Consider the following 144,179-nt stretch of genomic DNA (forward strand, 5'->3'; position numbering starts at 1 on the left):
GCTCGCGCCCAGCCCCGCCCTTCCCGCGAGCACTACCTAGAGGGCGGGGTCACCCGCCGGCGGATGGATACAGCTGCTCTCGCGGTGACTCTCGTGCTCCCGGACGCCCCTCCGTGCCCCGCAAAGCCACGTCAGGGCAGAGAGGGGCGCCTCATCCGCCGCCCTTTGTCACCCCTCCGAGAAAGGGCGACGTGTCGGGGCGGTATCAGGACCCGAAGGACTATTTTTCACTCCCTCCGCAGGGCCGCCGTGGGCGTGTGTGCGCGCGAGGGTGGGTGGGCGGAGGGGAGGGAGGCGGATGCGTCTGCGGGCGTAAGTAGTTCCGGTTGAGGAAGTCGGGCTCGCGGCCGCCGGTTCCCGTGGCTGCGCCAGGGCCGGAGCGCCGCGTCCCGAGCGGTGCCGACCCGCCCCGGCCCCGCTCCAGCCCCAGCCCCGCCGCCGCCGCTCGCCCGCGTGGAGCCGCTCGCCGCCATGGCCACACGCTCCTGCCGGGAGAAGGCGCAGAAGCAGAACGAGCAGCACCAGGCCATCCTGGCCAAGCTGCTGCGGGAGGAGGACAACAAGTACTGCGCGGACTGCGAGGCCAAGGGTACGGCGGGGCGGGCGGCCGCTGGGCGGGGGGGGCGGCCGGGCCGGGCGGCCGGGCCGGGCCAGGTGCGGCGCTGCCGGCGGGCCCGGTGCGTGTCCGCCCGCGCCTGCCTCGGCGGGGGCCCGGGGCTGGGGCCCGGCGGCTCGGCCCGGGGAGGGGCGCCGCCACCCCCGCCCCGCTCCACGTCCGCAGGGGTGGCGGGGCGCTGCCGGGGACGCCCTGCCGGTGGCGGTGACCGGCCCCCGCCCGACACGGGACCCGGAGCGGCGGCAGCAGGAGCCGGCGCGGCTCGGGGCGAGCGGCGGTGGCAGGCAGGCAGCCTCTGGTTGCCTTGTGGGCCGATGTCCGCTTCTCCGCCGCCTGAGCTGTAGCCTCGCTGTTCCGAGTGAGGAGCCCCTCCGCCGAGGCGGCGCGCACTGACCGGCCTAGCCCTTTCCTGAAGTTTCACTGCCGCGTCCTCTTCCTGCGCTGCCAGGTATCGATCGGGAGCGGGCTGTGGCAGTGGGCCTTCGGGACGCGACCGGCTGAGGCGGGGGGTAGGTGCCGGATGGGCAGAGCTTGGAGTGCCCAGAACAGTGCCCTCCGATGTTGACTCGGTCATGTAAGTGCCAGGCTCTTTGAATCTGGATGCCGGTGTCTAGTCAAATGTGTCACAGGGCTAGCTTTGGTGATGAGTGGAATTTTGAAATTATATTGCTGTCAAATTTCCCACTCTTTAGTCCATTAGTTTTATGGCACACAAAAGTAGATACATATTTGCGTTTCTACTTACCTTTGATTCTGTGGCTTTGAAATGGAAAAACGTAGTGCATCCCTCTTTCGTCTAGAGTCGATTCATTATGATGTTACCTTAAATAAGATGACTGCACAGTAAGTTATTCTTTTAAGTATAATACTTGCTGAATAATGACCAGGTGTTTGCGTTGTGTGACTAGCTCCAGAACCGCGTTGTTCAGGCCCTTCTCCACCTCAGCTGGAGGTTAAGTATGGTGAAGGTAGTTTGAGCAACCAGGGATGACGTGATGTTTGTAATTTCCCTTCCCAATCTGCACATGCTACTTTTTGGCCATATAAATCATGCACCGCCTTATGCAATGCTGTTTGATACATCAGCAATAAGATTCTATTTTCCTAGTATATAACCCGAAGTAGTATATAATGTCGATTACACCAAAGATAATAGATCTTTGTATTTTGCAAGTAATTCTTAATCATTTTGTAGCATAGCTATCTTTGTCCCCAGTCTTCTGGTTGTTATGTACAGGACTTCTATCAGTGGTTTTCTGGAAAGATCATGTTTATATGTTTTGTGTATTGTTGGCACTATAGATTTTTCATGCTGAATGCTGCTCAGAGTTGCTTACTGGTGGAATTCCGTATGTGTGTTGTTCCATAGCATAGGCCTTGGAGCTGGGCTGCTCAAGATCAGTCTGGAATCCTCCAACTAATTTTTGACCTGTCTTCAGAGTTCCCTGTTTCTAACCATGGTCAAAGTATTTTGTAACTCTCCATAGTCCTTGGTATATTTCACTAGTTCAGCAATGCTAATGCTTTCAGCTTCTTCCTTGTATTTTTGTTATTGCGTATCTTTATCCACTGTCCTGTTCTTTGATACTTTCATATCTTTCTGCTGTCACAAGAGCTTTCTTTCATAAGTTAGAGCTTTGATGTGTCTTGAGTTTGGATTTTTTTCTGTTCAGGTTCTGGAGGACCTACCAATCTCTTGACCAGACTCTCTTCTGCTAGTACCTGTAATGCAGTTTTCATCTTCCTTGTAAATTATTTTACTTGGTTACCTTACTAAAATCTGACTGCACTTCTGAAGGCTTCTCTGTTTTCTTTTTTTGCTCAACCCCACTTCTCCCTTGCTGCCTCTTTGTATGCTGGAGGCATGACTTGCTTTCACCCTGTCCCCAGGGAAAGCTGACATGAAAATAGTGTGGTGCAATGTGAGCTTACAGTATTGAGGATGTTCTTTTCTTTCTTTCTCCCTTGAAGTTTGATTTGCACTTGCCTTATCCTGTTCTGGCAATTCTTATTTTAAATCTTGTATTGTATTAGCTTCATAGTGCCATCTGCCTTTGCCTGTACTCCTGTAGTTAAGTGTATGGTTTTCTTATTGCTGGAGGGGAGAGTGTGGAATGATAAATGTATCTTAGTTGCAGCTGTTCTAGAGGCACTTGATTGAGAGATGGTTGTATATGGACACACTGTAGATTCCTATCCTTAAGTTTAGGAAGTTTTCTTCTAGGAAGGGGAGCTGTATGAACAATATTGAGATGCCGCCACTATACCCTGAAGTCTAGATTTCTGTATACTTTCAGAAGAGAAATTGTGATCAATTTTTAAGTTGAAAATGGAGCTTGTCATGAACATATGGTGCCACTGTTGAACTCTTCATTATATCAGCTGTTGTTGAAACTTCTTCTTGACCCAAATAAGAGGAAAAGTGAAGGATACTTTTTTTCAGTTGAAGCCAGCTGTTGTTTTCTTAATGTTACACACTTAATCCATGGGGGTTGAGTGCTCGTGGCTTGCAGGTGTCTGGCAAAGTTGTAGTTTTGCTAGTCCTGGTATGCAGCAATATCTGAGACAGCAATTTTTAAACATGGCTCTCTACGAGATAACCAGAGGCTTTCAGCTGTCTGCATGGCTTTCCCCAGACTGTGACAGTCTCCTTCACCTCTTGCATCACGAACAGCATCTCTTTCATCTCTGGTTGTGTTTATCGTTAGCCTGGAGTTCCCTATTGCCAGTTCCACTAGAGATTTTCTTCATCCTGGGTTCTGCAGACACAAATGTGAAACTGTTTGTGACTAAATATTTAGGACTTCTCTGGTGTCAGTCCTAGTTCAGAATGTATGTTCTTCCTTTTGCTGATGTAACTTGATTCTTTTTTTCTTTGAAATGCTGTCTGCTTCAGTTTCTGTTACTTTTGTGTGAGCTTTGCTCCTTTGACATTCTCCTTTGTGTTGCTCAGTGGGAACCCCTGAATTCATTTTTTGTTTTCTTCCTGTTCACTTAGTTGTTGGATAACGTTATCTTCATGATTAACTCTGTTAACTGAGTTGCCGTTGTATCTTGGGATTTATTCTGCCAATACTTAAACCCATTGTTTTCAGTACCATCTTTCAGATAGGTTTGGTTAAGAACCCATGCTGAATTGCCAGCTAGGAGGCTATCGTCACGAATTCCTTCCTGTCACTGTTGCAGTCTCTCTTAAACCCGAGGTATTACATTTACTCTAGGCTTCTGTTCAGTCACATTCAAGGGATGCTGAAGTCTTGCGGACTGTACTTGTATATCTATTTAAATGATGTTGTTTGAGGCTATGGGAATCCTTATGTAGCTAGATATAATTTAGAATCTTATCCTTCTGACCCTAAAAAACTTAATGTGGTCCTATTTGTGTATTTATCACTCACTACTTTGATTGTATCTACTGTAATGCCACTGCTGAACTCTTCCTTCATATCATTAAGGCTTCTCTGCTGGCTTGTACTTCTCTCATCAAAAAGGTGATCATCAGAACTTGCTGCTGTCCTGCTACTGATTCACTCCTAAATTAACGACTTGTCTCTCCTTGCTCTAATTATGACCACTATTTGCATTGTTTGTGAGGAAGTTCAAGCGTGCATCTTTCCTATATTATTGCATGCTTGCTCTGTGTAAGAATTAAAAAAGCTACCTCTTGGCCTTCCTCAAAATAATCTTGCTGTCATTAATAGTGGTCTTGTATCAAGAACAAACCCATCCTTTGGTTTCTGGCCTATTTTTTAAGTATAAGGTATGCAGATACATTAGACAGCTTTGTTCTGCAAGTCTTTCCGAAGGTGGAGAATGCATCTGAGGACACATCTGCCAGAGTAAGCATTAAGCAATAACTAAGATTGCTGACTCTGGCAACAGTTTCTGGAAGTGCTTTTAATTCTGTATTTGCCTTTTAACTGTTAAAACAACTGCTATGAAGGTGACCATCACTGCTAAAATGTGTTGGAAACTACCTGCTGCAGGGCCGTACTGTAGTTGCCGTATGTCACCTTCAAACTCTAAGTCTTGGAGCGAAAGACTAGATACCTCTGTGGGGATGAAGCCTAAAAATCAAAGGTTCTGGAACAGCCTCTGTAATCACTAAGACTTTTGAAAGAGTGAGGAGGTTGGAATGACATTTGACAAGGCATTGCTTGTCTGTGCAATGACTGTTCTTCACATACCTATCTGAACAGGCATCTGCATAGGAAAGACATCTGCTGCCTTGTGTTGTACTACTGGGAAGAAGTTATACTGCTGTTTCCAATATTTGTAAGTGGTAGTAAGGCATTTGGTAGTAACTGAAGTAATACTGAATTTTTGAAAGAGATAAGCAACTGAAACTTCATTGTGTTCCTTTTGTGTGTGTAACTAGGTAAAGCTAGCAGGAATTGGAAGGGTCTTGGAGAAAAAAATAGCTATGGGTCTGTCCGTCTGTGAAGAGTATGCTGAACGCTGTTGTAAAGCACGAGGACCTTTTCCCTTTCACTGTAGAAGGAGACTAAATGAATTTTTATTGTTGTTCCAGTACTGACGTTTGAATCTCTTGAGGAATAACACCTCTTTGAGGTCTGTCAAATGGAGCCAAAATCAAAAACTGTTAGCTTCAGTCATCAGCTTTTGGACTATAGGGGTTATAATTTGCTAATTCTATGTACTTAGTACCCAGTTGTAACATGTTAGAAGTCTCCTAGGCTTGTGTTATTTCTTGGCAGCAAGGCTGGTATTATTTGTGTGCTGATATTAAACAATACTGAATCAAATGCTTGGAAGTTGAAGCACAAAAGGAGATGCTCTTTATTAGAAGGGGACAAAGTATTCAGCAGTGTCAAAGGACTAGCCATTTAAGCAAGTAGACCTCTAAAGTAAACTGAAGGCAATCAATCTTGGTCTAATATGACTGTGTCTGCAAGTGTGGACCATAAGACTCCAATTACTGTTCCTAACAACGTTTGAACAAAAGAGGTATGTTTGAAACCAGTGTGAATAATCTCTAGCATACCTTTGCTGTCTGTGCTTGCGTTTGGATGCTGGCTTTAGTATGGATGGATTGACTACTGAAGTCTGCTTGTAAATTCATCTCTGTCAAGACGGCAATTACCTGAATCGTCAATTGCTTTAATTTTAACTGTAACAATGTTAAAGTAACTTAATTGGAAACTTGCAAACCTTTCTATGTGCAATTGCAGATGTCTTGGGCCTTCAGAAAAGGGGAATATATTTCTGTATTGGGAGAGGTGTCATGGTATTTTTTTTTGTCCCTGTTGTGCCCCCCCCCCCCCCCCCCCCCCCCCCCCCCCCCAATGTTTACTTATTTCATGCCTGGTAGTGCGTGAAGCCTGGTTAAATGATCTCTTACCAGAATCCTAGTACAAAGAGCCACGTTAACACTGTTGCTTGTTCAGCCAGATTAGAATTGGTTTACTTTGAAAAGTATTTGCATTAATATTGTAATAAATAGTTATAGCTGTACTATACAGTCCTTGGATGTCTTTATGTGACTGAAGACTCAGTCTTTTCTGTCCGAAGAGTGGCAGGTACAGGCTCTTAGGAGTGTGGGGAGACACTAAAAAAGAAAGGTTGCAGTACTGAAATTTGTGTAGTCAGAACAGATTAATACAGTGTTGGCTTCAGGTAAAATTAACTTCAACTTCTCTCGCAAGCTGCCAATCTCAAACACAAAGTCTCCTGGCAGTGGGGGAGGAAAAGAATCTAGTTTAAATTGAAATGGGCAAAGTAGCTATTGAAACAAATCCGGAATGTTCCAGGTATGTTTATAGCTGTTCAGACTCAGGTTTTTTGGTGGGCAATTAGGTCTTGCATATGGTCTCTTCTGTGGCCAGAAGACCAACTTAAATGTACGTGAACATCACTTTTTGTGAAGCTGCCTTTGCTGTTTGCTTGTTTTGATGGCCGGTATTCTCACTGTATTAGATTTGCCTGTATAATTTAATAGTGTACTTCTTCCTGAGACATTAACCTAAAGCAAATGGATAACTCTTATAGCCCATGGCTTCAGCCTGTGCAGGGCTTCAGCTTTTGCCTCTGACTGTCATAAGAAAGCTTTGGAACAGCTCATCAGCAGTATTGGCTTGCTCTAGGATAAGGCACTGGCTCTGCTGCATGTCCTCAGGTGAAGATCTTCTCTGTCCCTCTCCTAAGGTGGAGAGGCTGCTGAAGTAGGACACCAGGGGAAATGGAACACAGTTTATGTTGGAGGTCAGTTCCACATGTCAGCTCAAGTGCGACTTCTGGCCCCATGCTGAAGCTCAGACACAGAGTAGTAACCAACCAGGAGCTGATTACTGCGCTGTGGATATCTTGTGCCAGTGAATATAGTTGCAAATATCAGGTGTAACTTCAGGTTACTTGGATTAAGCGACTGTTGGTACTTCTCTGTGGAATTCTGTTCCAAAGTTGGTATTGCTGCTGTGAAAGCAGGTTGGTAAAGATCATAAGAGCATAACAGCATAGAATATGAATCAACAGATACAACTGGAGGTTGTCCAGTGAGGCTTTGTGATATCCTTCCACAAGGAATAACGAAGGCAAGCTGCTTTGATTCACGGTGAGTCTTGCTTAAGCTTGGCAACTGGAATGATCTATCTTGACCTCTAATAACAGCAAGGAACTATGTATCCTAGTGATCATCTGCTACTTAGTGTTATTTTTCTGGCCTCTTTTTGAAGGATAGTGCCTTCAAAGACCTTAAGGGACCAGAAACTCCTTTTGGTCTCTCCTGACACAGTATCACCAGAATTTTTTCCCCTGATTCCCTGCTACTAAATAAAGCTTTCCTGATACTCTCTTTGTTCTATCCAGTTTTACCCATGACTGACACCAGCTGTGTGAGACTGAAACTTCGTTAGGAAATAGCTCTCAGGGCCTCAACAGCAGCTACAATTAATTGTCTCACCCAAGAAAGAGTTCTTAAGACACCGCTTTTGCTGGTGGAAGAAAAGCATGGCAGCTTTAGCCTGAAACTTGTGCGTGGACAGAGTGTTGCAGTATTGGGTGACTCTAGTGGTGTGTTTTCTGCCTGTAAGGAAGGGATTTGTTTCAATCTCCTGACTCTAATAGGGCAGAAAATATTCTGAAGTCACAGGAAATCTCTTTAGCTTGTAATAGAACAGGGTTGTTTGCAAATACAGGTTCCTGCTGTTGAAATTGTGTGTGTAGCCTGAAGGCTTTTTATCAAAGTCCTTAAAATGGTATTTGTGGGTGCAGTTTCCTTTCCTCAGGACTTAACTGAACTTGATTGAATGAGACCCAAAGTGGCATGATTTAGCTTTGAAGTTAGCATTGCTTTGACAGGAGGCTGGGCTAGATGACCCCTGGAGGTCCCTTTCAACTTAAATTTCTCTGTGACTACTAATAAAAATATTTGTGGGACTTGGGTTTTTTATTATATTGTAACTTTTTAGGTTCTTTAAGGTGGACTACAGATGCAGAAATCCATACATGCTTAATTTGCCAAGGTCTATACTTCTAAATGTAGAGCAGTCTAAGCTGTTTGCTTTGTGTTGACCATAAAGGTGGGACAGTTCCAGAAAAGTGATTATTTGTATTGATGAGACCATGTTCTTGCTTTTTGAAGTGCAAGACACCCTGGTTCTTCTAGTCAGGGGCTACTGGTGTGTGTCTCCTAATGATACCCAAGCTGTGGTTCTATCAGTCCTTAGTGACATGGAAAAGATGCCCCTGCAGGATGCTGCTGATACCAGCTGTTGATCTTTGCTTTGTTCCTAAATCTTCTTTTGTGGAACTGACAACTAACAGTGTCTTGTGAATTTGTCCTCTTTGGTCTGAATGCTGTAAAGAAAGAGTAACTGTGCTGCTGCCTTAAGAAGTCCTTGTCAACAGTACAGAGGAAGCAATTAGATATATGTATGTGATAAATAGGCTTCTAGGGAGGTACTTTTTTCCTGGAGGAGTGATTCCCTCTTTAATTCATGCTTCCTATAGGATTTAAAGAGTCAATTATCAGCCATTACTCAGGGAGTAGTCACCAGTTAATTTAGCTCAGGTGTTGCATTGTCAGCTGGCTCACTAAGGTTCACTTGAGCATGATTCAGCTTTGCATTAGGAACTGAGATGCTTTGTATTGTTTTCTTGTGGCCACAACTACATTCCCCAAGAGTTAATGACTTTGCTTGTGAGCAGGTAAAGTTTTTAAGCGATATCTTACTGTCAGGTTGAGCTACTTAAAGGGTAACACTTGAGGAGTTGAACGCATGACTAGCTGAATCCATCTTCACTGTACCGTCAGCAACAAATTGTTTTCAGATATTGTGGGAGAATAAAGATGAGTAAAGACTGAGCTTATGATTTGAGTGGCATAGTTTGCACAACTGGAGGACTGCAGTGGGTAGGTACAGGGATAGCTTTGGGAAGGGCAGGCTGAGATGCTGATAAGGGGAAGCTGCCATTTTCTTGGCAGTGGGCCTGCATGCAGCTTTGCCTAGAGATGGCCCATGAGCTATTTGAGAGCTTATGGATCAGGATCAGAGGGCAGATCATGGTGGGTGATGGTGTGGGTGTCTGCTTTAGACCACCTGATCAGAAAAGAAGTAGTAATGAGTCCTTCCTCTAACAACTCAAGCCTAACATTCACAGGCCTTGATGCTCACGGGGGACTTGAACCACCCTATTTTCTAGAGGGACAGCTCAGCGGGGAACAAGTAATCTAGGAGGCTTCTGGCATGCACTGATGACCAGATCTCAATACAAGTGGATGAGGATGAAGGAAGATGCTCTAGATGGACCTGTTACTTACAAAAAAAAAAAAAAGGGAAGGACAGGTTGAGGATGTAAAGGTTAGGAGTAGTCTTGTCTGCAGTGACCATGAGATCGAAGAATTTGGGATCTGAACAGGAGAGAAGAAAACAAAGAGTAGGATCACAATAATGATCTTCAGGAGAGAAGGCTTAGTTCTGTTTAGGGATCTGCTTGGAAGAATCATTTGGGAGATGGTACTGGAGAATAGAGAGGTCCAGGAGAGCTGGTTGATGATGACTTTAAGCTCTAGTGTGGCACATCTCAGTAAACAGGTAATGTGGAGACACTGTCCAGGCATGCAAGGATATGTCTAGGTAGGAAAGCCAATGTCAACATGGAGTTGAATCTGGCAAGGGATGTGAATGGCAACAAGAAGGACTTACACAGATAATTAGCAGGAAAAAGAAGACTGGAGGAAATGTGGGCTTGCTGCTGAATGGGACGGGGACCTGGTCATAAGGGATGTGGAAAAGGCTGAGACGTTCAATGCTTTCTTCACCTTGACTTGTATTCAGCAGTTCCAGGCAAGGAAGGCTTACTCTCAGTAGCAGAGGGTCAGGTTTGGGAGTGTTTACAGAAACTAGATGTGCACAAGTCTGTGGGCTGTAATGGGGTGCACCCTTGAGTGCAGTAGAGCTGGCCAGTGTCATTTCGAGGCCACTGTAAGGTCACGGTGACTTGGGGAGTGTCTTGAGGACTAGAAGAAAGCAAATGTCATTGCCTTTTCCAAAAAGAGGAAGAAGGAACATCTAGGAAGCCACAGGCCAGTCAACTTTGTCGCAGTCCCTAGGAAGGTGACAGAGCAAATAATCCTGAAAACACATATGAAGGAAAAAAAAATGATGGAGAATAGTCAGTGTGGATTAACAAAGGGCCTATCATGCCTGACCAACCTGATAGTCTTCTTCAATGACCGAGCCAGATGACTGGCTTGGTGGATGAGGAGAGCAAGGGATATTTTTATCTTGACTTGAATGAGGATTTTGAGACTGTCATGTAACTTATTGGTAATCTGATGAAGTGTGGTCTAGATAGAGATGTGAGGTTGAGTGAAAATGGCTGAAATGCCAAGCTCAGAGCTGTGATCAGCAGCTTAAAGTTGAGCTGAAGGCTAGTCACTATTGGTGTACCTCAGGGGCTGATACTGAGGCCAATACTGGTTAACGTTTTCATTAATGACCTGTGTGAGAGGGCAGACTGCACTTGGCAAGCTTGATGTGATGCAAAATTGGGAGGAGTGGTTGATAAACCAGGTGGATGTGCTGCTACTTTGAGCATAAAAGTGGACAGGCAGAAAAAATGGGCCAACAGGTACCATATGAAGTTCAACAAAGAGAAGTGCAAAGCCCTGTCTGTAGGGAGGGGGTGGTGGGGATCCTGTGGGTCACAAATTGGCCATGAGCCAGTAACGCACCCGTGCCGCAAAGGCAGCCAACGACATCTTGGATTGAATTTCAGGAAGAGCATAGTCAGTTGGAGGGAGGTGATGCTTCTCCTTTGCTCAGCATTGGTGAGACTGCATCTGTGGTACTGTGTCCAGTTCTGGGCTCTACATTACAAAGAAACATGGACAGACCGGAGCAAGTCCAGCAAAGGGGCGCCAAGATGAAGAGGTTAGTGTGCCTGACATCCAAGGAGAGGCTGAGAGAGCTGTGATTGTTCAGCCTGGAGGAGAGAAGGCTACTGGGGAGATCTTGTCAACGTGTATGAATACCTTGTGACAGAGAGCAAAGTTGACGGAGGCAGATGTGTATGTGGTGTCCGGTGATAGGACCAAGAAGTAATTGACACATTGAAACATGGGAAATTCCACTGAAACATAAGAATAAACTTTATTTTACTCTAGGAGAGGTTGAATACTGGAGCAGGTTACCTGGAGAGGTTATGGAGTCTCTATCCCTGGAGACAGTCAGAACCTGACTGGCAGCAGCCCTAAGCAACCTGCTGTAGTTTGCTCTGCTCTGAGCAGGGGGTGGTTGTACTAAGTGATCTCCAAGGGGTCCTTTCCAACCTCAGCTACTTCAGATCCAATGCAGCTGTCACATCACTTACAAGCCAGTATGGAATCCCACTGCAGATACCACAAATGTGGTTTTTTTTCTCTTCTTTTCTCCCTAGTGCAAGCATCTGCCTATGTAGATCAAAAGTAGATTTTTATGTTTAAAGTTGACATCCTTTATGAGAAAGGGAAGTGATTAAACAGCAGTGAATAAAGACTGTAGTAGAGTCTTGACTTTTCCTGAAATAACCGATACAGAAATATTGTGGTCTGTGCATAGAGGTAAAAAGGACTAAATCTAGCCGTTTGAAGCAAGTGGGATTTGAGTGGCTATGTAGAAAGGTTACTAATGTCTTGTATTTGACTGAAATGCTGTTTAAGTCTAGCTAGGAGAATACCTTTGCAACTTAAATGACCTCCTAGAGATGGTAGAAGGTTGCTTATAACTAATGGCTTGTGTCAGAAAGCTCCCTGGATCTTAAAAATGCTGGTTGGAACTCTATTATGGCTAAAAATTGTCTCCTCTGGAAGACTGGGGCAAAACTACTACAGATTCCTGTTCTCCTTCCATTCTGGCCTTTTATCTGATTAATGTTTTCTGAGAGCTTGAGCAATATTACTGTTTACATTTCTGTTGAATGGTTTCATAAAAAGTATTCACACAACTGCTTTATTTTCTCTGAAAACTTGGCAAACAGATTTGAATGGATACCTATTTCATATTCATCTTTGTTTACAGTAGACTGTTTATATGGTATAATGCTAAGCCTTATTTATCTTCCATTCTCTTGTCATCATCTCACTTGTTGCTTTTTAGTAGGTGATAAACTTGTATGTTTGAGTATGTGCTGTCAAGGAGCTCCTGCTTGGTGCTATGAAACTTGACCCATTCAAGAGAACCTGAGTTCCTGCGTTGTTTCCAGCTTACGCAAAATACTTACAAGTAGTTCTATGTTCCTTTGACCAGAGGAGCCAGATGCTTTTGGGTTCTGGGGTCACAGTCTGAAGAGGAGGAAGAACCTGGAGGTTCAGAGAACCTTCTAGCGCGGCAACTCTGTGATAGATGTGGTTATAGAGAGCACTAATTCTGTACTTTATGGAGATGGTGACAAGCTTTGTGGGGGAAGTGAAAATTACACAGGCCTATCTCGGTAAACCTAGACTGTCAGTTGCCCACGCTCTTTCTTGAGGGAAGGGATTTACTTCCATAGACCGTAGAGGAAAGAGAGGTAGAGGTTGTAGTTCAGTCACTGTCAGAGCGGAGTTGTGGACAGCTTGTGATACTTGGAGGCAGTGTTGCCAAGCAACTAACTTTGCAGCTGTGATTTGGTAAAAGAGCAGTTCTGTTTCTGAAAGCTATGCCTGGCTCTAATTTTGTGTAAGAAAATGGGATTTTTTGATGAGGAGTAGGGAACTGTCCCTTTTGCATGGGTAAGAAAAGGAATGTGACATTCCAGATTTGGCTAACAATTGCCATGTTCTTGTGTACTATCTCCTTTTTAAGGAAGAGGGAATAACAATCTGTAATGCAGTTATACTGAAGTGCTTGAATGGAAATAAAGCTTTATAGTACAGGACTCTAATTAGTAGTATTAAAGGTAGTAGTCCTATAGGAATTGCTTCAAAAGAAAATGGAAGTGATTCATTGTTTCACCTACAATGATTGAATGCAGCTGAACTTGCAGGTGGATTCAAAACATGGCAGAGTAGTAACTGGGACTGAATGATCTTTTGAAATAAGCTTCATGTAATGTGTGCTCAATTAATTTGGGTTTAAATTAGTCATTCATAACAATTACTAGAAACACAGCGCACCAAAAAGTAGTGATGCTTCTAAGTGTAGGGACTGGCTTTTCCCATTAGGTTATGTACCTACGGGATATTTGTTCAGTTGCCTGTCACCTGTAGATGATGGCAAAAGCATCCCTTCAAATGTGGCAAATGCTGTATGTGATGTTCACCCTTTACCTTGGCAGTGGCAAAGTGCTTTGCATTTGAGCTCCCCTCCTAAGCAGCGGCTAAGTCAAAGAGAAATGCCAATAACACGTTGAGCATAGGCTTTTCAGTCTTTGTTCTCATTGCCAAGTGATATCTAGGTGGGTTCGTTTTACAACTGTAAATGTACTGAAGTGTTGCATTGGGTCTAACTAGGATGGACTTAACTTTAACTCCCCCCATAGCAGCCCTCGCAGTGCTGCGCTTCGTATTTGTAGCTGGAAGGGTGTTGATGACACTGCTGTCTTGGCTGTTGTTGAGCAGTGCTAGTGCAGCATCAAGGCTGTCCCTCCAACCTCCCAAGTGGCTCCAAAGGGCACTTGGCTTGGGGTGGGCAAGAGGCTGAAAGAGGATGTAGCCAGGACAGCTGACCCCAACAGGCTAAAGGGATATTCCATACCATAATGTTGTGCTCAGCAAAAAAAGTTAAGAGAAAGGAGGTGGAGGGAAGCATTCATCGTTAAGATGTTTGTCTTCCAGAGCAGCTTCCCAGAGGCTCCCAGCAGACGCCCTGTTTCCCGGGAAATGGACATTGCCTGCTGATTGGAAGTAGAGAATAAATCCTTGTTTTCTTTTGCTTCTGCACATGGCCTCTGCTTTTCTGTATTAAATTGCCTTTATCTTGACCCATGAGTTTCTTCATTTTATTTTCTCTGCCTTAGTGGATGTGTGGTGGCCAGCCGAGGTTAACCCACCAAAATGGCTGAGGGTCTCTTGTGTGTTCTCAGTAAAGGTAACTATCATTACCAATAAAGACTGTGTAGCTTTGGTTTGCTTTTCTGGGTGTTCTGCAGCCTGTAGCAAACAGCTTATGAAAGAAATGACGCTAAATGTCCCTTCACACTTATCTCGTTCACTGCAATTTCCATGGAGTTAAGGTGTTCATGGAGTTCCTGTTCAAAAATGTTACTCCAAAAATATGTTTGCACAGCAAAAAGCTTCTGTCAAGTGTTTGATCTTAAATGAGACTTTTTTTCAAAATACAACAGATTTTGATAGAGAATCTTGCAAAGTTTTGGGAATATATTTGGAGAACTGATACTTCTCAAGCAACCTTAATTCTACTCTGAACACTTACTCACAAGTTTGCATTCCAGACAAAATGCAACCAAGTGCTTTGGTATTGTATTCAGCTTCTTGTCCTGGCTTTTGAAGAAAATGATATTGCGAGGAAAGCTACTTTACAGCCACAACTTCTTTTCTTACAACTACAGAAGGTAGCAATCACTTTGAAAAAATAAATTACACCAAAAAAACCCACCACCCTTGCTTTCCATTTTTCTTGAAATGCAAAGCCAGTTGAAACAGCTGTTGAGAGTGCAACTTAAATGTTTTTTCTTCCTTTCCCAGTCACATGTAGGTGATTAATGAAACCTGAGTGTTGATGTTTGTCTGGTATGCTGGAATGCTTAGCTGTGTTATTTAATTTAGTATCATCTCAGAGGAGACTGCTATAGTTCTACGAAGCAAGAAAATGCCTTTGAAAAAATGCAAAGCACGCTTCAGCCTTGTGTGGTGTGATGCATTCTTACTGGATATAAAGCTTTTTTTTTTTAAACCATGAAGTGGTCAAATACTGGACCAAGTTTTCCTCAGAGAGGTGGTGGAACATACTTCAGAGGTGTTCAAGACAACTGAATGAAGCCCTTGGCAGCCTGGTCTAATTAAATCTGATTGGATCATTAAGTTAGCCTAAATGACCTCAGGATGTCCAGTCACACCTAAATTATTTTATAGCTTTTATTAAATGAGGAAATACAGTAGCTGTAACTTACAAAGAACAAGTTTTAAGCACTTTGGAGAGCACACATACTTTGTTTTGTGGATCAGCCCAAACCCAGCTACAAGGATGGGTATTGAAGCACTCCAAGGTCAAGTTGTTTGCTGACACTTTGGGATCCCAGAGTACAGTTTTTGGGGTGTAGTTAGCCTAGAATGCAAGTCCTGAGGATTTGTGGGAAGGATTTGTGTGCATTGCATTGGAGTTTAAAGTGGAGGGAAGGCTTGACTCTGTCCTCGTTAGCCTGTTCTTTCCTGTGATCTTTTGGTAATACCCTGCGGTCTGCAGAAGGTGCTGCTCTGAAGATTGATAATGTTCTTACACTAAAACTCAGGGATCATCCAAGAATGGAGTTGCATTTGCACGGTAGGCGGCTGTGCCTGGGAACTGCAATGTATTTGTGCTTGGGGGCAGGCAGACAGGCTCTCTGACAGACCTCTTGCCCCTCTCCCCAGCCTGCTTGCTGCTGGGGCAGCCTGAGATGCAGGAAAGGCCTTGAAGCTGTGCAGGCACAGCTCAGCCACAGCTACGGCACTGGTGTGTTATCGACTCTTTTGCTCACAGATCCAAAACACCGTGCCATATGGGCTGCTATGAAGAAAATAAACTCTGTCCCAGCACAAACCAGTATAGCAGAGAAGACTGGTACGAGAAACTAACTGGCCAGTCTTTGCAGATGTTTTCATTCTATTTCTAGAGTCCAGAGCCTGAAATACGGCACTGCTTCTTGTCTGCAGACTTGGATCTCTGGTTCTCTCTGCCTCTTTTTCAAATGTAGGTCCACGTGGGAGAGGTCGTGGAAGCGCATTTACCTGCTTTGTAATACAGAATGTTTGAGGGAGAGTATCTCTGGAGTCACTGAGAGCTGTGCAGAGGTTGTGTAGTTTAGGGAGTGTTTACTTCAGAGTCTCTTCAGTTATGTTTGAGTAAAAATGATAAAGGGAAGTGATTAGTGCAATTACTGGATATTTTTTCTCAGATAGGAGGTAATCTTTTGTTCCAGTTCATGGCAAACAAGGCTATATCATAAACCCATCTTCCAAAAAATCATATTTCTGAGGCTTTTGTCATCATTCAAGGAAGAACTGCAATTACTGGCTGAAGACTCTTTTCAGCAGATGCTTATATAACCTTTATTCTGTGTCTGGCTATGCAGGGAGGCTCTTGCTACATCCCAACAGAGTAGCATAGATTTATGCTTTTTTTTCTTCTTATCAGTAATGCTTTTACTTGATGCTTGGCTATCAACTTACAAAAATATTTTGTAAGAACTCACTGTTCCCCAGTTTTCCTTTTATTTCTGCATATAAAAGGAATATAAATCGTATACTTAAAACAGGAAGCCTTTTAGCAGTTCCTTGCTGACGAGGGAAAAATTGCAGTCAAGACCAGCTCCAGAAGCTTCCTACCGGTACTGTAATAGACTATGTAACCTTGTCTTTTTTAGAAAGTACCAAATGCTCTAACAGGCAGTGACAGCTTGTGCACCTTATTCTTGCAGGTTGAACTCTTGACACAAGCAGTCTTTCCCTTTACAAGTGAGCAGGCAGGGTAGAATTAGAGCGCTACTCCTTAGCCAAATGTAAACTTGATTTCTGAAGCTGTAGCTTACTGAATGTGTCAGGGCTGTGCCAACTCTGTAATTTCTGATTCTTAGGGCAGTGACTTGACTTTCCAAAGGGTGTGCTGCAGCAGGCTGGCATCCCCCAGGCTGGCAGGAGTACTGTGGCAGTGTCCTGTGTGCTCTGTATATGCCGTCCGTATACGTGTACGTGTGCTCTAGGTAACCAAGTGTGAGCATGGCAGGTGTGGTTGCCAGCCGAGGACCGGGAGCTGCTCTCCTGACAGGTCAGCAGTTGGTTATGATCCTGCTTGCCGGGGCAGTGTTAGGGTGGTGGGGGTAATCTGTGGTGCGAAATACTTCCAAGTCAGGAATACAAACTTTGGAAAATTGTTTTAAAAGACGTTTCAATATGAAACACTGATTTAAATGGTTATTTGTATTAAAAATAAGTGTTTTAATGAGGAAAGTGTTCTATTTAAATCCTCTCATTTCTAAGATTAATAGGAGGCCTTTGTGCCGTTTTGGGGAACAAATCCCCAAAAGCCATTTGTGATCTCCTTTTTCTCTTGCTGTTACTTTACATGAAGAATCATCAACTATGTATGTATGTAACTTCACAGTGATCTAAATCTTATATTTTGTTTAATAACTTAGCATTTGCATTATACCAAACATTAGATGATGATGGTAAAATGATTAATTTGAAAAAAACCCCTTACCTTCTTACAATCTTCTTCAGTCAAAAGTCAGACTTATAGTAATTTGCTGTTCGTTAATAAGGCCAAATAATTTCAATCCTTCTACTTTGTCACCTTACAAGACAGCTTGTGCCAACTGGCTATTAGACAAGAAAAAGGCCATTCATCTCAAAAATAAACTGCCGTTACCTGTGTATTTCCAATTGTTGTAACTAACCAGTCCTCTGATTTACAAACTCCATTTGTTCATATTCCTAACTTAGTTTCCTGTGTGAAGTTTTTGATGTTTGAAATGTTGTATGACTTGAATATAGTCCAGAATTAAAGTAGTTATCAAGCCAGGCACTTAATTTTGTGGCTTAAACATAGAACTGAAAGAACGTTCATGCCACTGTACTTCCTTTCTAGTTAAGGTTTTATACAGCTCTTGATATAGGGGTGCTGTCTTTAATTTCTTTGAAACATTTTAAACAATTGTTGGTCCTGTTGAAGCAGATGGATCAGTGAGCCGAAGGAATAATTGAAACTGGTTGATACATATTTGTGTCTCTCTTCTAGAGGCAGGACAGGTTGTGCAGGGGGAAGAGTTTCATTCAGAGTACTTCTACACAGCCTCTTCAGAGCTATGAATAGGACTGAGCTTAATGGATTTGTTGATGACTCATGAAAAATGGTTATCTAGACAGAAAAGACAAACTTAGAGGAATTCTGTCCCTGAAACACTATACCACTTACCAGACACTGGCTAAAAATAGTCAAGTGATGCTTCTAAGTTTTGTCTTTCCACTGTCCTTGCAATATACCTTGACCCCCACAAATTGCAGTTGTTATGGAGCTGGGCTGTTTCATTGCTTGTATTGTCTGCCTTCAGTGCAATGTTATGCTGTTGAGTTCAATTGTATTTAAATCTATTAAAACAGCCCTGCTTGTTTGAACCCCCCTTCTGTTTTTTTTAATATGACAGATCTGAAGTTCTCAAATTCTGGCCTTGACTATCTATCACAGGCTTACTAAGCCAGCTACAAGAGACTTCTGAAGATGTCTTCTAAGATCTTTTAAAGATGTGTTTAAGCTATGACCTTTTGTCTTTGTTTATATAGAACAGTATTTTGTTGCATACTTAGACTTTGATATCTGAAAAGCATGCAAAGACTGCGCTTGCATGGTTTTCCTAGTCGTAGGGTATAGTGGTAAAGCAAGGAAGCCTTTTCTACTGTAGAGGAAAAGAAATCAAGCTTAATGTGGGGAAGTAGATGTGACACAAGAACGTGCTTCAGGCTGTTTGTTCTGCTTAATCAGAAACTAATTCAGTGGATCAAGTGATGGGTAAACAGTCCCATATCAGTAGTCTCTGAAGGTTCAAAGACCTTGAATAACATTTTATTTGAGAATAAAGATTCTTGTACCTTGGTTCTTGTGGTTACCTTTGCTTGAAGATCTTTATGTAAGATCTTTTATTCTTTCTAAAATTTGTTCTTTAATTCACAATGTCTGATGCAGAGGACATGATTAGCATTGCAATTAAGCTTTTTGTGTTGTGGGGTTTGTGTGTGTGTTCTTGGATTTTTTTCCTCTTTTTTTTTTTTTTTTCTTTGTGTCTGCTGAGAGACTGTGGATCAAAAATGGCTGGAGATGGTGGATGTGATTCTACCTTTTGGGGGGAGAAATAAGCAGCCTCCAGTGAGGTTAGTAAGAGGGGTCTTTGAAGAAGCAGGATTAGACTGAAAATGGATTCTAATAACTGTATTGGTTTTGAGCCTTGACTTAATCGCTGTCTCTAGGATGCTATGTTTCAAGGAGGGAATCTCGGAGGAGTGACTATCGTTTCGCCTTGTTCTTTATTCTTCCCTGAGGAGCTGCTGGAGGAGGGACAGTTTTGTGTTACTTAGCTCTTCTTGTGTTGAATTACACAGAATACAACCACTGCTTTCTGGGTTTCTTTCTTTGCTCTGTATCTGATATGTGAGTGCTTTCTTCTGTTCATGATCTTTATCTGTATCCCATCTTGAAGAAATTACAGATGTTTCTGCAAAATATTTGTTGATAACCTGGTTGAAATATGGAGTAGCAGAACATTTGTGTAATATGAACTGGGGGAGTAACACGGAGAGAGTGAGCACTGCATGGGGCATGCTTGCGCTGATGCAGCCATTGAGACTTACTGGTCTTTGGCTAGAAAGTGATAGTTTTCAGGAAGTGGCTAGCAACGAGTCAGGGCGAGTCAGAAAAGATGTGTAGGCTTTCTTGCAGTTAATGCCCTGTTCCACAAGATGGAGCCAGTTATTTGAGAAAACAAGTCTCTCAACCAGCAGCAGAATTTGGAGACACAGAGGAAAAAGCAAGTGACTTCACTGTGGCCACTTTTATGGTCAAAAGACAGGTGAGCTGCAGCTGAGGGCAAGGACGAATTGTAGTCTGCCATAAGTATTTGAAGATGTTGACCCAAGATAAGTTTGCTGCAGACTGTATTGAAATGCAAAGCAGTAGCACTCTGTTATATGTAATACTTGATTTCCTTCCTTGTAGAATTGCTAATTGGCAACTGCAAGAATGTAGAGTGGAAACTAACTTTGGTTTTATGTGCATCTCATACAAACCTTATTTAAACTTAAGCTTGACAAGCTTTCTTCATTGATAACTTTGTCTCAAATTTTGTAGTCTCCTGGGTAATTGGGTTTATGCATGTAGCATAAAGGGTTCAGAGTAGTTTGCCGAGATGTAAACCAGTCACCCATCCCTTTGACAGCAAATATAAAATTGAAGGGCTGTGTACTTGTTGGTTTTGCCCTAGTTCTGACCTCTGTTTGCTCTCTGTAAATTGAGATGTTTAGTAAGAGTGGGCAGCACTTGTGTTGCAGCAAAAGAAGTATTTCAGTATTAACCTTGCAGTTACATTAAGCTGAACACATGGTAGTGGACTGATGGAGGGAAGGAAACTCTCAATTATTGCAGTAAGGGAGGCAACCATCATCATTCTCCTATTTTGTAGTCATACGTGCAGTAATCTTATACTTGCTCCATTGTGGGCATCTCCCAGTTATGTCATATCCCAGTACTTTTGTTTCCTTTTGCCTCTTTATTTTGTTCTGGTCTCTGCTGCCTTTTTTTTGTTTTTAACTTGTTTGTGTGACAGTTGGTCCTACTCCTGCCCAATCTTGTCTGTTAGCGTATAACCTTTCTCACTGACTTCTTACTGCAGGTAGAAGCAGAGGATGGAGAGTTGATTGAGGTGTTTAAAGCAGTTGCAGGATTTTTATACAAACTAATCACAGCACTGAAGCAGTGTTTCACACTGTATTGACTGTTTGTATTGATATACAGTTAGTATACAAGGCTTCCACGTTTTTTGTAATACAGGTGAAGTGCTTTTCCCTCAGCGTTTTGAATGAGCAGTGTCATGTAAGCCTTGTTCTGGACCCAATACAGTACTATGCATCTGCTGATGCAAAATAAAAACCCAGCAGTTTGGAATAAAACTTAAACCTTGGACTTCTAAAAACTAATGTGCTTTGTCTTGTGTTTTCTTTGGAAATGCACTATACCAGCATTATCATTCCTGTCATCATTCTTGCCCGAAGATCTGTATCAGCTGTACCTACAACCAACTTTTTGTATCAGCTATAATTACATTAGTGGGGTGTGTCAGCAATCTGTGAATGTTTATTGCAGCTTCTTCAGTCAGCTTTCTAATGTAATGGAGTGGAAGAACACATGGTCCTAATTGAATGAGTTAGGGGGGTGGATATATATATATATGGGAAGAAAGGGATATATGGGAGTATATGCACACACATCAAGCATGTGCAAGGTACTAGTCTGGTTTAAATAATATGGAGGAGAAATATCCCATAAAAAATAATATCTTGAAGAAGGGACAGTGTGGGGGGAAAAAGGGGGGAAATTTTTGAAATATGTTGGGACAAAAGCTTTTGCCTCGCTGGAAAATATGTAAAAATGATGCTTTTTTCACAAAATTCACACTTTGAATTTGCGTTTTAGAATAAAAGAATGTCATGTCAAGATGGATAACCTTTGCAGCAATTTAAAAATTGGTTTGAAATAAACTTATGTGAAGATTTGTTTCTAAAATTATGTAAGTTACTTTCAAGCTCTATTGCTTAATTTTTAAACAACTGAAGTAATTCTTTGAGATGTTCTCAGTTTTTTAGTAGCTGTAGATATTTCTGCAAGTAGGGAGGATGTTGGTTCTGTACAGTAACTATACTGGCATGGAAGTCTACTGTAACTGGAAAAAACTCTCCAGATTGGTTCTTAAATTCACAAGTTATCTAGCAATTCTAAAAACTTAAAGACATGTCAGAAGACACAACACTTCCTGCTTAAATATTTTTTTCATTCTTAGTCTAGATGGTCTCAAGTAAAGGACTCCATAAATACTCTAAACACATAGCAAATACTGCTGTTCCTGTGCATCTAATGGAATTCTAGTTTCTATTCAAAACTTGATGTACAATTCCTAACACAAACTAATGTAGTAGCAGGCATGGTGGGTTGATCCTGGCGAGCAGGTGAACACCCACCCTATGTCTTGCGCGGTTCCTTCTCCTGTGGAGTGGGGAGAAAGTAGGAGAGTGGAAAGACTTGTAGCTTGAGATTGTGATAGTTTAATAAGGAGAGCAAAAGCTGTGCACATGAGTGAAGCAAAAAGAGAATTTCATTCGCTACTTCCCATCAGCAGGCAGATGTCCAGCTACATCCTGGAGAGCAGGGTCTCAGCATGCGTAACAGTTGTTTGGGAAGGCAGACACCATAACCACAAATGCCCCCGCTTCTTCCTCCTTCTTTCCCCCAGCTTTTGTTCCTGAGCACGATGTCCCTTTGGTCAGTTGGGGTCCACTGTGCCTGACTTGGTCCCCTCCCAGCCCCTTCTCCACCCCCTGCCTACTGTGTGGGGGTAGAAGGAAAGCCTTGACTCTCTGCAGACACTGTCCAGCCGTAGCTAAACCATTGGTGTTACCAGCACTGTTTTAGTCACAAATTCAAAGCACAACTCCATACGTGCTGCTATGAAGCAAGTTAATGCCATCCCAGCCAGGCCCAGTGCAGCAGGAAATGTCCCCTGGTATTCTCCATTTAACATGGACAAGGCTCCAGATTAATTTGTGTGAAGTCATTTGACGGCTCAGATCCATCTTTCTACTTAGCTCTTACAAGAAGTTTGCACTTGTGCTGGGTTTAAATTCAAATCAAAACGTAGTCATTGCTTTTTATGAAGGTTACCAAATTAAAGTTGCCAGTAAGATTAAATATGCACAATGTACCTCGTGGATTTTTATTCAGGGTTAGTTACTGTGTAAAGGTTACTTCAATTGTTAATGTCAGGCCATCCTAAGGAATGTTGTCACATGTTCACAAGAGTGACCTAATGCATTCAAAAATCTTGTCTTGACAATTCCTCTGGAAAATAGCACGCACACCTTCACAGCTGACCTTACCTAACTACCTATTAAGAACTGAAAAGGAAACTTAACCAGTAGAAAAATATAGAAAAGAAATAAAATATTTAGATTGAAGAAAATAAATTAGATTCTCATCTTGGAAGCAGCAGTCTGGTTTAGGATTGCTGATTCTTTTTCCCCTTGTTTCAGCCAGGTAGCGTTTCAGGGACTTCATAGTATCCCAGTATAACCATTGGTCATTTTCAGAACAGTACCAAGTCCTACAGCTTTTTTCCTTAAATTGACTTCAGAAAAGGATGAAAGAGGCTGAAAATATTTTTAAGCAGTTAAAAATACCTTAAAGTACTGAAGACATTGTTTGAAGTATGTTTTTATGTCAGTGGTGCATTGATAAGTGGTGCAGCAAGCTGGTGAAGTGCAGCTCGGCTCTTCTTGTAAAAACTTTTAGTAAAAGGTTTGTATTAAAATGGCTTTCAAAAGAATAAAATTACAATTGTATTAAAACTTACGTCAAATAGTATTTCATGTTAATGTTGTCTGATTTGAGTTGGTATAGTGCAGTTCTTGATAGGTAAGATAGCATTGCTACTGACATACAAAGGTGTTTTAAATAGCATGAAATAGTAGTCATCAAGATTCTTAATGTCCAGTCTTCATTTCTGAAGCCAAATGTCTCTCTTCTTAATTAGCTAGCAAGATACATACAGTAGATAAAGTAGATTCCTTTTGTAAATTTTGTTGGAGAAACCCAAATCTTTAAGGTATCTTTAAGGATTCAGTGAGAAGAAACCTGTGAGTATTTCCACTAAGTGCAAAATACTTCCTGTGTACAGAAATAAGGATTCTGACTTTATACAGAATTGAGATAACTGTAAATTGTTTATTGAATCAGTCCAAATAACTGTTAAACATTTCTCACACAGGAAGGTTTACGGACTTCAAGCTTTAGTTGACTGGTTAAGTCAAGCACAGCTGGTTTGATGCCCACAGAGAAAACATTATTTTGTAACTTCTTTTGACTACTGCTTAACTGTGGCTATGATTAATCTGTATTAATTAAAAACATTAGTCATTTGAAGTGTTCAATATTGTGTATTGTCATTAGTCTGAAATACATTCAGAGATTACATATGAACATTTTTGTCTAGACTCAGGTTTGTCTGTTGTTCTGTTGCTTAATTTGTTACTTTATTGCTTAAATATATTTGATTTCCCTAAGTTACTTCAGGAATAAGTACAAACTAATGAAGTCTGAGCATCTGGGAAAATAAAAGACTGCTCTTTTCCAGGAGAAAACCAGCTAATTGACAAGCTGTGTTATGGTCTTGTTAATAAAAAATTAAGTTAAAATGTTAAACTATGATATTAATGATCTGATCTGTCTTTTCATTTATTAAGAGAGACTTTAGTCATGTCAAGCCCTCATTCTGGTCTTTTCTCATTAACGTAGAACTTGCTTGTCTGAGATATCATAGCTAAGGAAGAACCTGAAAAATAGGAAACTCACGTGATGTCTAGCTGTACAAAAACTGTTGCAGTAAAAAGTTTATAGTGACTGTAAACACTGTATAGGATAACGTGAATGGCACATAAATGCAACAGATAAGCACCTTCTGTCCCTATAATGCGATCAAAACCGACCTTCCTCTTTGGAAGGCACATCCCTGGGTTATACCTTGGAGGAAAAAACCTGGAGAAGCTGTTGGACACTTCTTGCTTTGCCTTACCTTTTTGTTTATAAACCACTATGGGTACATGAAGCAATTGCATAAGCTGAGGTGCGTTGTCCATCTACAGTGAAGTGGCTAAGAATTCTTCTGGTATACTGCTTTAGCTGAAACTTGCTATGTTCAGGCAAATGGCCTGCAAAGCTCTACCCTGGAGTACTAAAAGTAAAGTCATATAAATTTTAAGTGGGATCTTCCTGTAATAATAATATAGGTCTACACAGACTGTAAGGACAGGGTATTTTGTGTTTGTAGTGTTTTATAAGGGAAAATAGAAAGGCAGATTAACAGGTTGCTAGTTGTTGAACTATTTAAGACACACGTTGTAAAAAGCTTGGCTGGTTTGATCTTACCTGACAAGTAGTAGTTTTAACGTAGAAGTGCCCTGTGGGAAATTATGTATTAGTTTCAATGAGTAACTGTTAGATCTCTTGACGCCTGAAATCCAATTCTATGATGGTAACACTTAATTTTGAAAACTGCCAGTCATCTTAATCATTTTGGTTTTAAAGGTTGACTAACGGATGTAGGTCACTTGACTTTTTGAGATCTTGAATATGAGAAATTAAAAGCAAGGTGGCTACCTTAAATATAGCCAATATTTCCACTAGTAAGGGGAAGGCTTCTTGCAACAAATTTGGGGACCTGTGAATGTATCTTGGGATTTTTGAATACCAGCTCAAAAGAATGGAGTCTTAACTGAAAGGATTTCTCCCAACTTGCGTGTTTTGGCCTTTTGCTGAACAGTGCTGCATGCTATCAGGGATTTTTTTTTAATTTTTATATTTTTTTGTTCTGCCCCCTGCAGATGAGTGGGCTGTGGGTGAGTGGGCAAGAAATTGGGAGGAGACAGCTGGGACTGTTGCTGACTCTAACTGACCATTCCCCACCGTATGATTATGCTCAGCAATAAATGCTCAAGGAAAGGAAGAAGAAAGGACATTCTTGGTTACGGTGGTGTCTTCCAAAGCAAGTCTTGTGTGTGCTGAGGCCCGGCTTTCTAGGAAGTGGCTGGATACCTGCCTGCCAATGGGAAGTAGTGAAGAAATATATTTTTTTTTTTTGCTTGTGTGCAGTTATTGCTTCACTTAGTAAAACTGTTCTTATCTCAGTCTGCACGTCATCTCACTTTCCTTCTGTTTTCTCTCTGTCCTGCAGGAAAGTGAGTGAGCAGCTCTGTGGGTGCTTGACTGTGGTCAACCCAACACAGTTCTAAGCTAAAGATCAGGAGAAGAAGGCATAAAATTATTTTCTAGGCCACAGGAATGTGTACGATTTATTAATATTGTAATGCAAACTGCTACAGTTGCATAAGTGGTCTAGGTCCGCATCTTATCATACAAAAGTGGAAATTAATTGCTTGAAATGTTTTCCAACTCTTCAGTGTGCCTTCTTGCTTGTGATGATCAATGACTTAATCTTTGAGCTCTTTAGAGCTCCGAATCAGATGGGCTTTAAAGCAGTGCCTTAAACATTGGTGGTGTATGGGGCTGAAATAAAATGATATAAATGTTTGAGACTGTTTAGTAACTTCAAGTCAGACATCCCAAGTGTCACTGGGAGTTCAGGCCAGCATATTCTAGGTCTCTCTGAACATGCCAACACAGCTGAGAAACAATGGTAAGGTTCATAAATCGACCTGATTCTGTGAGCAAATTCATTGGGCTGTGAATGGCAACTGATACTGTAGCGTAGGAATCGAGGGTACTGAATGGGTTCAGTTTTCCACTGTTCTTAGTCGTGGACATTTTCATGAGCTAGTTTTGCAAATCTGTGTATTATTCCCTAAGAGCTTGCATGCTACTGTTGTAAAGTCTGTGCTGTATGAGGTACTAAAGCATTTGTTACATAAATATAAGATTGCCCTGCATTTAATTCCAAGTTCAGATACGTGTCTTGGGATGCTTTTAATTGGAGAAAAGGGGGCAACTTCTACTGATTTCTGCTGATGCTTGCATCTTATGTGTAGCCACAAGGATTATTCAAGATGTAAGCAAAACTTTGTTGTTACTAGTAAGCCAAGTTTGTAAAGTTTGTTTGGGGTTCTTTTTTCTCATGTGCAGGGGAGGGCTGTGTACACCACCGTATGACTTCCTACCTTAATCTGGCTAACTCGAATGTTATGTGGCATCACTTAGAAGTAGGAAGATGTAGATAAAATTACTAACAATGGAGATTGTTAGAAGTAATAGATACCCCAGAGTAACAGTTGTGAGCCTTTATCCATACTTGTTTATTCCTGTTGTCAGTATAGAACTATGCTAAAGAAATTCTTCACAGTATATGGAGTTTTGAAAATAATTGATTTCCCTATTCCCTTTAGGTCCAAGATGGGCCTCTTGGAACACCGGTGTTTTTATTTGCATCAGATGTGCTGGAATACATCGAAATCTTGGGGTCCATATATCAAGGGTCAAGTCTGTCAACTTGGACCAATGGACACCAGAACAAATACAGGTAAAATACCTTAAAATATGTTTCTAATTTGAAAGGAATGCCAGGAGTCCTTCTGAAAGGATTTGAGCGTATCATGATGCCCCAACTTAAATGTTTTACAATTAAAGTAGTTTTAATGTGTTATATTTCTACTGTAATGAGTTTAAATTCTGAAAACTCACTTCAGAAATTGGTTTAGCTATCTTTTCTGTATCATATTAGCTATATTGTACCTTATGTGGGGACTCTGAAAGCTGCTGCTTTGTTATGTCTGTAGCAAATGTGTTGCAAGCCTTTTCCTTTTTAGTAGGGGATAGTAAGGTAAGGTTCACACATTTGTCTCATTGTTGATTACATTCTTTTGGTGTACCAAGCCCTCACTATTCGAAGTCTGCTCCAGTCTGAAGCCTCTTTATGGTGCCAGACACATTTTCTTACCTTTGTTCCTCTTGGTTTGAACAGCCATCCTAAAAGATGAAAGCTTATCTTTTGCTGGATGGGTTAGTTTATGCAGTAAACAGTGTCTGTGTTGTTAGCTTTTGTCCAACAAGTCTTGGCAGCAGCCCTCCTGTGCCATGGGAGCATCTCCTAAGACATATGACAGCAGGGAGGTCTCCAAGTTAAAAACTTGATGTCATTTAAGCATACCAGTAGCATTCTGACTGTTTCAGGATTTAAAATGTTAATGGACATGAACTAACAGTTTTCTACCGCTTTTCCTTAGTGCATGCAGGAAATGGGAAATACTAAAGCAAGACTACTCTATGAAGCTAATCTACCAGAGAACTTCCGAAGACCTCAAACAGATCAGTATCCTTTTTGGTTTAGCTTTCACATTGAAATGATGTTTAATGCGACTTTAGATGGTATGACCGATTCAAGGAACTGCTGCGTTTGGCAACTCGCCTTATTTATTTCATTGACATTGTTGTACAAGATATGACAGTGGAAGTTGGGAACTGTTCAGAAAAGGTTTAAATTACTTCAGTTATAGCAAATCTACTTCATAATGAGATTTGGCAAGCCCCATTTATTTTTACTTTCAGAAGAGGTGACTTCATAAATTTCCTGTATGTAGGAAGTTAGAGTGATACTAGGAAGCTCTTGAATATTCTGTCTGTATCTTGAGTAACTGCCAGCTGAAGTTAGAAACATTTGAACAGGAAATAATGAGCTGAATGGTGAAGTAAAATGAGCCATTGGATCCTACTCAAGTGAAGTATGGATTCCTTTCTCTAGATTAGGTACTCTGTAATTTTTTTGAGTTGGAGTGCGTACGTTCTCTGAAGTGTGTGAGCACAGATGAGTAGCATGAGAATATCTATATAAACCAAACCTCCCTAATGGCCACCACTTGTGTTGCCGTGTGGTTATTACCATATACCTGGAAGGGAAGGTTGGGAGAAAAATTGTCACCAATAAATAACTTTCCTTAATACCTTATTTGAATGTACTGAATCATTAGGATAATGTATAATGGCATTAATTTAGATTTGTATTGGCTCCTCATACAGTGAAGTTACTCCACAGGTAGGATTTGCTTCACCTGATCTTACTGGAAGTCTTTAACTATAATGAGATCCTAAACAACTACTGTTAAGTGAGCTGAATCTTTCCTTACCTCTCTTACCTTGAAGATGATACAAGCTATGGAGGCGGCTAAACAGACTTAGTTGTAACTGGATCTGAATTTTCTTCTTCTATGTCCGAAAGTGATATTGGTCCTTCTGTTTATTAGATAGTATGCTTGATATGCTCTGCGCAGAAGTTTTTTTTTTAAGGGTTAGCCTCCTCATTACAAAATGCACTTGAGCAAAAAAGATACGTTTTTTCATATTGCAGTAGCTTTTAAGATAAAAATACAATTTTCTTATGCATATGTAACTGTAGCATTCCAGCTGTAATATTCTAGAACTTTATTTCAGCCATAAGACTGAAATACTTTGACTAAAACTTATTCAAAAATAGGTCTTGAAGATGTATATTTTGTTCTTCCCGCAGCTAACTTGAATTAACTGGTGTTATTGCAGGAGAAGCAATAAAGCTTTACTATAAGCTTTTCTTGCCAGATCAGACCAAACTCTGCATTTTTAGACTTTAAAAATAATCACTTTGATACTGTATATTTTGAAATAATTATATAGCCTTTTAAACAGTTGTCGGTTTCGAAGTGTTTCTAAGGTCTTGGTCAACTGCATATATTTAATTTCATGTGTTTATTAAAAAACACAGTGCTAGGAGAGAGGATGCCAACCTTTTCTATTTTATTTCTCAATTTTATGTTTTATTCTCAATTTCCCCATAACTCTGTCAGCTACTTACCTACATGGCATTCATGACAAGCTGCTGTTGTGGGCTTTTTTTGCCTTTCCTCTTTGCCCTTTGTATCACTACAAAATCAGCACTGTCTCATCGGTATTCTGGTTATGAATATTTTAAATACTCTGAATATTCTTTTGGATTAACCATGAAAACTCTTTGCATGTAATGATCACTTTTGTGTTTGTTCTTCTATGTTAGTGTTTAACTTCCTGTAGCACTACAATATAATTATTTCTATTTTTTAGGTAGTAGAATGGAGACACAAGAGAAACGTGTATTTGAGATCTTCCCAAAATCTCCGGCTAAAGGTCCAGTCCCCGCCCCCCCCCCCCCCCCCCCCCCCCCCATCACTTCTGCTGCTTAATCACAAGACTGACCTTTCTGGGCATTTTTTTATTCTTCCCTTGTACTTGCCAGGGATGCTCTGGCATAGAAGCTAACTTTGAGGATCATCTTGATGTGTTTTTGAATGGCAGCTTTAGCTTCCTGTTTGAAAGCGTTTTTTTTCTACTTTTATTTCCACAAGAGTAGAGTGAATTGTAGAATTGTATTTTGTCTCTTCATTTTACTCTCTTAAAACAGTTTTGGCATGTGTTGAGGTTGCTTTAATTATATTTTTTTTGTTGTTGTTACCAAGAGCGCAGTAGGTTATTGATCTAAAGAAACTTAAATGTGCTCCGGAAAATCATGCATATTGAAGTGGTGTAACTTGAATAAAGTGGGTATTTTTCAAAATACACAACTCAATATCCCAGTGTAATAGCATCCTGAAAAATTAAACCCTATGAAATTTACGTACTTATGATTCGGTGATTAATAATTTTCAAATTAAAACTTTCAAATTGTCTGAAATGTCAAGTGTGCATTCTGGGAATCTGCTAAAAATAGGGAAATATTTATGCAAAAGAACTAAAATACCAAACACCAAAATCTTGAGCAACCAAAACTTAGAACACTTGGCAAAATAAATATGCCATCTGAAAATGTTAATTTTGGCAAATAACTAAGACTTTATTTGAAGAAGTGATAGTTTTTTCTAAGGTATTTTATAGAAATAAAGTTTAAAATATTTTCTGTTTAATTCTAAATTACTTCTAATTTAATGTAGTTATCCAATTACAGCCCAATAGCATGGAAAAAGATTCAATTCCCTTTTTCTATCTCTTCCTCCCACTATGGTTATATAATGCAATAATTTCTACTGTGAATTTGAAAATAAAATTTCTGAGGGAATCCTGTCTTGGCTAAATCTGAAAAGTTATGGGAGTTGCGTATTATTACACAATTGCATATTTGGGAAGAGGTAGCAAAGAATGTTACGGGTTTTGCAGCTTTTATGATTCAGTGTGTTCAGGTGACACTTGCATACAGTTTGAATCTAAATGTCATTGTTGATGATATAACTTGATGCACAGAATGAAGGAACTGGGTGCTGTGAGCTCAGTGTTAATCTTAAGCAACAGTATGTGGAGCTAAAGTGTCTTTCTATTGATCGAAGAAAAATTGCTGTGGCAGTTTGAGGCAATGAATCCGAGCTTCCACAGTTGCAGTTTCGATTTTTGAATGGATAATCAGATCACCAAACAAATTCATTGAAATTTATTCTAGAGATACCAGAGAATCAGCTTTACTAAAGTTAAAAGTAATCACACTGCTTTTGGATGAGACAATAATTGAGGAAAGCAACTATTTATCCTCCTTGTGTTTGAGCTAGGAAGTTGTCAGTTCTGATCTTCTACATCAATATCCTTGCTGCTATTTCCACCTTTACTTCAATGTATTTCTAGCACTAGTGTTTTGGTTTTCTTTCCCTTCCACAGAGGTATTTGTTATAGTAGGAGATTCTCATGGAGGACTTACCTCTGAGAACTGTTTACGATCAGCTTTTGATGCATGATATAATTTGTGCAAATCGGGGAACAGGTACATGCATTTCACCTTTTACCTGAAAAGAAAATACTGTTTTCCCAAGTTCTGATGGTAAACAATACCATTAATTATTTACCATATATGAGTACCTTTATTCAAGAATTTGCAGTAATGCAGCCCCGTAGCTTATAAATATCAAGCAAAAACGTCCTAACTGTGGAACACTGCGTTACTTCTAGTATATCTTTCTCGTATTGTTTCATTAAGAGATTAAACTGATTCATTCTCTGTAGTAAAACAACCCTCTTTTTGACACTGCAATAGCAATTGTTCTGTGTAAAGCAGTTTGTTCTGTTTTAGAACTACAAAATGAGATGGAGCAAGAATCTGGTGCAATTCTTTAATTTGAATAACCCGTCAGGTTTTTTTAGGTTAATGCTGCTATTTATCTGAATGCATATTTTCCTTAAATGGGCTACTTCCAGAGCTGTGGAATTTTTCATTAGGGATAAGTATGAAAAGAAGAAGTATTATGATAAAAATGCAGCTAATGCCTTCAATGTAAGTAGTTTCACCAAGAATTCTGTCACTTTTCTTTTTTGAAAGCTACATAAGAGAAATGTAGAAAACATTATGTATGTTAAAGTGTCTTTCACAGTCAAAAACTTTGATGCAGAGCTAAATGTTTTCTCTCTCTTGAAAGCTATTCCTAGGTTTTATAAGTTCAACATACATTGTCTATTACATTTATAATGCGAAGTGTTATGATCCAACAAATAGCTTGCTTCCAACTCTTTATATTGTGTTTTTAACTCTTTATATTGTGTTTTTCTCTTTCAGTAATGGGTAGTTCCTCAGCTATATTTTGAGTCCTTTCTGAGTATCTTTTCCCATGTTACAGGGATAAGATAGGATTACTGTTTCTGGTGACTTTGTCTTCCCTCGTTCTCTGTAATTTACCTTGATGAGAAATCCTATGGTGTTTTGGGCCCCTCTTCTAAGGGTCTTTTATTGGTCTGCTGAATTCCAGACTTCCTTGCAGTGAGGTGCACTGTAATAGCAAACATGGGCAATATGACAAACCAGCTGTTGAATCATGTAGCTGTGTTCACTACAGTAAGTTGGTGAGTGCTTTTCTAGCAAAGCAGTTTAGAAAATGTCAGCCTTTGCTGAAGCTCACAGCCTTGTTTGGTTTTTTTGGCTATTTCTGGGACATACAATCTAGTTTATATATTTTTATTTGTGCTTTAACTTTGATAGGGAAAGGAGTGCAAGTGTGGGTATAAAGAGTGGGAGTTTATGCTGCCTTTCCCATCTGAGAAAATGGATCTTTCAATGATAGTTTCATTCGGAAGGGAAAACCTCCAAACTTGCAAACTAGAGAAGGGTATTTCAGTAAGCATTGTTGAGGTAGGGGGAAAATTGCTTCATTTGAGAGGTAAAATACAATTGTGGTTTGAATTACACTGTCAGTTACCCTTCTTTACTTTTATTCCTAAGTAGAAAATAGGAAGAATTGTTTAAAATTATGCTTTACAAAGTTCAAAAGACTCCCGAGATCTTTCTAAATAGAGAACCTAAGTGTCTAATATAGTAGTCCACTGCTGCCTTAATGTGTTTGAAGGAGTAATCAGATTTTGCTTTATCGTATGTCAAGTAATTTTATTCACTTACCTGTCATAACAGCAAGGGTAAAATCCAGACAAGCTGAGACGCATGTTACTGCTGAGTAGGGAACACCATTTTATTTCTTCCTACTTGGGTTTTTCTTTCATTGACTAATCTAAATGGTTTAATCTCTTTGAGATAGAAACAAAATCTGATAATGAAATATTTTGGCAGCAGATGACTCGTGCACATTCACATTCATCTGCATTTCTTCAAGGCCACCAAACATCAGGCTTGAGGTGGGCAATCTGAAATCCTGAAAGTACACAATACTGAATTCGCTGAACTACTGTAGTGCCCATAGTTCTAATGTGCTGCTTGTATTGGATTACCCTCCTTGCTCTGTCCCCAGCCCAGCTCGTGTGCACGTGTAGTGCAGTGACTGGTGGTCAGTGATCATCTTTCAGGTGGGCCTGGGACTGACAGGGAAAAGGAGGAAAAGGCGCAGCTGGGCCTCCATTCTGCATGTCTGGTATGCTGCTTTCCTGCTCCTGGATGGTGTTGGCAGGGAAGGGGAGAAGTTGCTCTATGCTTCCAGCACATGGAGGTCTGTGAGGAGTTTTAGAAGAATGGGGTGAGGAAGGGAGTTCTGCGGGGATACGTTTCTGTGCCCCTGTGCAGCAGGTGGTGATGGTTTCTAAAGCTTTCTTTTTGCAGTCCTGATGACATCCAAGACACCTTCCCTCTTCCCACCCTGCCAGGAGTTGGCTAAGATTACCTGGCAACTGAAGCGATTCCTGCTTGTAGGCCTCAGCATTTGCTAGCACGATGCTTTCATGAGTAATAATCTTGTGACCTGTTCAGGTGGGGAGCCTATGCTTCAACATGGCAAGCTCTTTTCTTCCAGAAAATTTGTATTACCCCACTTACTTTTTCAGAGAGCACCCTGTGCCTTATTTTTAATCAAAATCAGAATTGCTGGGGTGATGCGAACTTTTTAGCACACTCACTTTTTGTTATCACCTTTGCAATAGCAATGGCCTTCTGCTTGGATTAAGACTGGTTTAAGTTGGAGATGTGTATGTATGTTGTCGTTTGGTAAAATGAATCCCTTCAAGGTATGAGCAGGTAATACAGAAGTGCAGAAACAGGCTTGTTATGACCTAAGGGCTGCTTTCCTTAACCAGGTAATTTCACTGAGGTTTAAAAATTCAAGAGGCTTTCCTGGATTTTGTCCACTGTTACAAGTTGCTTGTGGTAAAAGCTTCCTGTAGCTTAAAAATTGTTTTGAACAGATTCTCTTAAAACATGCGGCACAATATTTCTCTTACCTTAATTTTGGCAAGATCATAAATCTTTTTACATTTGTCTAACACTATAACAACTGTGCTAGTGTTAATGTACTCTGACTGTTGGAGCCCAAGAGTATATGTGAAGGTTCAGTTCCTGGTTCTATGATGCTTAGGTTTCATGTATCTTTTCCCTTGTTACAAAATTTTTATCTAAAATTGTTAATTATATGAGATGGGTTTTTTTCTGACAAGACTATTATATTACTGTATTTGGGGTTTAGAGATGCATACTATAATAACAAAATTAGCTAGTACAGAGACCAGTAGTGCCATCAAATATGCAGACTAAATACAGGCAAATATGAAAAATTAACAATTTTTTTTCACGGTTCACTGAAAAGGAATGCCGGATAAAGCTGTGTGCAAAAAAAGCATCTGCAGTTTTATTGTCTAGTTAAATGCATTATTCTATTTAAAATGTAAGTAGAAATTAAATATACATTACAAAACTGACAAAGCAGTGTGACTTTAAAAAATATTTAAAATCTATTAAAATGCATAGATCTCAGAGTCTTCAGATCTGTCATTATTGGGAAAATGTGAAATGCTGGTTCTGCATCACTGCTTAGGACTGAGTGGTACAACTTACTCTGCTGTTAAGAGTGGGTTGTCGGTAAATAATTATCCTCGTTTCCATGCTCAGACTTGGTGCAGGCATGTAACTTCTTTACAGAAAGACCTGAGAGGCTGACAGCCTTGAACAGTGGCGTGTTTGGGGTTTTTGTTTTCATTTTTCTTTCATTGTATTTCTGTAGTTTTGTTTAGTTTGGTACTGGGAAATATTCTGGTAGGTTAGGCCTAATTCTTAGGCTTCAGTCTTGAGAAAAATCTTCTGAAATACAGCAGGCATGGTAGCCCCAGGTAAGCAAGCTATGGTGCTCAGGGTCAGGTTAGGAGATGTAGGTAGGGAATTTGTCAAAGTGATCCCACTATGCTTGTTCCTTCTTTTCACAGATGTACTTTCATATGTACTTCAAGTGAAACAAGAAGCAGGAGCTTTAAATCAGAATAAGCAGTGTATCTTGGGGGGGGGGGGGGGAGCCTGGGAAAAAATAAAAAATAAAAATGGAAATGGTCTATTAATTATTTTCTGCTAACACTGATAATACAGTTAAAATTAATCTGATATTTAAAGAAATATGCTGATGTGGATGAGTTCTATGGGCGCCTTTCAGTTGTTTTGGAATATTTATACTTTTTTAGATCTTACTTGGAGCAGAAACCTTTTTCTAATCATTATAAATTGTTAGTATTTTGTATGTGTTTGCTACTTGATAATGTTATAAGACAAGACGAAAAAGTTTCAGAATGTCTAACAATGCATTTGTAGAAATACTTTTTCCAGACTACTGGAATATTGCCATTTTAAAAAAAAAATCCATTTAGCTGTTGTTAAGGTAGCAGTATTTACTTTTAAGCTTTATTCTGATCATTGTAAAGAAGAGAATTTTGAGTAAATTAGCCTACCCAGGGAGGCAAACTGATTGTGTGGGGTTTTTTTTTTTTTTTTTTTTTTGGTACCCCATCGAAGTATCTTCAGATGCATGTCAGCTCTTTGAAAAACTCTTATAGTTGCAATGATCTGTAAATGCTTAGATACATGTTACAAATGCTTAGTTGTAGGGTTGTGGTATTATGACTGAAACTGTGAAGACAATTGTATTGTATTTATGATATTTAGGAAAATGTATCCTTATTATCAAAGTATATTCCATTTAAGCAGCGTAGCCCATGACAGGGTTAGAACTAGTATTTCTCAAGCCAGTGCCTATCATAATTCTCACCCAACATTAACAAGAGTCACAAAAGATCAACACTTGCTTTCTCAGAAAACAGTTCATAGTTCTACTGTGGTGAAACCTCGGTTTGTCAAGACTTGTAAAGACCAACTGCTTAAGAAACTCACATCTCTTGATCTGGCCAGCTGCTTCCCTGTTTCACTTTGGTGTGATGTAATTTTAAAACATTCAGGACTTCATGGGGTTTTATGCCTTTTCTGTATGCTTAAATTTAAGAAGAAGAATACAAGTGAAAACACTTGAAGCTGACAGGATGTTACATGGGAATATATATATATATTCTGTGAATAACACATGTGGTTTGGTTTTGTTAATGGCGGGAATTTTTTTGCTCTTTGAATAATCAACTTGGGAGCAGTGGTAGCAGTTAGCAAGTCCACTTATTTTGAATATCCTCAGCATAATACTGTTGTCCTAGAATTAATTTTCTGCCAAACCTCTTGATTTTTAGGCATACATAAGCTGTGAATGATGCAAAGTATAGCACAGAATCCAAACTTCACACAGTAGTGAAATGATTAGGGCATCTTTGGAAATGATGCATCTAAGATATGAAAACATGAGCTATTTACTGCGCAATATACTATGCTGTTTGACTTGATTTATCCCTGAAAGCTTGTACAATGCAATTGAGAGCTTGCATCGCTTCTGTAGTTAACCACAGACAGTTACCGTAGGTCAAGGGGTGTGAGGTAATTTTCTATGTTAAAACTCTCCTTCAGGTGGGTGCTGTCACCAAACTCTTCAGGAATATAATTCCGCTGCAGGCTTGCACCAGATTGTCGCTTTAAAGCACAAGCAAATCCTCTTGTATTTATCATAGGGGTTCTTGTACACAACAGTCCTGGAACTGAAGGGCAAAGAAAGCAGTTTCACTTTTAACAATCTTAGTCCTGAAGGCTGTTGCCTATTAAATCTTTTGTTTGCTTTGGGCAAACAAAACTATTTATTAAACTCTTTACGCTCCTTTAGTTTACTGTCTCCTGGAGCACTCTTAGAGCGCAGCTTATAGTTGTACAAATACCTTTCCCCAAGAATCTTGAGCCTGTATGCTTAAATAAATGACTTGAAGGACTGTTTCAGAATAGATGCTGTAAATGTAAGTGGAGCAAATGCAAGCCTTGTTGGAGACATACTTTGAGATGTTTGTTTTTATGAAAGTAATGTCTGAACAGAGTATTCATCTTGACTGATGTTCTCTGTATTGAGTCCAAAATACTTGTAATCAAAGCTATGCAGCTGATAAGGTGAAGGGACAGTTGTTAATGAGGCTCATGATCTTAGATGCAGTGATCAAGAGAAATAGCAAACATTGCTTGTTTTAGGGTTTTGGGAGTTAGTAAGAATCTCCCAAAATTACTGGTTAGAGGAAGTAAGCATTGAAGTAGACGATTGCACAGTTTGCCGATAAGCCAAGAGGAAATGTATAATTTTTAGAATCTTTTAGAAAAAAAGGTTCCAGAAAGAAAATCTGTCTAAAATAAGCTATTGAGTAACAGCTGCTGGGTTGATTCTTTGAGACACAGGAGTGCACTAATGAAGGGGTTTCTGGTACCCAGTCCAAATCATTTAATTTGACTGTATCTACGTGCTGCTAAGTTAAAAGTGTACTAAAGTTGCACAGAGGTTCAGGAAATCAAGTTGGAAGCAATCATATTTTCCAGATTTTTTAAAAGCTCAGTACAGCCTCTTTGATGTAAAATACAAACTGTGAAAAGACAATCTTGCTTAAAAGATTGTTTATTTTTGTATCTTTATACCACACAAGTAATGAGGAGAAGCAGTGAGGTCACTGTGTTGAGTTTGGAAAAAGATTAGCAGTGTAGGTATTATCACAAACAATCTCTGCAGTTTTAAATAAAAGTAAGTATATAGAAGAAGAAAGAGCACAACTTCTCAGAATGCATATGGAAATGGCCTTGTTCAGGGTGGATGCTGAATCAACTTAAATGGATTCCAGGTACTTTCAGTCTCAAAATTTACAGACTAGCACAGTCTATTCCACTGCATGAAGTGGGAATATATTATCATGTCCTGACAATGTTTAGAGAATAATAAACGAAGATTCTATATTTAAGAAAGGGTGTAAATTGTGTGGAGCAGAAGTTTCATATAACCCTAAAGTTCAGTGAAGGAAAAGAATAATGGTTCTACGTTTTTCATGCTTTCCTAAGACATTGTGTATAGTTTAAAAGCCATGAACTTAAACAGGCAACTGGATAAAATGTGATGCGAATTTAGAGATTTTTCCAAAGTGATCTTAAATGAGATTAAATCCATAATACCTTTACCACACTAAAATTAAGGTGCCTACATGACATATATGGATGAACTGGGGTGAGATAGGGTATGTGAACAGGAAATTTATAGTAGCTAGCATCCAGAAGCATTTAGTCATTGAGCTGGAGAGAGATTACCAGTTAAGTCTCCCCGTATTGCAAGAACCACTGTGGGTTTTTAGTGGTCTATGAAGAACTTGTGAATCAAGTGATATGAAGTATTTTTGAAATATGCTAATGGAGATGGGCATCAATAGGAAGCACTGAAATGCCATACAAGAATTATGACTTGTGGGCAGGGGTAGTGGAAATGAGATAAATTAGTTTGCAAGATCATGCTGTTAGAATGGGTTGGACTGCAGAATCATAGAATAGCTCAGGCTGGAAGAGACCCTTCATGATCACCCAGTTCTCCCTGCTTAAAGTGGGGTCAGCTAGAACAGGTTGCTTAGAGCTGTGTCCAGTTGAATTTTGAATATCCCCAGGGCTGGAGACTCCACAACCCCCTCCGAGTAAACTGCTCCAGAATTCAACTACCCACACAATAACGAAAAAAAACCAAAACCAAACCAACCACCAAAAAACCCCCTATGCTTATGTTTCAATGGAATTTCCTGTGTTTCAATTTGTGTTCAGTGCCTCTTGGTCCTGTTTCTGGATACTACAGGCAACATTGTGCCTCAGTCTTGGCTCCCTGCCACCAGGTATTTATACATATTAATAAGACTTCCCTCTTCCAGGCCCCCTCCTCCCTTAGCTTTCTCTCCTCCAGGGTAAACAGTGTTAATTCACTAAGTCACTCCTTGTCTGAAAAGTGCTCCAGTCTTTTAATCATCTTAGTGTCCCTTTGCTGGATTTGGCTCCAGTCTGCCCACATCTCTCTCGTACTTGTGAGCCCAGAACTGGCCATGTTTCTAGCTCATGTTCAACTTGTCCACCCAGACCTCCAGGTCCTCTTCTGCAAATCTGCTTTCCAGCCAGGTGACAACCAGCCTGTACCGGTGCAGGGGGTTATTCTTCCCCAGGTGCGGGACTTGGCACTTCTCTTTGAACTTCACATGGTTCCTGCTGGCCCATCTTGTCAATGGTGCTCTGAATGGCAGCACACCTATCTAGTGTATCAACCACCCCTCCTCATTCTGTGTCATCTGCTATCTTGCTGGTGATGTACCAGCGTAGTCCTATTGCATGTGTTATTAATGAAGAAGTTAAGTAGTGTTGGCCTCGGTATCAATGCCTGGGTATATCATTAGTGACTTTGCCCCCAGTGTTTAAATGAATGAGTTAGAGAAGCCAAGGTGTGCATATGCCAGCTGCATTCCTAGTAGCTCCCACGTGCATGGTCTTGTTTTCCCTGGTTCCGTAAGTACTTTCATTTGAGGAGTAGTTCACACAGCTGGACTGCCTAGCTACAAGTTACTAAGTCCAAGTAAACAAAGCTTCTGCCAAAGCTGAAATCTGTAGTGACTGCATTGCCAGTTTAACATGGATCATGAAAATGTAAACGATCCTGCATGCAGCAGAGCAAGCCACTTAGCAGAAAAAAAGGTATTGTTGTGAAGTGTTGGGAAGCTCTCGGTAAAGACAGTTTTCCCTGGAACAAATACAGAAGACATCCGTTAGGTTGCACAGGGGAAATGGAGGGCACTCCAGTAAAAGATTAAAAGCATCTGTTTTGATTATCCTGTGTCAGCCTTTAATTAAGCCATGGTGACTCTCCATAAATATCTCAGGAGGTGGTTGCCTGAAGCAGAAGCTAAATAATCTAAAACAAAATGTGGGCAACAACATGTATGGATGCTCTTGGTTAGAGCTGGAAAAAATATTTTGAACTCAAGTCTAATACTATTAAATATATTTGTATTTCTCAGAACACTAATTGCACCTCTGCTTGATGTAAATTTTATGAATGTCTGTAGCTCTGCACACAGTCAGAACTACAGCTAGCTTGTGCACAAGCTTCACCGTATTCCTGTAACAGGATATGGGCACTCTGAAGGGATGTAGGAGTGGTAAGTGTGTTCAGAATGTTGCCAGAAGAGCAGTACTGGCATCTCTGAAAAGCCAGCTGCTGCTGTGTTTTGTGAAACGTGGGACACGACCCTTTTTATGTGATGTCCAGTGGTTAGAGTACTGAATAGAGGAGACATTTTTAGTAACTCTAAAAAAAGCCTTGTCAGTTAGCCTAAAGAGGTTTTGCAGAAATTCATAGGTAAGTGTTACTGATAGTACATTACTATTCTCATTTTCCTGTCAGTATTTCGGGAATAGGCCTCTTTAAAAAATGACAAGCAATTGGTTGTGTGTTTATATGCATTTAATAGCAGCCTGTAATTGCTGGTACTTTAAAATAAAATACGAATTTTAGCGTTGTCAACGTTTGTTGGAGATACACAGTAATAAATTCAAAAGTCTGCTGAAATAAGAAAAACATATCTATTAGCTGAAGTTAAAACCTGTCAAATGAGTGTAGAGTAGTCCTCTTCATTTAGGTCATTTCCCAGTATATTGTGTGCTTATGAAATGGCCACTCGAGGGCACCTTTGTATTTGGTTCAGCTGCAAATTTACTGAATATATTGACGTGGTTTGATAGCACACTCATTTTTTAATCTCTTGAATCTTCTGAGTGATAGCACCCTAAATTTTATATTTTAATGGAAGCTTAATATAGGTTTCTAAAGCTTTAACTTGAATACTTTTTAATAAAAAGCTAAATAGTAATATTTATTACATAAAGAGCAGGATTTTGGAAAAACTACAAATAAAAGTTGGTGAAAACTTAATTTAGTACGCTGACCTTATTGACCAATAGTGTTTGTATGACTGTTACCATCAGTAATATGTTAGTACAAACTGAACTAAGGTAAAATAATTCTGAGATTTTGTATGTTTTCTGATAGGTTCATTTAAAGACTCTTGTAAGCTTACTTTTTTCACTCGTAGTAGTCTGGTGCACAGACTAAATCAAAGCCATTGGGTCAAATACTGTTTGTGCTGATGCTTTTACATGAACTATTGACATAGCATGTATTTGGATATTGCTACTACTAAGTAATACCTTCATAAATACTACAAAAGTTTTTAATGGGGAAAATGGGGACAGGTCACTTATTGCCCTGTAAGAGGGGCAGGGAACTGGAGTAATACTGTAAACCTGCAGACCCTTTCTTTTCTGATCTTAAGTTTTTGTGAACCAAAGAGTCTCTCACAGAACATAGGTGAAAATGAAATCTTACAGGACTGTTGCATGCGTCTGTATTTTCTTGCTCAGTACTGAATGTACCTGATGTTTTACGGACAGTATTGAGCTTCATTATGCAAAATGGTTATTTTTACTTCATCAGCTTTCTAAAAAGGAGCCCCAAAACACAAACAATGGAAAGAGATTCAAGAATTGCTAAACATAAAATGGCTACAAGTCTTTTGGTCTGAAACCCGATCAAAATTTTGTGGACATACGAGTATAAACGTGGAAACTTAAGAAACAGCTCCTTGCCTTCATTCCCTTTTTAAAACTATTCTGAACTCAATTCTTAATCAAAATACCCAACTACTCTTCAGTTAAAAATTAAAATGAAATACTCAGATGCTATTTGTCAGTTTGCAATACATTCTTAATGCACACAAGCACGTCAACTTTGGGTTTTTTCTAGCAGCAGGTATGGTTGGTTGCAGGGGTTGCCATTGGTTTTGTTTGGTACTTTATAAAGTGCCAACAATCAAGGGCGCCTTAGTTGACAACATTCCAGAGCTTAGTGCTAACATGTTATCAGAGTAGATCAGTGTCTGCTTCTTCACTTGAATTCTGGAAGATTCTGGAAATTGTTTTTTGGATTTTGATGAGGAAATTTAGATGAGGTTTTGATCGCTTGTCTTCAGTGGTTTCGATGACAAATCTTATTCTTAGTACCTTCCTGCTCAAATGTCTTTTTCCATTGGATCAAAATTAAACAAAGATATTTTCTACCTTTCCTGTTGTCTGCTCTTCAGACATCATAATTGGTGTTAGTATTGGCCAGTTTTTCTAGAAACTAATTCTTTAGCTTTTTTTCTCTGTGCTTTCACTGGAATATAACAATTGGATTAAAACTGACGAATTGGAAAAGTGGGAACAGAAGACAATTATTGCTGTGGAATACTGGTTTTTTTGCAAAACATTTTTTTTTTTTATTTTGCTGCACCAAAGAGGAGATGTCTCCTTGTAAACAACAGTATTTTCAGGTACTCGGACTTGGATCCAAGCATGGAGTAATTTTCCTGTACTGATGCTTTTGATGAAGCTTATGGAAACAAATAATTATTAATAAAGGCTGATAAATACCAAATAGAAAACTCTTATGCTACTTTGATGTAGCATTTATATAGTGCTGCTTTTCAGTGATCTCAGTGTCCTAAAAAGCAGTTTTTAGATTATTATTAAAATGCTGCTTTGCAATCCTGAATGGTGATCAGGGTTTTACTATAAATATTTAAAGTGTGTTTGTGGCTTTCAACTAATTAAAAGCAGTTTCACCAGGACTTAGTGCAGCGTTTACTCCAGGACAGTTGCATGCATATACCTGTCATGGCTGAGTGCTTTGATACTGGTGTTAGTCTAACTTCAGCGCTCTCTCTACTGGCCCCGAGTGTAGAAATAGGTCGCTTATCAGATGCTTTCTCATTTGTCATTTGTTGGCAAGTTAATAAATCTCTTTTGACTACAGATGGGAATGGCTCTGTTCTGTAAAGATACTGCTTTATCACTGCAGTAGTTTTTTTTTAAAAAAAAGATTTACTGAAAATGCAAGCCAGCAGCACACAACTTGTTGTCAACCACTGCTCCTTATTGGTGCTTCATCTGTTCAGTAACTTAACATTGGCCATAGCTAATGGTACGTCTGCACTGCGAACAGGACGTAGAAGGTGTTAATACTAACTTTGAACGGTCTAATCTGGGGTTTGGCAATGAATCATCAAGCGTAGAAGTTGTATAGGCTTGATTTATGCTAATGAGAAAGATTATCTGTCCAGGTTTTTGCTGCATATTACATCTGTGAAGTGTGCTGCAGTTTGAAAATACAAACATACCACAACCTTTCAAAGTAAGAGTTGGGGGACAGTACAAGGGAAAACAAAACTTGTGAGGTTTTATTGACAGCTCAGAATCTCAAGCAACTTCACTGGTTTTCTAAAATATGGGACTAGTTGGAGTTAAAAATGACTATTCTGAAATCTCCTGAAAACCAAGTGCTTTGGCTAAGGGATCTGGTTTCTCTTGGTGCTTGAAGAGGGTATCAGCACCCATAATAACGACTTGGATATTAGTGAAAATTCGGTCTTCTAACCGAAAAAATCCCAAGATAATAATAGAATACCCTTAAATCGCAGTGTTATTATAATTTTCAGTTTTATTTGATGCTAGTTCTGGTATATGGGCATTACCCAACATGACAGCTGACAGACAAGGAGCAGAACAGCTGGCGCTGCAGGGACTTGATTCTAGCTGGAGAGCACTGCCTCTCCCTCGGGCTCCTCGGCACTCGGCGAGGGCCGGGCTGGATGCTCTGAGGTCAGGGGGCGGCTGGTTCAGTGCCAGCTGGCAACCTGCACAGGGTTAACAAGTCAGCTCTCCCCGAAGTGTCAGCTTGTCCCAATGGCAAGTATTTTCCCAAGCTTCTCTGGTACCCCAACCAACTCTCCGTACTCTGACTGATAACTGCTCACCACAGCGCACTGCACCAGCCCCCCTTTTAATCCTGTTTTCTGTTCAGCTTTATCCAGCCACTCACTTTGACTTGATCGGATTTTTTCATTCAGATTTCCTTATTTGGTGCAGCGGGTAGATAAGAAATTTAACACCATGCAGTGGCAATAAAGCTGTTCAGCAGCCCGAACTCATACTATTGCTTTCATTGTATGAACTTAATCAGTTCTTTATACGTTGTCATGTGTCTTCTCTTAAAGATTAGCTTCAGTCATATGCCTTTTGTATTCCTGCTTAGCTGAATATTTACATATGTGAAGTGTGCTTTCAAGTGCTGTTTTTTAGCCTGAAGTGAATATAGTGCTGCTGTTTGTCTTTAGACGTTTTTCTTGGGCATTTCTCGTCTTGTACACCCTGTTCCATATCCCAGGCTAGGTGGCAACTGCTTTTCACTCTGTCTTCTGCAAATAGCTTGCATGATGCTTCTCCATTGATTCTGTGATTCCATGATTCTATTACTTGATTGGCAAAACTGTAATAATTACTTTCAGGCCTTCATAGGATTACCTTATATACTAGGTTAGATAATACCTTAATTTATGATGATGATCTGGAGATTGAGAAAGGAATGTTATGGGAGGATGAAAATGTGATGCAAGCATCTATAGTGCTGATTTCCCTCCGACCCCCAAATGAAATTCTGCTTACCTGGTTCTGTGAGGAGAGTAGCTGTTACCTGCTGTTCACCTCTGAAAGCTATCAAACAAATTTTCTTAAAATCTGAAGCATACAAAAGAATGAAAAAACCCAACAAACCAAGCAAACCAAAAACAAAATCCCAGTTTATCCTTAGAAACCTTGAAAGTATACCTAAGATGTTGGATTATCACAATTTTACTCGTTAGCATTTAATTGAAATCTTAGTAAGGAATGTGGTTTTAGTGCTCATAGTTTAATACATGTAGTTACTTAATCATTTTTCTGACATGTTTATTTGGTTACAATGTGGTGTGATGGGAATAAACAGGATCCCTGTGTTCCTATAGCAACAGTTTGAGAAACTACTCCATTGCAGCAGATATATCCATAACTCTTCTAATAACCTGAGGATTTTAAATAGAAATATAAAATATATTTTATAAATATAAAAACGAGGACTCTGTTTCATATTTCTGCAGGTAAAATTTGGTTTAAAAATTAAACCTTATAAATATCTTTCCTGAAGCTCTACACCACCTTCCAGGATAGGCATAGTGTCTGAGTTTGTAAAAATACTGAATATATACATGTTCTATTAAAATTCCAGCTGTATAAGCTATGGTACTGGTAGGATTTTCTGTAAGAAATATGGGTGTTTAGACATGAAGTGGGGTTTGGGTTTTTTTTTTTTCAGTTTTCTGTTTTCATTTAATGCAAGCTGGATTTTTTGAACTAAGTAAAAACATACCATCTAAATTGGTTATTTTGATCCAACATAATGACCTGCTCTGTAATAGCTTCATTTATTTTTAAATTTTCCTTGTAGATAGTAGAGTTGATACAAAACAGTGTAGAAGTGTCAGCTTTATAGCTCTGAAGATCTTCTACATGTTTGGTAAATGTAATTCAGTTGCATTTTTATAGTAAGGGGAATAGAAAGATAATGTTTCCATTAAAGTGATCAACTATGCATAAAGAAATAGGATAGGAAGATGTATGTAAACACATTTAGAGAAATCCTATTTTCTTGAGCAAACTGCATTTGTTGCATATATAACTTACACCTTTTGGATAATTCTGGAAGTATAGTGGTGCTAACAGCAATTTTACATACTGATTCCTAGAAAAGAAATGTCACCTATCTGGAAGGTCTGGCACCCTCTGCTAGGATGTGGCTTTATATTAACCCTAAGCTCTTTATTCATTTGGAGGGCTCTTAGAGAAGAGTTAATGAGAAATTTAATTAACGTATAACTTTCAGAGTGATTTTGCATTCCTCTTAATAAAAATATTTTCTTACAGTGAACAAGAAGAAAGGCACTCTCATCTTTCCCCCTCCTCTGGGACAGTGTGCCTTCGTGCTTCAGAACATTAATATTTCAATAGTCACACTGGATAAAACTGAACAATGGATGAAACCTAATTATTTTTCTTAGGCCTGTGATATGATCTTATCCAAGTTCATTTTCTTATATTCTATTCTAGTGATTTGCATTATAAGTCACTCATTCCTACCTGACAGATTTCCTTGAAAATTTGTACTGATAGAAAGAAAAGACGACTTTGTCTCCTCTTTTTGTTTCTTCTATGTTGTATTTTTCCCCCACACCCAAAATTATTGAAAAAAAGAATGAAAATCATGTCTCTTAGCTACCTCTGTTCCCTCCCTTCCCAGCTGTTCTTGCTTATTTTCTTTCTCATTTCTTTCCTCTGTTTTGTACAGATAGCCTCTTCTGATGCTGCTCAGCCTTTGGCATCCTCTCCTTCTCTGCAAGCTGCTGCTGAGAAGAGCAAAGCAGAGGTACATGGTTTTTGGGTGTAACTCTTGTCAGGTTACTGCTTTACACGACTGTTTGTGTTTCTATCGAGTAAGCTAACTAGAATATTTGAATCCCTGGTAATACTTCAGGCATTTAAAATGCTTCTTTCCTTGCTTTCTGGACTATATAAGTGAAAAGAACTGATAACGTAGGACAAAGTGCATGCATGATTGCTACCTCTTGGTGTTTATATGACAAAATTCTGGTTCTGCTCTGGTTTAGTGTCACAAAACTGTGGAAACACCATTTCATTCCCATCCAGTGGGCATGAGTGTCATTGGTCCTGTCTCCTCAGGAATAATTTTTGGTATCTTTATTTTATATTACTTGCTTGTTTCAGGATCTAAATTATCAGTACTGTTCCCAGCCATTTAGTTCAATCTCCTTGGAGATAAATACAGAATTAATTTAGTGACACTTCTGTTAACTCATGTTGGTTTTAATATTCCTTCTAGCTTGGATATGTGTATGTGCTGACATTACATTTACTGTTTAGAAGAGCCTTTGAAAAACTTAACACACAAACAAGTATCTTTCGTATGACCTTTCAGTAAATGTCATAATTTGCAACAATAACGAAATACAGGTTTTTAGAGAGTGAATGCTCAATGTTGGGCTCTTTTGGATACCTCACTCTAAATTGAGACTATATACAGTAAATGAAATATTTATGTTTAGATCATAAGTTAATGTTTGGGGTTTTTTCTAAATCCAGAAAAAGTGGACAGATATGAATTATTTTAGTTCAGCTATATTTTAAACATTAATTAAAATTTAAATGGACAGTGGCATGGAGTAGACCCACAAGCATTGGTGAATTTGACGTATTTTTAAAGTTGTACCAGGAATAGCAGCAGCCAGTTAGAATGAAAATCACCTTTCCTTTATTACCTGCCTCTCTTGGTGCATTCAAATTTGGAATTTCCTCTGTGTAACTAGTATGCCATGTTGTTAGAAATTAATCTTGGGGGGGGGGGGGGGGGGGGAAGAATAATTTTTGCTGGCCAGTATAAAGCCAGTTTCATTTTGTTATCTTCATGGTGCTTTTTGACTGCTTTTGCAAGTAATGAAACACTTGAGTTGAAGCTCTGGCATGAATACAACATCTGAGAAATGTTTTTATTTAGTCTGAATTCGTTTTTATCTAATGGAGCTGAAGCAGAAAGCTTGCATATTGAAATTGTGAAGTGTGAAGATGAAGGACTTAAGGGTTTTCAGGTCCACAGTGAAAATGAAGTGAGTGAAAATAGTCACTGGGAATCAAGAGACTTCCTGTAGGCTTTATGAGATGTGAAGGTAGATACACTGGTGGAGTTTTAAGTCTTCATAGATAACACTAAGAGACTGTCAGGGCTTTGTTAAGGGCAATGGGAGGCATTTGTTTATATTGGGTCACCTTTATGGAGTGTTTTCCATATGAAACATACTGCAAGGCCTCCTCATTCTTGAAGTCCTGAAGAATAAGTTTCTAGAAACTTCTCTATCAGCAAGGTTTCTCTAACAAAACGTATTTTAAAAACATGTTGAAGTCAAAACTGGAAATCAGGCCAGCCTGAGGATGATCATATGCAAAAGCTTTAACTCTGCTTTCACTTAAAACATATTCAAGTAAACTATAAAGGTACTGTGTTTGAAAAGTAAGTGTCCTGTTACGACACTTCCAACAACCTTTCCCAGGAGGAGAGGAAAAAAATGGCAGTTGTCTAAGATGAAAAGCTTCCACAGGATTAAGTTACTCAACTTTGGAAGGTTGGAGTGGAGAGTGAGGACAGGGAATGAAAGACTTTTGGAAAACTGTAGCTCAGACAGTATATTTGTATGATTTGCAGTACATTGTTATGGTCACGGAATTTTGGGAGTCTTTAGAATGCAGGTTGGTACTGGGATCAGTAACACGGTAAATGGAAGAAAGGCTAAGCTTTGTTTGAAAGACATAGCTATGCATTTGTAATCTCAGGTCAGTAAGCCTGCAAGTCTCAGGTTGTTATGATGACCTCAAAATAAAATACTGCTCTAGACTTGTCCCAGTCATACAGACTTTTTCTTGAACACCTGGCACTGCCACAGGTGAGATACGGTATTGGGTGGACTGTTGGTTTGGACTACTGTGCTCACTTTCGTGTTTTTAATGTTCACTAAAACCTAAGTTGGTCTCTGTTTCTTTTCTTCAAAACAGACATTCCAAATGCCCCTTTACTGCAGTTTCATGACTGTGGTCATTGCTTTCTGTTGCTAGACCCATGTTTAGGTGGGTGCTCACTGTATAGCCTCAGTTTCCAGGACCTGAGTGTTCAGGTTAATGCCTGATTGAGTAATTCACAGGAGTTAGTTGAGACTTGAGTAACTTCAGTGGAGTAACCCCAATCCATCTGGTAAACATGGTGAAAGTTTTGAAGATTGATTATTGGATGTTATGAAGAATGTGTTATTTGGGTCCCCCTGTGCCTAATGATCCCCCTAAAAAACAGAAAAAAACCCCAACCCATTGTCTTAGTGTTAGAACTCTTTTAAGCAAATGCCATGTTATACAGCTTTAAAAATTAGATATATTGGATGTTAAAAAGAAAAAAAACCCACAATGTTATTGGCAGAAACTTGTAGCCTAGTAAGCTGTTTTATTTTTAATACTGAAGTATCTTGGTTTCAGCTGGGACAGTTAATTTTCTTCTTGGTGGCTGGTGCAGTGCTGTGGTTTGGAGTTGGTGTGGGAGCAGTGTTGATACACTGATGATGGTTTTGGTTGTTGCTGGGTACTGTGTGTACTGGGTTGGGGACTTTGTGGTTCCTTGGGCCCTGCCAGTGAGAGGGCTGGAGGGGCACAAGAAACTGGGAGGGGACACAGCCAGGCCAGGTCACCTGAGCTAGCCGAAGCGGTATTCCATACCATGGGATGGCGTGTTTGGTATATAAACTGGGGGAGGTCGGCTGGGGCTGCCCGATGGTTGCCTGGGGACTGGCTGGGCAAGGCTCAGCGGGCTGTGAGCAGTTGCATTGTGTGTCACTGGTTTCCTTCCTTCCCTTCCCTTTGGATTTCATTCCTCTCTCCTTTTCATTGTAACTGTTACTGTTGGTGGTATTGTTCTTTTATTATTATTATTATTTATTTTGTCTTAATTATTAAGCTGCTCTTACCTCAGTCCTCAAGTTGTGCATTCCTTTCTGATTCTCCTCCCCAACCCCCTGGGTGAGCTGGGATGATGGGCGTGGGGGGGGGCTGTGTATGCCTGTGGGGGGCTGTGTATGCACACAAGGCCAGCACCGTGGGCAAAGGGGGCACAGGGGTGAGCGGCTGCGTGGCAGTTGATTGCTGGCTGGGATTAAACCACGACATGGAGCTGCACGGACAGTTACCTAACCTTTCAGTCTAACCTCCCAAATATTGGGAAGCTTGCTAAAAAAGTGTTTTGTGCACCACCACCAACAAAACCCCACCAAAATCTGTTTTGAAGCAGCTTTGAACATAGGGATCCAAGTCTAATGGCTGAAAGAACATTTAGGAGCTACTGTCTCATCTCCTTTATTACAGATGATAAACTCTTGTTCCATCCATTTTAATGTTCATGTATATACTCACTATTACTGTACTGTAGTTGTACAAGATCAATGCAGATTGCTGGGTCTATCACTGCTAACTCTGTCAAAGCACTTGCTGGCCTAAAAAGTCCATCTATGCCTTAAGGAATATTTTATGCTTTTCTTCAGTCGGGCTGGGTCTGTAATATGAACCCATTTATTCATTAAAAACTAAAATAAAAAAAGCTTATGTCTTGTCATTATGATGCATATAAAGCAAAGGGATCTCTTATGACTCAGCGGGTCTGTCATATGGCCCAAGTCAACTTTTTAGATTCAGGAATATTATTTTTTTTTAAGTGTACTAGATTAGCTTTTAAAAATTAACTCTCTGCAGAAAGCTGCATGCAAATTACCTTCCTATAGTTCTTTGGTCAACAAGACTGGCATCTGTCCTAATGACAGAGGTTACCAGAGTTAATGGAGTATTTGTAGATTATTTTTTTCTTTGAGCTTTGCTTAGCTTAGGAGAAGCAACACTGGGGTTTTTTTTTCCTTCTGTTTAGAAGTAGAAATGCAGATGAGCAGGTGAAGTAATTGATTTCTTGAATGCTCAAAATGAAAATATTTTTTAGTGGTACTATTTGAGCAAAATGAGTCGCTTCTGGAAGTAGAGCAGATAGCATAAACTCTGAATTGAAAGAGAGTAACTGAAGATCTCTTATATTCTGTAGGACTGTAGACATTCAGTATGTTTGCAAATGCATTGTTATTGAGTACTAGCAAAATACTTTTTTTTCAGAAGGAAAAAGAAAAAAAGAAAGAAGAGAAAAAGAAAGAGAGAGAATCAGAAAAACCATCAAAACCATTAACAGTTGAAAAGGTAAGCATAGTTTGTTTTTTCTAGTTATTTTAAAATTACACATAGTATTAGAAATATACAAAGATTTGGAAGAAAAGGAATTTTTTAAGATGTGTGTGTGTGTATGACTAGTAATCCAGGTAATCCACATGAATGGTTTCCTTGTGCTGTTGCTTGCATACAGACATCAGTTGACCATATGAGGAGGAATGCGTTTGGGGGAAGAGGGAAGTGAGTTAAGCTTTGTTAAGATTTAAGCTCAGGTTAAAAACCTTATCAAGGTTTTTAAGATATACCATTGCTGCTCTTGCACAGAGATTTTCAGTTTCATTGAGCGCTTTATGATTCCTTAAAACTGTCTTTCATAAATTAATCGATTTTAAACATAACTCTAGGTAACTTGAAAATGCTCAACTAGATCATGTCACAGAACATGACAAGCAAACCAATTAAGGTGCTTCTTTATGCAGCCGTATTAAAGCGTAATGAGCGGTCTTAGCAACATGGGTACAATTAAAATTTCACTTACACTTCTGTATAGATTTAATATTAAACAAAAATGGAATGGGTGATTTAAGTATTAAATACAAAAATTTATTTTAAGACAGATGTCCTCTCTCAGATGATGTGAATCCATTAGTATGTTCTGATTCTGCACGCTAGTTCACAGAATGCATTGGAGTCTCCCATCTGTCAGTTTATTCCACAGTAGTGCTGTGCTACAATTACGAAAAATGTTGTGTATGCATGTGTTATGATTGCAGATGTATTTCTAGTTCAGTTTTCAAATAAAGCTTTTTATTTTACATAGTAAAACAAGAGACAAAAATGTATATGCACCTGGAGTGGAAAAAAGCCCCTCCCCAATACAAATATCTTTTTTTCTGAAATCAGAAAGCAGTTTTGGAATAAGTTAGCACAGAAGCAAACTTTATTATGACAATTTGTGTGTCTTCCCTGAGCTAGTGGAAAAGGCTATCCTTATGGTAGGAGGTTAAAGCATATTTATGGATGACAATAAAAATATTACAACTGTTGATTATTGATACTTTACAAGGACATCCAGCCAAACTGAATGTTTTATTCTGTTCTTAGAACAAGATATTTCAGTTATAAAGGCTAAAAACATTGGTGTGGTTTGGAAAACTTAACTTTCCAAAACCCAGAGGTGTACTTTTGGTCAAGTTTGGTTTTAGAGAGTTTCCCTTTGCAAGGATGCCTGAACCTTGTTGCATGGCTGGGAATACTTGGTTAGGTGAGGAGAAAGGATGACAGTGCATAGTCACAGTCGAGGGACTACCCTAATACTTGAAATAAAAACCAGTTCAAATGCCACTGATTAGATTTACATTTGAAATGTCATTAGATTACTTGCTTAATCATTAACTGGTAAAAAAAAAGTATTTTGATTTTAAGTGCTTGTACTAAAAAATGTGGAATTTGGTAAATGTATCTCCATTAGATAATAGTGAAGTTGTAACAGCTGCAAAATGTTTGAAATACTGCAGCATATTTTATTTCATTATTAATGTGTCAGCACTGATTGCTCAAATGGTACTTATCTGTGTGTCATCTTTTTAATTTAAGAGATTCTTTAAGCTTAGGCTTTTCAAGGCTTTTAAAGATCATTCAAAATAAATTATTTTTAGACACAGCCTGTAAACTTTACATACTTTAAAACTGCGGTTGCTTTCTAGAATCCAAAGATAGAATCAAATGCTTGTTTCCATTGGAATGGACTGGTGAGATGGAAGACCAAAAGGTTTTTAATTTTATGTATGGAATAATAATACATTGCTGCTTTTGTGGTGTGAATCTGCTTCAGGGGATTGATAAACATTAATATTCATCTTAGTTTGACTAACATTGATATGCTTCACATCCTGTTAGAGACTGTAATTTTAAATACTGCGTGTTGCATCAGTAGAGGGGTGCTGGCGTTTTGGCATTTTCAGCAACCACATTAAGCAGTACCTGGCTGTTTATCCCAGTTCTCAGCTTCCTGGAGAAGGAAACAGAATCTGAGGATTCTTTGGACACTGCATATGTGAAGTCACTGATCATCCTTATTGTAGGCATGGTTTATCTATCTACAGCCTAGACATTCCAGGCTTGGGAAGTGAATGAAATAAAAATATATGACCAAGCAGCTGGCGGTTCTACCACAATTTTGAGACTTCTCTTGATTAAGGTACTGCGAGCAGTGTTTTAGCCGTACTGTAGAAGAATCAATAAAGATGGAGAAGATGATAGGTCTTAAACTGGTAGAGCGTTGAAGCTATAGAAAACTTCAGATCTCTTTACAAGCGTCATGTACTCCTACAAGTCTTCAGTTCCCAGCATCTTTTTTGTATCTTATGTTAAGTTTCTTAGCTCTTAAAACAAGAATATGCATCCGAAAGAATTCAGATGTTCACGTTCAGTTCTCATGTTCTGATCTCTGCTTCACAGAACTGCCTAATCTGCTCCTATATCCATGTAAGAGCCTTTCTTTGGTGTCTAACGGATCTTTAGCCTTTAATATGAACGTCTGTTGTGACTTCTGTTTTATTTTCAAATATTGCTGAAAGCTTGTAGCACTGATTTAGTAAACTAGTATTTCAATATTGCCTTAATGTGTCATGTAATTATGGTATAAAAGATACTTTGTTGATTAGCATGCTTGGATAAGTAGAAAGAACTGAAAATCTTTTAACTGATTTAACAACAGTGGGCTTTCTTAGTGAAATTGCTTTTCAGTAAGAATCATTGTGTCCTTAAAACAGGTTTCATGGGAAACATTTTTTATGAATGTTCGAGTTGGAGACAGTGATTTCAGATGTAAATTAGAATTTCCTCAAGATCAGAGATATCTACTGCAGAACAGTGAGGAGCAAGGATAGTTGTTTAACTTTTTCTGGGCTGTTCACTTTGTGTGACAAAATTACTGGGTAATTTCTAATATGATATTACTATGTCAGCTACAGATTGAGTCTAGTCTAGTGATTAGCACTTTATTGGAAGCAGCCAACAATGTGATGTTGCCTGTAGGATCTGCACAATTCTTAATAAAATAAGTGACATTGCCAAGCTACTGGCAGCTGTAATGGTTTCTATCAGTCTAATTGAAGAAAGTTGGGAAACTTGCATAGCTTACCAAGGGTCCTTCCTCTCCTCTCCCCATGCCGTTACCACAATTAGAGACCTCCAATTTCCTCAGTGCTCATGTTTAAAGTAACCTTACCCTTCAGTTACTTCAGAGGAAAAGAAAAAAAAATGCAAGAAAACTACTGGAACAATTATTATAGAGTTCTTCATGATATGAAAACTGGAGCCAGGTTACATGAAGCTGAGATGTCCTGTCAAAGCCCAGCCTGTTTGCAAGCAACAGAAATGCCAATTTTAGCAATATAAAAATGTGTTGAATTGCAAGAACAAATAATCAAACTGAGCTAATTGCATGCTGCTCACGCCAACAGCAAGAATAATAGCACAAGGCAGACTGTCATGCAATGAAAGCAGCTTTTAGATGTTCTGTACTCAAAATTTAGATTTTGTTAATTGGCTAAAAAATTAAATGTCATACTTTAAGAGCCCATTTCAGTAGTGGAGAGGGAAGTCAGTAGTTTGACCACCAATCTTATGTGTTTTGTTGATCGTAATGTGAAAACTTTTCATTTGTAGGTGACAAAAAAACCAGCTAGGCTTTGAATAGCCATCTTTTAAACTTCAACATCCTGCCCACCCTTTCATCAGCTGCCGAGGAGCTTTCCCTTCATATTAATTACTCTTTTGCACAGCTGAAGTTGTTGAAATTTCTGAAATCGGCCATGATTTTCTTTTTTTTTTTTCTTTCTTTCTTTTCTGCCCTAAGCTGTCTGAATGAGTTCTGCATTTGGAAACAGAGTAAAACAATGAACTCCTTTTTATTTCTAGTATGTCTACCAAGTAGTTTTTTTGTGCATCCTTGGGTAATTGAATGTGTTTAGTTTACAGTCATTTGGGGACTTCAAAAATATGTAACCTAAATACTCTACTGGTGTGTGAGGGAGCTATCAAAGCCTCATAGTAGTTTTCTGAACTAAGATTTAAATTGTGTGATTGTTTTAGCTAGAGTTTCTGCTCATAGGTCAGAGAAGCGCTTTAGGTAACCTTCATGCTGCATGAAGCGTGTTGGAGCAGGCTCTGTGTGTACCCCATCCACCTTCTACCTGTTTTCCACTGAAAGGAAGCATAGAATGGAAGGAGATGGGATGCAGTCCAGTCATTCAGGCTGGGGGATTGGGATTATGAGAGACATGGTTGGAACATGACCAGTGTGTGAACTGGGGAGACTGTATGCCCCAAGAGTTGCAAAGAATGGACTGAAGAAGACTGTGTTTACAAACGATCAAATGGTGTAAGGAATAATACTTTATTCAGTAAAGGCCTTGAATTGAACTATTTAGAACAGGGAACTTGGACTGAGCTGTATGAATGACTTGAATTTCAGACCAACTAGGACAAATCTAGGTTTTTTTCAAGACATGCCTTTTTATGTCTATCTGCAGTACAAATTCAAACAGAAAAGACATAACTAGGTATGACATTGTGAGGCTTTGGGATGCTCCCAGAGTTCAGGGGGAGAAAATTCATGTGCCTAAATGTTCAGATTTTCTAGGGTACAACTTTTTCCATAGTATAATTTTTAAATGAAAAAAGCCTGATGTGCATCGATGCTAGCAATTCAGAATTAAGCCAGAAGTGATGTGGAAAACTGCCCACGGAAAATTTGGCAAGTATTTCTGATATCCAAAATTAGAAAGTTCAGCTAAGTCCATGGCACTGAATGCTTTGGAAGTGTTTGAGTTTAGCACTGTGTATGTAGGTGTTTATTTTAGAGGTTTCACATCAGTTGAAGACTTTCATGAAAATATGTGATGGTTTCACCATGAAATACTGCATATTGAGGGCCACCGTTATTGTGAATCCACATCTAATTTATTCAAAGCAAGCCCATTTAAGATAGTAAAGTTAAATGGGTAAGATGTAAAGAACAAACTTTTTTTTTCTACAAGCTACTTGTGCTTTTGCAAACTAATGCTGACATTCAAAGTCAAGACTTTTTTCATTCTGCTGAACATATCAGGATGATGAATGTTTCTGAAGAATTGCAGCAGTTAAACTTGATGAACTGAAGTACTATTTGACACTGTGAGCTTAGTTTGTTTTATTATATTGCATTTTGAGTTTGAAATTGGCTCTTGTTTGCATGTCGAGTTAAGTGACAGAAAAGGGTCAGTTAGAGGTTATCTTTCAGTGGTAGTATATCAAATGCTGTTTTTCTTCCCCAAACTGGAGACTAAATTGCCAGCTTAGACTCAGCAGTAATGGTGAGTTGCTGCCTCTCAGTCAGCTGGTACCAACCACCACCAGAAGGCCTGCATTGCGGAGGTACTGGCATAAGTTTATTTGCATTTCAAAAGTGCTAGGTAACCCCTCAAATAAAAGTGAGGGCAAATTATGTTAGTAACTTTTCCCCTTCATATAGGAAAAACAATGTGTCAAATATTCATTTAACCAAATAGGAAGAACTTAACGTAGCCTATTAGGGTGGTGTTTTGGTTTTCCCCCCAAGAACACCCAAAACTCCCACAAAAATCAACCTGTCTGGGCAAGTGAGACAAGAGGAACTATTAGTTCCCATTAATTCTCTGGCGATGCTTTTTACTTACCTAAATTATTATCCTAATCATTTTGTACAAGGAGAAATTAGTTTGAGCAAAGTGCTCTAGTGTTCTTCACTTCTATATATATATGACTGGCACTGTGAGAATGAAAGCCTGCAAAATTTTTGGTGTCCCCTTAAACACCAGTTTGATATAAGTGATATATTTAGGCGTTTACTTTTAAGTTGTAGGAATAAGTTGACTCACAAATATTGACCTGAATGATAATTTAAATGTAGAATTACATTATACATGTTCTATTTTCTTTATTTTGATACCGTACTGAAGATATATTTGCTAAATCACTCGAATAGTTAATATGTTTCCCTAGACTTCAAAACATTATTTGTCTTTGAGTAATTTAATTTTTAAATGGTTTTCTTTATATTTACATAAAAAATGTAATATAAATTTAAATTATAATATATTGGCAATCAAGCGTATTCATGGGAACAGAGAAATAGAAACGGATTTTGCCTTCTGGTTGAATACACAGTCCTATTTATACTCTTAGTCCTTGTTTTCACAAATTCAAGCTAAGTAGCTATGAGCTGAAGCTCAGGAGGGTTGAGGAATATGTGATAAGACTTAGGGCAACCTGTTTCCTTGCCTCCGACCCCCACAGAGGGTGGAGGTTTTTAAAGCTTCTCTTTCTCTCAGTCTGCATTTTATGGACCTGTCCCAGCCTGGTTTTACATTTCTAATCATACCTTTTCAGTCTTATGGAAGAGATCAGATTATTTTGGGTTCTTTGGTTGCTTCTAATGCTAATCTGAAGAAAGGCAAATCAAATTAGATTCTTTCCCAAACTGTGCAATTCATTCCTTTTGCAGCTAACAAAGGACTACTTATGTTTGAGGATTGCCTTGAAAAATAGTCTTAATGAAATTAGTCTGGCATGGCTCTTATTACGTATTGGGACTTGTAGACAAAGAAATTAAGAAATCGATATTGCAGGTAGAAGCAATTGAAAAAGAAACCCTTTTTTTTTTTTTTTTTTTTTCCCCTCAGATGAGAGGAAGGGTATTTGTCTTTTTAGTGTTGGAAAAGGAGTCAACCTACAGGAAAGGTATCATGTTTTTTCCTCAGCCTGGTGCATGTTCTCTGTATTGGCTTGATCCTCTCAACTCTGGTCTGCAGCAGAACAGTATTTTAATGTAACTTTTTTTTTTTAATTCTGCAGAAATGGAATCTTAAAACTGTGAGAACAAGCTTAGGGTTGGCCTGCTTTGGTTAAATTGGCCCTTAAATTGCCAAACTATTCTTAACAAAAAAGTATTGTTAAGTATGCTTAGTTTTAATTGATCCTCAGGTATATTTTTGCTCCATGCAGGGTCAAAACCACAAATTGCCCTGGGTTTTCGATTCATAATACTTATTAACAGATGGCATTTTTAGGTTTCTCCTGCTTGCTTGTGACAAGCTTCGCCTTTTTTCTACTGACTTTGAGGCAAGTAGGAAGACCACATCTACACATACTTATCTGTATATTGAACGAAAAAAAGTGGGCGCATTTAAATAAGCAGGAACTAAATCAGCCTTATTCATGGATGGATGCTATCTTCAGATAAAAACTTCTGTATGACCAAGACTTACTCATTCTGAGACATTTGAAACCACAGGAGCATGCATGATTGAAAGTGCAAATATACAATCACATCTAAAAGGTTTTATAAACATTATAGTACTAGTTAGGAGACTGTATACAATCAAACACGTATGCAAGAACAAAAACCATGATGTTTTTACAGAAGTGGTACTGATACATGGAATTGAATGTAAAGAAGGGTGAGGAGCAGCTGGACTCAATGATCTTAAAGGCCTTTTCCAACCTAAACAGTTCTATGAATCTACATCACTAAGAGCAGGAATAGGACATTTAATTTAAATAATGTTACTCAAAATAATAACCTTTTCTTGTTTTGAATAAGACTTCCTTTTTTTCCCTAAAATAACGCAAGTATTGCAGCATGAGCAAAGCAATCAAGTATCTTTGTGTGTTCTGTTTCACTTTACTGTGCTTAAGCTAGTACATGCTTAAACTCCTTAGGGGAGAGAGATCTCACTCCAGTGTGTGACCATCAAGCTGGGACAATGTGGAGTAGTGGGAAGGACAGTCAGGTGTGCAGATGTTACTTAAGAATAAAGATAGTAACTCTATTTTCCATAAAAAATATTTTTAGATGCTACTGACAATATTAAAAGCGCCAACATTAGCTTAAGCTTTGAATTGTTAAAAAAATAATTAAAAAATCGCCGTAAGAGGTTTCAACAAGCTTCCAAACACTGTCATGCAACTTTCACTGTCTTCCAGTTTAGATTCATAGCTGATGTAGGTATTGATTGTGTGGCTTTTTACTGAAAGGAATGAGTATTTATTTGAACTGTTGACTTTATTATGTTTTGATAGGTGCTCATGGCACTAGAGCAGTTGCACAGAAAACTTTATGGCTCTGGCATTCATCCTGTTACATAACTGTCACCACAAAATTAACTCAAACGTGTTTGTAAGGTAATACTGTAGCTACAGGTATACAGAGATAAAAGCAAGATAAGGTAGAAATGATCTTTTTTTTGGAGGAAATGAGCAAGTTTCTTGCTCTAATTTTGTGAGGTGCTAAGGATGGTACAGAATTCTCACCGGTTACCTAGTTGTTCAAGTAACTAGCATCTCTTTAATACTGATTTCCTTATATATCAATCAACACTGTTGATCATCTGCCATCAGTTGCCTCCTGTCTCTGTTGAAAAAGGGGTTACAACTAGGTGAGCTTGTCTTTCAGTTTTACTTCAATTTTTTCCTTTCTAAAATTGGCACCTGCAGCTAGAAAATGGAGGCAGTTGTGAGGTTGGTCCCCATGCAGGTCAGTGTACTGTTGAAAAATAAAACTGTCGCACCTCCCTGCCCAGCAAGCATGGCCTCTCTCAACTTGAGGATATTGTACTTTATGTCAGAGTAAGGTACTGCAGGCTTGTCTGTTAAGCAGGTAGTGTAGTAACGTGGGAACTTCTGGTCAAGATGACCTATGTATTTTTTGGTCTTACATACTTAATCCTCGGTTTATACTGTAACTAGATATCAGTGTATCTGTTTCCTTTGTTTAGACATAGACTGGTTTAGTGGTGTAAAAGAAATTGGTTGAATTTCAGCATAAATGTTGAAATGTGTGCCTGAGCAAGCGAGTCATAGCCCTTGTAATAACACTTTGAAGGGTCAGTTGTAAAACTTCTGAATCTTTGAAGCTGTGAGTCTACACAGTTTTAGTGATCCTTACATATTGAAAATTGTAAACACTCATTTTCAGAATATCCATAAATTTTAAATAGGTTCACGTTATTTAAACTGGAAGAATAAAAACAGAAGTTTGACTCATTTGACTTGTTTCCAGTTGAGATGTAGACTGCTAGAGTGGATTGTGGCTAGAATGCGTCTTGATAGTGTTAAAGATTACGGTGATATGGAGGGTGAAGATGAAGAAAATGGAATCAAGTAAAGGGAGATCTCTTTTTCAGTGTTGCTTGTAATAAGTTAAAACTAATTAGTTTCTAAAGTATTTGTTTCAAAGTGATTAATTTTGAAATAAGAACAAAACTGAGGGGAAAAAACCTGACTGGCAGAAAAAACTAATACAGCTAATGGTTGTAGACATGAACAGCTAATGATGCATTAAACATTTCTCCCTCTTACGAAGTTCTGCATTTGTGAAACAAAATTATCTACTTGTGTATGAAGGATGATAAAGTACTTGTCAATTTGCTCCTAACTTCTGTAGCAGCGAAAGAAAAGCAACAAGCTGATACAGAAGTAAGAAAAATTAACCTATGGCGCTACTTCAGTCTGATTAGCTGTCAGTGACAGGATTGAATTTCCATGGAGCTAATGGAGAGGCTTTTAAAAGATGCATCTCTCTATACTCTATACACAGTATGCTTAGACTTCTTAAAGTGTTTGTATTGTACTGCTTGCCATAATGATAGAAAAGATTGGCAGTACAGAGTATCAGTCTACACTCTAAGAAACAGAACTCTATTAGGAAGAATCCCAGCTCAGAGGTGGTTTATATTCAGTGTGATGCTGTAAGGCTGTGTGGCTAAAACATAAAGACTGCAAGAATCAGAGGAATGACAACAGGGAGGAAATCCAGAATAATCTAATGAGTGAAAACAGACCATAGTGATCTGCTGCTCCTGTGTCCGTCAAAGGAGACTGGTGAGGTGGGTCAAGGAAATTGATTCTCCCCCAGGAACTCCGGGCAAGTAATTGTATACTAGGCTGCGGGACTTATGGGAGGTAAAGAGAAAAGAATTTGGGGGTAGGGCAGAGAATATTGTATGAAGCTTATTATGGGATGTATAGGTGACAGACCAAAAGTAGGGAAATTGAGGAGTCTCAGTGGATTGAGATGGAACAAGTATGAGGAAGTAGGAGGGAAGGGGATAAAAAGGGACAGTCACGTACATGCGGGTTGCCGGGCAGTATGCTTCTCTGAGCCCTGCGCTTGATCGCTGCAGGCTGTCCTATAATCTTGCCAAATTCTATTTGCAACCACGTTGTATGTGAGTATGTTGTCTCTTCTCCGTGTGTGTGTGAACACTAGCAAACTTCAAACTGGACTACCAGATAAGTAGGATAACAGACTGGTGTTGACCATAGCCAAAAAGGCTGCAGGTTTGGGGAAACTAAGAGTCAGCAGGGTCAGCAACTGCATATACCAGCATCTAGAAGCCAACTATTGCAAAGGCAGCATGTCTAACACTGGAGACACCCATGTTGTGCTCATGCACATGTGTAATAGCAAATCTGCTGTACTAGCCAGCGAGTAGGATATCTGCATTTGGAAAAATCCAAGGTCTGAGCTGGTCACTGGCTAAGGATGTAGGGTCTTGATAATGGATGAACTTAGTTTTCATACAAAAAGCATTTTTGAGCAAAATTCCACTTTGTTACAGTTCAGGAAAAGATTACAAAGCATACCTCCACAAACAGGGATGGAAAACAGTGCTTGGATTGTTTTTTCACTGTGAACTCGGTCAGTTGCCATGCCTGAAACAGCTCATTCTTATCTGGATTTGTATGAAGAATGAACTACAAATACATAGCCCTTAATTCTGATTGGGTACACTAATGTTGCTCTGTCTATGACTCAAAAGGTTTTTAGAAGGAAAATTGTAAAAGAAAACAGCTTGATGAGGAACTAGAATTCAGCATTATTGTTATCTTGCCCAGGCCAATGAGCTCAATAGAAATGAAGTAGAAATATGTAAGCTGAGTTCATATAACCATAGAACTGAAGATGTATTTAAAACAGCTTATAAAAATACAAATCATGTTTATTTCATTTCACACTTTGACCCTAATCCAATTTATAGCTGTCATAGTGGGATGCTGGATCGCTACAGCTTTAAGATGCATCTGTCTAGATTTTCTACTTCATAATGATTTCTTCTAAAAGATTTAAAAAACAGGTTTTATCAGATTAAAAGTAATCTAAATCAAGTTCCATCACAAGATAATACAAAGTAGGAAAAGGGTTGATAAACAGCTTTTCCCTCTGCCTCTTGTGTCCTTGTAAACAGATCCTTGCTTCAGGGCTCGAATGCAGTCATTCCACAGATACAGAGCGGCACCAAACTCTGCTCAGATCCTTACCCCCAGAATCCCTAGAAGACTTTGATAGCTCTGCACTCAGACTACACCACCTATCGTTCTGTGCAGTCTTCCCATCTCTAGTTTGGCTTCAGGTTCCTACTTCTTGTGACTGTTACGTAGCATTCATCTTGCAACCTTTTGATGCCTTTCTTCAGGAGCCCAACTTAGGGAGAAGGAGCTTGCCCTCTTTTTTTTCAGACTCTGTTCTGAACTTGTCAGCTTAAGAACAAAATATATTTGAAAATTAATGCATACAAATAGTATTTCAAATATGGTTGATATTATGTAGATTTAATACGTTAATATAAGAATTTAAACAGAAAGATTTAATATTTTCTATTTTGCCATAGTCTCAGCAGTAAGTATAAAAAGAAAGACAACTTCATTTTACTAAGTTTTCCCTTCTACAGTTGCATACTTTGTTTTGAGCAAGGTAAAAGGGCCTCAGAGAATGTCTGATACATTAGAAAGGAGCTAAACTGGTTCAGCTAAGTATGTGACCTGAAAGGCTTTAAGCCTTCTTAGAATACATAGACTAAGGTAAATGAAATCTGAGCCAACATTTTAAATTCAGTTAAAATAAAATGGTGCTGCGGGGTGATCAGTAAGTAATAACAAAGGAATAGTCTTAATCCACTTTCTGTAGAAATCATTAGCGTATTAGCCTAGACCCAGATAAAATCTTACTAATGGAGCAAGATTATGGTGCAGCTGTCTGTCAGTTCTGCCATGAAGTTTTTAATTCAAATGACTGAAAGATATAACACATTTTACATAATGTACACATACCTTGCCCTAACTGTGAAAATCTAATGAAATCTGTATACATAAGTTTTTAAAGTGGAGATGTAGGTCAAGAACCACTTAACAATGTTTTCCTTCAGGACTGTGTTTTGACTGAATGACCTCTATGTGTACAGAATCCTATTTAAGAACGACAATAAAAGGCAATTCAGTTCTGTTGGGTTTTTGGTATAAATGCCTTAAATTAACTTACCTGCATCAGTATGAGTAGTTCAGTGTCTAGAGTGTGATTCACTAGAATAATTGTAATAGACTCCTAAGTAATAAACTTACATTTTCCCTTTGAGTTAGCTTTTTGAGGTAATTCCAGTTTTTTAAATAATTGGCAGCTTTTTTTTGCTTGGCATGCAGTTTTTTCTCTTGATTAGTAATGCGTCAGAGTTTGCTTGCAGAGTCACTGTAGTCTGTACAACTTCACAATGATACCGTTGTAGTGTATCTTGTGATTCAGTATTATTTGTATTATATATGTATGACTTGTATGCTTGTTTTCTGGCTTTTTTGCTAGTTAAGCAAAATAGAAGTTCATCGCTTGGTAAAAGCATCCTAAGTTTTGAAGAGTTAGTCTGATCTCTAAGTTTCTTCATATTTAGTTGCAAGTTTCAAAAAAAATGCTGGTATCTTTTAGGAGGGTAAACAGAAAAACACATTTCATTTTTAATGTGATTTAAATTGAATATTATGAAGGGATTAGTTTTTACTTATTTACGTCAGATGCAAAAGCTGTAAAAATGTTCTTTAAGAATTCTAGAATACCTACATAAGTATTGCTTAAATAGATACGGACTAAACTAACTTGTATAGTAGAAGTATATGAGCTGTCAGGAAAAACCATACCTACAATCCTATTGCAAGCTTATAGTAAATTACTAACATTATTTTCTCATAATGGAATTCTCAAATGTTTATGCTGTCTGGCAAGTTTTATTGCAAGCAGGTAATGAAGAGGGAAGGAATCCAATTACTTCATGCACAAGACATACAATTCCTACCTAATAAAAGCAAAGGAAGGCTTTTGTTCAGTAACCATAGAAGCGTCTATGAGCTCTAGTGAGTAAACTGGAAATTGCTTTTAAGTAAGTTAGAAGTGCTTTTCACTAAATTATTTGATGGATCTTCAGCTTTCATAAAGCTTCTTGCAGTTAAGGTAGAGTATAGAAATAAGAAATACATGGGTAGTCAGATGTGTATGAAACAGACTGAATTGTAGATTCATATGAATTTTTCATTGAAGTAGAAAATTGAGGAAAGCGTGCAGAGAAGTATTTTTTGTGTGTAATATTAAAGTATGAAAACAGGAGCAGATAACTGGAGTGGACAGCTGATGGATCAGATTTTTGACAGTAACTGATATTTTGCTTCAGAGTAGGAGAGAGATTTACTTATGACTGCTCTGACTGGAGAGTTTTTCTACTTCAGAGGTAGTCATGTGGCTTGTGTCTTGCACCATGTATGCTACCACTTCTGTGTTCTCAGGTAATGTAAATGAGAATAAGGTCAATGTTAATAATAATAAGTGTTTCTGAATTATTCACATTAATGTCTTGTGGTAGTGAATTCAGAAAAAGTTCCACTTGGTTTTAAAGTATTTTTTGGGGTGGTTACATTTCTATTGGGTGTGATAAGCCTTTCAGACCTGTTAAAACCTTCACGTTAGTACATACGAAGATAATTGGCATAACTTTGCAGAAGCAGAAAATGGAAACTTGAATTACCTAACATTATTCTCTTTTTCTCCCAAAGTCACTCGTTTACAATAAATAACCACAGTATTTTCACTGTGTGCTGGCACTTTTGAACCAGGCCTTACCAAACAAGTTTGTTTCACCATTGTCAGTTCCAGTGCAAAATGCCCTCAGCTGCCTCTGTCAGAGGAGGGTGATGTTCTGAACAGGGATGTGCAGAAGAGTAGACCATGAATGCAGAGTTTAGACTGACCATAGGTTCTGGAGTGTATGGTCATACTAAAAAACGTTGTGAAAGGATTGCAGTGTCCTTAATAATTTCACAAATGTGGATTATTTTCCTATTTTGCTACAATAGTAATTAAAAAAAGAGAATGGGGTTAACTGCAGAGCCACGTGGTTGCTGCTAAATCTGAAAATTCCTTTTTTTTTTTTTCTCCTTCTTATTAGAAGACCTCACGTACGTTGTCTGTTTTGTCAAACAGACAAGTTGGTGTAAAGCTTTCCACTACCCATCTTCTACACCTAGTAGCCAGATGTGTATAGGCACAGTGCTGAGAATCGGGAAAGGACAAGCTGTTGTTTCGCAGAAAGGGAGAATCAGTAACACCAGCGACAGACCTCACAGAATGCTGTTATGTACGTGAATTTAATATGTGTGTGTCTGTCAGTCGTGGTGGCAGTGACCCTCCTTTTTGTCCTGCCCATGAGATAACCTTATCCTTTGTATGGGCTATACTGTAATCTTTGTACAGAGGGAGGAGGAGGATTGACTTGGCAATGCTTTCATTATACTTCTTTTCTCTGAGGCAGAATCAGTTACTCATTTAATGGTTACGTCCAAAAATAGCTGGCTGAACAAAATCTGATGAAATGCCCGACTGAGACATTGTACATCCTACAGTATGCATTTTGTGCTTGAGGTGTTACTTAGTGTTTTTCACAATCCCATCTTCTGCAGACTTGCTGTCTGCAAGAAAACATAGCGCCCATTCCAAGGAGTGGGAGTTCACCTTTGGATGAGTCTACTGCAAAACTGTAATGCTCAGATTCAGGGCTCTGAGGGTTATGTATGCTAAGCTTTGGTGGGAAAACGGGACTTGGGAATTCACTATGCTTTGTAGGGTGAGTTCCGTATATAGGTTGATTCACTTGACTAATGTGCTCCTTGTATCTGCTTGGTGAACTCTGTAGAATGTTAGAGAAAGTGAAGAGAAGGCAGTTATGAAGAAAATGAACCGACAGTGGTGAAGTATTACTGGCTGTATGTGTATATGTACATGTGCACATATATAGTCCTTGAATTTATTAAACAAGGTGCTTAGAGGTTGGCTTGCTTTAGTTGGCAAAACAAGAAACATGATTGTGCAAAAATAGCAAAACTAAAATGATAGTTATCAAAAGCATTGCATCAATATGGCATGTGTTGATAGGGCAAAGTTCAGAGGGCACAATGTCACACGGTACTGAATATCCCTTCCGTCAGTTCAGGTCAGCTGTCCTGGCTGTGTCTCCTCCCAGCTTACTTGCCCCCAGCCTGCTTGCTGCAGAGACAGAGTGGGGGAACACAAAAAAGCCTCGATGCTGTGCCAGCACTACTTGGCAGTGTTTTAGCCACAAATCCAAAACATAGCACCATACCAGCTGCTATGAAGAAAGCTAACTCCATCCCAGCCAGACCGATACAGGCAACTAGTGTGCAAAATGTATGGTATAAAGTAGGTATCAGTCCTCTTGTCCTTGTCAAAGAAGGGTCCTTATTTACTAGATAACTTGCTTTACAGTGACATAAGAGAAAAACAAGTCTGTAAAATCAACTCTAGAACTTAATGTGTGAATAGGGTAATTAACACTGTTACTTGCTGATTTAGTTGGTTTCATTTAATTCAGGAGGTGTTTCACATAAGTTGAACTAGAATGGTGTTACTAGTGGTATATCAAGAGCAATGCATTGTGAGAGTTCAGTAAAAGGTAATATTGGTTGGTATAAAGCTGAGCTTTGCTGTTTAAATTGAGACCCATTAGGGACAAATAAATTTGGAGGTTTTTTGCTCTCCTAGTGTTCTTAACCTATTTATCAAATTAAACCCTCAAATAACTTTTATTGCTGCACAAAATGAGTAAAGAATACAGGAGAGGGCCCAGCAATGCAACATAAAATGTGGGTTGCTGAATTAAAAGATACTCTTTCATGATGGAATGGAAAACTTTCTTCTTTTAAGTAAATTGGGAAGTTTTTTTTTAATGATGCTCTTTGATCCTTAAGGATGTAGTCAGAATTTGAGCAAAATAAATCTCAAACCTTTGGTACAGATTTTTGTAACTTTTCCACTGGACTGGAAACTACTTTAAAATCTCGGAGATGAACTGGTAGGAAAATTAATAGGATAGATAAGTGATTAACCCTACTGTTTCCTAATGGTAGGAAAACTAACAAGATTGATTAAAACATAGGCAGTATCTCTATGAGTTACAAACAGACTGGCTGGTGCAGCCTCCACTAATGAAGGCATCGGCTCAATGCGAGTCTAAGAGGCTTACATTACATAACAATATTAAAGCAGGAGTATGCGCTTGCTTGCTTTAAAATTGTAATAAATTATAGATGGCCTGGTCCTCTCCACAGTTGCCTGCTTTTGAATTTGTGATGGTTTCTTAGCACAAAACATTAGTTGAACAAGGTGCAATGTGGAGGTATATGCAGATTGCCAGCATATATAGTTCTGTCCACTTGACTTTCAGTGAAAGTGTGTAGAAATTAAATGAAGATCCAAATATTCAGCAAAGTATTTTCATTTTATTTGAATAGGAAAGAGACGCAGCTTCTCATCTGTGGACATAATTTTGCAGCTGTTAATTTTGTTATAGGAAAAGTTTAAAATAGGAACTTCCCATAAATATTTGTTCTTTAGATACTGAAAGGTGATTAATCTTGTTACCTAAGGAATACTTACAGATAAGGTATTAGCACCATGCTGTCACATTATGTTTTTATTGTATTGTAGATGTACAGCAGGCAGGATTTAGATGTAGATTGATTTGGGTATAAAATTGGAAATTTGTCATCACTGGATACTAAATGGTGAATTGAATGAGAGCAGAAATTTAAAGAGGGAATTTTCCATGATAGCACCTTTATCAGTTTTTAGCACACAGCCACGTACACTTGTTTTATATACTTCTAATAAAATACAGTCAACGTAGGACTTAGGGAAATGTTATCCATGTGATTATCTAATATTTTGATAATTAGTCTACCTTCTAAATATTAAGCCAAAATGCAGATACTTTATAAAGGAGTAGCACATGTGTTAGTCTATCACACAGCCTTTTCAGGAGAACAAAAAACAGAAGTTCTGATCAGACAGTAGAAGAAAAAGCTACTCTTGATCTTAGTCCATTCTTTCTTGACTCCTTTAAAGTACTCACCTTCCCATACTGTCAGCATGGCATGTCTCTCAGAGGGTCCTCATAGCAACTGTTACTTCTCCTGCAGTAGTACTTGATTTTTTTTTCCCCAGATTCTGTTTATTAAGTATGGTGTATTAATATTGCATAATATTCCTGCAGAAGATGCTTGCGCTTAATTGCTGAAGCAATCTAAAAAGCTGCTACAAAAATGGTCTCTGAGAGCAAGCTTCAGGAAGAGGCTATGATAGATACAGATGAGACAAAATCCAGTAAGGAATGGTTACTCATAGGAGAAAGGGCTTGTTGCTACAAGACACAATGTACAAGAAACACACACAATAAACAGTGTTTCTGTGCATTAGGCATTGCACCAGACAAGATGGATAAGCTCTTGAGAAATCACAGTATTCCCGAGAAGGTTGCTTTAGCCCCTTCCAGTGAGAAAATTAAGAGATTGTTAGGGTGCCAGAAAGCTTGAAAGTCCTTCAGCCTTGGCAAAAATGCCTACCAAGAGCAAATAAAATAGCTGACAATTTCTGTGTGCTCTGTCACTTGAGTGAATCACAGAATCGCAAAATGCTTGAGGTTGGAGGTCATCTGGTCCAACTCCCTGCTCAAGCAGGGGTCACCTAAAGCAAGTTGCCCAGGCCTGTATCTGGGCAGCTTTTGAGTAACTCCAAGGAGGGAGACTCTACAACCTCCCTGGGTGACCTGTGCCAGTGCTCAGTCATCCTCACAGAGAAAAAAGTGTTTCCTGATGTTCAGAGGGGACCTCTTGTGTTTCAATTTGTGCCCATTGCCTCTGGTCCTGTCACTGGGCACCACTGAAAAGAGCCTGGCTGCAGCCTCTGCACACCCTGTCTTCACATACCTATACACGTTGCAACTCCCTTGAGCCTTCCCTTCTCTAGGCTGGACAGTACCAGAGCTCTCAGCTCATATGAGAGATGCTCCAGTCCCTTCATTATCTTTATGGCCCACCACTGGACTTCTCCATTGTGTCTGTCTCTCTCCTGCTGCAAAACTCAGAACTGGACAGAGCACTCCAGGTGTGCCTTCACCAGTGCTGAGTATGGGGAAAGGATCACCTTCCTCAACCTGCTGGCAATAAATAATTGTTCTAGTGCAGCCCAGGTGAGATACCATTAGCCTTCATGGCTGCAAGGGCAAATTACTGGTTCATGATCAACTTGGCGTCCACCAGAACCTCCAGATCCATTTTTGCAAAGCTACTTTCCAGCTGGTGGTTCCCTAGCATGTACTGGTGCCTGGGGTTGCTCCTGCCCAGGAGCAGGACTTTGTACGTCCCCTTGCTGAACTGCATGAGGTTCCTCAGACCATTTCTCCACTTGCTCAGGTCGCTGGATAGCAGCATAACCTTCTGGCATGTCAGCCACTCCTCTGTTTTGTGTCACCTGCCAACTTGCTGAGGGTACGCTCTGCCCTATCATCCAGCTCATTAATGATGTTGAACAGGACGGGACCCAGTACTGACCCCTGGCATACAGCACTAGTGACTGGTCTCCAGCTAGACTAATCACTACTCTCTGGATCTGGCTGTTCAGTTAATTTTTCAATCCACCGCACTGTCTGCTCATCTAGGCCCTGCTTCATCAGCTTCTCTATGAGGGTCTTATGGGAGACAGTGTCAGAAGCCTACTGAAGTCAGGGTAGACAAAGTGCACTGCTGTCCCCTTGTCTACCAAGCCAGTCATGACGTAGAAAGTTACTGGAGTGGCCAAGCATGGCTTCCTCTTGGTGAAGCCATGCTGATTCCTCCCAGTCACCTTCTTGTGCTTCATGTGCCTGGAAATGGTTTCCAGGATTCGTTGTTCCATCACCTTCTTAGGTACCGAGGTGAGGGTGAGCAGCAGGTAGTTCCCTGGGTCTTCCTTCTTGCCCTTGAAGATAGGAGTGACAGAAGGACATACTTAAGTGAAAGGTTAAAAGGACAGCACTGGGAGGAAAAAAACCCCAACAGTAAAGTATTACTGTATCCCAGTTACCTGTCATCGACGTGACTGCAAAAATTTACGATGCCCATACTGGATCTGAATAATGAGCATGTCCCCGCTTCTCCACCGGAGATGCGCTTTATAGGTGAAAATATTTGTTAGATGTTGCAAAGTTAATTCTTTATTTGCCTCCTTAAGTTGGTAGAAGTACCTAGTACCTGTTGAACTGGGATAACTCTAATGGGTTATTGTGGCTTTTTTTCAAAACAGTGACTCAGTTTTTCTTAAGGCAAAAAAAAAAAATAAATCCAAGTTGTGCTAGATAATAAGCTGATCAATGTGGAGGATGCAAAAGAATTTACTCCCTAGAAGCTTGTTCTGGCTTCGGGGGTTTTTTTAGTGATATTTGTAAATAAACAGTTTTCAGTAATCTCAGAATAATTTAAGGCAGAGAGCATCGCTTGCTTTCAATAGATACTCCAATGTGAGAACAACCTTGAAGAATAGCATAGTGGCCATTAGTGACAACTGTGAAAAATGGAAATGTAAGGCCTACATATCAAAGATGTTTTGATGCTCTGCTGTTTGCAAGAACGGTGTTTCACAAGAATGTACTACTACCATAAAACTGATTTTGAATGAGAAGCTGTTAATATATGAGCTGAACTAAATACATCTAGGAGTTGCTATAACCTCATACTTCATAAAACCTCACGTGTTGCTAAGCCAACCTTGAATGTTGTAAAAAAAAAAAAAAAAAAAAAAAAGTAGCCCCAGTAACCTTGAAGGCTCCAGTTGAAAATAAATGCACAATATTGTGTACCTGTTCCCTTCATAGCAGATTTTTAATGCTATATTTAGTTTATTTAATGCTGCTTAGTCTCTTACTATCATGCAGCCTTTTCCCAAAGGACTTGACAAATAATAGTTTATCTAGTACTGATGTCAGTACTTAAAAATAATTGCTGTGGGATTCAAGCAGACTAGTATTAGAAACTGAGGTGAGTCGTAGTGCAGCAAGATTCCCAGGCATTTTTCATGCTATATTGCACCTCTGCAAAATGCGGTAGTCTTTAGATAAAGCACAGCACTAAATGAAACATTAATTTTAAGAAATGTCACTGCCTTGTTATACAGTTTTTTGCTGTTGCACACTTGTGCTCACTCTGTGCAATATTTAGCTTTAACATCTCTAAAGATCACTCGCTACATAAAGCTTAGTCGTGTATTAGTCCTGCTGGGGCAAAAGTACTAAAAAGAAATTAAACATCACATTTCTCTTTATGATTTGGAATAAAATTTTCAAGTAGCACCAGTCTGACTGACTTTTTTGTTCTTCTCTGAAAGTTTCAATACCTTGTTTGTGCCAGAATTATATAGACTGGAAGGGACCTCTAGAGGTCCTCTGTACTGGAGCCAGAAATATGGCATGATCTCTACTATAGAATGCTTCAGTCAGGCGTTGCTTTCCTTTATACCTTCAGCCAGTGGACCACAGTACAGTCAGGTAGCCCAAGATCCATGAGGCCAAAGAGAGAGCTAGAGCGTCTTAAGAAACGCCACGGTAAAGGTGTGTTATTTGGGTATTCTCAAATCAAGAATAATTGCATGCATGCAAGCTTCATGTTCTAACTTATCCTATTAGTGCTAACCTTACTTAATTTATTCCTAAGTGTAGGTGACTTTAGAGAAGCCCCTGTCCATCTACGAATCATGGCAGGCCTTAAGCACCAAAAGTATCTTCTGATACTTTTGCACAAAAGCCCTTGTATGTAATGTGAAACATCTCAACCAGAAATAAAGGCATATGGAAGTTTAAAGCTGTTTTAAATCTCAGACAGGAGGATAGGAAATTCCAGCAACTGGTGTTTGTCATGGTGAGAGAAGGAGGAGGGGGGGATCCACACAGTATTGCAGGTAAAATTAAGGGTAAGAGGAAGGAATTTTTTTCTAGATAGCTGCTGAACATTGCTTTGTGTGACCACTATTGTACAGATGAAGTACTGGTAAATTGTTAGGAGACGAATAGCTTTTTTTCATTTTCCAGACAGAAGGTTAGTGGTTGGTAAAAACCATGTAGCTGTAAAGGAGCTGAATAGTGCTTTCAGGAGAAAAACTCCATCAAGGAAATGAATGCAGTATTAATGTCTAGAAATATCTGCTGCACTAACATGCTTGAAAATAATTTTGCAGTCTTTCTTAAAGTAACTAACTGTGAAGTGACCTTAAAACCCTATTAGTTTAAGTACTGGCAAGGGAGCAAAATGGGAAAGAAACTGCTGATCAAAAAATATAGCAATGATATTGGGAAAGGGTATCTTAAAGGATCTTATTTTTGTAGAAATTTGTATTTTTGTAACTTGTATCTTCATTGACTGCCTTTCTTATTTAGAGTGTAATGAAACAAATATGCATTTAATAATTATTGAAAATGTTATTTGACAGAGCAGAGAACCTAAGTAGATTATTCCCAATACATTTTTAAATGTTTAGTTTAGGTGATGAAATTTATTTGCTACAATAATAAGTACTAAATAAGAGAGTGCTATTTGAACTCTGTTTAGTTCTTACTAATGTGTGCAGAAGTGTTTGGATTTCTCTGAAAGGTTTGCATTCTGAACCCACCCTGTCAAGTTTTAATTTATTTCAAACTTTTGCTTTTATGTAGTTATCATAAATCTGATCTGGACTAATGAAAATTTGCACATTTAATATAATTCTTACAGTTTTGCTTTTCAGTTTAAAAACGTTTTTATTCAATGTTCACAATTGTTAAGCAGTTTAAGCAGAAAATATCGGTTTCATGAAATCAAGCAAAGTGTCAGAAATGCTTCTTTTTACAGCCTCTGTGACCGTGATGTTCCTTAAAGAGTTGGAGAAGAACCAAACATGCAAAACTTTATTATATTCTTTTCTGAAATACTGGTAATTCTGAAAGATGTTCATAATAATTTAAATTATATGGTATGTTTACTGAGGTATGGTCAGTTGTAGAAAACTTTATTTTGAAGGGTCACTTCTAAAAAATTCTTTATATATAAAAATTTACTTTCAGAAAACATATTTTTTTCTCATAACAAATATAATTTCTTTTCTCTGCAATACTGAGTAGCATTTGGAATCAGTCTGCTATTCGTCAGATCCCATACTCAAAGGTGAAAGTTGTAATACAGTATAGAATCAGGGAATCCATGGAATATTTTTCTAGCAGGTGGTTTTCTAAACAATTTTGGTCTTGAACAAGGTATGTTCTGATATGCAGTGGTTCAGTTTAAGATTTCAGCTTATTTTTAACCTATCCTGGAACTCAGATTTATTTTAAAAATGCCTGCGTACCAGTAAAGGTGTAAGGGTATTTTTTTACAGTCATGTGCCGTGTCCTTTATGACCATAACTGCAACTTATTCCATTGCGATAAACAAATGTAAAAAAGGGCTTTTACTTCTGATACTGGAGCAGCATGTTTAATGAGAATTTTTGAAGCGCTGTATCTTTTTCAGAAAGGTTACTTTTGTGGTTTGTTTTTTTTTTTTTTTTTTTTCCTTTAAAGCCACAGAAGAAAGAGGATCAGCAATCAGAAGCTAAAGCAAGTCCAAAAAAGTCATCAGAAGCCACTATTGACCTCTTAGGACTTGGTAAGCAATACATAATTACCTGTTTTTAAATCAAACACAGGTATGTTGTTTTGTATTTTAATAGAGATACTTCTGTTTTATCTGTGTTTACTGATAGGTGAATTTGAAAACCATAAGATTGAGCTTATGAATTTGTAACTATAAAGGAAAATGCCGTAGGGATCTGGGTATATCAATACTTGTGTTTTGCTAAGGAGAGTAATGAGCTCCTGTGGGAAGGGGAAGTTATCAAAGTGATCTTCAAAAGGCTTATGGATTGTGGTATTTCAATGTTTATGGTACAAGTGTACTTTTTAATGAAAACACTGAGGTCATCTGAATTGTATATCTATAAAATAACTGATATCATAAAATACCTATACTAGTTAAAAAAACAGTAAACTGTCTGACCGCAGCTGACTATTATCTCATAAAACTAAATATATTGGGCATTTCAGTGTTGTATACTGACTGTGACCATCATTCTTTTTTTATCTAATAGACCTTTTTGTTTTCTGACTGGCAGGTAACTGTGTATTTGTCTTGTAAATAAACTGTTGGACCCAAATAATGTAATTTGCACTGTCTGTCTATACCATGCTTTTATGCTTTTTTCTGCTTGTTGAAGGTCATATTCATAAAATCTGTCTTTCATTTACCTAGTGTTACTGAAAGTGTGTTTTTTCCATTTCATAGCATCTTAAAATGGAACTCGTAGAATGAAATATTACAGTAACTATTTTATTTCCTTTTGTTGTTCACTGTTAGGGAAGGTTTCTAAGAGTTGTGAGTGGATATTAAGAGTATTCAATATGTATCAATGTCATGGTTATTCTTAAATAGCTACGTAATTTCTACAGGATATTGGGAGAGGCTGGTAAACTTTTAAATGTATTTATTCTAGAAAATTGGCTTCATAGAAAAATGTTTTGTTGGTTTTTAAGTTTTGGTTTTAAGATATGAATAATGTTGCAAGAAAACAATAAATATCTTCTCTGTTTTAGAATTCACACTATCATTCAAAATGCATGTTATTTTCCCTTTGGGTGTAGAAGAGCTGTGAAATACTACTTTTGTACCGGTTATGTGTGTGTTGCGGTCCATATCTCATTCCAAGTAATCTGCCGCCATAGGCAAGCAAATCTTAATTAACACAGTAGAAGTTAGATTATGGATATAGAATGAACCTATTAAAAAAAAGAAAAAGGGTAATTTAGACTTGATGGAAAACTGCTTTTCCTTTATTTTCCTTTACCAGACCAACAACCTAATTAAGAGCTAAAATTTGCTAGGATTCTCTATCCTTTTAGTCATGTTTTGGAACGAAACTTGGTAACGCTGTTTTATGATATGATAATAAACTCAGATTACATAGCCTAAATTGAGATGTAATATGCAATAGAAAGAGTGTTATAATTGGTGTTCAACAGCTGTGCTTCTTCAGTGAGATATACAAAGGGCAAAGTTTATAATTTGTATGTTAAAACCCAATAATTTTAGAGGAGGGAGTGTTTAAAGATCTTTTAAATAACAAATTGAAATGCAGTGTAATAAGCTAGTAGCACTTGAAATCCACTGAGCTGCAAATGAGATACGTGTTAATGCAAGCAGACCTGCGTGTTTCATTTGGAGTGTTGTCTTTTAATTAATGCCGGCAGTAGACTCCTTCAGATAGTATTAAAATGAAGATCACTTCAACCCAATATATCATAGAACTGTACAATAGCCCAGGTTGGAAGGGACCTTGAAAAGCCATCTATTCCAGCCTGTGGGAAGGGGAGCCCAGGTGAGATTATCTAGCGTCCTGTCTGATTGCATCGTGAAAACCTCAGGTGATGGAGACTCTACCACGTCTGTGGGGAGGTTATTCCAGTAATTGATCTCACGGTAAAAAATGTCTTTCTTATGTCGAGATAAAACCTCTCCTGGTGCAGTTTGTACACTTTGCCCCTTGTTAAGAAGATTTTGTGGCTCCTGGTGAATAGAGAGTCTCTGTCCTCCTTTGTAGCTGCCTTTTAAGTACTGGCATACTGGGATAAGATCTCTCCCGAGCTTTCTCTTCTCCAGGGAGAAAAGACCTAATTCAAGCAGGTTTTCCTCATCGGACAGGTTCTCCAGCCCTTTGACCATCTGTGTGGCCCTCCTTTGGACCCTCTGCAGTCTCTCTGCATCTTTCTTGAATTGTGGGGACCAGAACTGGGCACAGATGTGGCCTGGCAAGCGTTAAATAGAGCGGGATGATCTCTGTCTCGGCTAGTAATGCCGCTGCGGATGCAGCCCGGAATCCCATTTGTTGTTGCAGCGGCACACTGCTGATTAAAATGTTTGATATGTCATATCAAGCAATATTAAAATGTCTGTGATAGCATAGCTCATTCTTCGTACTGAGCAGACATGTTTCTAATGAGGATTCGTTCTCTTAGGACTTCATTTCTGCAAATGAAGAACAGTAGCAGCTTTTACTAGGGCAGACCAGTATCACTTATGATAGCAGATTAAGTAATTTGAATGGATCACAATTCCTGCTAGAATAAATTTGGCTTTCAAAACAGCCCAACTTCTTGCAAAGTATTTTCTTGAGTAGGTTCAATGCTGGCTTTGGGTGTAGTGTTAAGCTTTGGGTTATTGCTCTTTTTGTTTGTTGGGTTTGTAATAGTGACCTCATCAGAAGGTAAACATCCTGTGAGATAGGATTTATCCAGTGAAGATTGTAGCCAGACAAGATAATTTTCTAAAAATAGATTGTTTTTTGTTTTTCTTTAGAAATTGCAAAATTTTCAAGATAATATGCTTAGGCAAATTGTATCTTTAAATCTTGTAACAGCACAGAAGGCATAATATCCTCAGTGCCTGTACTATCATGTTTGTGTTTCTTCTGAGCCTTTTGAGATACAGATTCATGTGGTTCCCTTGAGTTCCTTCCTGTTCAGGGGGTTTATTATTGAGATGCTGCTTGGATATTCACTTTTTGATGATCCAGCAACCTTTGTGGGTTTTGGCCTTTTGATTCAGAGTAGATTTTAGTTCAGTATTCCATACGCAGAAAGGTGGGAAAACAGACATGTACAAGCTATATAGTCTTCTACATATATATATAGCTCTTCACAAGCAATAGAGTTGGTGTTCTTGCTGTGGAACCCCAAATTGCTTCCCTCTCTTCCCAAGCTGTAAGAAATCGCAGCCTATTTCTGTAGGCTAAATCTGAAGCTGCTTTTTTAGGGATCGCTACAATTAGTTGCATCTTGTCCATGCTGAAAGAGTGCCTATTGAAGTTGTGGGGACTTAAAATTGATGCTAAAATCAATAATATGGGATTTCATAACATTGATTTTTAATAGGGGAATTACAGGAAACATTTTCCAGTGTGAAAGTCCCAGCACGTAAACCATAGTTCTTAAGCACTTACATCATTGACAGTGCTGAATTTTCATCTCTCTGGTGTTAACCTTGCGCTCTGTGCTTCTTTTAGGGGTTTTGTCTTACAACGTAGATGTCTCCGCTTACTCCAGATTGATGTAAATCCAGTTTTTAAAAATACTTGTAAAAAAATTATATTATAGCTGTGTATGATAGTGGTAATCTTTTCTTGGAATATCACACAGGCAATTTTGGATATTCTGTTTGTCAAGGTATGTCACTTAGAAATTATTTCAACATTCAGAAAAAAGATAAATTACTATTTTTAAACTACATTACCTTGGAGAATTATCAGAAAGAAGGAAAGTGCGTTTTACATATTCTGCATCATTTACTGGTTAGATGTGCCCTTCATAAAATAGGCAGTTGCACATTCTGGAATAACCATTGTAGTAAGTCACAATGAATGACCAGAAGAAAAGAGATGTATTATGTGGTTGTGGTTAACTGAATGTGATGTGTGGGGCCTTCATCCAGCATGGCTGGAGGTCAAGTATGATCTGCTAAAAGCTGCTTGTCTGCTTGTGTGGGGGAAATACTCTCTGAAGGAATTCTGTGAAGTTTTGAGAGCTTAATCACGGTATGAAGTGTAGCTGGATGTTGCATAACAGAGAAATGTGCTTTTGTTGGTACTGTTTGGTAAGGACCGAAGCAGCATGGTTGGTCATAAGTTGGAAACCTGCATTTAAGATATAATAAAGTTACGTTTAAGTGTCATATATGTATATATAGATCATAGACTCATAGAACCATAGAATAGCTTGGGTCAGAAGGCGCCTTGAAAGGTCAGCTAGTCCAACCCCCCTGCAATGAGCAGGGACATCTTCAACTAGACCAGGTTTCTCCAAGCGCCATCCAACCTGGCCTTGAATGCTCCCAGGGATGGGGCAGCTTCTCTGAGCAACCTGTTCCAGTGCCTCGCCACCCTCATAGCAAAGAATTTCTTCCTTATATCTAATCTAAATCTACCCTCTTTCAGTTTAAAGCCATTCCCCCCTGTCCTGTCACTACAGACCCTGCTGAAGAGCCCCTCTCCAGCGTCCTCGTAGGCCTCCCTGAGGTACTGGAAGGGGGCTGTAAGGTCTCCCTGGGGCCTTCTCTTCTCCAGGCTGAACCACCCCAGCTCTCTCCTGTCTTCATAGGAGAGGTGCTCCAGCCCTCTGATCTTTTTTGTGGCCCTTCTCTGGACCTGCTCCGCAGCTCCATGTCTTTTCTGTACTGAGGACTGCAGCATGGTCTCACCAGCACAGAGGGGCAGAATCACCTCCCTCGACCTGCTGGCCGTGCTTCTTTTGATGCAGCCCAGCACGCAGTTGGCTTTCTGGGCTCCAAATGCACACTGCCAGCTCATGTCCAGCTTTTCATCCACCAGTATCCCCAAGTCCTTCCCTGTAGGGCTGCTCTCAATCCTTTCATCTCCCAGTCTGTATGGATACTGGCGGTTGGCCTGACCCAGGTGCAGGACCTTGCACATGGCCTTGTTGAACCTCATGAAGTTTGTGTGACCCCACTACCTGAGCTTCTGAGCATGTTAACATTTGTAGTATTGCTGCTATGTTAAGATTATGGTTAGGTAAGGAATGTGCATACCCAAAATAAAAACAAATATAACAACTTGAGGCGTACAGCATTGTTAGCTTTCTGGCTTTCCACCTTTTGTTCTAAGAAGCATTATATAGACATGGCCTCCCCATGAATGCTTGTTCAGTTCTGTGAAGGTTTTAGCAGTGAATAAAATTTTACTAATGCAGTTAAATAATTCCACAGTAATTTTGGACAGACAAACTTTGTTTGTACTTTTGCCCCAGATTTTGTTTCAAGTATTTAACTATTTCTCTCAGATTTACCTTTTTAGTAATTTGGGGTAATAAATAATCATATGCATATTCTCCCTCTGTTGCAGGTATTGGTATGGCTGTCATGAGCAATTGTATATATAAAAAACACGTGGCAGCTTACAAACTTCTTGTGAATAGTTTGTCCCATAGAAAATTAGTTTCAGAAACGTTACACAAAGTTTTAGAGCAGATATTTCTTGTTGTTTCCTTTTCTTGCTATCCCTTTGAAGCTTTTCTGCTGGTCACATGGTACAGATGGATACAGACAGATATACCAAAGATTAATGGTGTGTATGGAAGCTTTCATAACAAAAGGCAGCACTGAACTGGAAATTGTCGTGTCAGGCACTGATAAAATATATACCGAGAAACACTGTAAAGGTAAACTTCACTGGAACCCTAGTAAATAGCTTTTGTTTCTGATGTCAAATTTGAACAAGACTTCTTAATCTGAAATCAGAAGCAGCATCTGCTGTTGCGCAGTATGGCAGGCAGCAGGTGGATATTACCTGTCATGTTGTCAGACATTGTAAGAAGTGAAGATTTGGGACCACAGCTAGGAGCAACAGTGAAGAACAGCATCTATTGACTTGTCATGTTGCCTTCTCTGACCGAGCGTGGAAGCTCTGCCTTGCCAGCACTCTGGTTGCAATGGCTTCTGCCACATCTCCATTCCTTGCTACAGATGCATTCTCTGGAAAAGTGGTGGAAGTAGTGTTGATTAAAAGTTAGTTGTTTCAAAGTAATTCTGTGATGGCTGAAGCTATAAATTTCTCAGTATGTTCAGGGAGGCCTATATAGCTTAGTCTGATTATGACCTGTTTCCTGGAAAGACTGTAGCTGTGTTCCCTTCTGTTAAATACACATCACCCCTTCTAATTAGTTTTTAATGGTAGGCAGCACAAGTTGAATGAAAAGTAATATACTTAGAATAATTTAGAACTCAGAAGTCTGCTGGAATATCTTTCTTATGCTACAGAAATATTTTAAAATTAGGAGGGAAAGGAGGAAGTGCTTCCTAATCAGTGACCTGGTGCTTTGAAGTTGAGAATATCTGTAATCTCTGTGTAATTAGTGTGAACTATTGTGTTGGAATACAAGTATGTGTATGCCTGCATGGGCATATATATATATATATATAAATTTAAGATACTAATATTGCTACAAGTAATAAACTGAAGTGAAAACAGGATTTTCTATATTCTAAAATTTAGTTCTTTATGGAATCTTTTAGTTTCAAGGGGGAATGTTTTCAAAGTCGCTTTTTAATAGATATCAATGTTCCAAGTATTACATTTTTGAGAAATCAGTAAGACAGGATTATTTGTTAGTACTATTCATACAGCCTTCAAACTGTGTTGTAAATGCTAATTAAAAATGTCTGGTTTCTGTACTGATACAGACAGGGAAATATGTATCTGTAGTGTAAAATTCAGTAAGAGATGAAGGAGGTATGTATACTACCAAGTAACACATATACAGAAGTGATCTAGCAAAAACCTGTGGTTTTGTAGTATTAATTTGTAAGCAGCATATTAAAAGCTTGAAAAATACTATGTTCTTGCAAATGTGTTCTCTTGTGAATGTTCTAAATATGTGAAATGCTTGTTTTAGTAAATGATTGCATTTAAATTTTCAGTCTTATATATTAAACTTTTTTACATTCAGGGAAACTGAACCACTTTGGTATATGACAAGAGAGAGACTTTTTAAATGCATGTGCTTCACTGAGAAAATGAAAACATTAAATTATTAATTCCAGACAATCCTTTTGCATGAAAATTATGCATCGTTCGTTCCTAAATTTATCTGAAATGGTGATCCTTTGGGGAGATGTTTTTGGAACTGCCTGTCTGCAGAACTGACCTCAGAAGAAGCTTGCTACTTAAACTGCCAGTTTATTTATTTACACACATCTTAAAGCACTGCTGTGGGTGGAATGGTGGAGCAGATTATACATCTGGTCATTATACTGTCCACTGACTTCCATTCATCAGAACAGAAATAAGGGAAGGAGGAGACCTTTGCACTAAGGTGTAAGTAGCTTTGTCATAATCATAGATGAGTTTGTAACTTTGCTTTTCAGAATTGGTGGAACAGCAGTTCTCCTGGCAAAATCAAATCATGATGTAGTAATAGAATTGGCTGAGGTGGCTACTTCATCCCTATGGTTATTGTCAAGCCACTCACCATTTACTCCGCATAGAAGAGCTAATATTGCCAAGCCATTCCCATGGCCTTTGTGCAGTTGTTGGGTCTTAGCTCTTCCAGATAGCACAGTTATCTTCATGAAATTTGCACAAGTTTGGGCAATAAATATGCTTGCTGAGGTTCAGTTTCTTGCCAATGCCACTCACTTGTCCTTCTCATATCCCTGCCTTCAAGGTATTTTGGTTCTCATTATTGGATCTGCTTGCCATTGCTAACGTGCAGAATTTGGTCTCTTTCCCGTTCACATGAAGTGGTTTTGAGAATTAGCAAATACAAAGCTATTAATGTTCAAGTTTGATACATAAATTATTTTATACTCTAATTAAATATCTGAAGTAGTCACAAAAGCAAGCATCTAGCTCCCAAAGAATTGCAAATCAGCACCCTTCCACTTGGATGTTTCATAATTCCCTGTATGAAGAAGATGCAGTAAGTGCTTAAAAAATATGCTGTGGATTTTACATATGCTAAACTCAGTTCAGAGTTGTGGTTTCTGCAGCAGCTATAGCTTTGCCAAATTTTCTGTATATACTAAGGCACGCAGATTAGCAAAGACTGAATTCGGATATGCATGGATGGTGGCAGGTTCTGACGTCTTGTACATTGTTGGATTTTGGTATTCGTGACTTCTGTGTCAGGTTTTCAGATATACAGCAGTGACATTCTTTATCTTTAAGATAAATACTTTCATACAAGGCAGCTAAAAGGGGGCCACCATCCATTGGAGTTGGGAGGCAGACAGAAATGAGAAGGCATCTGAGTGGCGATCTTCTGAATGGATCGTTTCAGCATGCATGTTATGTTCTTGTATGAGCTAACAGCCGAAAGTCATGTCGGTCTTCTGCAATGGTTTCCTCACTCAAGTGGTTTCCAGATTGATCAACTGACTGGTGCTTTTTACTGCTTCTGCTATTTTGTTCCAGCTTGTCGATACTCTGGGCTGCCAGACAGGTAGTCTCCAACTGCAGTGAGCTTGCATGTGGCAGAACAAAGTAATGAAAAATTATGATATTCAGCCTGTAGGGAGACAAATCTTGCTGTAGTCTGCCAGTTATTTGTGTTCTTAAATAAAAAGTAGAGGAGAGCAAAGAGAGACCTTTCTAAGTAATAACTTACTCTTTTCTTCTATTATATCTTTTTTTCTTAGAAAAAACAAAATACTGATTCTTACGTGACTGTTCTTTAGCAGATGGGAAAGAATGTTGCAATTATGTGAGAGATGCCATTGTAATATTTTAAATAAATGTAGGAAGCTTCCTATGATTTGGTCTTAATTAAATACTGCATCTCAGCTGTGCTCTTTATTAATCAGACCACTTGTCTGTCTGCGTTAGAGTTCTGGAAACTTTAAAGTGCCTAAATCTCACACCTGCCTTCAGCCTTACATGTTTCTCTGGGGTAGTAAGACATACGTTTCATATGTTACAACTAAACTGTTAATGCTGATACTCCAGTGATTGACCTCTGCTCTTGAAATGGATCTTTTCACTCAGGTAGGTAACTGTTGCAGGTGTAGGGCACTGGAAAATAACTTCTTAAAGTTCAGCAGAAGGAGGAAGTTGACACCTTTTCTGAAATACATAGCAGCTATTTTTTTTGGTCTTTGATGCTTTTTAAAGTTTAAAGGTGGCCATCTGTATTCTGTTGTGTTTAAAATTGGGAATATATTGCTGTGTTAGTTTGTAAATGTACATCTGAAGTTGCTGATGGATATATTTGAAGTTAGCTACCTATGTGTAATTGTGTGACTTTAATAGCAAACAAAACAACCCACATCGTTTAATTAGGGTGCTAGGTAAGGTAACATTTGCTTTACAGAAACTTAGTGTGAATAAAGAGAACAGTGGATACAACACATACAGTGAGAAGGAAGTTTATTTAAACATGCTAAAGCATTAGGTAGAAATTGTTTTATGATGTTAATGGTAGTTTTTTCAGTGTACTGTAATCTGGGGATTTTAGAATATTGATCCTCCTGTGATATATAAACAGCCATGCTAGTTGTCATGGTGGTTCTGTTTGGAGAGAAAATTTTGACTTAATTCAGCCAGTTTGTTCTGCCAGAGAAGTCTGACTTCTGCCGTGAGTATTGGATACATTGAGACTGAAGTTCTTATTTTGCTTAAAAAAAAGCTTTCTTAAGTTTGCTGTTAACACTATGCAATATTCATAGCATTCAGCATAATCTAGACTTAACTTTATATTTGTCGAGCTCTGTGTGACGGCAACCCACTTGTGATATGATTAGGTACAAAACTTAATAGGCAATTCTTGACACTTGTTCTTGGACAGCTTAATATCAAATGGGAAGTAGTTGCTCTATTCCTTAAAACCATGTCGTGGTATTTTTGTCCCTACATCTTTTTAAGTATTTTCTTGCAGTTCTTCTCAAAGCGTCCTGCACATACCCACTTTCACCTAGATCGCTAAATGTATTCATGTGTTAAAGTGGTTACAAGCACCAAGGCTGTAGAAGGTTAACTATATAGAGTAAGAGCCATAGATTCTTACGGATAATTAGCCCAGTGTGCCTGGCAGGGCTGTTCGTGTGGAGCTGTGGAATAAAGTCAGTGCAAAGTATGTTTGAAAGAAGAGGAAGGATAAACTTTTTCCTAATGCAAAGTTTAATTATGTACCCTTGAGTAAATTAGCATATCAAGAATAACTGTATGGATTTTAAAATACAAATTTTAATTCAAGAACACAGATCAGTGTATTTTGTCAGAGACTGGCTTGCCTACTAAGTTTGGGCCTTCTCAGTAAGACATCTGTTTAAATTCTCACTAAAATGTTGGTGTGCTTGAAAAAGAGACTTGAAAAAGAGTAATGTGTACTGGTAAGTTGGCATGCCTGTCCTTAGGGGAGTCTTTTAAGTGTTTTGATGTTGATTGTGTTTTTTCTGAAGCACACTAGTATACCAGCTTCTTAGGGAAAGAAGTTCTTTCAAAATCTGAACGATATCACAGTCTGCAAAATGTCTTATCTCAGAAATTGTATACATCTTTGAGGGCAGGGTAGGATGGAATGGGCAGCTTTAATTATTCTCATGCTGTTAAAATATTAACAATTTTCACTTTAAATGTGATTCTGTTGTCTTTTTAAGATGGTCCAGCTGAAGCATCTGTTACAAATGGGGGCACTGCTGCTGTTGCAGCGCTGAATGATGACCTGGATATCTTCGGTCCGATGATCTCTAATCCTTTACCAGCAGCTGCTGTACCTCCCGCTCAGGTATAATTTATTTAGTTATATGTGTGCATAAATACGTGTGTGCATGTGCGTATTTTTCTTCAGCGAACTCACACGCAAAGAATGCGTACTTCTCAACAGTCATGGCTGGAGACTCTTCAGCTGTAATGGCTACGGGTTTTTTTCACCTTTTCAAGCTTTTGCACTGCTTAAATACAGAATTAAGAGATAGTGCGGTCTTCCCTTCTGGTTCCTGGTTATCCAGCTAAACTGGATTCTGTCTTACCCTGGTGATGGTAGTCATGTTTTCTTTTAATTTATAGCCTCTTATCTTGTTCTTTTTTTAATAGGTATTGCTGAATATATTTTTACTTTATGCTCTCAGGTTATTGAGCTTTAAGTCATACTTTTCAAGACCTCTTACTGCTTTGTGATGCTGATATTTAGGAAAGGCTACAGCAGGTGCTTCTGTCATAGAGCTGCTAAAAGTTTGGGGTCTCAAGCTTCATATTCAAGTAGATGTCAAGAAAAACTACTACTGGGCTGATCTGTCTTTTGCCTCATCTCAGAACTTGCATGCCTGCCTGCCTTCAAAGAAGGGTAGCGTAACCCCTGCACCTGGCCTGTTCCTGCTCTCACAGCGATGATAGTTTGGAAGCGACCCCGTTGCCGTGCCTGTTGTAGCTGAGAGGGGCAGCTTTGGGGCACACAAAGAAACTGCATAAACCTGCAGCTCTCTTAAAGTAGCTATCAGCCCCGAAGAACGAGGTGTTGGTGATGAGTGTGGCTGGTGTGCAGATCAGAATGCACACGTGCATGCTGCCTTACCCAGCCTGGCTTCTGAGAGGGAGGCTTCCCAGGAGCCCCCAGCTAACCTCCCCATCTGTGGGGCCGTTTAAGGTAATTTAGAAGCTTATTTTTGGAGCAGGAGAAGAGCCTTCTTCTCTTGTTTCAGTTCCTTGAACAAATGATGTGACCCACTGATTAAGCGAGTGATTTACCTGTAGAATACAGGAAATCCAAAAGAAGGCTAAATATTCAAGAGTAAGAAGCAGCAAAGAGAAGGGTGATTCTCTGGCTGGTGATTATTGGTGATGGGGTAAATAATGCAGTGGCTGCTAAAACATATTGAATTATATCTATTAGCAATTAACTTAAATAATTCAAGGTGTATGTCTATGATAAAGATTTAGTCACTGGACATTCTGTGAGAGAAATGTTTTGAAATGTAGTTTATTTTTATTGTGCTAGTTTCTAGACCAAGTGTGGTACTTACTAGATGGATTACAAAGTGGTAAAAAGGATAGTATTATTCTTAATATCTGGTAAGTGTCACCTTGTTTGTATACTAGAAAGCATGAATACATTTACTTGCTGTTAACAAACACTCCAGATTTTTAATGGTATTTTGCTTTTTTCTGAGTGCCATAATCAGGAGCGGCAAACAGAACTTCTATCAAACTCCTGGTCCTTATGGCGTATTACAAGATTTAATTCTTGATTATCTTCCATGTTTAGTTGGTAATCTGAAAGAAAAAGTAATATAATCAGATAATTTCCCTAGATAAGAAACAGGGACGTGGGTAAATGGCAGAAGATGGGGTTTCTGATGCTGATTACATGGGTTGCTTGGTAAACTGGTGCAAAGGGAACATTCTGTTTTGCTTTAGGATTAACAGGGCATTGTAGGCCTTGTGTTTCAGGATGGTAGTGTCTAGTGTGGGAACTGATGCTGGGCAAAAGTTGAGAGTACCTCTCATTTAGCAGTGGTATGAGTTTTGTAACATCTTTCACCTTGTAATATGGATAAAAGTTGTATGGGATTCAGAGAAGAGTCAGGAGAATACTGGAGACTGGAAAGGGTGCTTCAAAATGTGAGATTTTTAAGAGCTCAGTCTGTTTAATTCCTTGAAGTAAAAAAAGGGGTGTGATTCTGTTGTGTAATTATTTTGTGTGAGATTGCAAATGGGAAAGTGGGCATAAACTAGCACTCAGTCCAGCAGTTGAGTAACCCTAACATTCAGTTCTTGCGTTTGGAATGAGCAAATGTAGAGTAGAAATTCATGGCCAATTCTTAAGTCGAGTTGAGTAGTACTTGTTGAAATATCTATTAATAGAATGCATTGAAAAAAAAAAAAAAGTTGAAGAATGGATCAAATGTGGAATAGTGTGGCTTGCTTTCTCGCTCAGAGATATTTATCATGATGTTCTGCATAGCAGGTGCTTCTGAAAGGTCACAGTGGGATTTGTCAGCATCGAAAGAGAAGGGAGTTTAATGGTGCTCCTCAGACTGATTTGTAGAAGCAATGTATGACTGTGGATTTCTCACAAGATTGCTTTTCTTTTCTAGCTTAACTTGAAAGGCAGCCATTTAGTGCTAAACGCACGTGTTTTTATGGCACTGTGGAGTACAGAAATGTCTGTTTGAATGTTTTGTTATGAGACTGGAACAAGGTGATGTCTGCAAACCTTAGGATTTATGACCGTTGAAATAGCCAGGACATGATTTTCAAATGAAAACAAAAGCATTTGTTTTTCCTTTTTCAAATGTCTTGAGCATTTAGGATTGTATGTACTTGCACTGTGCTTTCGGGATATATGACTTTATTACAGTTTTCAAAAACACAGTATTTCTTCCTATTATTCTGTATAGCTGGATAAAAAACTTGAAAAGGGCTGGTAAAAAACAATATGTGAATGAGTAACCTTTTTTTTCTAGAATTTGGCCTATTGGCAAACTCAAGGGGTTTAAGAAGAGTTAACTTACCCAGCTCCTGCTATAAAGCTTGATAAAAGGCATACGCTATAAATTTACCCACTGTACAATATTCATGGACAGAAAAAAGGGAAGACATTTGTGTGTTTAATGATATTTTTTCATGTGAAGTGAGCATAGCTAAATCACAGCTATTAGAACAGGTTTTTTGTTGCCAAACAAAGTACAGGAACTGAGCAGAGCTCTATCATTCTTAGCTATACTTTTAGCCAGATTTTAATTTCAGACTTTGTGAGGGTATGTCTTCCAGCAAAAGCGTGATCTTCATTCTTCACTGAAACTTACAGGGAAGGGGAGAACGGGAGAACTGTGAGGTATTAACTTTGAAAGTATTAACTCACTGAAACATCTAATGTAAGTTTTTCTCCAAGCAGGATACTAAAATCCAGTCAAACTTTTTTGGATTTTGTGTGTGTGAGTGTGTGCACGCAATTTGAAGGGTATTGCATTGGGAGCTGAGAATTTGTTCAGTGGCTGAGAAATCTATAGAGATGGTATGTTCTTCACGATTCAAATCTGATAAGCTTTCATGTAAAATAGTAGTATGTTTTAGATGTTCTTAAACCCTGATTTTCCCCTGAGGCCAGGTGGTGTACCTGGTATGGTCGCCACAGATCAGCAGACAAGCTTCAACTCGTTCACAAGTTGTGGTGATGATAAAGTGTCCAAGTCCTCAGTTTTTATGTAGAAATGTGTTATTTCAAGAGTGCGCTTTATTGTGAACGTTACTTAAGCAGGGTCTTACCGGGGAGCTATTTAGTCCTTGTAATATGATGAACTGAATTGCTTGTGGCTTCTGCTTATGTTTATTTTACCACTGTCTGAATTCTGAAGGATCTGAAAGCTGAAGTTCAGTTCCTTCATTTGGATCAGGGCAATTTGCTCAGCCTGTATTTATGCTTCAATGAGTGGATCGAGAGCAGACCTGCCGGGAAGGATCTGGGGGTACTGGTGGATGAAAAATACAAGCCGTCAGTGTGTGCTCACAGCCCAGAAAGCCAACTGCCTGCTGGGCTGCATCAAAAGCAGCGTGGCCAGCAGGTCGAAGGAGGTGATTCTGCCCCTCTCCTCTGCTCTCGTGAGACCCCCCCCGGAGTGCTGCATTCAGCTCTGAAGCCCTCACTACAAGGCAGACATGGGCGTCTTAAGAGTGTGTCCAGAGGGCCACGAAGATGCTCAGGGGGCTGGAGCACCTCCTGTATGAGGACAGGTCAAGAGAGTTGGGGTGGCTCAGCCTGGAGGGAAGGCTCCAGGGAGACCTTACAGCCGCCTTCCAGTACCTCAGGGGGCTTATAAGAAAGATGGGGGTGGACAGGGACACACAGGACTTTTTATCAGGTAATGTAGTGATAGAACAAGGGGTAACAGTTGTAAACTGAAAGAGGGTGGATTTAGATACGAGGAAGAAGCTCTTTACTGTGAGGATGACGAGGCACTGGCACGGGTTGCCCAGAGCAGCTGTGGATGCCCCATCCCTGGGAGTGTCCAAGGCCAGGCTGGATGGGGCTTGGAGCAACCTGGTCCGGTGGGAGGTGTCCCTGCCCATGGCAGGGGGCTGGAACTGGGTGATCTTTAAGGTCCCTTCCAACACAAGCCACTCAGTGATTCTGTGAGGACAGGCTGAAAGAGCTGGCCCTGTTCAGCCTGGAGGCTCAGAGTGATCTCAGCAATGTGTAGAAATACCTGAGGGGATGGTGCAAGAGCATGGAGCCAGGCTCTTTCCAGTGGTGCCCAGTGACAGGACCACAGGCAATGGACAGAAGCCATCTGGACTGCTGCAACGGTCAGACCAACTTAAAATATTGAGGATGTCAAGATCTTTATGTGCTGCTTTGCAGTCTTTTGGGAATTAAAAGCCAAAATGGAAATACTTCTTTTCAGTCTCATGCATTAATTTAAACTTCTTGCTAGCCACATGCTATTCGTGTTGTCAGATGGCACATGTGAAGTGATGGATTCAGCTACCATGTTTGTGGTCCTGACACATCTGAGTAATGTTTCACAGTAAAAACTCCTTTTGAATACGTATTATCTTTTACAGGTAATACATAAGCTATTGATGGCAAAAATTACTTATTTTTAAACATGAAGCATATTGGAGTTGACTTTGAGTAGTTTTGAAAAATACTGTTACACTAACATCATGAAGCTGCCTGGCAGCATGCTCCCTAACCACCTGATGAGCATTCTGGTTTGGTACAGTGACTGTTTGAGGGCACTGCATGTAGCCTTTCTTAAAGGAAAACTATTATATGTATGCCAGGTGTGTTTTTACAGAGGTCTTGGGTAGCAGAAGAATGTTAGACGTGTGAAAATCATGTCAGTGTTGTGCATTTTTTTTTTTTACCTGAATACCACCTGCTATTTTCTGGCCATGTGTTCTGCATTACTTGCCGTTTATTTAGCTGAGGAACGCTTTGAGGAGCGCTTGTTCCATGCTTTGGCTCCTCTCAAAATCTTCCATAAACAAATGGAATGAAGAGACCTTAAATGAACATTTAATCTCATGATGTAAACGTAATAGATGATCAGTCCTCCAGGTCTTCAGGTCTCCCTTCTCTTCTGTGCGCACATGTAGTGATTTGCTTTATTTCGTTAAAACTCCTGTAGTAACAGTGTTTCATAGATCTGGAGACACTGCAAACCCGTGGGTCATCCTAGGTGAGATGATGTTTCTCTGGTTCTATTATTTATTTAAAAAAACTGAACACCACCAAACCCAGACGTGTCTGCTCTTCTCCTTTCTAGAGAAAAGCAAACCCCTTCCTTACTGCCATGCAAAGCAGCGAGGAGGAAGCTGCCCGTTAACTCGCTTCCACAACTTGCATGTTCTTCTCCAGCCTGCTGAGCACAGCTCTTGTGCAGAGGCTGTCTTAGGCAGATGCTGTGGTAGAACCATGCCAGTATGGAATAATCCAATACTGGGACTCCCTGGCTACATGCACGGTTAAACAAATACTGCTATTTAGGATGGGCTTTTACCTGAATGTACTCTTAAACCCGACTCTGGTGTTTTCAAAGACTGGTTATGCCACACTGATACAGAACAGTCTCCAATGGAGAGGAGCTTCCTACTACCCATTAAAAAAAAAGAAAAACTGTCGTTGATTTTACTTTGCAGGTAGAAAATTTTGGCAGTAATACACAAGAGGCAGTGGCTTTTTTTATATGTACAGAAGAAAATTGATAGTTTTAAGTGTAGATGGGCCAGAGAGAAGGTTTCACAGGAGCTGAACAATTCCTGGTCTCTTTCTGGCTGCTTTCCCTTTGTAGTGCCATCACCTGTGGTCTGGTGACCTGGGCCCAAATTGGCTGTTGTATAAATGTGGGGTTTCAATTGCCAGAGAGTTCCCATTTCTTGTTCTTTTACTCTTCCCTTTCCACAGCAGTTTTGGAGATTTTTAATCACCAGCCACGTGAATCTGCGCTCTTTTCTGTTGACGGTTTCTGGCCAATGTAGCTGGTACCAGAACTTTTTGTAGTTATTCTTTCCCTAACTTATAGTGCTGCCTTCTGCTAGAGCTTTTTAGCAGTTCAGGTGTCAGATGTGCTTTCTGAAGCTGTATATTGAATGTCTGTATAAGTGTGTGTGACCATAGTGGACCTCTCGGGGCCCAGTCAGCAGCCTGCCAGCAGCACCCGAAGTTTGGAGGTGGTTGCTTTAAGCATGAATATAGGTGTGTTCTGTATCTGCCTATTTTGTGGTGGCTTCTTGTCTGCTAAACTTGGGTATGTGATGAGAGTAAATAGATGGACCCAGTTGCAGATCCAGTCTGGTCATGGTGGTAGCACACAGAGAGCTGAAACTCGCACATGCTGTGGGATCAGGTATTTAGCTGGACTAAAATAAGGCCATAATTTAAGTACGCATTGCAATCCTGGCTCTTTTTCAGTGCACATACAGTTGATTTGCGTTAAAAGTTCCCACTGGTAACAGGATGAACCGTGTACTTTAAGAAATAAGAAGAACACAGTATATTGCCTAGTTACCTAAGCAAGCCCCCATATGGAACTGCATGTGTAGGAGCAGCAAAATAACAGCACCGAAAGACACCTGGATCTAATTTGTTTACAAAACATTTTGGTGCAAGAGCAATAAAACCCCTGACAGCCTGCGCATATTTTAGTTTTTTGGTTGTAGACTGCAGTGTTAGATAATTATGCTTTCTCAATAAATGAAACGTGCTTAAAGAACTCTAAGTCAATTATAAACAATGTATTTAAAAATTCTATTACTTTGAAGTAGATCGACCAAAATTTTACTTTTGCCTTTTCTCCAAAAATACCGTTCATCTTGGTTGTGGATCTTAGTTGTAGCAGTACATTTCAAAGCACTTAATCTTTTGTTTTAGCTGTAATCTATTCTGCCTGTGAGAGGATTAATGAGATATGAATTGTAATCTCCTTATTGATTTCCTAATTATTTTTCATAATCTAACTACAGCTCATGATTTATGCTTCTGACTGATGCAAAATGTAGGAGCAACAGGAATGAATGATCTGTATGTGTACGCCTTGGAGCTGGCCAGGGATTTAGTGTTCCTTGTTTTGTAACCTCCGTCCGGTCTGGTGGTCTTTCCGTATTGTATACACTGTTTTTTCACCTTTGGTCATGCTACATCTGTCTAAATCCTCATTTACTTAAAGTTAATTTCTGTAAAAGAACTGGGTTTTCTTTGGTTCAGGAGTGAGGATGTGCAGTAAAAATTTAACGTTCACATCTTTTACCAGCTTCATTCAGTAGTCTGTCTTGACCTTTATTTCCCAGAGCGCTTCCACTAAACCAGCAGTTGCCACCTTGTCTGCGGCATCTGGGGATCTTGATCTGTTCACTGAGCAAACAACAAAATCTGAAGAGTCAACAAAGAAACAACTTTCCAAAGACTCCATCTTATCACTGTATGGCACAGGAACCATGCAGCAGCAAAATGCTCCAGGTAAATAATTTCGTGAAGGTTTCTATTCAGTCCCATTTTAAGCTTTACTGAGAACAGTTACCTCCTACAAGTGTAAAACTAAGGTTGGCTACCCTTCTACCTATACTCAAAACAAACATTTTTATTTTTACCTTTTATAAAAATGGGAAAATGACTGAAATGTAATACAGAAGCTGAAGAAAAAAATAGGGATTTTAATTTATTTATAGCTGTTCAAATTCCCCAGTATACAGTTCACTGAAAGATCTGTGAATTCCATCTGATCTAATCCATCTGCCATCCAATTCATCACTTAAGGTCTGAGTCTCCGTTGTGCAAACACCAGGCTGCCAGGATCAGCACAGAGCTGTCGTATCTTGGTTTTGGCTATGTTTGTGTGGAAAACAAAGAGCTCCAATACAATGATTAAAAGATTCTGGCTCATCACAGCGATTTGCCAGACTCTGTTTGGCTTCTAACCTCTGGTGGCGAGTCCTTTTCCCTTGAGCATTTTTAAGCAATTTTCTACTTCTACCAGAAACTAAATTAACCTCACTGATGTGCAACTCGATTAAGTTATCCTTTCAGATTATTTTGGTGCACTTCTGACTTAGGGGAACCGGGGAGAAAATCACAAAACACACTTGCTGAAATTTTCCCTTCTCTGGTGCAGGTATGTTCATGGGGTCGTCTTCTATGCCATTTACCACACAACCATCAACTCATTTTCAAGGCTTTCCAGCCATGGGAGTTCCTGTGCCTGCAGCACCTGGGATGATGGGAAACATGATGGGACAGTCAGTGCCAGTCATGGGACAGAGCACAGGTGTGATGGTAGGAATGGGAATGCCCAATGGATTTACTGGTACTACACAAACTGGTGTGATGGGACTTCCTCAAAATGTCATTGGACCTCAAGGTGGAATGGTGGGACAGATGGTCACGCCACAAAACAAGTATGGATTGCAACAAAGCCAACAAGCTCAATGGAACCTCTCTCAGGTAAAGGCTATTCCCAGGCAAGGGTGCTTTCGAAAACGGGCTGCGTTTCAGATACAGACTGGCTGTAGGAGGAAAGTTGCAGTGTAGCCAAGTTACAGACTGCTGGACTGTGAACTGCTCAGAGGCACACGTTAAAAAAATCAGTGAATAACTCAATTAAAGATAACTAATACATAAGCAGAGAATAAATTTTGCCAAGGTAAACCAAACTCCATTCTCTGCTCTGTAGCTACTGTCATCCAGGCATCTGAACTAGCCAGGTAAAAAGCTAGCTCAGCTATTGTTACAAAATATTGAAATGTAAACGCAGCCTTATAGCTAAAGGCAGAATTTAATTGCATGAGAGTAGCCATTAACAATTAATACTTTAATTTACAGACTTTAGGATAAACCTCAGTAAATGTGCAGTGCTTTGCATTCTAACATTCTCCTGCAGGTTATTTGTTTAGGCCAATAATCTATTATTTATCTGTAGCATTTTCATGCTATTTGTTAAAATTTTTTAAACGTGTTTAAAAGGTTCTCTAAAAGTGGTAGTGTGCACTTAGTACTATATTTGTACAATATCCAGTGAAACATTTTGAAGTCGGGTATTTGAGAGGTTATTGGGGGAGGCGGAACAAACCTAAAGGATTCCCTTGGAGTTTGGTATGGATGATGGCAACTATTTTTTTCATACTATTGTTTGCATTAAAAGAACAGTGTAATAATTCCACGCTGCTTACTCTAGTAATTCAGGAAGTGAACCGTAGTGTCTTACTGAGATTGGATTATATTAATTTTTACTGTTCTGCTCAGTCCTGTGGTGTGAATGTTTCTGAAGGTAAGCAGCATTTCTTACATGTACACAACAGTCCCTATTTGAAAACACAGGCTGTCATTCTGCTTTGAAAAGTAATTTTTAAAAGGCAATAATTTCAAAATGTCAAAGTAAAAAAATCTGCGGATTTACCGCTAACAGTTTTTTGCTAGGTATCCAAGTTTCAAAAGACCCATATCAGCTCTGAAATGAAAATCATGCTTTTTATCAAATCAGTATTACAAGTTGGCTCATGGAACAAGCTCTTAACGTGTTTCTGTAGTCCTTGCACGTCAGATGGTATCAGCATGCTGACGTTCCACAGTTTGTAGGGGACCTGGGAACTGATCTCTGGCTCCAGTTGAAAGGGGGAGAGCTTGCTTGACTTAGCAGAACAGCGTGCTCTGTATAGTCTACTTCTTAAGAACTTTGCTCCAGGAGAGATTAACAACTAGGTAAAGCATGTTTCCATCAGCTTTTTTTAAACTTCCATGTTCAGTGATGGGTTGGTTTTGTAAATATCTGTGTGAAAGCACACAGTACTGAATTTTACCTTGAAACATTAGTTTGTGATTTACTTAACAGTTTTTTTTCACCAGTATTCTGGTTCAGTTTTGCAACCTGGTATTGTTTGTTTGTGTTTACGTAAACTCTGATTTTTACCTAATGCTGTCTCTAACCTGAATCCCATGTTGCTTATGCAACATCTCTGTTCATCAGCTCTGATTATTAATTGCTCCAAATGCTTTTTTTGCTCTCAAACTCATGAGAGGGGACATCCTTTACTCTGTTTATACAGCTGGATTTTTGGCTTCTCAGTAAGCAGAAAGCGTTCATTTTTTAGAAGGTGAGGGAGAGTAACCTGAAGAATGTCATTACATTGAGCACTGACTATTACAGTGACTAGATAGTATTTGTAGAGAGTGGAAATATTTTTGCACCATCTCTGAAGAGAATGTGCTGAATTTTGAACTCTTTCCCACCTTTACTAAATGTTGTTAATTTCATGTGAATGATTTCACTTGTCTTTAAGAAATTATAGTTAAACCATGACACTTCAGTAGATTCTTTAGCAAGAATGGCTAGATTTAGATAATACTCAAGTTTATAAATGCACCTCAGTCTTTGTTGATGGCTACCTAAATGGACAATTTATGTAAAAATTTGTGTATTCAAGACTATGAGGTCTCCAAAGAAAAACTGGTGAAACAAAAAACATCTGGAGTTGCAAATGTAGACAAGGTTCTCTTACTTGCTTTGGTGTTGCTTCATCACAGTTGCCACAGTTTCGTTGGTTAGCTTTGAAACTTTGAAAGCAAGCTCTTCTCAACCCAGATGCATCGGACTCCTCTGTCACACACTCTGTAAATTCACTAGTGGAGCGTTCATAGAGACTTGACATATACACCAAGCGCTGCAGCCAGTCAGCTGGTGACTGAATGGTTCCCAAAAAGCCGCTCTCTTTTAAAATGCTTAGAAACTGAGTCCGTATTTTTATTTAATGAGGAATATTAATTTTAGGGAAACATACTTTAACTGGGTGGCTAGTTGGAGGTACAACTGTGTTCTGGCTAGCCGTGTGCTGTGTTTCAGCACCAGTGCTAACTGGGCTTGTGTGTGTGCTTCACAGATGAATCAGCAAATGGCTGGAATGAATCTCAGCAGCTCCAGCAACGTGATGGGCTTTGGCCAGCCCCCCAGCACAGTGGCAGGATGGACTGGAAGCTCCTCTGGTCAGACTCTCAGCACACAACTGTGGAAATGATGGTTGCAATAGAAGTCTCACCCAGAACAGCCACCTAACATTCCTTGTTCAGATGCATTTACTTTCGCTGTTCCTTCCATGTACATATTCTTTTTCTTTTTCCCCAGCTGTTCAGATTAAGAATATAACTGACTGACCGTGTTGTGGTCTATATTGATTTGAATTTGATGTAGTAAAAAGCAGATCAAGAATACATTTATACATCATTGGCAGCATTTTCATACAATGCGTATGATTTCATAGACCATGTATTTAAGAAGCTGCTTAACCACATACTGATTTTTTTTCCCTCAAAATTCTAGATCAAATGTTTGCATATAAGGGATGTAGCTATCATGTTAGTAATATCCAAAAATATGAACCCTGACCCCCCCAAAATTACCCAGTAATCCTGTAGAAGGTACTGTATGAACAAATGTTTAATCATATATAAATAGAATGTAAATGTATCACTGAGCAATGTTTTCTAGTGTATCAAACAAATTTTGTTTCATCATACATTTCACTGTGATGTTATTATGGTGTGCATAACAGGGAATATGGTTATTGAAAGAAAGATAAACCTGGATGTTACTGTAGTTCTACAAATCAGTGCTATATTCTTTTAAAAATGAGCATTTGATCCATTTGAATTTCCTGTGATAAAGTATCTGATCTGGCTCCCAAGGCATGTACACAGACAGAACTAGCGGCACAATGTGTGTACAAGGTAACTCCGTGTGAACAGATATATTTTTCCTCGCAGAGATATCCAGGTTTATGACAGTGATTGTGTTTACATTTTATGGTGCCTCGTAATGATAAAATGTTATTTCCCTATATTAAAAGGATAAATCCATAAATGGTTGTGGGTTTTTATTTCATTATTGTATGGCCTGCTTGACCACTCTTTCTTCAAGAAGCCTACTTTCAATGAAGGAAAACATGCTCAATTTGAAGGATCCATTTATGCAATTTAAATCAACAGTTTGTGAGTTAAAATCAGTTTGTAATTACACCATTAAGCTGGATAAATACAAAAAGTATGTACATAAATTATGATTTTGAAGATACTCCATTGCAGCCATGTTTCTCTGATTCTTTTTACTATGTGGAAACAGCCTTAAAACAAAGGTAAGTGTCAGTTTATTAAGACGAGTTCAGAAATGCATGCAAACAAGTTAGAACAAAGCACACCCACTTGATTTGCTTATTAGAGTATCTGACAGCTTCCTTTTGTTTCCACAGAAGTCCGTCAGGGGACTATTAAAAAGTCTCACGCAGATCTAGACCCTTTTAACTGGCTGGATTTGAACACCGCCTGACACATCCACCGTACTCTACTTCCTGTGTAACTGTCTCCACATCATACCTCAATATTGACTGTGTCCAGATGGTATTTTGGCTCATTAGCTAGATTGACTTTTTCTGTTCGTGTGTGCCATACAAGAACCTATAAAATAACATTTGTGTTAGTACAGTCATCTACAGAGATGATACCAAAGCTTTTTAGTAAGTGTGGAAATCGGTACCTTTGTGCAGTTGTTTGCTTTTGGCTCCAGTTCCTCCACTGTTGTTATCTGTTTCAGAAAATCGGATTCTTGCATTCCTGGTTGAGAACCACGACGCTTGAATACGGCCTTCGGATGTGACAGAATCACTTGAAGACTCACAGCAAATCCTTGGAGAGAGGCGGGTGGGGAAAAAAGGTCAAGAAAAACGTTTAGGCTTTACATTTCATACTTAAAACTAGAAATCCCCCATGTTCTTTTTATAAATGTGTAAATATGATTATGTGGATAGACAATATTTGGTAGGTTTGTACACCCCACATTGTTTGGCTTTGCCCTGAAGGTGCGATCAGATTTTTGTTAATTGCACCATGTTTTCAACATGTTTAATGAATTTCCTATCATGTAGAGAACATGTTTTTTTTTGCCTGAAAAGTCAGGTATTGCTAAGATCTCGGACTATCCTTCCTTTCTGCTTCTAATTAACAAAGAAGACTAAATTTTAAGTAAAATGTATGAAATTTATACTGTACAAACACTTCCACATTTAAAGGTGAGAGTCGGGGGAAAAAAGGTTAAAATGTTACTTACAACTGTGATCTTTAGAGATTTTTAACATTACTGTTGATGAAAGACAAGTCGTATTAACATTTTGCCTTGCACACCATGTCATTGTTGTGGACATGTGAATAATTTTCATCAACGGTGGCCTGCAAGACAGTTTGCAGCTGATCTGTGCGTTGCACAGCACAACTGAGAGGACTTCATCAGCGCACGTGCCTCTCTTTGCAGTGTTCCTCTAATAACATACATCAGGTCCCTCAAAGGGAGATTACAAGCTGACACATCACCAATTCGAACAAACTTGCCCTCTCTGAAGCAGCTCGCATGAATCTCCAATTAGCCATTATTTATAGAACTCTCCAGCTTTCATCCAGCAATGTTCAGTCAAGTGTATGCTGCTTTAAGTATGACTCAAAACTCAACTTACAAAGTATTGCATTTGTAACTCCTTATGTCTAATGGCCAAGCCTACCAAAGAAATCCTTTTTTTGGCAGTTCAGAGTGGTTCCAGCTGTCCCTTTATGACAGAAGTAGTAACAATTTTGACATCTGCTCTGGAAAACTGCAAGAACACTTAATTCTAAAGCCCATATTACAATTTTCTCAATTTAATAATGAGCGTAACTTTCTCTAATAGAATATAAATCTGTCTCCTTTTCTTACCAGCACTGTCTTGCTACTGTATCTTCCTTGAAAATACCTGTGGCTTTTATAGGAGCCTTTTAAAAAGGAAAATACAAGGAAGTAATTATTACGTCGCATGTAATAAAGGCACACTGAAACCACTTTTGTCATGCTCTTGCTTGTAGCAAAGCACAGGAAGACACCAGAAATTGAAGTCTGTTGGTTGTTTTGGGGTGTTGGGGTTTTTTTTAAATAAGGATTTGGACACTGCAGGTGAAGACTATGGGCTGGATGTAACTGACGGACACAGTTGCAGAAAACACATTTAAGTTTATACGTTATATCCTGCCTAAGATGAAGACTAATAGGTGCCTAGATAGGAAGGGCTTATGCACACCTTGCAGAGTACTCTAGCAAATAAAAGACTTGCAGGAGGTGCGCGACTTTGGCTGTAGTCTGTCCTCACCCTGTGCTGTTAAGCTCTGCAGACCGCGCCACCTGCTACCAGCAGTGCTGGGATCCAGCTGTTCTCTGCTGCAGCTGCTCGGTTTAGGTAAGCAGTACCAGGCAAAAGAACAGCAGTTTGGAATTCTCTTCCTAGGGCTTTTTCTTCAGCAGACTACAGGGCTTTCTTGCTTCCTACAACTTGTAGCCTGGCTGTGAGGGAGCACAAGGTGGGCTCCGCACCAGTGCTGTCTGTAGCCAAGCACAGTCATTTGTGAAGAGCTGAAGCTGAGAGCTTAAACTCAGTCAGCAAGAGCGCTGCAGTGCATACAGCCAGCTTTCTGCACCGTGAAACGTGACTGTAGGCTTATTGCTGATGAACAAACTGGTCTAGTTTAGTTCAGTATTTTTGTTTAAGGTGGGCTTTCCCCCCTCAATTAGAACAGACCATAAAGTCATGGTGCTTTAGTGTGGTTGGTATTTTGGGCACACACAAAAAAAAGCTTGCTTTGTAGGGGGAGCTGCCGTTTCTTTCAAAAAAAGATTTAAGATTTAAATTTTAAAGATTTAAGCTGGTCATCCAGAAAGGAGAAGATGAAGTAATTAACTTCATTAACATAATTACTTATTAATAAATTAACTTCATTAATAAACAGTCATTAGCACCAAAGTTAATGACTGTCCTAGTTTTTAGAGTGGAGAAGTGCATTCTAAGCAGAAGAGACAGGCAGATTGTCTGCTGGTTATCTTTGCACGTCTCAGCTTGGCTCCCTAGGCCCTGTAGCCTATACTTAACCATGTGTTAATTTCTCCTAGGTTCTCTTGTTGCAAAGCTTGCTCTCCTGTTGAGAAAACTGGATTCAGTTCTGAGGGTGGGCTTTTCCTACACACAGGTGTTCAGCTGGGCCGTGCCCCCTGCTACCATGCTATTGCAAACCACTGTTTTAGGGTGCTATCAAAAATCCCCCAGGTTTTCAGGCATCAAATAAAAGTCAAAATTATTGAACTGAGTGTTGTATGTGGCAAGGACGTGGACCTCTGTGCGCTGACTGGCCTGTGGCCCGAGGTTTGTTTCCTTGACCAGTGGTCATAAAGTCTTTGTTTCTTAAAAGAATCCAATAAAGGAACCTGAAGAGAGGAAATAATTCAAGGAGACTTGTCTCCTGGCTCTCTGGCTGTGCTTTAGAACTGCTTTAATTTCACATGTATGACATTTTGACTTGAATTTTCTAGTGAACACTTTCAGTTGACTTTTTATCGCAGATGGATCATTTTGGGATCAAAAAAAGAGGTTTTGACCAGACTGGCACTAGGTTACTTCTCTCAGTAGATAATGATCCTGTGGCAATAGATGAAAAGACACTATTATTTTGAATGCTACCCCCAAACAGGGGTTAACCTGGGGTTACTGTCTCCAGCATAGCGCAACTGAACAGTGCTACATGCATACAATTCTTTTACTTGATCATTACTCCTACAAGGTCATATTGGGCTTAAGTTCACGTGAAGTGCCACAGGACAATTTCAGAGCTGGAATGTAAGGAGGTGTTCTGTATTTAAATGCAAGGCTGCAAATTAAATCTAATTGGCTGAAGAGACATGTAGAGAAGAATTAATTTGTTAGAGGACAAGATACCAGGGGGACAGGGCAAAGACTACATCTGTGCTCATTTCTATGGAAGCTGTTTCTGTTAATTCACACCTTCACTTGCGGTAGATCAATGGCTTCTGTTAAAAGGCAGAACCATTTTTCTTCATCCAGTTAGACTGAAGCCAGTCTTAAAAGATTTTGTTGCTGTAATTAATGCCCTTGCTTCCTGAATGCTCTAGATCGGAGAGTAGCAGAAGGCAAGCTAGAAACTGAAAGTGTTTATCATTTCTGCAGTATATAAATGCTAATACTCAGTGCTGGTGTTGAAACAGACCTACTGGTTTCCACACAGTTCAAGGTACTACCTTTGGCTTGTTGAACGTGCCACGGCTTGGGGTCTGCTTCTTACAAGTTACCTGCTCCCTGTGACACACTGTTGGGGTTGCAGTAAGGCAGAGATGCTCAACCAGGAGTTTCTGTAGTTCAGAACAAAGGCATCTGCTGACAGTTAATTCACCATGGAAGAGGCTCTCAATTTTGAACTCGGCATTTAAAATACTTGGTAGCCTTTGATGGAGGGGTGGCAGGGTCATTAATAGACTAGCTGTTTTCTCAGAAAAACATCAGATAGATGTACTAAAGATCTCATAACTACAGAAAAATAAAAATTAAAAAAAAATAGGTGGTTGCTCAGGCCCTAGCAGAGGGACTTAGGGCGCAGTGGATGACCTCTGGACAAGTCCAAAATCTGCCTGCCCAGAGATTCACAGGCGTGGATTAATCTCTACGACTGAAGTAGCTCTTGGAATGCTAACCTATGTTAGCATTGTATGTATGCATCTGTTCTCCTTGAACAATCTTGACAGGATAATCATGATCGTGGGTGCTCAAAAACTCTGGCACTGGGAACAAGCCAAAAGCAAACCACTAACAGCATTATTTAATATAGAAGATTTTAAATCAGGACTATCATAAACAACAGTGCCCACCTCTGAATCAATGTCGCACTTCACTTACAACACCCAATTCTCTCTTGCTTTTTCCTTACCTGAGGGTAAGGAGGTCTGCATGAAACTCTGGAACACACCTACAGTTAAAATTGAGGTGTAACTTTAAAAACACATGAACTAATTCACATGGTGTGTTGGTTGCCAAACAAGAAGCAACACAGGAAACAGCTACTCTGCTTTGTGAATGCAATGTAGCATTCAAGAACAGCAGCATCAACGACAAACTTCTCTTAAGTAGTAACCAGTTGTTACTGATCTAATGCAATTGTTGTCGGTGAGTGTATTTCAAAGGGGAATCTAGGGAAGTTGGCTGGCTAGGGTCTTTGAGGTGACTCTAATGAAATCAGCAGGACCTGTCTCCACTTACAGTAGATTTGAATTTGGCCCTGTATTCTGAAGTCTAGAATAAGAAGTTTATGTGCTTAAAAGAAAGGATGTGCTTCCTCTGAACAGCCACAAGTTAAACTAGCGGTCCTAAACCTTTCAAGCAGTCGCTCTTTTCACACCCAGCCTCATGATGAAATTCTTAGGAAAATCAAATATGAAAAGGTAGTTCTGTAAACCAAAGAGTCTCCTTTGTCCTGGGAATCAGAACATTAGTTATATAAACAGGTGTAGACAGCTGAGCTGTTTAATGTATGCACCTTTTTTATTTCATGGTAATATTTTTCAAAAGAGATCCTTGATCTTCCTTATATGTGGTATAATCCAATTTGCTTGTATATTCAGTGCTAGCAGATGGAGGAATGCCACTGATGTACCACTTAGGTTTGTTAGCAAGTCTTCCAAGTCCCCAGGGGTATGTTGGAGAGTCAGGGGGGCAAGGGTGGAAATCTGAGTGTTGCCACACATCCTACAGACTGCACCTGCTGAGACACCTGTGCACTTCTAGATTTGCAGGTTCTGTTCTGTTTGTCTGTGCCCTTCCGTTATATTCCCGAGGGGAACGAAAATGCAGTCTTAACATTACTTTTTACCAGCCTGCACAGGATCCATTTCAATCCTTGCTGAAATTAAAAATGTAATTTAATTTCTTCAGTTATTTTTTTGAAGACTAATAAAAGTTCTCTCACAAAGTAATAACTCCTCATCTGTGGATCTGCAGTAACTTCCTATCCTCTCAGTTCGCCTCTGTAACCCTCCCTTCTGTCAGTTTGGTAAAAGTATGAGCAGGTAATGCTCCTAATGGAGCTGCTTTTCCCTCACACCAGTTTGCAGCCAGCAACTGCAAAGTGTAAACAACTTCAGAACTTCGTGTCTATGTTAGACTCCCTTGGCCAGTGTTGTGTAATGGCTTTTTGCCTGCTGCTAACGAACCATGTTATCATCTATAATGCCCACAAGTAACCACTTCTGCAGCATGGTATCAGTATGTATCTACAAATCCACAGGCAGAAACTATTAAAATGCACAGCTGCAGTCCTCAACAGGCGGCATGGGTGTGGGGATTGACATATCTACTTCTCCTCTGAGGAATGCCTCTACCTGGACACTCAAATAGTTATTTTCATGCCAGGTGATACTATTAACTTGAAATGCTTCTACATTGCAGAAAAATTCACCTGTTGATGTTTCTGTCTTTGAGGTGTTAACAATGATTAGTTCTCCTTTACTCTTTCTAACCAATTGTACTGTAAATACTGTACACATTTTTCATCAGACATTTCGATCCATATACAAATATTCTGTTGAGATGGGAAAGCACTGTCCTTTTCCCTTTCCCAAAACATAAGTTGTTTTTTTAAAAAAAAAACAAACAACAAAATTAAGAAAAAATAAAACGGCTGTCTATTTCTACTCCATTCTTGCTCTTGTATTTTAACTTTTCCCTTCCCTCTCTTTCCTGAATACAGGAGATGCTTAAGTGCAAATATCATATCCTTTGCTGGGAAACCAGCTGCTGCTACATCAGAAATCAGACTTCTGCACAGCGGTGATTCTTGTAGCAGTTGTGAATATATACAAAAGATTGTCTAAGCATGGACTGACAGCGAGACAGAGCTACGTGGTGTGCTAACTTCACAGCAGAAGATTGATTAGATCCATTTTGAAGTTTTTCTACCTTCATCCACTAGGCTACAGCTGTCAATGATTCTTCCCCTAAGCCCAGTGTTTCAAACTATATCCATCTACAGTTATCACCATCATTCCAAATAACCAATAAAAATAAATAATTTCATGATCAAGTAGCATTTTACAACATGAGGTCTAAGAAGGGTCTGCATTTATACTGTCTGGTGTAGACTGACGACAATGAAAGGCAGGGGCTCCTTGCAAAAATTAACTGGATGAATTAATTTACAATGAACTTGTTTCAGACAAACAATTTATACAACATAAAAGCCAAGTTGTCTCATAAAATTAAAAACAAGTGAAAGTAAGTTCAAATATCACCAAGCAGCAACTTAATTAGATGTGATGTGCAAGCTAAGACTTCCAGGATATTTAGTGCCAAAAGGCTACACACAGCAGCTGCAGTTCAGAAGTTTTAAAAGCTGCTTACACTGAGAAATCACTGTCTTTCCCACTCATAAAAATGTAGTAGTTACTGTGACATGTATCATGAGACTTGGTACTTACCTGCCATGTCAATAGCAAAGGGCCTGTCAGCTCTCCAGCCAGTGTACCAGCCAACAACTTTGCCGTTTTCCACGACTGGGCGCTCGTACCGTCGTCCTCCTACCAGTCCCACGGGCCATACTGATACTTTGCGGGTTGTACGCATCTGCAAGAGGCAGGCATGGTGTGACTGCATGCACCTTTTCCTAGTAGGCTTTTTTGGGAAGTGTTGGTGGGAAGCCTACACATTAATCATCAAGACTAAGTATTTAAAAGCAATTCTAGCTCACAGATTTCGGACCAACAGAGTAAGCATTTGAAAGCTGTGTGTGCCCACTCATTTTCCGTGAACTCTCCAGCTCTCTAGCCCATAGGCACCTCAATTCTACTGAAAATATCCTATTTATATTACTTGTTTATACCAAAACATTTAAAAGCCATAAAAACCCCAGCATTTGTTTTCTTGTTTGTTTGGGCTTTCAAAGGTGTAGTAGATCTTTTTTATCTGTGAGACTATAGCTACTGGACTTATTTCTATAGATTGCTGACGTATTGTACAAGCCCAGCGAGAAGAGAATGTTATAATAATGATTAACAAATACAGACTTCATTAAGACAAGTACAATTAGTTTGAGACTCGTAAAAAATACACTGAGCATAGGAAATTGTGACACAGAACTCTTTCCCTACCTGCAACATACTACATTTGTACAATTGATGCAGCTCAGATCCATTAAAGACTCACAAAAAATGAAGCTTGGACTAAGTCTTTTTAACTTCTACATTTTTCTCTTGCAAAGCTCTGCTAAGTTTCCAAGAAGGACAGAAAGCAAGTCAGGCAGGGTGCTTCTGCTACTTTTCTATCAGTAATAAGTGTTTTTCCCAATGGTGTAAATGTAATTAAATACAATTCTAGAAATGTGGTCCTCATCTCACCTTGAGGAATCAATAGATACTAAAATATTACTCTTTCTTTAGCAAAAAGCACGCATGACTGGGAGTCAGAGAATTCAGTTCACTGGTTAGCAGACCATTTTCTTCAGTAAACAGGAGATAACATGACATGAACCCTGACGCCCTGCTCCCCATGGGAAAATCACTGACAGTCTGGTGTGAGAACTTGAGAAGATGAGTGCACAGATGCTGCAGCTCGCACAGTTTAACCACACTGATTCAGAAGCCACTGTTTTAACTACTGTACTTAAAAATGGTCCTATTTAAGCAAGTATTAAACTATTTCAGTGTAACATGGGCTTAATTTGATAGATTTTTAAAACAATCTCTTGTCTTCTGTTGTAATTGAGGCCTGTTCCTTAGGGGAAAATTATCCCTTTCTCCTCCCAAGCACTCCTCTCGGCAAAAACACACACAGTTTTATGTATTTGTAACTGCAGTCCCCTATTGATAGACTTTACTTCAGTAAAAGAGAACCTTGGTTAAATATTAAACATGTTCTTTCTGCCAAGGTGAAAGATTTATCATGCATATCATCTAGACTCCCAGGAGATGCACCGGAAAAAACAAAGATGTCGCATCACTCTGGTTCACATTGCTAAGCTAGAAACATTAGCAGATTCTTAGGGTAACTTTCACATAGGGAAGGCATAAAATATGTATTTTAAAATCCACAAATACGTATGTACACACAGAAGAGAGGCATGCACCTTCTTTCCCTCCAATTCTTTGTGTATCTTTAAATTTGTTTAGCAAAATTATCTTACTTCCACCCTAATAACTGCTGCAGCAAGTCAGATCATCTCACTCAGAAGCAGAAGTCTGTATTGTGTAAGAACAGGGTATATACACAATTGCCAATATGGGGACTTCTCACAAGGATCCTATCCAAACCATTGACTATTTACTTGCCAGTGAAAGACCCCCATGAATCTCTCCACAGGTTATTTTTAAATGTGTTTGTCTGTAACCGTTCTCCCTGCTTAAGATCATTTTTCCTATCTCTCCTACTCCTCCGTTCAGGAAATGCAGAGTTTGCAATTATTAATTTGGATACAGAAATCAGACAAGCCTTCTAATGAAGATCATCTAGCTCTGGTGTGAATGATACATTCATTCTGCAAATTTTGATAACACTATATTTATAGCAACATCCAAACACATCAGACATGGGCACAGGACATCATCCTGTTGGGCTTGTCTACACAGGCAAGTTGCCAATACGTTTCCAAGGGCATGATCAAGCCACACACACCCAACTGTGCTACACCAGCATTAACTGCAGGACCAACACAGACACCCACTAACTTTTTTGCACTGCCATTAACACCTTCTGGAGGGTATGGATACCTGAAAAAATTACTAGTGTACCGATAGGCAGCATTTTAGCTACCCTGTGCCAGCCACCTGTACTCATGGTAAACACAAAATTCCGCAAGAGAGGGCAGGCACCTTGTAGCTACAAGGGCATAGCTAAAGCATGGTAAGCTGTCGTGGTTTAACCCTGGCCAGCGACCAAGCCCCACGCAGCCGCTCGTTCGCTCCACCCTCACCCAGAGGGATGGGGAGGAGAATGAGAAAGGAATGTAAAACTTAAGGGTTGAGATAAGAACAATTTAATAGGTAAAGCAAAAGCCGCGCACGCAAGCAAAGCAAACCAAGGGATTCATTCACCACTTCCCACGGGCAGGCAGGGGTTCAGCCAGCCCCAGGACAGCAGGGCTCCGTCACGCCTAACAGTTACTTGGGAAGACAAACGCCATAACGCCAGATGTCCGTCCCCCCCTTCTTCCTTCTTGCCCCAGTTTATATACCCAGCGTGACGTCATATGGTATGGAACACCCCTTTGGCCAGTTTGGGTCAGCTGTCCTGGCTGTGTCCCCTCCCAGTTTCCCGTGCCCCTCCAGCCCTCTCACTGGCAGGGCCCAAGAAACTGCAAAGTCCTTGACTTAGTACAAACATCCCCCAGTAACAACTGAAAACGTCAGTATCCTGTCAGCATTGCTCTCACACCGAATCCAAAACACACACTGCACCAGCTACTAAGAAGAAAATTAACTCTATCCCAGCTGAAACCAGGACATAGCCCATACATACCCTGCCTTTTCTCACAGTAAGCATTTGGACAGCTGTACTGCAAAATGAGCCAGATCACATGAGACTTCTGAATTGGGTCAATAGTAGCCACTTCATTTATGCTAGCAGAACCAGACTCATGTACATTAATACTTCACCATACACAGTGTGTAGGAAAAACTTGGCAGTAAAAAGTATCTCACTGACCTCATGAAACCAGCATGAAATGACCCAAGAAGTTTTAATTATGACAGTCTTGGGTCCATCTCGGTGTCTATGAGTTAAGTCAGTAAAGCCACCACACTTCAGAAGGAAGTAAGTAACACTCTGCAGAGCTCTTGATTTTGTCCTTGGGTTACTTTCTTTATTCTCACAGGTTACATTTTTGGAAAATGAAATAAGCAGGTGTCAAGAATACAGCAATACCTTTAAATAAAAACTGAAAGAGCACATCTAGACCAGTATTTATGCTAATTCTGAAACACCTCACAGCCTGAGGATATGCTAGGCAAATGAAAGTAGGAATATTTCTTTTAATCTTCTGAGAATAGCATTACCGCAGTTAACATACTGATGTGTTAAGGCTGTATTTATGTATGATGGGGAGAAAGCTATTATTTGGATTAAAAGGCCAACTTGCATCTTTAATTTGATGCTGCTAATCACTGGGACACAAAAAGGCAATTCAAACACATGGTCATTCTAAATAGCTTTATTACTGTGGGTTAAACAACTGCCAAAATCCTGTAACTTACAAACAGCTTCCCAAATTACTCTTCTGTCATTTTAATGTGTGGTAGCACATGCTGTCTTAATATGCAGCTTTTTAAGTCCTTGTAGCTTACATAAATGGTATTCAACTTACTCACACTTAACTCTTTGTAAGTTAGGCATCTGGTCTATCCTAGTTAGACTTCTATAGTTAATGAACAGGTAGGAGCCTACTGATGTGATTCATCCTGCCTGGCTTCAGCAGCTATCTTAAGTTAGGGTGCATCTCCCTCCTGGAAATGCTTCTGACTTTTGGTTATTTGAAAGGGGGTCTTGGGCATAGGAGGAAAGTGATGTGCTGGATAGGGGAAGATGAGGAAAGCATTCTGTAACATGGTAGAACAAACCCAAATGAAGCAGGGAGGACACAACTGGGAAAGAGTGGGCAAGGAAATGACAGGAGAGCAGTAACAACTGACCAAAGAACCCCCAGTGCAAGGCATATAACAGTAAATACAGTAGCAATAGAGGAACCACTAAAGAATAACAAGTGAAAATGCAGAAAATGTAGCTGAGCAATAATAGACAGTGATAAAAGCATTGCCAAAAATAGCATCTCATTAGTCAATCAAGAAAAACTGCTTAATGGAATGCGCCAGACTGATGGCTAGAGAAGATACCAAGCCAGTAATAAAATATAAAAGCCCAAAGGGAATGAAGGCAAGTGACAGACAGAAGGCAACGTGGCCATACTTCGTACAGTGAAAAGGCTTCCAGGCTAGAACAACCACCCTATGTTTTTGCAGCATGATGTTCATGCGTTTCTATTCAGAATTCAAAGCTCTCAGCAAATGCAAACCTGGCTGCCACACACAGTAAGCTTTTTTCCCCACCCCTCTGTTCTCATTTCAACCCCTATGTAATTTGTGATCGTACTGGTCGGGCTACATGTTATCATCCAGGCTCACACACCTGCCTCGCCCCACCCCAGCAAAGACTCCAGCAGATTTCTATGCAAAATTCTGATTTATTACCACTAAAGACGGGATCTAGAGCTCCTTCACTACAACTTTTCCACAGAGGAAAATGCTATGTGTTAAAGCACAAGCACAGCCAGGTTCCGTATCAGTTCTCACACAGACATCCTGCATTACTCACAGGTCAGTTGAAGCCGAATTCTGCTTCAACAACGCTTACGTGACTGCACTACAAGTCAGAGGGATAGCTCCGCTGCAGTGATGCTACGCCCGTTTCCCCAGGCATTAAACGGAACTTCTGCCCCTACTCACCGTTACTTCAAAGGAGGTACTGAGTCACAGGAAATCTGTGCCAGTGGTTTTTGTGGTTCAGGGACTGTGACGCTTAGGGGACAGTAACTTTAAAAAGTAAGTTTGTTGTCAGTAAACTTGACTCTAAAGGCTATGTCTCCATGGGAAAACTTATAGAAAGGGTCTACAAATAAAAAAAAATTGCCAATCATTGATCTAGCCTACTCTGCAGCCCTCACAGGTGATCTGATTTAGTGCTTCACCATCCCCACCATTAGAAAGCTTTTTTTCCAAACATCTGCTTTAAACCTCCTCTGCTGATTCGTACCCAATCCACACTGCAGAGGGAAGGACAGATTAATTCCCTCTTCTCTCAAGCAACATTTTACATATCAGATACAATGAGTAATGCTTCTAAATTATACCAGCATCCTTGGGCACAAATGTCAATATTGCTTCCCTACAGGAGAAAACTGTACTAAATTTAACTGAAGCAGTTAGAAGCCAATTTCTCTGTACTGGGAAGACTTCCAAAACATTTGCTGTTCATGTTTCCTTTTGGTCCTTCTACTCACTACATCTTTTTCTCATCCTACTTTCTGTTACGCTACTTGGTTGTGTTCACTGTACTACTGAAGAGCCGCTGACCATGTGTAATTACTTTCATAGTAACAGTATCAGTTTCACAGGTAAGAAAAAGATTGCTGTTAAAGTACAGAAACAGACAGTGCTTGGTACTTTGTAACCCAGAGCCCCTCACTCGGATCAATGTGCTTCAAATAGCTTTTTTTTGTCACTGTTTCCTCTCATTTTTAAGCCACTTCATTGTTCCTTCCCCAGTCTTTTCTAATCCAGCCTCTTTAGCAGAGGTACTACATGTCTACATGCAAGGGGAATGTCAGTGTGCATTTAAAATGTCGTGTTCTTAAATCATTTATATACTAGAAAGGTATTTAATGCACTGCTAACTCATATTTAGATCCTTTTTTTTTAATGAAGAAAACAACTAATGACTGACAGCTAATATATAATTCTGTCTAGAATACCGAATGTTATTTTTAAGACTATAACAAAAATTGGATTTTTTCCAACCAGCTCCAAGAGATCTTCATGTTTTCAAAGATAAACAGATTCACTTATGCTACTTTTCAATCTTTTGCATAAATATATAAATTAAAAAATACATAGAAATTAGCTTAATACAGTGTATAAAGATTAGGACAGTTATGTAAAAGTTATCTAAGGAGCATTTACCCTTCCCTAGTCAGAGCTGGAATAAACAGTAAATATTCACCTCTTCTGTAACGTCTTTTTTGAGTCGCTCTCAAAATGTTTTACAAAGGTGATCATGGGAAAACTGAACCTGTGTGACATGCAATGCCTGCATTTCTGACCTATTTTTAATAACAAGGATTTATTTTTGGGGCTATAAACTGTTAAGAGCTGTTAGAACATCCACTACCTTCACACATACTTTTTGGGGGAGTGAAGGGCAGAGGCGTAAGAAAATGTTTTCAGTCCAAATCTCTCGTACAACATGCCCTCTGCTCTACAGTGCCACTATGAAAATCACCACAGCTGGACAGCCCTAACCTTCAATAAGAAGGTCACGTCCATTAGCCAAGACAAAATGTTTCCTGTTTCCCCCCTGTTCTTCATGAATCTTTGCTCCCATCTGGTCGATTTGAGGATGATCCTACCTGAGCAATTTAGACCATGACATCAGCAATAGCATACCTTCAAAATGTTAGTCAATTTTTGTTTAATTTGATGTTTAAGTTACTTCTACAAAGAGCAATCCAGCTGACTGTCCTCTTCACCAATCATATTCTCACCTTCTCTGTGGCTCCACGAATCTTGAGTTACCTGTAAAGACTACCTCAACTTCAGGAGAAAGGGCTGAGCTCTACCATCATTGTCAGGGTGTTCTTACACAGGCAACAGCTACAGCCAATTGAATTCTGGTCCCCAACTCAGTGGGCAAACAGGGCTAACTGCTAAGCTATTAAATACAAGTTTGGGGCTTTTCCCTTAGAAATGACAATTAATGTGTAATTTACTTTGAACTCCATGCTGCAAGACTGTATTCCCATCACGCCTTATAGCGTGGGACAAGGTAAATGGTATATGCCATAGCAGCATGCTCTAGGCACCTGGCAAATCTTGCTACAGAAGTTTAAGACATCAGTGACTAAAGGGCTAGGGCTGGCAGTGAGGGAGATCATAGTTTTAGATATGAGCATTTTAATTTCACATGCATCTCAGTTTAGGTGTCTGAGCAAAATACAAAATTGACAGATATAACCCAGACAGGAATCTCTAAAAATCAATGCATTTCTGAATGCAGCAAGCTCACTTTCTCACACATGCTGGACCTTTACTCCTGTTCTTTGTACTCCATAAGCACCTCATCCCTCACCCAAGGTTTCAGAGGAGTCTGCACAATCAACAGCAGAGTGGTCCTCTGACACTAACTCCTCCGACCTGCATACGTACCCACACATGGACCAAGGAAGTGGTGGCTTTTGCCCAACTACACAAAATACAAAATACAGAGAACATGCCTGAGACACAGAAACACATGAATGATGCAAAGAGTTAAGGGAAACTAAACTTAGCTATGTGTCTGGTTTCCAGTACTTAGGCTAATCTTGTTTTTAAAATCTCTCTATGAATGTGGAATGCCAGCTTTACCTAACGTTTTCTTTCTGGAATTTTAAAAAATATGAAATTGGCAGTTGCTAGGCATCAGTCACAATATTACAATAACTTGCATTCAGGAATAAGACGCAGCACAAACGCAACAGAAATGATAACAGAGTCACTCCAAAAAGAACAGCCTACAGTAAAAAATAGAAGTTATGACGATTCACGTAGAAACATCTGTAGAGCGTATCACATATGGCAGGTGGGATATCAGGCCTCTCAGTGGCTTTGTTATGAACACAGACTGACATGCAACTGATAAAAACATATTTTCAGAAAGTGGACTGTTGTTTTTGATGGAGAGATGCAGATGGACACCTCCAGGTGAACAGTTCATACCTGAGCAGAAATGGTATAAATTATTCTCAAGGTCTGGATCCCAAAATAATAAGTGATAAAACACAATCTGCCAGAGCCACCAGCATTTAAGTAAAAGTGTGATTTTTTACCTGACCACCACTATACTCTCCAACGGAAGGAGTTGGGGATAACCCTAAGGCCACATCTCTGTTCCTGGATTTATTTCTTCATCACTGCTGCAGCCCCACTCAGTACTCCAAAGAATTTCACAATCAATGAACAAATTCATCCTTTGAAGCCTTTCCAGGGAAGGGGAGCTTTTCCTAACAAAATACTTAGCTGACTCAGTGCTGAATACACTGTAGCAGCAGAAAGACAAACCAGGCTCTCCACCTGATGACAACTAAACCTGCCCAGACCCTGCTCAGTTTGACTTTGAGGACATAGTTTTTGACTGGCAAAACTAAGCAATACGCCCACATGCCATTGTATGTCTTTGAAAAAAGACAATTACAAACAGGACCAGGGGGTTCCATGTTTACTACAGATGGTGACATTTTCCAGCAAAACACTACTGTAAGCCTGAGGGGGTTTGTGGGTGTGGGGGTGTGTGTCCCGATTTCCATGAAATACATTTTGCCCAGGTGTAGACTCCATATCAAATATAAGGTACTCACTCCTGTAAGTACCAGACAGAAGTACTTTGGACAGAGATTAGAATTTCCTCATCAAAAGCTCTCAGAAGTATCCCATGGCGTTTCATGTCAAAGGATGCTCCTTTTTGATCATGCCCTTATGGTTTATACACCTCCACTCACAGTAAAGCCTTTGCTGATCCTGCTTTGTTAAAAAGGCTCCATCTTCTGTAAGGGCACTAGGGAAACCCACAGCAAAGGCCTTAAACATAATCCTTCACTGATGTGCAGTTCCCTGGCACAACTTCTGCCATAGTAATGCTTTTACGACTTCTGAGCAAAATGCACCCCTAACTCCAACACTGCTCTCATGTCAATTTCACGGTCCTAACTAGCCTTGGCTCCCACCCCCTCAAGCCCTCACTGCTGTTACTGAAACCGACTTTGACTCAGAAGAAAGCCATTACAAAGAAGACAGACCTACTGTTTCATAAGCCAGCAAATGTACATAACTGCTTGCCCGCAGATGCTAGCAGACATTACTGTTAGCAGTTTGGGAGCCACATGACCCTGGGCCCACGCCTGTGACATACGGAAGGTCACCTAGCCAGCACAGGATGGTGGTAGGACCAGAATTCAGAGCTCCAGTCTTGTCCCTCTACATTTATACTACTCTCTCCAGTGACCAGACTACAGTTTATCAGACCTCCTCTGGCATTACACGACTGCAGATCTGGAGGATTGTTGCTTGCAGGGTAACAAACCAAAAAAAAAAAAAAAAAACCCTCCCTCTCAGGTGTTGTTACCACTGCTTTCATGACAGGAGTTACTACCAGATTTCATCTGCCCACAACACGTTCTGAAGCTGCTCTCTTCATGCTTGGAGAAGACAAGCACAGTTTACCCTCACAAATCAATCAATTCCTGAAGGAGAGATCAGGATTTACTACAGAGCTGTCAAGGCAGAATCCATAAAACCAGAGTTTTTTTAACAACAAAAAAACCCCACAAACAACCCTCAAGCGGTGCCTCGACTGAAAATAAGACTACTGGCTCTCTCCAAACACAACCTCCCACTCATCGTAAAGGCACATCCCGGTGGCAATGCCTGCCAAAAGACTTGTATCATCTTTGCCAGGCTGACAAGGCATTCCCTGCGTTACTACCAGCAGCATCCCAGAGACCTTGCATACAACTCATTAGCGAGCCCAGAAAACAGTCATGGGAACGTGCAGTGGTAACTGAAGCAAAAGCTCCTTCTCCACTCCTGTAACAGAGCCTTCCAACCACCACATTTCACAGGGAAAACTCATTCATGCATGTGTGGTTGCCTGCAAACACAAGGCTCAGAATAAACACCTCTTCCCCAGCAGCTGAACCCTGGTGAAAAAGAAGCCTTAGAACTGTGGAGCTGCATACTGGAGATTACCATTCTTGTTAGCACAAGGCAACACACTGCCTGTTGTGCTTGCAATTTTCAAGGTTAACCCTTCAGACAGGTTTATCCCCTTGCTTTCCTGCATTTCCTAGCTGATCAGAGGTAATTTGTACCCTTTCATTTCATCAGTCACAGCAATTAGAATAAAAGAATAAACCTGACTGAACCTCTTTTCAGCAGCTGTGGGTCACTTATGTCATATGCCTGTCAAAACTGTTCCTTTAGCTTGTCCTCAATGTTGGTACTCAGGGGAACAAAAAAAAAAGATGAAGGAGGAAGAAAAAAGTAGAGATTTGTCTCCAAATATCTTTTGTTCCACACTACTCATTGTGGTGAAGTGTATTTTCTGTATCAATTTACAGACTCCCTAAGACTGAATGAAATTAGTTTTATATCCTGAACAGAGGTGGACACTCCCATCACATCAAAGATGGGTACGTGGAATCACTCTGCATTATAATGCGCTAAGCACAGCCATGAGATTTTAAGAAAATCAATTACAACAAAGGTTTAGCCTCCAGGCAAAGGTCTTCGAATTAGCAGCTTCGACGCTGAATGTCAAATGGGCAAAGGAAGTAGAGCATTCCTGCTGAATGGGGACCCTGCACCTGCCCACCTGCCCCACGGAAAGAGAAGCATTTTGCATCTAAACATAAAAGAACATAACCACTTCTAAAATAACTTGCTTTAGGAAATTTCACGTGCTTCACATTCCGTGCATCTTGCTCATTTCAACCTACCGCCTGCGAAGCATGTGAGGAAGCACAGTGCTTCCAAGCTGCAGAACATGGGTGTACAGCACTGCACAGAGCACTACCCACCAGCAGAAGACGTGGACTGCAGTGTGAAGTCCTGCACATTCCCTATCTGCTGCCAATCTACTTTTCCGTTTCCCTCCCTCATTTCACTGCCAAGATTACTCTTCCAGCTGTCACAGGAGACGCACATGATCTTTCTTCTGCTGTTTTATGTCCCCTTACTAAACACCCCTCCTTCCTGCCAAGGGGCACCCAGAAAGAAAGCTGGATACCCTCTCCCCCGAGCACTTGCCAATTCCCACCGAGAAGGAGCAAAGCCCTTCAGCAAGGGGCCGCAATAAAGACAAAACCAGGTCCCTTCACAAAAGAGACTCCTGAAAGGGTGTTTGGTCATTACACAAACGATTTGCTACTTTTGAGAGTGAAAGGCTTCAAAAGGACTGGGCAACTCCACGTGAAGGAGCCGGCTCCGGATTAACTCATCCGCGCCAAGAAAAAACGGCGAAGGACAGCGGCTCTCTCCGTGCGAGCTCGCCCTGCGGGGAGGGATGCAGCCCGAAAAAAACAAGTATCAAAGCGCGCTTTTCATCCCGGTTTTAACAAAAACGCGGGATCGCTAAGCCCTCAGCTTGCCTCGCTCAGCAGGAAAGCGAGAAAACAGCGGTAAAAAGTTGGGGGTGGGGTGCGGGGGCGCCGCGGAGGGGAGGAACAAGAAACTCAACATCAAGAGAGGGGCAGTCACACCCGGGCAGGGCTGGGGACCCCGGGGAAGGACGGGGCGCGGCGAAGGGTCCTCGCCGGGGGGCAGGCTTGCCTCACCCGCGCCCGGGCTGTGGGCGAGGGGCACCGGGCGCGCCGCAAAGCGGGGTCAGGGCTCGGCGAGGCGGGACGGGTGGCGGCGGGCACCCGAGGGGCGAGCAGGGGCGGGAGCGGCGAGCGCCTGAGGCGGGACGAGGCCGGCAGCGAGGGGGGGCGAGGCGGGAAACGGCGCGCGCCCCCCGCCCCGCACGCACCTCCTGGAAAAGCTCCAGACTGTAGGTGTTGTCGTCGTCGGCGAAGAAGAGCACCCCGGGCTGGGGGGGCGGCAGGTGCTGGTGCCGCTGCCGCAGCCAGGCCAGGCCGGCGTTGCGCTGCTCGGTGGCGCGGGGCAGCCCCGGCCGCTTGTAGCGGCGCGGCGTGGGGACGTGGAGGTGCGTGCAGGGCAGGCCGGCGCCCGCCACGAAGCGGCTCACCAGCTCGCTGCGCGCCGCCGCGTCCTCCACCAGGATCCAGTGGAGCCGCGCCACCTGCCGGAAGGTGTTGGCCAGGCGGGTGAGCTCGGCCTTCTGCACCGGGCGGCTGTACGTGGGCGTGATGGCATAGATGGTGGGCAGCGCCGCCTCCGGCCGCCGCTGGGGGGGCGCCCGCGCCGCCGCCGGCCGGGCCCCTCCGCTACCGCCCCCGCCCCCGCCGCGGGGGGCCAGGGCGGGCAGCGGCGCCCGGCTGCTGTCGATGTCCAGCACGATGATGACGATGAGCACCCAGGGCAGCAGCAGGAGGAACCGGCTGAAGAGCTGCGACTTCATCCTGCCCCCGGCGCCCTCCCGCCGCGCCGCCCCTCAGCGCCGCCCCATGGACGGGCGCGGCGGCGCTCAGCGCATGGCCGCGGGGGCTGCCCCTGCGCCCGCCCGCGCTCCCCCCGCGGGGCGGCCGGGCGGCCGGGGAGGGCGGCGCTCCCTCCGGCGGGGCGGCTCGGTGCCCGCGGTGCCCTGCGGCAGCCCGGCGGGGCAGGTGCCTGGCCCCGATCCGCCGCGCCTCTATTCCGTGCGCGGCCGCCCTGCCGCCGCCGCCGCCTCCTTCGCCCTCGGCATCGCCGGGCCGGGCCGGGGGCGCCGCGCCGTCGCGGCCGGGGCTCGGCGGGAGGCTCTGGGGAGACGCTCCTTCGCCGCCGCTTCCCCGGGCGGCTCTGGCGGTGCGTGGGGGCGGGGAGGGGAGGTAGGGCGGGCGGGGAGGCGGGAGGGAGGGTCCCCGCGGGCGGGGGCCGGGGGGGGGGGGGCTCCCGCCCCGCCCCGCTCCGCTCCGGCTGCCGCCCCCGGGCGCCGCGGGGAGGGGGCGGCGGCTGCGGCCCGCGGAGCTTGTCGCCCTCGGGGGGCGGCACCGTGGCCCGGCTGGCGGCGGCGGGGGGCTCCTGCTCACCGCGGCGAGCGCCAACTTCGGCCGGCGGCCGGGACACCTTCTCCGGGACGCCGCCGGCCGCCCGACGGGCCGCGCTGAGCCGGGCCGGGGGTACGTGCCCGAGTACGCACCCCTCGGAGCGGCGGGCGGCCGCTCGCTTCACTTTTGTAGTTTGTTTTTTTTTAACGGGGGAATTACTGTTGAGCTCCGCAGAAGCCAGAAGTTGTAAATAAGGCGGCCGCTCCGTGCGGCTCCCCTCGGTGTCTGTCGCCGTCGGGCCCCCCGCCCCTGCCCCCGCCGCAGGGGGCCCGCGGCCGCGCCCGCCCTGGGCTGAGCCCTGTGCCCCTCGGTTTGCTGCCGTGCGGCTGCCCCATAGATCCTACGGGCGTGCGAACTGCTTTTTAAAAAGCATTCCTATATGAGAATTTCATAACAATCCACCTGTCTTTATTTTGAGACAAAGGCATTCATCAGGTGCCGCGACACACACGGAATGCACGATCTGAAACCTCTTACGGATCCTGTCCTGCCAGGGAAGTTTCTGATGCATTTTTCAACACTTCCTGCTGTCATAACTGAGCACACACTTTAACAGCTTGAATTACGCTTTTTAAACTTCGTGTTCCATAAAAACACAGAGCCATAGCATTAGTATTTACAAATGAATTCTCCATAATTCTCTGATTCAAACGTTTGCCCTTGCATAGAACAAATGATGGCCTCACCGACTTGTGGACTATTTCAGATCAGAAAAAGAGTGATTCATCAGTGATACATTGATTTATTGGTAGGAATAGTGCAGATTAGAGAAATTGGTCATGTCTTCACAGCAGTCTCCTTGAATTGAACCACTTGCTTTCATTTCTATTTTATATGCATCCTTCACATTTGCATGGGTATAACAAATGCAGATAATGTGGACACCGTGTATATCTATCATTCATATCTATCTGCAATCAATTTGTTATCCAAAAGGACATATTAACCCAGAGGGCTCACACACAGAAAGGACGTTGAAGTGATGTAATGTAAGCTGAAATCCATAGGAAAGTGAGGGTGACACATGGCCAGACCCTGAACGTCTGAATGAGGAAACATCTGTGTAGCAGAGAGCTAATTAGAGTTAGCATGTTTAGTGGGGGAGTGGAAGGGTTGTTATATGATTATTGAAATAATACGGAAGAATGCAGAGAGCATAAATAGTTTGATATATCCAAATGGAAAACATCTCGGACATGAAATTACAGTTGCCCATTTTGTGCTGATGCAGTTCGCCTAGAGGACAATCATCTAAACAGCATCTCGCTCCAGTGACTGAACTTACTATTGTTTTTTCATTTACAGTACAATCCTATTTAGAGAGATAATTTGTTCAAATAATGCAAACATATGTATTAAAGAAATGTACCAAGAAGCTATCTCTTGTTCTTGTTTGAAAGTCAGTGGTCATTTGGAAAAGTTAATTCAAAGCTAGTCACTTCTAGATACTATATGACACAATGTCAGGACCCTAAAAACTTATTGGGGCAGAACCTAGAAACTGAGGGTTACAAATGGATGTGTTTAATTGACATTCTTTATAGCCAAAAATATGATAATGTTAAAAAATACTATTTTTTTCTTTATATTCTTTTTCACCCAAAAATATTATCTTTAGTGGACTTGCATGCTGTATTCAGAGATCAGTCTAGAGAGAATAATTCATTGTTTATGGCTATAAGACCTTAATAAAAGCAGCAATAAGAATCGCTAAATGTAATTGCAACAGTTTAGGAAGGAGCACAAACACTAACTCAGCACCAGGGAGGTACCCCGATGAACTGATTGGTGTTCTTCCACCTCTTCAATTGTGTTCCAGAAAGCTGGTAACTACGTGTTTCTGTACACTTGCTAACATAATATTTACTGCTTCTATCTGTACACAAGATCTGTAACATAATGATATGAGACACTTGGTTGTTTGAAAACAGATCGCAATAGCTATATTTTTACCCCAGCACCGCTCTAAGATGTTTTGACGTGCCACAGAACAGGCTCCGAGGTCATAAGTGAGGTACATCAGGTGTGACATCAAATAATGCAGCAGCGCTTCCTGTTAGCTTTAGGTGTAGATTATCTTAGATGGAAGGGTAAAAGATAACGAAGGCACTACATACAAGCCAAATACTATTTATTAAACTGTTGTTTCTTGATAGACAAAGCAAAATGCTCTTCCTTTGGAAACTGGAGGAACCCAGTCAAATAACCACTCCATTTGTGGGGACAAACTGTCTACAGAGATAGTTTTTTCTGCCAAACGCCTTAGCACTGGTTATTATAAAAATTGTCACATTTGATTTGAGGCCTCAGGTGCAACTCTGAAACAAAGGACGAGTTTCTGACTTGTGATGGATGGTACCAATCTTTGTGTGACTCAGGCTGTTCCTATGGTTTCACACACTATATGCAGTACAGTGCATATTCTGGGTTGTATCAGAGCGTGTGGGCAGGCATTTCTCTTCAGGATCTGGTCCAGAATTATTTGTTTGTGGTAGTTTATGGCTTGGATCATCTGTTATGGTATTGCTGATTGCTGCCCTCATTCTCCAAAGATTTTTGTCAGAGATGTGTCAGGATCTGGCACCCAATTTTTCATTTGTTTTAAAAAAACGTACTTCTATTTCAGTTTCTTGCACTTCTTACTAGCGGAGGATACCTGTCTCTGTCAGGAGAGTGCTTGACACAGTGCTAGAAAGCAGTGTGTGTGTGCAAGTGTGCATATGCACATACATGCAAAAGAAATCTCATCCCTGGGAACATTCTCAACAGGTCCACAGAGGCTTTTTTCAAACTGGAGCACACCGCACTCTCTTTGTCTTGCACTGGCTGGACACAGTTGTAAGAGATTGTAATGCTAGCCAGCAATTGTGTGACCTCGGTTTCTTTCTTCTTCATTGGTTTCCATCTTTCCAACACCTGTGGAAAAGGATAGGCATGGCAGGAGAGTTGTTATAGCTGTGCCATAAATGTAGCATTCCACTTTCTCTAAAACATCTAAGTTCTTTTTTGTTTTCTCCTCCTTACCCCTCTGGGTCACTCACCCATCAGGCAGATCTGCCTAGAGGCTTCTGCTGAGACCCAGCCTACCCACACAGCCTCTCGGCTGGACCTGCCCAGGGCGGTGGGGCAGTGGGGCAGCGGGGCGGTGGGGGAGTGGTACGCAAACTGGCCAAGCCTTGTGTTTGCTCCATATGAATTTGCCCTCAGTTTCTGAACACCAGGATTTTCTCAAGCTAGGTACAACATTACAGACTGTTATTTTTCAGATATTGGAAAGATGGTCAGAGTTATAGATAGCATTTGAAATAAAGCTGTTAAAATGTATTGTTTCATAGGTTCTGTAGCTGATAGAACTATTACAGTCCTGTGGGAGGCAGAAGCAAAACCAGTTGGATAAACATATAAAAATGTGCAATTATTTTTAGCTAGTGGATAAAACACTGCAGAGAAATAGTTTTCATGAATTATATGGCTGTAATTCAATAGATTCAACCCAAGGATGGTTCACTGCTTTGGTTTTCTTTCAACAGCATCAACTGGTGGTAACTGAAGGTGGGTAACCTCCTCTGGCATGCAAAGGTGGCACATCAGCCTAGTTTCTGTGATGGGTAAACCCAGATATCAGGTGACTCAGATCATAGCAGGCAAAAGACTAGCCTGCCTGTCTAGATTAAATATAAGCAGTGTAGTTGCTAGCATTTGGATTTACACCTTTCGGCATTGCTCAGTCAATCAAAATGTATGGCTAGCCAAAGAAAGAGAACTGGGGTTGCATCTCACAGGATTGTCAAAGAACATCCATTGTCTCCTGCACACTCAAAGGCATAAGCTCGATCTCAGTGGAGTCACTGTGTATCTAGGGATTCAAATGAAAACAGGTTTATTCTATGTCGTGAAGGCCCAAAAGACCAATGCTTAAGCTAGGCATCCTACAGAGAGTGTAACGTTCTGCCATCTGACAAGCACAGATCGCCACCGTAAGTGTCTGCATGGAGGTATCCTGGCATCAGCAAGGAGCAGAGAGAGGGGGGGAAAAAGGAAGCAGCAGCACAGCATACAGCAAAACCATAATTCCTTCTCTCCTCTTCTGCTCTTTTAGACTTATTTCAGCCTCATTAGGTCACCTAATACTTTTTTCCTACATGTTTTCCTACAGTATCCAGTTGTGGAAACCCCCAAGAAATTTAATCATCCAACTCGTAAGTGAAGCCCTGCAGGCGCTGTGTGCTGAAAAGACAGGCAGTGGAGACTGGGCTGGGCTTGCTAAAATAATGTATATAGGGCCTGCGCTGTTCCAGAAACAAGAAACCAGCTGCCCCAGCTGACAATGAAGAACGAGATTGCATGTTTATGTATGCACATAGGCCATTTGGAAGTAATTTTCTCTAGTGCTTTGTTCCTTTTCCTAATAAGCCAACTTGTTTATCACTATAGCAACCAGCGACAGATTCCTGGAAAGAAGAGCTGCAAATGTCCATTTGGACCTCTCTGGTCACAGGCAGTTGGTAGGAGCACGGTGTCATACCTGCCTCCCAGAGCTCAGAAATGCCATACAGGGACAGAGCAGGATGAGGCAGGCATGACACGCTGTGACATAGTGCGAGTGGGATGTACAGGGCTATCCATAGCTTGATGAAAACCATCACAAAATAACCACTGCTTTAACTGAAAATAAACGCATTTTTTTTAAGGCAAAATAAGTTTGAAATGCAGAGCTGAATCCTAAATGCTGAAGAGATTCAATTATCCCTCTGTGCCACGGGCTTTGATGATGAAATGTGGAAGAGGTGGGAAATGGTTGTGCAGAGAACATGCTCAGGGGAGGTCCTGCAGGCATGGGTACAGATGGACATCAATGCTCTCACCAAGCATCTGCTGCCAGCAAACACCTCTGAAACCTGTGCCAGTGAGTATCCCGCTGGTGCTGAGCCACGTTCCAGGTGACGTCTTACAACTACAGCATTTGCACAAGTAACAAAAATGTTGGTGGCACAGAGCAAAAGATGTGGCCTCTGGAGATTACCTTCAGGGGTAACATAGTTACACAGAAGGGAGAGTGTTTGCTTTTTCGGCCCAGAAAAGGGCATGCACAAAAAAACCCTACATTACAAGAATATTAGCAGAAATGCAATCTTGGGCATTGGAGGACTGGAAGCACTACAATTAAGATTGCTTCTTGAACTGTAACAGTGATCCCTTCCAGCACTTGTCCTGTGATTCAGCCTTTGCACCTTTAGTCTTCTTTCAAATCTACCTTTTCAGATAATATGAAGAGGATCATTCTCACACTGTTTGGCTACCCCTCCCCTGCATTCATATGACTCTTAACAGAAACCCCTGAGCTCTCCCTGAGTCCTGGTACCTGGTCAGTTTGCTTGTATTTTGAGCAGGCTCTGGGAATGAAAACATGAAAGTTGAAAGCTGTATGGTTGAAAAAGGCTACTTGACCCTTGGTCCTGATAGAAAGAGGGTTGAATGTTTTATTCCATGTTTTGTTTGTAATGTAATGTTATATTAATGAGGTAATGTTGTTGTAGCACCAGTGTCCTAGCATATGTCAGGCAAGCTTGTAAGGAGACATATCTTCTAGCAGACTACACGATACAGTAAGAAAAATCCCAAACAGGCAATTGTTCAGGCATCCAAGCTTTTCTTCGGATCTGAAACAGCAATATACTGAAATGCCCTCAAAAGAGGAACAGCTCCAGGTTACTCCCTGGAGTTATTCCTCATAAAGAAAATGTTTTCTTTCACCATGTTGTGATTTTGTTTAAGAGCCTCAAGCTGATGATTTCTTCTCTTTTTTTTTTTTTTTTTTTTTGTCCTTGAGAAGTCAAAGGGTCTGTTCCATTTTCTCTTGAAATCATAAAGGAACCACCCACACCTTTATGTTTCAGACCTATATGAGGCCTTGTTGACAGAATAAATTGTTTTAGCATAACCAGATGTGGACCTAAACCAGCATTGCCAAATGCAATCAAACTTCTCGGCAAGCATGCTTTGCCCTACCTGAAGACTAAATCAGCCCTGTATGAATCTATTATCTTTCATCTCAAAACCCCACCTGGGCTCACAGCAGTGACACTGAGACAGCTGGCAATCACTGTGGTAAGTGGGTATTGTATGACAAGGCTTGCAAACTGTCTCGTAAGGCAGCCGGGTGACACCTCATATTGTGAACCAGCAGATATGAAAGTAGGTTTGTTTTGGTCTGGGGACTTGATTTTGTAATATATTATTTGATTCTGCGTTGGCCCTTGCTGTACAGAAATAACTGGCTGACACTGCTCTGGTTTTTATAAAGCTGATCAGAGGGCTGGAGCACCTCTCCTGTGAAGACAGGCTGAGGGAGTTGGGGTTGTTCAGCCTGGAGAAGAGAAGGCCCCAGGGAGACCTTATAGCAGCCTTCCAGTACCTCAGGGAGGCCTACAAGGAAGCTGGAGAGGGACTTTTTACAAGGACATGTAGTGATAGGACAAGGGATAGTGGTTTTAAACTGAAAGAGGGTAGATTTAGATTAGATATAAGGAAGAAATTCTTTACTGTGAGGGTGGTGAGGCACTGGCACAGGCTGCCCAGAGAAGCTGTGGATGCCCCATCCCTGGGAGTGCTCAAGGCCAGGCTGGATGGGGCTTTGAGCAGCTTGGTCTAGTGGAAGGTGTCCCTGCCCATGGCAGGGGGTTGGAACCGGATGATCTTTAAGATCCCTTCCAACCCAAACCAATCTATGATTCTATGAAAGACATATTTTGAAAACTGGTGTTAAGAGTGGATGTCTGATGTGATAAACGGCACCTCTGAGATGATGAATGTTTTATGGCACTGTAGTGTCTGAGCAGTTGGAGACTGGCGGATCACTTCAAAGACCTAGAGCATACACCTGTCTCCCTAAACCTCCAGGGAGTTTGGGGAGCTAGCTGGCCAAGTTGGGGACATTGCCTTACCGTATCCTATTATATGTGTTCCATACAGTAATTGCGTAAGATTTCAGGAGCATTAAGCAGGCAACATGAAAAGGCACATACCGGTCTCAGTCCAATAACCTTACAGTCCTGGAACAGCCGAGGATTTATAATGGCTAGGGGGAGAGCCGGCACCTTTTCAAACCACCTTCTTCCTAAGCTCATATTTTTCTCCTTGAGACAGGCTTGCCTGTACAGATCCAATACCAAAAACAAAGAGGAGTTTGCTGCATCCTGGTGCAGGCTGTGAATGGTGTTACTTCCAAGGCAGTGAAGATGGCATCTTTGTTATGGATAAGGCAGGCAGTGGGAAAAGGGTCACACTATATCAACACCAACCAGAAACTCATGCACTGGAAATGTTACTTGAAACTGCCTCTTTTTTTTCTCTCATATAGACTAGACCAGAGAGAGGGACAGCTGGGCTTGGTCAGCACCCAGTTGGCCTGCATGCCTCATCAATATGTCGGCGGATTACTGCTGCCTTTCCATCTGTTCATGTTGTCTCCTCCCACATTGAAATTCTCATTAAACCCTAGCAGTGGTCATGATACCGTAAATATACATGTTACACAGTACCCTTGTGCTGAGCTTGCGAAGTCAGCCTGTGATTAGCTGGGCTCAACAACACTGAGGAACTGGCTCTGCGTTGGTGGTATTTGTAACGGTGCCACCGAGCCGCTGAGCTAATATGTTCTTCCTTCCCTCTTCACTCACCTTCCCAGTATTTCTTTGCTTGTTCCAGCAGGATGTCCCTGGAGCTTCCAGCTTGTCAAGGGCAGCATACTCCTCTATGCTCGAAAGCGTATGACCAACAAAACAAAGAGCCTGCAGCTGGAATTTGAATGTGGCACAAACTGAATTGCTTTAAAAATCAAGGTATGTGCTAAGAAGAAACAAATTGTAGAAATGCCAGGCACAAAAGGTCATGTAGTCCAACCACTGATCTCAAGCCAGGAGACATTTGTCTAGACTTCCCATGATGATAACCCAGTCTTCTGATGTAGTACCTAACTGTCCTTATAGTACAAAAGTTCTCCTGATATTGAACATAAACCTTACTGTTACTGTATGTTCACAAGGTTACTGTCTCAGTGCAAATGGAGAGTAACTGACCACTTTCCGGTTTACAGCAACCTTTTACACAGCTAGCACCAATACCTTCCCTTCATCTCGGCTTTTCTACAAAAAGCAATTTTATCCTAGAAATTTTTGAATTAATAATAAATAAAAGTCTTCTCATTACATCTTTATCTTTCTTAAAATGTGGACTGCAATACAAGAAATATTGCATTGATCAGGATCTTACCAGTGCCCTGTAAAGGACAGTATTTACCACCCATGCCTTCCATATGATACTTGGAACAGTTAGATTCATTTTGTTATCTGTTGTAGGTCCATTTCTGTGGTACTGTTCCCTAGCCAGGTATTCTGTACATAATCCTAGTCCCTCCTTTCTGAAGTTGGTAATATGGCTGTCCTTCACAGGATTCTTTTTGTTCTTGTTCTTCAGGATTTTCCCCATTCCCCACAAATACTAAGTGCTCAGTGATTTCTGAGATTTTGTTACAGGAATGGTAATTCAAGTAATTCCAGCTCATCCAACTATTCCTTAAAATATACCTTTCCTATTCTAACCTGTTCTCTTGTTATTTATTTTAAAGATCATTAGGCAATAGATCATAGTTCATTTTTTAGGAAAGATTAAGTCATGAGAAAAGACATTGCATCTTTCAGTCTTTTCTAGGCTGTCATTTTTGACAATCTGTCTGTAATATTCATGTTAGTTTAATGGAATTATAAAAGTTTTCTAAAATAGCTTTTTCATTTCCTGAGAACAATGGACAACAAGTTCTGATTTTGAAAACTTGTAAGCTGACTGTCACTCTGAAATATGATCAGCCAAATGCCCCACAGGATTATTGCTGAAGGTGTGGTGGAACAAAGAGCACATTTTTCATGAACAGCTGGGATAAAATACAACAGCAAAGACACTTTCCTCAGACTGCTGGTGGGCTCATACACTCACTTGGCCGGCGATTTGATTTGCCTTGCAGTCAGTGCATGAGTGCAGGAGAAGGTGACGGTAAGATTTTGGGCAGGATGCAGGAATGCTCATTGGACAGAACAGCAGAACAGGGATGGGAGAGATATTGCAGCCTCCCAAATCTGTAGTACCCTGGCTGTAAGGTAGAAGGAATTCGCTGCATAGATCCCCAAAAATGAGCTGCTGAAGGTCTACAACAGATTAGGGGTGTAGACCCTGGCTCTCTAAGGGTGAGGGGGCATGTCTAAGCAGGTGTAGGCAAGCATGAGGCTCAGGCTAGCGTCATACCTTAGCGGGGGTGGGAATGGGAGGAAAATGCTCTCCTTCATCACAAGGCAAAGGATGAAGACACGCTATTATTCCCTGGAGTTATTTTTCAAGGACAATTTGCCCTCAGGCAGTGTTGTTTTGTTAATAAGGATGTGGCCAAGCTAAGCAATTTTCTCTAAGTCATTGTGTGCAATTCTTTCTCAAACCATGTCCATGGCAAATTATGTATAATTGGGCTGTAAGGCTCTCTGTGTCCTGCTTAATCTGCTGTTTACTGATATGCTCTTTATCAACACTGACAATTTTTTTCGTGATGATTTCGTCACCTCTAACAGAATGTAAACAGTGATTATGTAAACAGCTTACACTCCTATTCACCATGTTCAAACACTTTGATTTCTTATCTTTTTAAGGATGAGAGCTCGATACAGAAACATAGTAACACATACCACAATTTAATAATGAGGGCTGGATGAAAGCGCCATCCTGCATTAGGCATGGGCCACCCCTGCTGTGCTCTACTGAGGCTTGCACATAGGGCCATAACTTCAGATAGCGCCTGGGGCATATTGTCAGCTGGATCAGTCCCCTCCTTCAGAGAACAGGGCTGTGCCAGGCATTTGTATGCTAGGGGACTTCTCTGATAAGCACAAGTAGCAAGTCCCAAGTGAAAATACACCCTCATCCAACCCTATGTGCCAGTGTAACGGTACCATGGCTTCCACAGACGTCAAGTCCCAAAGCATGAAAATTAACGCTTTTCACAGCAGATTTCTTGCCCTGTGGCTTGAAATTCAGTACATATCAGTGAGATACCATATGCAGAAACTCATTTTCTTTCCCGGCAGGTGGAACTTTAAGGATTTGGGTTGATCATATTGTTTTAAGGAATATTATCCTTGCAACAATCCTCGGCCAGTTTTGGCATTTAAGAAGAATAAAGCATCTCATTCTGTCTGGAAAGACAAGGCGAGTAGTTACACCTGTCACAACCTTCCTCTCAAATTACACTATGTGTAATTCTCAAGTAATCCAGTTTAACATAGTGTAGCTATTTGCCAGAAGTTTTCACTAGAGATGAGAATATTGTATAATCCTCAAATGGCATCATTTAACAAACCAGCTCTTCCAAATATGCGTTAATGTTCTATTATGTACAGTATAAAGAGAAAAGCCTCATGAACTTGCTTTACCAGTAGTGGATATTGGAACTATACCTTTTTTATCTACTATTTGTTCTTCCATTTTTGGTCCTGCTGTTATTCCAAAAATGAGTGAAATTATTCTACTACTTCACAGAAATCTCTGCAGTGTAAGGTTGAAAATGACCTCGAGGTCATTTCATTTAATGATTTCCACACATTTTCAACCAGTGGATCAGTGCCAAAGTTCAGATTTTTTCCCAGGCTACCATCCAGCTTTACTGGTGTGTCCTTAACGGGGAATAACTGCATCATGATTCTGGTCAGTTATGGACCACTGAACCCCAGACTCATAGACCACCAGGTGTCCCAGGACCTCACTATGGATATCTTGAGACCAGGAACAGCTGTTCGGTCATCTCCTTCTGCCGCAGATTTGGGTGTATGCTGCTGCCACCCCCGCATTTCACACAACCTATACTTGGCTCCCCCATTTTCAAGGTAACCTTCAGACTTGAGCAGAGAATGAGCTCTGAGCAGAGACATGGTGCTGGCAACAGCCTGTGCCCAACCACCATCTCCCCAAACGGCCCTGATCCTTCTCTGGTTGAGGAAGCTGACATACACCCACCATATGAGAGATTTTTCTATGAAACTGTGAGCTGGTTGGAGGCTGCTACCCCCAGACAGCTCAGCCAGGTCACGATGGCTTCTGACGGGCAGAAGGCTGGTCAAATTGTCCAAGCAATCTACGGATGGTCAGCAGAACAAGCAAACATGATTTAGTCTATCTCCATCCCTGAGACAAAATCAAGCAGATTTACACCATCCTTATCTACTCTTAAAAACATTCAGTGTGGAGGATGCCGGTAGTCCCTGCAGTAACCAATGCTAAATTGCCCTTTCAATTAAAAGGACAATGTCTAATATAAATTACCTTTTCTCTCAGCAACTGAGATTACCTTTTTTTCCCTGCTGATTTTGGAGGAAGAGGACACATTTTGTGCACATGAAGATTCATATAATCCTTGTCCTCTTTCTAGAAAAGACAGGCTCAATTCTTTCAGCCATTCCCAAGAAGTCACATTTCTTAACCATTCATGTTGCTCACCTCTGAGCTGCATGATTCATAGAGCTACATTCTTCTAAAAATACCTAGCCCAAAAATGGACAGAGATTTCCAGCTGAGGTCACTAGCGCCAACCTAAGTAAAAGAACCGCTTCCTATATTTTATACCTGCTAATGCATCCCAGAAGGGCATTTGAATGTCTTGCAACAGCACTATATTTTGCACTTTCAACTGCAATCCACTGTCATCTTCTGGATCCTTTTCTGCAGCAGAACAAAACCAAAGAGCTCCAAACTTCTACAGACCCCCTCCTACCTTTTGTCTCATTGCATTTAAGAAACCCACTGAATGATAAATTCAAATAGTAGTTTGCAATCAGTTGTACATCCACCTTACAATTTTACCTGGGTCATTTTCCTTCACCTTGCTTATGAGAACTTTGTGTGGGATTGTCAAAAGCTGTGGTATGGTCAATATCAGTTCTGTCTGTCATTCCTTAAGTTTTTCTAGGTTTCTAACTATGTTAAGGAAGTTTGTTAGAAGGGTGTCATGTGATTTGCTCTTAACAAAACTGTATATTGTCTGTTTTGTTGGTTATTACATGACTGTTCAGTGAGAGCATTTACAGGTACTGACATTAAACTCCTCCATCATTGTATGTCCTATAGATTTCATCCTAATCTTGCTCTTAAGATAGACTTTGCTTGCCTTTCTGCAGTCCTCTAGGACTCCCTGTCCACCTGCAATTTTCAGAAATTTCCATTAACAGTTCAGAGCTTACTCAGAGTAAGTCCTAAAATACTCTCGGAGAAATTTTATCAGAGCCAGCTGACATGAATACAGCTAGCCTGTCCAGGCTGTCCTCTGCCTCTGTGCTCTTGTTGAAATTGATTGCATGAAATACCTGGTCAAAATTATCTTTTTTTGTCATTAATAAAGGAGAAAAAGAACTTCATGGAAGGTCCATCATGCGTGTTGCTTTTGAAATGCTATGCATATTTGAGTAGACTTTTCACAAAACCTCACCTACGATGCAATATACAGACCCCCATGGATCAAGCTCAGCTCAGTGCTTTCAAATTCCACCCTGAGCTCCATATGGTAAGTATATTAGCTTCACTATTATAACAGCTCCTGGCTATACTGAAACGTAGAGATGGAATCACAGTCACCAAAGTCATTCCAGGAGAAGATCAGTCATTTATAAATCACTACTTATTGTAAACATTTCTCTTAGAATCTTTAAAGGATTAAGTGTTAAATTATGTATCATTTTAAGAGCTGGGTTTGCTAGTCCTTTCTGTCCTCATAATTCATTGTCTTCACCTCTACCTGTATTTATAGTGTGCATGAATGAAGTTTGCCCAGGCAGAACATAAGATAAAAATACTTTTGAATGATAGTTGATATCTGTACTTGGATGCATCACGTAGCAATGATCATCCTTCTTTCTTCAGATTCCTTTTGTTCTTCCAGCTTTCTGTGACTGATGTCAAATTTACATGTCTACATTTTTTTTATGCAGAATTTTTTTTATAACACAACTCCTTCTTCTTATGCTGGAGTATTTTTCTATGATAGATGTAAAACATTACCTGAAATCCTGTGTGTGCTCCTTTTAGTCACACACAGGCTCTTCATACCAATGCAGATTCACCCGTTTACAACTTCAGGTCAGATGTTAAGAGTTGTTAGAATTTCTAAATTAAATTTTTACTGTTTGGTAGCTTAGTGGTAGCTTTGCCACTGACTTTAACAGGGTCAGAGCATCAGTCACCGTTTGTCTAAAGCTTTCTGTAGAGCATTCCTATTGTGCGATTCATATGTTTGTACACTGCCTCTTTGCAGGGGAAGGCTAATCACACAGAATGCACCAGGATGAAGGTCTTGCAGCACTGGTTGCACATAAACACACTCCAGTCACGAAGAATTCTTAATATAATTTCAAAAAGAGACAACAAGTGACTATAGCACAGAGGTAGAAAACTAAAGGAAGCATGAGAAGTTTTTAAGCTCTTACAGAAAACTAAAATATTTCCTTCAATGCTAAATAGGCTTTTTTGTGATAAACAGACCTTTTCTCCTCAATAGGGAGCCACATGCTTTTTATACCTTCTAGATATTGCTGCTCTAGACAGCAATGCAATAAAACAGGCATTTTCATTATTAAAACTCTTTCTTCAACTGCTTATAGCTTTCTGGAAATAAAACTTGCTTGCCTGATTTCTTAACATTGCAACTGGGAGAAAACAACCAAGAAGCAGACACTGAAGTGATATAAGGAATATAAGGAACACGTACAATATTAAATAAGAACAAACAATAAATAAACATTGTCCAGTCTTCTAGTTTTCCAAAACAGTTATTAGGTAAAGTAAGTATAAGGAGAATGATGTTACTTTTCTGACAGGAGCTGTTTGCAGAAGTTTGCATGGAATTAAACTACCTGAGCACTGGCCTAAGGCCCAGCCCAGAAACCCAGGATGCCCCATTGCTTTATCTACATCCCCTCGATGAGCAACTCTTTCCCAGTCACAGGGAAAAAAAAAAAAAAAAAAGTATTCAAAGACAAAACCCAAAGCTTTGCAGGGCTCTGCCTGCACTTTGCCTCTTTCCTCCTTCAGTGAGCCTTGGCCAAAGGTGGGCTCTCGAGACACGGAGCCAGGTCCAGCTGTGCGGCCTCTTGCTTCATCGCTGCTGGTGATCCAGATGTGATGCCTGGGTACAGAGCGCTCAGACAGACGCACAGCGCTGCCTGAGGGATACCTTCCTAAGGTGAAGCTTTTTCCTTTGCCATTTCCCATCCTTGTTTACCTGAGATGTCATTATCAAACCTGTTCAAAACAGAGCTGTGCTCAGTGCTCTTGTGTAATGCAGAGCATAAAGGGACAATAGAATTGTATTAAATGTGAAAATGTAAAATGTATCTGCACCTTACCTGGAGCAGTCCTACCAGTCTTAAAAATAAAAGGCAAATAGGTCCTGGGCAAACCCTGTTTTTTCTCCTCCAACTGCAGCAGAGGCTGGCAAAGAGCTCCTCATAGCTCTGCTCTTTCTTCCAGCTGAGGACTCTCAGAGGTAACTGACAGGCTCCCTGCATCAGCTCGCACAAGGCTTCACCTGACATGGATTTATTAATCTGGCAATGCAGATAGACTTCTACACCTGCACAAGGTTCATTGCAAGGCTGGGGCCAAAATAATTCACATCTCTACTGTGTGCTGTAGTCAGACTCAGTTACTCATCCTAGACTCACACCAGAACAAGGTCTAAAGGAGAGGTGAAACCAGGAGGAAGAAAATCAAATCAAACATCCAGAATAATAGAATTTTCTTACATTATTTTCTCCATCAAATGAAATGTCTCTGTCTTCCCCAAACCACTTTTGTCAAATGCCCTGTCTGATGGTGCTACAGGATTGTTTGGCACGAGCATGGTCTGAAAAAAATGAACTTCACCCCCGGGAGAATTTTGCTGGGAATAATAGATCTGCGTGAAGGTCTAAATCGATAGAAGTCTTTCTGAATGCATTTCCAGGAAACCTGGACACATCACCAGCGACTTTGACTAAAATACAAGGTGCTAGCCACTGTTTGGAAAGCAATTTATAGTTAAGTAATTTAAATTTCATAGTGAAGAAGGCGATATAGTGAGAACCTCATCCACTGCAGGAGAGGGAAGCTAGAGGTGTTCAGGGACTGCAAAATGCTTGCACAATTTTGGGGTGAGGTTTGAGGGTTATTTTTTTTTTTCAAGTATGATTTCTAGATCCCATTCCAATCCCAAAGTAAAACCCTCTTCTACCTCCCCTGAATCTCAGCGTATATTCAGTTTTGCCTGTTTTTTTCCCCTAAGGTTTATTTTCTGTCAGAGGATTATTTCCTCCTGTATTAAAAACTTTCTTTTAAGCTATTAGCATAGGCATTTAAGGTCTGTTGCTTCTTATTTACATGTTTCCAAGTGTTTCTCTTCAAGCTTAAGGTTAACTGGGAAAGAATTGATTGTAGAGGCTATACCACCATACCTCCAGTTGAAAAGCACACCAGGGATTCTTCCCTTTTTACCATCCACTTGTGATTTCTATACACTGGCTGAAGTAACACCAGCAGATGGAACAGCAGCAGGGGCAGGAACAACAGGGCCAGAGAGGGAGAAAAAAAAAAAAAGGGATTTCATATCACCTAGTGCTCCGACCTGGGACCTGGGATGGCAACAGGTATTGCTTGGAGCCCCCCCAAGCTGTGGAAGTGCTGACTGTGCGTTTCTCTCTTTCTAAAAGGAAGGCATTCACTAATTGCAAGATATTAAATAAAATATGAAGTCTACTTTCTCCAGCCATTTTACTTTTGCCCCTCAGTTTATGAACCAATAGTTCTAGTGCTTCTCTTGAGAGATGGCCCATGTGTCCAGAGCCTGTCTAGAAGGAGCCATCCTCTTGCACCATGCCCCTTTGCAGCCCTGGCCATTCTTCTCTGACCAGAGGAATGGGCAGGGCTGGGGCCAGGAGCACAGTGGAGGAGAGGGGTGCACATGCCACCAGCTGCAAAGCCCACTGCAGGCACCAGGACCCTCATGGTCCACACAACTTGATGGCATCCACGTACTCTATGAGGGGTCTCAGTTAGGTCAGGCCCACAGCATAGCCCTGTGATGATCTGAGGATTAGAAATCTGTCTTTACCACCACGATGCTATGAGCTGGGTGTTGATGACTTTAAGTGTTAATTACACTTCCTTTTGTCCAGGTTTGCTTGATACAAACTCAAATGCTTCCAGGGACACTGTGTTGGAGGCCATCGAAGCTTTGAAAGCCACAGAAAGAAACTCAAAGTGTGAAAACCCATTGCAGCGGCAGAGAAAACAATTTGCAGGAAAATAGAGAGCAGCAGCAATAAAGGCAGGGGAAAAGAAAGCAGCTCTCCAAGGCTCCCCCAGGGCACGGCAAGCTAGCAAAAATCAAAAGAGAAAACAGCATGCAAGTCCAAATCCTGCCAGTGGCAAGTCCAAAAAACAGCTGGAGCAAAAGGCAGCTCTCGGAAACGAAGCTGCCACTCACCCTCTCCCCTCCTTCAGAAGTATCCCCCACACGGAAAACAAGATACCATGAAACATTAGCCAGTTCTGCTCTCATAAATATTTCTCCGTGACTTTTCCCTTGGCTCTGCCTGTTTCTTTTACCCTTGGTGGCCTCCCCCCATGTCTACTGCACCGGGGCTGGGTGCCAGCGGGGTGTGCGTGGCCACGCTCCCTGGGCAGCCTGGTCAGGGACAAGGCTGCGAGCACTGCTGGGGGCCAGAGCTTCAACTGGCTTCCCATATCCTTATACCCGCCTTTTCTTTCATTTTTCAGGACAGGAGAGGAGACTGGAGAGAGAGTATTACACATCTGGTGTTCATAGAAACGTTTGAGTTGGAGGGACACCTTCCACCAGACCAGGTTGCTCAAAGCCCCATCCAGCCTGGCCTTGGGACACTCCCAGGGATGGGGCATCCACAGCTGCTCTGGGCAGCCTGTGCCAGTGTTCCATCACACTCATCATACAAAATGTCTTCCTTATATCCAATCTAAATCTACCATCTTTCTGTTTAAAACCATTTTCCCTTGTCCTGTCACTGCAGTCCTTGGTAAAAAGTCTCTCTCTGTCTTTCTTATAAGTCGTCCCTCTGTATTGAAAGGCTGCTATAAAGTCTCCCCAGAGCCTTCTCTTCTCCAAGCTGAATCATAGAACAGTTTGGGATGGAAGGGGCCTCCACAGGTCATCTAGTCCAGCCCCCAAACATCTATTACTGTATGAAAAGGAGAGAGGAACAAAAGAAAGAAATGCTGAAAAACTCCTTCCTGGGTACTTAACAAGTGAACAACTCCAACTCTCTCAGCCTTTCCTCATGGGAGAGGAGCTTAAGCCCTCTGATCATTTCCATGGCCCTCCTCTGGACCCACTCCAGCAAGCCCATGTCTTTCTTATACTAGGGACCCCAGAGCTGGATGCAGCACTCCAGGTGGGGTCCCATGAGAGCAGAGCAGAGGGGCAGAATCACCTCCCTTGACCTGCTGGCTAGGATACAATTGACTTTCTGGGTTGCAAGTGCCCATTGCAAGCTCAGGTCCAATTTTTCCTCCACCAGCATCCCCAAGTCCTTCTCTGCAGGGCTCCTCTCAATCAATTGATCCCCCAGTCTGTATTGGTATTGGGGCTTGCCCTCACCCAGGTGCAGGACCTTGCACTTGGCCTTGTTGAACTTAATGAGGTCCACACGGGCCCACTCCTCGAGCCTGTCAAGGTCCCTTTGAATGGCATGTTGAAATTCCCTGTAGTGAATCAGCTGCACCACTTGATACCATCTGCAAACTTGCTGAGGGTGCACTCAGTCCCACTGTCCGTGTGTTGAAGTTACCGACTGTCATGTTGAATGCCATGTCCCATTTATACAGAAACACATACATATTTACATAAATAGGACCTCTTTTCGAAAGTATTTGCCATCTAAAAGTACAGAATGGTACAGTAAATAAACAAGAAGGCAGTAGGTTTCTACATCTAGAAAGCTCATAGAAAGTTTAAAATCTCCTACTCAAAACAGAGGCACTGTTCACAATGTTGAACAAGATTTTACAAAGGCTGTGAAGGTCACTGGGAATGGTGCATCCAGCCCCAACTGTGTCTTTGCAAGCCTCCCCGAGTGCTTAATATTTGTGTTTAAAGCAATTTCAACATGACTTTTAATTTGGCATTTTAACAGTATTGTTTTAAAATATTTTTTTGTAATAGAAAAGAAGAAAGAAAATTAATTGTAAAACGTTGCATTGGTATCCTTATCTTGAGATTTTCTAGCTGGAGAATTACAGCTAAGGATTACAAGTTCCCAATATGAATGCATGTTTCAATGTGTGCTTATAATATACCCACAGAGGAGTACAAGGAAACAACATCTATTTTGGCAACCCTTGCACTTTTCAAATTAGATGCAGAAAAGTTATTCTAATTATTTAAAGGTCTCTGAGCCTCAGCAAATTGTATTGACAGAGCTTTCACTTTCAATAAAAACAAAACCTGAAACGTTTGTGTAAATGTGTTGTTCTCATCAAGATTTTTCTTTTCCTGTTAATGTCCTTTTTACTGGGCAAAGATCATGCAGGCAGCCACATCATGCACATCCCCATCCCTAGTCCCCTTCTTCCCCACCATGAGGCTCCTGATTTCTCTAGTCTTTTTACATCCCCATCTCCTGACACACCATGACCCAGCTGCACACGGAGCCAGGGCGGTGGGTTCACTTCTAAGTAAAGGCAGAGGCAGGAAGGGAGAAGGGGAAAAAGGAATTTAAGGAGAGGATTTGAGAGTGCGAAGCATGAAGCTGGAAGGACAGGCAGCATGAAGAGAGCCGAGTTCTGGCGAAGCAAGAATAAGATGAGCCAGGATGACTGAAGCAGAGAGGAGCAAAGATTTTGCTACAGATTGTCCTGTCATGAAATTGAAATATGGGGCTTTAAATTGCAAGGTAGGTGAGGCAGAATGAGATAAAAGGAAGCCAAGGGAGTAGTAGTGAGCAATAAGCTGTGTTTGTGATGCACATGCACAGTAAGCGCATAAACCAATTAATGAAAATATTGCATTAGCATCTGCAGCGGGATCATCCTTCCTCTGCGCCCACACAGAGCTCTCCTGGATGTGGCTGCCTCTTTCCAGTTGGGTCCCGTTCGTGCCCATCCAAATTTTCCGTTGGAAGAAGTGGTACTGCTGTGGATTTAATGAGTTCCCGAATAATAGATGATGACTGGCAGTGTAATTTCCCTTCTACACTTCGTGCTTTCATGACTGGAGCTTATTATTAACCTCACTACTACATTTTCTGTTATTTTACTCTGGTGGTTTAATTGTATTTCCACCTCAGTCACGTGCATTCGCTTTCTAATAGTCTCCTTTCCCAGATAGCTTTCATGTGAGCAGCAGGGTTTTTCTGTTAAGTACCCTGCAATGTTTTTACTATGCATTTCTTTCTGGTTTAATCTCTCTCTTTTTCCCTCTCTGCCCATGTATTAGTCATCCTTAATGGGGTACAGCACCTTGTGCTCTCTGACATGGAAAACAGGGACAATGTAAGCAAACATCAAGGACAAAGCATAAAAATAATGGAGGCAGTCTCTGTAAAAGGGGAATTAATGACTCAGGCAAGTAGATGCCACATGCAAGTAATTTTAAGGAAAGAAAGCATCAGCCATGCTTAGAAATGCAGATGTATTTATCGCCTTTCAGCCCCCCTATTTAGCTGTTACTAACTGTGTATTGAAAAGGAACAAAGGAAATTTCTAAATGCAGAAGCGGGATGTGGTAGCAAGGTAGTCTGGGGTAATGGAAATTTAGGGCACAAGCAGCAAGCCTGATTCTTGTTTCATTAGCGCTGACATAAATTGGGAGTGTGCATCCACTGAAGGAGTGAATGAAATTATGCCAAGGTAGGGTTGGAGGGAAGTTGGTCAGGTCTCCCATCTCCACTCCAACACGGAGCAGCATCCCCTCAGGAACCGCACTTCTGCTCTCACTAAATGGAAGAAGATGGAAATAAACCTTTGCACTCCACTATAAAATATAGGATGCATGCACAGCCTACTTGGGGCATGTGAGTGCTCATCAGTGTGTGCTTCTAATAATGCAAAAGAAGCAGAAAGTACAGTAATCCTAACAGTATGGTCTGTGGTTAGTATTAAGTCAATAAAAATAATTGAGACTCAACTCCTTATTTACAGTCTGGCCCCTTTCCAACACCAACATTTTAGGGGAGCTGTACATTGGATCTAAACAAAATGTAATTTGCCAGAGTTAGTTAAAGGTCTCTAATGTGAATGAGAATTGGGACCTTTGATTTTACACTGTGGTGCATGTTTCCATTTGACGTGTTACACACACACACTGTTTGTCTGTAAGGAGTAAGGGCGGTCACATCCATTTACTGAAAAATTGTAAGCAGTGCAAAAAGCCTCGTGAAGCTAAGGCAAGGCTCAGAGGGATTGCCTTGCAGCAAAGGACGAGCCTTCCTGCTGATGGGGTTATGAGAAAGATGCTGAGCTGCCTTGGTTATGATTATAAATACCTTAATGAGAAGAAAAATCTGGGCACTAAAGAGCTCTTCAAACTGCTGGGGAAAGGTATGATAAGAATCACAGGCAGGTGAATAAAATGGAACAAAATCAAATGGGAAATGAAGCGTGTCTGAGATGGCAAAGCCGAATAGTCTGTCGATACAGCAGAAGTGGGTGGTGAACTCTCCGTGTCTGGTTATCCGTGCTGCAAGAAGACAGGCACATATGGAGGATTCAGAAGAGGAGACCCTGAGTAAATTTAAGGGCTTGTATTAAATAAAGATTTGATTAGATGGTCTAACCGTCATGGCTTTAACCCCCGTGAACCGTTTGCTGTGGCTGTCCATCGTGGCGGTGCCCTTGGCCAGGTGCCCTGGCATGGAGCCAGCGGGCGAAGGCAAGGCACGGGCAGGGGAGCGGCTGTGCCTGCAGCGTTCGGTGTACTTGTACCTGGCCGTGTCGCAGTGGCAGGCTCTTCCGAAAGTGATGCTAATGAAATCCTGCTGCAGAGATTTGCAAAAGGCGGATGCTCCTTTGGGTTACCCGCCTGAGGAGTTCTCAGGCCTCTTGGCACAGGAGCAGCCCGCTGTGGTTTCATTTTGCTGGGGGAGGCTGGAGCGCTTTGCCAGCATCCTCGCAGGACCCATGGTGCTCCTGCGATGGAAGAGAAGTACCAGCCCCAGCCTTGCAGACAGTGCGGCGATGTACCAGAGCCAACATCGCCTGACCTGAGGTCTTCAGCGTTATCGGCCACATCGTCCTCTGTCCTTTGCTTCTCCGGGATGCCTGACCGGGACATGCCCTGCTGCCTACCCGGAGTTACCGGGAGCCCCTTCCTCACCCCTACCTCAAATGAAACCGGTGAGAAGATAAATCAAATGGCTCCAAAATAAACACCTACCCGCAAGTAAACTGTGGAGCCTGTTAGGAAGGCGTGCACCACGTGTATTAAACCCACTTTATTCGAGCAGAAGGTTAGTTAGCACTAACCGCGGGCACGGCCGCCCCCGCCGCGCAGCGGAGCCGCCAGGAGCGCGGCCCAGGCCCCCCCCCGGGCCGGGCCCGCCCGCGGGGCGGAGGCGGCGCGAAGGGCGGGCTGCAGCGCCACCTGGCGGCCAGCGGCGGCGCCGGGAGCGGGCTAGCGCCGCCGGTGGGGGGGTGTGCGCGCTTCCTGCGCTGCTCCCGCCGCTCTAACGCTGGAGGGGCTTTGCGAATTAAATAAATAAATTAAAATAATTGATTTTTTTAAAAAAAATAATTAAACGAATTAAAATAAAACAAAATAAAATAAAAATAAAAATTAAAATTAAAAAAAGAGAAAAAAGAGGAGTTTTAGGCTCTGGTACAGCAAGAGCAGAGCTGCTGCCACGCATGCCCCGCCTGCCTGCTATGCTGGGGCCAACGCTGAATTTTGGCCAGCGGAAAATCAGTTATTAATCAGCAAAGAACTATTGATTTTCCAGCTGCTATTTCCATAGGGTAGCAAGGTAGCCGTTGCAGTGAGCAAGCAGTGAACTGTGAAGTGCCACCCGGAGCAGCTCCAGCCCAAAGGAGTGAGTCAATCCGTGGCGGGAGATGCGGGATATTCTGGGGTCACTGCTCTAATAGAGCAGCTCCCGGTTTGCAGAACACAGGGAGGTACATTTCCTGTTTGTAATTAAGAAATTAGGGCAAATTCACTGTTGCATTGGGAAGCAGGATGGAAGGTGTGGCCCACTATTCAACTCCACTTAAAAGCATCGTTTTGATGGATGTAGGCTGGTCTCCAGTCAGTTCATAGGAACCTGAGAAATACATCATTTCCCTTTGTCAGAGTTCAGTCAGTACAGCGACATTCTCTTTTCTTTCTTTTTTTTTAATGCAGTGGAAATATTCATAAGGTGTCCAGCAAGATACAGTCTTCTGATCATTTTTCTTTTGCACATAGATCATTCGTGATGGTTCACCCAGGCAGATGTGTGTTGATCTGGGCCATACAGATTTGCCTATTTATTTTAGCTAGGTCTGTAATGGAGATTTTTATCACCAGCTGCTGGGATTTGGGTCCTTTCTATGAAACCTGCTCAAAACCAGAACATTCTGAGACCTGAAATTCTTTTGTAGTCTTTGTCCTAAAATCCCTCAGTAATATACTCAAGCACGTCATTGAAATATATCCACAATGCAGAGCTTATGCTGACATTTACCCAGGAGCGCGTCAGCATCAGCAGTGCGTAATGCTGCATAATAGGAACAGGCCAGTGTTCTTTCATACTTTTTGTATGAAAATTATAATTTCATGATATAGAAGATGCCCCAATTCAGATCTGAATTTTAACCATCCAAGTCAGCAGAGAATGAAGTTTGGCTTGGGTCTATTTTAGGTATCTTTTAAATATGCACATTGTCGGTGTTTTAACTGCATTTCTCTAACTGATCAAACTGTGGTTGTTTCTTCAGTCATGGTCCAGCAACACAATGACAGTAGCAAAGACGAGCTCTACAGCTTTCATTAAGAATCACAAGTTCATTCACCAACTACTGAAACTTTTATCTGAACAATCCAGTACCACATAACCATTACAGGCAACTGGAAAGGGATTAAATGTTTGAAACTGGAACTATGAAAGAATTACCCCGGACCTTGATACGAAAAGCATGGTGCATATCTCTGTTCTGGTGATCGCCATCAGCAGAACATTGGAAAACAGGTTAGATACTAAAACTGCTTATGAAAGATAGTGTCCCCAGTGTCACAATTACTGCTGCCACTATGGAGAACATGGTCCTGGTTTCATACAGCATCACTGAAATGTGCAACCCGACTGCAAGAAAAACCCGGTCATTCACATGGTTTAAACCAAATCAGGAATAAAGCAATTTATTGATTTATTAGCAGTGCATATTTAACTTGCAATCAGTGAACTCTGTGTTCAGGACTCAAATCAACAACACATCAGATAAACAACAGTACTAGACACTTGCAAAATGCTAATAAATGCCTGCAGATTTCCAAGCTTGCTTTTATAGCCTCAACATTTAAGAGCCCCCCGCCCAGGCAGTGTGCATTAGACACCCCATGCTTTGTGCGTGGGTGCAGGTGCCCGCGTGCAGACCCTCTCCTGTGGGTGCACTTACCCATACTACTGCTGGCACCCTGCTAAGGCACTGCTATGGGCAGGTGTCCCACATGGCCCCACCTGCACCCTGAGGAAGGGTTTCCCCCCATACCACCCCTGTGCTGTGGTCACTGGGTGGGTGCCAGCTGTACATGTTTCCCCGCTGGGAAACTGCTGGGGATGTTGTGGAGCGATGCCTGGCAGCGCTTCAGCAGGGTCACTGCTCCTCCTCCTCCTGCTCCTTCCCTCTCTTTGTCATTTCCTAGTTATTGTTTAATTAGGATGGTCATCTTCCTTGTTAGCGCTGCCAGCCTTATTGCTCTTTACAGCTGCCTGAGAAGAGATTGTGGACAGGTAAGGGTAGGTTTCTTCTCCCAGATGACAAGTGACAGGACAAGAGGAAACAGCCTCATGTTACAGCAGGGGAGGTTTAGATTGGATATTAGGAAAAATTTCTTCATGGAAAGGGTGGTCACGCATTGGAACAGGAATCACCATCCCTGGAGGCATTTAAAAAATGCGTACATGTGGTGCTTGGTGACATGGTTTAGCGGTGGACTTGGCAGTCCTAGGTTAACGGTTGGACTTGATGATCTTAAAGGTCTTTTCCAACCTAAATCACCCTCTCATGCAGTTTCAGGTGTCCCATAAAACCACTTAGCTGAGGGGGCTGGGCACCCCAGCTGGGGATGTGCTCCTGTGTTTCCATTGCTGCCCTTCCCTGTGAAAGCTGGGCAAGCTGGCAGCTGGCACTGACTGCCCTTGTTTCTAAGCACTGAAGGTTTGTTAGCTGATGCTCCCCGTTTCCCTGACGTGCTGCCTTGCCCAGGAAGGGCCCTCACTGCTGGCAGGGGAGCTGAGCAGGAGCAATGCCCGTCTGCTCCTGGTCCGGTCCAGGGCTGTCCTGGGTGACTCCCCCAGAGTAAGACCTTCGGAGACATGAACGCTTTGCTTTGCTCTGCTAGTGGAGTTTGAAAAACAGCTGCAAAAGTCCAAGTTTACAGGTAGTTGGTTATATAGCCCTAGGTCTGCAAAGCTATTTACGTTTAAGATCCTCTCTGAATGCAGCTTCCTAGAAAACTGTGATTTTGTTACAGTGGTTTCTCTCTCTCCCCTCTACTGATGTCCTCCCTATCTAGATTGCAGTGTTTTGTATTTCTAGATATGCTTATTTGTTTTCAACCTAATATTTCTGCACCTTTCCTTCTTTTTGTTTTTAAAATTTTTTTCCTTAACCATATTTTCAAAACAGTGTTCTTTTTTGTGACTCCTTCCTTTTCTGTGCCATTTCCCTGCAATGCTTTCCCCCTCTGCTACTTCCCCATCTGTGTCAGTCCCTCTCCAGCTGGATTTTACTTTTTTTTTTTTCCCCACTTCTTCATTGGAGGTTTCAGCACTTTGGTCTCAGTCACTGTCCAAAAGCAACCAAATGTTCCTGGTGGTGCTGGGCTGACAGACCACCTTGCACAGACACGCTCTGGATGACGCCGAGCGAGCATCCTTGGGGCTACACTGGAGCTGATTTCAGCATCCCCTGTTAGCGTACAATAGTGCGCAATGATGTTGTGGCTTTCAGCTTGTAGCTGTTTGCATTTGACCAGGGCATATTAAAATAAACAGCAATTTTGAGGACACATTTTTCTCCTTTTTTTTTCCCTATGATAATCTTTAAGTGGTCTGAATTTAGCCAGCTGTGCTGCTTCTCTCTGGTGGCTCTGTGGCAAAGCTTGAACAACTGTAAAACAGGGAAGTGTAAAGAAAAATAGGTAGCAGTAGCAATATTTTCAAATGTGAGAAGGTCTTTATGGCTGTAGGGGTTTCGTGTGCTCCAGCTCACACAATGCTGAATTGTCCTTTAGGGAAAAAAAGAAAAGAAAATGACAAAGTAAGAATGGAAAACAATCTCTTTTGAGTCCCTTATATTTCACGTGCACTCACATCTCCAGTTTCATAGACCAAACCAGGCAGAATTGAGCCTCGTGTCAACTTCTTCCAGCCTTTGAAAGATGCAAAATGCAAAGTCCAAATAAGTCAACAAAAGTTTAGTTGACAGTCATATTTGCAAATCTACAATGCAGCTTCTTTACCTTGCTCCCTGCAGCCCTCCCGCTCCTACGTTTATGCACTATGTGAAACTTTTTAAAGCTGACATTTGGGATTTATTCCTGGAGGATTATCTTTGAAGCAACATATCACTTCTTAGTACTTAAGGTTTTTTTAGCATTCTGTGATCCAACATTCATAATTCTAAGACACAAATAATACTGTCAATATTAATGTATTGAAGACATTTTCTTCTGTACCCGAGGATATGTTACTACCCACAGAGATAAGTAGAATTTCATAAATGCATACAAAAATCTTAGCTTTTGTTATCATGATGTCTTCAGTGCTGTAATTGTAATAACGCTTCAGAGCATGACACTGTTACTAGCTGTAAAGGAGCCAGAAGCTACCTTTCAGGAAAAATTGACTCCATTGAGTCAAGCATCTCTACTCACACTGAGAAATACTGCAAAATATAAAAATACACATACACACTTATCTGTATATAAATACATATATAAAAAATATGTATAAAAGTGTGGTTACTCATTGAAGTGAAAAGAATTTCCTCTTGTAAAAAAGTTTTAATCGATTTTCTGTGAATATTTACATAAAAAAAAAGCATTTGTTCATTCAGAAGAAAGAGTTAAATAGTTGTGTGAGTGTGTGCTTAGTTTTCTGTTGGCATAAAGACTACATAGACCCTCCTTCTGCATTTAAAAGGTGCCGTTTTCTCCTGTCCCTGCAGAAGAATATTGTCTTTGTTTTGTGTCTAGTCACCCCATGAAAGAGGTGAATCGCCACCTGCTGCCTGTCAGATTTCCTTGGGCTAAAACAGGTCTACTGAAATCACTAGAAAACTTTGAATAAAGGTAAGCCAATGACATTTTAATCCATTTGTGGATAACTCACATGAAGGAAATAGGCTTAATTTAATTATTTTCTATTGTAAATAGTGGTTCTGGTTCTGTTCTCATTCTCGGCTGTAAACCTGTAGTATCTTCACCAATCCTGCTGAAATAGCTCTAGGTTTATAATGAATTATAATAAATAATAATTGCTAACAGAATTGGGTCAGTCGTGTTCACAATCTACAGAAGAAAAATGGTTTAGAGGGTCAGGAACGATCAGTGGTGATGAGCAGTTCTTAATTATTCCCGTACAAATGCACCTCACCTCTCTCTATCCAAGAAAGGTGGTCTGAAAGAAGAGTTGACAGTTTCAGGATAATTGCAGTGAACAATATTGGATGTAAGTGCACAGTGTTTATGTCTCACAGCCACAAGTTTATGGACTCAGTGTGCCTCAAATACAACAGCGATGTTGCATTATTATCCACATAGATAAAGAAATGGGTATGTTGCCCTAATTATTTCTCACTTTTCATGTTGAGGAAGACTCTAATGTTCCTTACAGCAGAGTGCTATTTATGTTTCATTTATCTCTCCATAATTTTTGTGTAATGTCTGCTGTGGAGGCCTCAAGATTTTCTTCAATGTAATTGTTAAATAATAAGTATAGTTGTTATTAATTACATAATTTTCTTTTAGAAATCACACAGAAATTAATAAACAGGGGTTCTTGCCAGAGATACTTTACATT

General features: G+C 40.7%; 2 protein-coding genes across 7 annotated transcripts; one reads left to right on the forward strand and one right to left on the reverse strand.

The window, feature by feature from the left end:
- The first annotated feature begins 311 nt into the window (after window positions 1-311).
- On the forward strand, window positions 312-96,385 carry SMAP1 (small ArfGAP 1). Of its 5 annotated transcripts, none has more exons than XM_055809576.1 (11): window positions 312-589; window positions 26,904-27,037; window positions 27,741-27,826; window positions 31,693-31,768; window positions 46,353-46,430; window positions 50,765-50,845; window positions 73,567-73,651; window positions 84,200-84,327; window positions 91,830-91,998; window positions 92,651-92,979; window positions 95,409-96,385. In XM_055809576.1, the coding sequence occupies exons 1-11, from the start codon at window positions 472-474 to the stop codon at window positions 95,541-95,543; spliced, it is 1,419 nt and encodes a 472-aa protein (XP_055665551.1). In that variant the 5' UTR covers window positions 312-471; the 3' UTR covers window positions 95,544-96,385. The 5 variants fall into 5 exon arrangements, with proteins under 5 accessions (XP_055665551.1, XP_055665552.1, XP_055665553.1 ...); XM_055809577.1 differs by having other exon boundaries at window positions 50,768-50,845; XM_055809578.1 differs by lacking the exon at window positions 46,353-46,430 and having other exon boundaries at window positions 313-589.
- On the reverse strand, window positions 84,364-116,624 carry B3GAT2 (beta-1,3-glucuronyltransferase 2). 2 transcript variants are annotated; one of them, XM_055809583.1, is made up of 5 exons: window positions 115,686-116,624; window positions 103,847-103,991; window positions 97,055-97,203; window positions 96,895-96,975; window positions 84,364-85,811 (listed from the first exon to the last, which is right to left on the reverse strand). In XM_055809583.1, the coding sequence occupies exons 1-5, from the start codon at window positions 116,235-116,237 to the stop codon at window positions 85,800-85,802; spliced, it is 939 nt and encodes a 312-aa protein (XP_055665558.1). In that variant the 5' UTR covers window positions 116,238-116,624; the 3' UTR covers window positions 84,364-85,799. The 2 variants fall into 2 exon arrangements, with proteins under 2 accessions (XP_055665558.1, XP_055665559.1); XM_055809584.1 differs by lacking the exon at window positions 84,364-85,811 and having other exon boundaries at window positions 96,389-96,975.
- Between the last annotated feature and the right edge of the window lie 27,555 nt (window positions 116,625-144,179).

The sequence above is a fragment of the Falco peregrinus genome, chromosome 7 (assembly GCF_023634155.1).
Source record: "Falco peregrinus isolate bFalPer1 chromosome 7, bFalPer1.pri, whole genome shotgun sequence".
In the NCBI taxonomy this organism is placed as follows: domain Eukaryota; kingdom Metazoa; phylum Chordata; class Aves; order Falconiformes; family Falconidae; genus Falco; species Falco peregrinus.

What these genes read in the sequence shown, in the direction of transcription:
- SMAP1 (XM_055809576.1), top strand. Translation starts at nt 472, where the DNA reads ATGGCCACACGCTCCTGCCGGGAGAAGGCGCAGAAGCAGAACGAGCAG. An exon ending in CTGAGAAGAGCAAAGCAGAG is followed by an intron (nt 46,431 to 50,764) that starts GTACATGGTTTT and finishes CTTTTTTTTCAG; the next exon opens with AAGGAAAAAGAAAAAAAGAA. An exon ending in GCAGCAGCAAAATGCTCCAG is followed by an intron (nt 91,999 to 92,650) that starts GTAAATAATTTC and finishes TCTCTGGTGCAG; the next exon opens with GTATGTTCATGGGGTCGTCT.
- B3GAT2 (XM_055809583.1), bottom strand. Translation starts at nt 116,237, where the DNA reads ATGAAGTCGCAGCTCTTCAGCCGGTTCCTCCTGCTGCTGCCCTGGGTG. An exon ending in GTCTGGAGCTTTTCCAGGAG is followed by an intron (nt 103,992 to 115,685) that starts GTGCGTGCGGGG and finishes TGCCTCTTGCAG; the next exon opens with ATGCGTACAACCCGCAAAGT. An exon ending in AAGCAAACAACTGCACAAAG is followed by an intron (nt 96,976 to 97,054) that starts GTACCGATTTCC and finishes GTTATTTTATAG; the next exon opens with GTTCTTGTATGGCACACACG.